General features: G+C 42.2%; 2 protein-coding genes across 3 annotated transcripts; one reads left to right on the forward strand and one right to left on the reverse strand.

Annotated features, from left to right (window-relative positions):
* Positions 1–8,705: 8,705 nt before the first annotated feature.
* Positions 8,706–26,228, reverse strand: POLR1D (RNA polymerase I and III subunit D). 2 transcript variants are annotated; one of them, XM_044442443.1, is made up of 3 exons: positions 25,861–26,228; positions 18,706–18,780; positions 8,706–9,261 (listed from the first exon to the last, which is right to left on the reverse strand). In XM_044442443.1, the coding sequence occupies exons 1-3, from the start codon at positions 25,884–25,886 to the stop codon at positions 9,114–9,116; spliced, it is 249 nt and encodes an 82-aa protein (XP_044298378.1). In that variant the 5' UTR covers positions 25,887–26,228; the 3' UTR covers positions 8,706–9,113. The 2 variants fall into 2 exon arrangements, with proteins under 2 accessions (XP_044298378.1, XP_044298377.1); XM_044442442.1 differs by lacking the exon at positions 8,706–9,261 and adding an exon at positions 15,648–17,061 and having other exon boundaries at positions 25,861–26,129.
* Positions 26,229–29,416: 3,188 nt separating this feature from the next.
* Positions 29,417–119,139, forward strand: LNX2 (ligand of numb-protein X 2). The gene is made up of 10 exons (XM_044442628.1): positions 29,417–29,594; positions 98,694–99,190; positions 103,375–103,622; positions 107,487–107,686; positions 109,125–109,493; positions 113,772–113,915; positions 114,746–114,923; positions 115,808–116,039; positions 116,839–116,997; positions 117,798–119,139. Exons 2-10 carry the CDS (start codon positions 98,796–98,798, stop codon positions 117,931–117,933), a joined length of 2,061 nt encoding a protein of 686 aa, XP_044298563.1. The 5' UTR covers positions 29,417–29,594; positions 98,694–98,795; the 3' UTR covers positions 117,934–119,139.
* Positions 119,140–144,179: the final 25,040 nt, after the last annotated feature.

Raw genomic sequence — 144,179 nt, forward strand, 5'->3', positions numbered from 1 at the left:
CATTATGACATAACCTGCGCAAAGTGGCAACAGCTCCCCCAATCCCTGCATGTAAAATTTGCAACATTTTTTGAGACGGGTCAGTGCCCATTTTGGGGAGGCTTTTCTTTATTTGAGGACCGTGTTAAAACTTTTTGCAGATGTGAGCCATTGAAGAGGAGCCTGTGGCTGCATGCAGAGATGGGGAAGAAGAAAAGGCCTTCCTATTTTGTGATTGCCATAGTAACTCAAACATTGCCAGTGTGCTGGGGGTGGGTTTTTTTGTTTTGTTTTTGTGGGAGGGGGGAGGCTGGTTCTTTTTGGTTTGCTAGCCCTGAGCTTGTGAATTTGATTTCCTGTGCAATCAAGCCCTCTACTGGAGATCATGGTTTGGATGACACAGGGTGACTAAGAGGACGGTGTTCTTGCTAGGTCTGAAATTAACGCATTTTAGTTTAAAAGAATGCCCATTTGTATCCATTTTGTTCACTATCACAGCAGCTGCTGTCCCCAGGATGACAGGTCTGCCTTTTAAAGCAGTCACATATGACATTTATGAATGAAGCTGACCCTATTCATTTTCACTTGGAATTCCCAGTGGTTAGTTTGGGTTGTTTGAAGTTATTTCCTGCCTCTTCTGTTTTCTAAGCACACGCATGACATCCAGACCTGCCTGGATGGTCATATATGAATGCTATGGTGGGAAATAGTTGGTTTTGGGGAACTGAATCTAAGTAATGTGTGTCTGGCTGGAAAAAGATAGACCACGACTGACCGACAGACAGACCAAGAAGCTTGCATTCTCATCCTCAGCATATCTGCCTGCAGCACCATCACAACACCCCCATTAAGTATTTCAGTTATAACTGCTGGACAACCTTGCTGCAAGCACTTAACAACAGTTCCAACAGGCATAACTTTTTTCTGCTGCACTGCTGAATTTTGGCAACCAATTTGGTAGGGTGTTGGTGGCAGGGGCCACAGAGGTGGAATTATGGTGTGTTCCATTAGGCAGAACTGGCCCTCCAGACCTCTAGAAGTTGCCCATTTACATACAGTTATGTTACTAAAGATCCTGTAATAAGATTCATATTCTTAGATTCCATCATTTTAACAAAACTCAAATCAATGCTGGTTTTGGACTTCTGGAGGAAAGACCCCCTTCAAAGGATCGCCCCTCATTGCCTTCTCACCACCACTAGCACCATCTACTATTGCTCCTCACCGCTTAATTCATCCACCCTTCCATTCATTTTGTGTCCTACCTCTCTCTTGCTGTGGAACTCAAGGTGGCTGCATGCAGTTCCCAGGTGGGCTCCCCGCCAAGCTCAGGTCAGTCCCAGATGCTTACTTCCATCATGGTGGGTGCCTCCTCTGGCTTCAGACCATTCCTCTGGCTTGGCGCCTCTAGCACCTGCTTGCTTGGATGTCAGAGGGGCAGTGAGTAAGGAGCATCCTCCTACTCACTCCTTTCTTGCCAACACCATTGGTGGACTAGAGCAAGAAGTAGATGTTGCAATGGTGAGGGAAAGGTGCATGTCTGGGAGGACCTTTTCAGGTGAGCCCTTGGCTGATGCCCAACCATATCTGATTTTGACACCTGCCCTGATTAATAGGCAGACTGTTCCACTAAGCATGGAACACCAGTTCATTTATTTAAGGCACACTCCTATGCATGTTTAGAGAAAAGGCCTACAATGGGGACATGTTGAAAGTTTGGGGCCTTTTTTTGTCCAAACATGCATAGGATTGTATTTTTAAAAAAGCCATAGGACAACTTTCAAAGGAAAACCCCTCAAAGCAACATACAGGATCAAAAGAACACAACACACTCAAGCAATAATAATACATGATTATAATATTTAATATTTATTTTATACAATAATAATTAATATGATGATATTCAAATTCATATTTGTGGCTTAGTGTTATCAAGGGGTAAGAGCTCTTATTTGGCTATCCTGATCATATCACCTCTTGTGGAGGACATGAGCCTAGTAAGGTTGGCTCGCATACTGTCCAAACATCTCATCCACAGTGTCCACACTGCCCATCAATCTGGTAAGCAGGAGTGCATACAATCTACCCTTGTGAAGGTGGCTTTGTGGCCTGGGATCAAGGAACATTCATAACACTTCTCTGTAAGCAAGTGCGAGGGTCTCTGAGCTATTCTGCTGCTTGAGGAGAGCAGAATGGTCCCTGCAGAACCAGCTCGCAGTGCGGAAGCCATGGGCCTGGCAGCTGAATCTTACTTCGCGCTGGTGCCGGCACAGTGCCCTGCACCACATCTGCGTGCGGCACAACAGCTTCAGGGCTCCTGAGCAGACTACATGGCACACAGACAGCGCCATGTTTCAGAAACTTGCCACCCCTCACCTCCCAGCTCGTGCCACCTGGGTCAGCCACCGCATTTTGCTGAAAGGTAGGGCTGGCCCTAACAGTCTCACTGAGTGTGTTCTTAAGACATAAGCCACATTGCATAGCAAAGTACAGTGTGGCTTAGGAGCTACGCTACCCAACTTGCCGCTGGCAGGAAATCAGGCACATTGTGGATAGGGTGCCCCCTCCCTCCTGCTTGTCCCTCCCGTCCTCCCAAGGTAACCCAAGGGAAATCACGGGAGCAATAAGACATTTCCCCCTTTGTCTCCGTTTCAGGCTTGCTGCAGCTTGTCTTTTCATTTAAAACATTTGGGGGGCAAAGATTACCATCCGTGATCCCCATTTGGGCAACCACAAGCTGCCTCTCCAAAGTTCCTGGAACTTTGGAGGTTGTAACCCCTCTGCACCCATAATGTGACTAAAGAACTGGGCTTGTTTTTTAAACTCTCGCTGTCCGATTTGTGCAAATTCAAATGCATGCATTATCAGGAAAAAAGTATTAAAAAGGGAAATGGGCAGCCCCTGAAAATTGCTGGTGGGATGAACAGATCCCACAACTAACTGTGATAATCGGGGTGGCTTATAGTCCTAATTTAAACCCTCACACTTTCATCTACAGTCTAGGGCTTGTTAAACTGAGGTTATTTACAAGTCACTGTATTTTTGTATGGAACAATATGAATTTGGTCTTTTAATCATATCATTCTGCTGTTGTTTAAGTGGGGCTTAATCCAGTAGGAAGTTCATTTATATAAAAATGGAAGCTGCATAATACCATTTAATGCAGAGCCAATGTATGTACAATGAGCTTTCAACCACAAAGTTCTCAGCTCAGATCTTATCTCTTTTCACAAGGATGCTACAGACAGTGGAAACAGTCACCTGTTAGGACGACCGAGACCGATTTGGTCCCACACGAAGCCCAGAATGGAATGGGACTTTATCATCCAAAAATGTCTACAATTATGCCACCATAAACCTATTGGGTACATTTTCCAAAAATGAGATATTGTGACTGGTTGGTAGCTTTCACAAACCAGCAGTTTCTTTACTGTCACTTTAAGGCAGGGAGCACTATGTCTTCCCACTGTTGTGAAGTGATGAATTTACCAAGGTTGGTTACTTCACAGAACCCATAAGGAGGCATTAGCCACATCCTGGATTTGTCCACTAAGCTAGATTTAATAAGCCAAGAAGGACATAGATCAAGAGTGCCTGTAGTCGGTCACATTGCTATGAGTGCCTTGTCCACCTCGTTACCTTACAGTGGCTGCTCTGAAATTCTAATTCTAATCTGGGAATGGGTGACAGAGGAATGGTAAAAGATATGGCTGGTAAAACATACCTCCAGCCCTCATCTCTCATACAGTGGATCACTTACATTATGTCCACATGCTAGCTGAACAATGCTTTTGCTGGTGCTGTGTGTCATCTTGTAAGATGTTCTACATTGCCTTTTATTGTGATTAAGATTGGCTGGTTGGTTTCATATTATTCTTTTAAATTTTTAATTCATTATATGAAGGTCCTTATTGGGCAGAAAGGTGACATATACTTTTAATAGTAGATAGAGAGAGAAAGAGAGAGAGATCTCCTTTGAAGGAGGACACCTATTCATGTTTATCTCTTTGTATTCCAGGTTTTCTCAGGCCCTTGGGCACATCACCCTCAATGGCCTCCCTCTTTCAGTTAGTCCACCTTCTCACCACCACGGCTATTGCTTATCATCCTTTCTCATCATTCCTTTGCTTGCTTGACAGGCAGGGTGCCATGGAACAAGAAGCCAGTGGCATCTGTTGTTCCTTCTCATCATCTCTGTCATCTGGGCCAGAGCAAAAGGCTGGTGAAGGAGAACACAACGGTGGAGAAGCAAACTCAAGGGGATCTTGACAGTGGGTCCTTCAGCCATGCCTGTCCTTGCCTCCACCCCTGAGAGACAGAGAGAGTCAGAGAAAGAGCTGTAGTTCTGCTGATGAAATGTGGCATTCCTGAATACTGGCTCATCTCATCTTCTATGTCTGCCAAAATTCTGCCCTGAAGGACAGGGCGTGTGTGTGTGTGTGGGGGGGGGGGTCTTTTAGAGCAGCATGGGAAGTGAGGGGAGAAGCTGCAGAGAAAAGGAGGCAATTGATGCAAATTTCTTCCTGCCCTTCCATTTGTGGAAACCTTCATTGAGTCTGAGCCCCTTCCGCAAACAGAAAGGTCACTCTTGAATCAAAGTCAAAGACAGATACTGGGACAGGTAGGCTGTTGCAGATATTTGTTTTGGTCAATGTACATTAAGGCCATTGCCAAAAAAGTTTAACAGTTATTTTGCACATTGTAGATACTTGAAAAAAGAGCATCCATATGTCCATCAGAGCTTTAATCATGCTACCAGGTAACCATACCTGTTGCATTCCTTATTGTGCAACACTTTGATCTTATATTGGGTTGGTTAACAGACTTGGTCAAGGTCAGAGAAGAGCCCATGGGACCAAATGGTTGCCTAAACCTGGGGTAGACACACTAAAATCAGTGGGACCTAGGTTACTCATGACTCAATTAAGTCTGTGATTTCAGTGGAACTGCACTCTGAGCAAGCCTACACTGAGACCCAACCCTGGGCTTCAAAGTCTGCACAACTGAAATCAGCCCATATAATGCATTCGGGAGCTGAATGTCACACTGAAAAGTCCAGCAAATAAGGTTTATCGGAGTCCCTTGGAGGTGGGAGGGGCAGGCTGGAGGGGAGAAGAGATTGGCAGCCTTGGGTCTTATTTTGTGCCTCTGGAGATGGGGTGTCGGAAGCTTGCAATAGATCCTAAAGAGTTAAATGCTTTGTAGGGGAATGGAATAATCTTCATTTTTTTCAGCTCAGTTCTGTGTTTAGGCTTGTCTTGACACCTGCACTGTGAGGAGGGTGACGGGATGGTCTCCCTTTGTCCCTTATAATAGTTCATCATTATTGTTCTAACATGCTTTTAAAAAGAAAAGAAAGGGGGGGGAGCCACCAAATCCTAATCTTCCCCTTGGTGCCAGTGACAGTTACAATGGTGAGAGAGTTTGTTTTTCCCCACTTCTTCTCTTACTCTCTCCCTTAACCTCCCATTGTCCCTCCAGCCACAATGCAATGGCGCAGCCCGGCTGGTCTGGGGGCAGTTTCTTGTACTGTACTGCCCTGTGCGTGATTGTTTAAATCTTTCTTATCCAACTGTTCTGAAGATTTACATTTTTAATGGCTCATTTATGTAATCCCATAAATAGAGGGGCAGAAAAAGCATCCCACACACAAATGAGCGAATCGGGGGGCCTGCAGAGAGAGGGGGAAAAAAGCCGCTGGGGCAGGTCAGCCAGGGTCTCAGCTGCGGAGGCCTTGATTGGTATCAACCCGCATAACCACTGTGGCAATGGACTTAAGACCACCCAGTAAGGCCCCAAACGGTGCATTACCAAGGAAGAAGACGGTGGTTCTATAGTTCAGTCTCTCCCATTTAGAGAGTTCCACGGCGAAGCCTCATTTACCTTATTGCTTTGACAGCTGCACGTCTCCTGCAATAAAAGTTGCCATGATTAGCTTGCCTTTCTGCTAGCAAAGCAGCTGATGTTGTCAGGGTTTCGCCGACAGACCCCCCTTTCCTGCCCACTAGTTCCTTAACTAGTGTATTCCTCCTACCAATATATATTTCCTTCAAAAAGAGTTCTGTGAATCCAACCACCTGCTTGAAGTTTCTGTTTGACATCCTAGAAAACAGAAGAAGAGACACTATTCTGTGACTTTACCCTCTCTCTATTCTGCCTAAACTGCCTTCTTGCTCTTTCCCCATATACAAATATATGGAGAAAAAGGAGTAAATTAAATATATTTATAAGGGATGGGCAGGTTGACAAATGGCAACTTGATTAAGATACTTTACTTTTAATAGCTTCATCCATTTCCAGGGAAGCTGGTCTGTCTTTCATACAATACCCACTTGGTTCTGCACATTTCCCTTTGTGATTAATATTGCTAATTATTCTACCTCACCAAGCACAGTGACAGTCCACATGCTTCTGTGACCAAATTAGACCATATTGCAAGCATGCAAAAGTTACAATTTACAGCCGTAATCAACCAACTTCTAACAATGGGTTGTGGAATACAAGTTTAGTGCAGCTATTGTTAATTGTGTTCTGTCTACTCTAGGAGGGTTATCCAGGTTTGATTTCTCTTGGATAAGACAGGACTGAAGATTGAGGGTGATTTGGTAACATTTGCTTGATTTATGAAAAGAAGAGAAAATGCTAGAGGCTGAGGGGCACTCCTTTGCTGCAGTGGGTCTGGTATCCCACATCAGATCTTTAGAGACAACCAACTAAAAAGGGCTGACATCTTCTTTTTAAAACATCAAGCTCCTTCAAACACAGAAAGATCCTGGAGTAGGCAACCTGGGGGCCTCCAGATTTTTCAACTACAATTTCGATAAGCCCCAGCCAATGATCAAGAACCATGAAACTTGTATGCTAAATATGTGCTGGTCACCAGGTTCCCTACTACTTCATTTCCCTTGAGAGTGCTTCAAATCTATGTTATGACCTTTATGGTTTTGTGCCTATCCACCCACTTTGAAGGCACTCTTAATGACTCTGCTGACTTAAATATGTGGCAAACCAAGCACTACTGCTTTGGGCAAACTTCCTGATTATTCTGCCCCAAAGTCCTGCCCTGTTTGAGCAAACCCCAACCAACCCTTCTGGGCTATTAGCTAACAATCGCCAGCTGCAGTAGGAGTTTATGGCTTAGCACAGAGATGGGGAACCTCAGGGCCTCCTGGGGTCTCAGGGTTTATCAGAGGGCCACGTGCCCTTTCCCTCGCAATGCCCCCCTCGCCCAGACCATTCTTCGTGATCTCCTGGCTGATGTGCAATTTACCCACCCTCCTTTTGAAAAAGAGGAGCTGTTTCTCCTCAACCTTTTTATTTAAGCGCTGTTTTAAAAGTTAATAGCTTTAAAGATTCCAGTCACTTCTGCTTTGTTTATTTCGATTTAATTGATGTTTGTTTATTGTTTTATATAGTACTACTGTTTCAATCTGTGAATAATGTTACTAGATGTTTTAAATTGTTTTTAAATTACTGTAAGCCGTCCTGAGATATTCATATAAAGGGCGGCCTATAAAAGTTTTTAATAAATAAATAAATAAAGCTTCGTTGCGGCCGATAAGAGTTTTAAGCTATAATATACTGGTCTTTTTTTTTTCTTTTTGGTATATTGGCCCCACTCCTTTTTCCTTCAGCCAACCCAGCACTGGAATGTGGCTCTTAGGAACTTTCCCAAAAGCAAGTGTGGCCCTGGGGTTCAAAAGGTTTCCCACCCATTACTGAGTATGTCTACTCAGACGTCACTATTCTAGAGCACAGTAGGGCTTACTCCCTAGTAAGTGATTGTAGTATTACAGTCTCGGTGGCTTAGAATCCTCATCAACAAACCTCTAAAATAGGATACCTGATCCATACCATGCAATCACTTTTATGGGCTGCGTAGATGCAGTGGGTTAGTGCGCCTTATTAGATATGCATTACAACAGTACCTCGAGCATCCGAGGAATCTCTTAAATTGGTAACATGATATTCTTATGGCTATGTAAAGTAGAATGTTTAGAATTAGCTAAATAAAAGCCAACTATGTTTTCTCAACGAGCACTAATAGAAGTATTAGATTGTGATTAATTTTGCTTTTATGCCCGTTAGTTCCGAGCTACTTAAGGGACCCTGTCAGTTTGTTAGAAAGGTGAGGTGGGCGCTAACCACAAGATTCAACTTGGACTCTATTTTTGTGATTGGAAAAATGGCTTGATTCCGATCGGACTGGTTCAGAGGCCATCTCTTTTGATTCAGGCATTGAATCTGAGTTGAGATTTGGAAATATGAGGTTTTTTGTCTCCTAGTGAGGAGGGAAATAAAAAACAAAACTAAACCAGTGATGACCTTTTTCCTGCATGTCAGATGTGAATTAAATTTGCAGGCACAGTAAACATTTAAGTAGAGATAAGGCATTTCAAAGGTCAAAACAATCATTGCGCTGGTTTCGGTGTCATGCACTTTTGTATCTGTATTTTTTGTTTGTTTGTTTTAAAAAGGACCGACCAAACATTTTATTTCTTGGAAGAATTGGATGAAACCTGCAGTGAAGCTACTCTTTCTGAAGGGAAAAAGGCAGCCAAGTTTCAGAATATATGCAGGGTATGTTGTGTAAGAGCAACCTTTACATTTTGAGGGTTTCCATAAAAGGCCACACCAATGTTCTTCTAACCATTCTTCTGAAGCTGATAGCCCAGAGATGCCTTAAGTAAAATCACAAAAATAAAAACAAAAACTCTGAAAAAATGTTTCATTAGAATAGGTGTAATGGTTCATCTGGAAGTTTTCATTTTTTTGTTACAAGGCGTATATGTCACTTTTCTCTACCCCCAAGTTTTTGGGGGTGGCAACTTGTGTGAAAATGGCATACACCATAGATGTGTCTCCAGGCAAGAAACCTGCAAAATTTCAGAAGGATTGGTACAAGGTGTAAAGAGTTATGAAGCCCAAAAGATAATCTGTCTTCGAGTCCCATCCTTGCTGTTCCCCAAAGCACAGTGATTGGAGAGCCTTTGGTAAAACGTGCGCTTTGCATCAAATATGGACCGGTCAGTAACTCAGCCCCACTCCCTCTAATGCTTCCTGCTGTCCTATGGAAGCAAAAGACGTTGTTTTTTGGAAGCACGGTGTTGACCTTTTCAAAGCTGAATTACTTATTACTTATTTATACAAAGCCTAGTGTAGGGTCCAACTTCAGTTGTGGTCACTTTGTAGGGAAGTCCACTTTGCTCTGGGAAGCACCGAAGGTGGTCTGCAGAGACACAGTTTGGCTCAGGATTCAAATGGATCAGATGCATAAGTCGACTAGAAAGAAAAAGGATGGTACACAGTTGAAATGCGATTGGCAGCTTGATGGTAGCAATTCGTTGGGGAAATGTTTTGTAGTTAGCTGACAAGAAAGAAAGTTGTGGAGTTAAATGCATAGTTTTTGTCTTGGAGAAACTGCAGCTGCTTTAAGGTGTAGCTCTATACGTCTGCATGCTTGCCCGCTCCATAAACATACCCAGTTCATATATACACCAAACTTCTAAGCAAATGGCTCCTCAGAATTATCTGTGGGCAAAAACAAGAACCAGAGGAACAATTCCACCAAATTTCTCCAAGGGGAAGATAAATTCTCCAACAGGTTCCCACAGATAGATCTCACTGTTGATAGAGATGGCAGCTCAGCTTCTGTTTTTCTGCCCCAGGGTTGTGGGAGCGGAACTGGCACTGCTTCTGGGTTGACAGCCTAGCCCCTACTAGCATCTTGCACAGCGCCCCACGCCTCACATTGCTCTGGGACATTACAGGGAGGAGGAATGTGAAGAAAATCTCTCACGTGTGCAATTTATTTTGGGGAGGGATCAGCAAAAGGAAAAATCCTCAGAGCTTTCTGAGAAAAATGCTTTTGAGATGACATTTTGTAATGCGTTTTGCATTCCTGAGTCTACCTAACAATTATGAGGTGGTCAAGGGTGCTGTGTGTATTTCCTAATCTGAAAAAAGCTCTGTGGAAGGAATCGTGATATCATCCTCTGGGCTTTAACTAAGCTGTGGGCAGTAAAGGAGAGAAATGGTTGTACAATGGAAGGGAGGCCACTGTTTGGAAAAAGAGGATCCTTGGAAGGGAGGAACCTCCTTACCTAGTTTGAGGACTTGGAGCACAACTAAAGAAAGTCTCCATTGTAAAACAAAAGGCAAGGCAAAAATTACATGGGCTGCAAAGCAAGAGGCGCTTGGTGGGAGGGTCTCTTTGAATTGCTCAAAGGCCTTAGTGTTTATACCATGTATGAAGTGATGCCAGTCTAGCACAAACTGTTGATAGTAATGCTACTTGCTGTGTCTTCAATAGCCAGTAAGAAAGCAGTACTCTAGAATATTACTAAATTAGTTAATCAATCTAACAATGCAGGAGAGTTACCTGCGGAGACCTTCTTACATCACTTCCCTGGGGTGGGGCGAATTGGACCAGCAGAAAAGATTTCTCCAACAACACCCACACACATTCATAAACTACCTCCTATGTAAAATACACACGAGGCCACCCAATGACCTTGCCCCCATGAATGCTTGGAGTTCCTTCACTGGCAAAAGTGTCTTCCTGTGTTTCAATGGGGCAGTGAAGTGTGCTTGGGAAAGGATTGCACAACTTCCATTTGCACAAGCAATCAAAGAACACCTAAAACATGTCCTAAAAGGGAAATATTCCAAATCTGTAGGAAGTTCTGTATCAGACAAATTGAGCTCCTTAATATTAGAGTCAGGAACTCTAGAAGGTTGTAGTGGACTGACAAGATAATGAGGAGGAAGTTTGACTATTCTTACACATATACATTTTTTCCTCTGCTGCTAATTTACTTAGCATTATCTACCAGACAAAAATGTAATTACCATCATCTAAAAATCAACAAAATATCAGTATACCTGACTGATATTATATACCTCTATACTACCTAGGGGTGCATTATAACTTGCACTCATGTGGCTATTTGCAGAAAGGCCAGAGGCTGCAGATTCAGTAAAGTTCCTGCTGGAGAAATAAGTTGCCTCCTAGGAGCCCAGATGACTTGACAGTAAATATGAAAAAGAAATGTTTAGCCAAGGTCTTCAGGACTATAGGAGTTACAGGGCTATGGGCAGCAGAGCATCAAGTAGAAATGACTCCCTCAGGACTGAGTCAATGGTCTTATTTTCCTTACAGAAGCATCCTGGAAACTAGATTTGCAATGGGCACATGATCCTTTGGTGACTTGTTTGCCAGGTGCAAATGCAATTGATATCACCAGTTTTTTAGACTATGTGTAGAAAGAACTAGGGGGCTCCCAATGAGAATGGAGCTATTGCTTGGAGTTTTTGAAGCTAATTTTACTTAATATAGGATCTGGCTTCTGTAAGTACCATTGTGTCACATGGTTCTGTGTTCTTTATCTCAGGTTCTGCTTTGCTCCCATCCTATCTTCTTCCAGAGTTTAAGGGTATGGAGTCTAATAACTTGTGTAGAATGCTCCAAGTCAGGGATGTCCAACCTGTGGACTGCGGGCCGCATGCAGCCCAGCATGGGTATGAATGCAGCCCAACACAAAATCATAAACTTACTTAGAACATGAGATTTTTCATGATTTTTTGAATAACTTGGTTGTGAGGGTCTTAACTGTGAACTTTGTAAATGCCAACATCATGTCACAATGGCATGTAAAATAAACATACATGTGGTCCCGCTATTTCTACGCATGCACGGCTTCCATTTTGCAGTGGCGTGCAGCTTCCAGTGCATTACCTTCCAAGCGCAGATGCCATCAGACGTTATATGTGCTCGTGGTGACTTGGTGAGTGAAACACAGCGATTATCAGTATTTCAACCCACCATTACAAACAATAAGTAAGCTTTCTTATTTGATTATTAAGGGTACTTCCACACCTTGGTGACACCTCATGCATCGCCCAATGCGTTTTACAATTGGCCCTGCGCCACACGCTGCATCAACAGCCAAGATGTGGGAGGACTTAAACCTTGCTTTCTATTTTCCTGTCAATTAATTTTCATAATAAAAGTAAATATAGTCCCTAGTTTGTTGTTTTTTTTAACCCCAGCATGGCTTCCACAACATTTCAAAAGACAACCAAAAAAAGAAAAAGAAAGAAAAGAAAAAAGAAAAGAGGAGAGGCGAGGCGAGGCGAGGCGAGGAAAAAGAAAAGAAAAAATTATGGATGAAGGAAGAGTGCTCACTGAAAAGTGGGCAGATGACTACTTTTTTGTTGAGGCAAATACTAAGGCACCCTGCTTAATATGTAGGGAATTTGTACAAGTTTTCAAAGACTATAATTTGAAAAGGCATTATATGCAAAAACATGTTGCCAAATTTAGTGTGTATCAAGGATTGTGTTGTAAGGGCAAAATAGCAGAACTGAGAAAAAGTCTTCTCAACCATTTTTTTTAAAGTTACAACTCAGACAGATTCTATTGTAAATGCTAGTTATGTAGTAGCATATTTAATAGCAAAAAATCAAAACCATTTACTGATGGTGAGTTCATTCAACAATGTATGGAAAATGGGGCAGATGTAATTTGCCCTGAAAAAAGGGGGATATTTCTAAAATCAGTTTGTCTCACCAGACTGTAGCCAAGCGAATTGAAGAAACTGGAAAATCTATTGAAAGAAGTTTGGAGAGTAAAGCTGCTAATTTTAATTTTTATGCTTTGGTGATGGATGACAGCACTGATGCTACAGATACGGCTTTACTTGCCATTTTTATCGGAGATATTGAAGAAATTGCTTCTTCAATGCCATTAAAATATACAACTAAATCAAGAGATTTATACAAAACAGTAAAGAATATGCTAAAGTGATTTTCTTTGTCCATGGTCAACACATCTGGTATAGTTACTGCTGGTGCCCCAGAGATGGTAGGTAAAAGAGAGAGACTTGTAAAATTAATAGAAGACAATGCAATAGCAGCCCAAACCTCATGTTTGATGAAATATCATTGCATCATACATCAAGAAAAATTATGTGCAAAAGCTTTAAAAATGGGTAACGTCATGCAAATCATAATTAAGACAGTGATTTCATAAGGGCCAAGAGATTAAATCATCACCAGTTCCAGGAATTCCTTAAAAGTTTTGATGCTGACTGACGACATCATTTACTTTTTAGAAGTAAGATGGCTAAGTCGAGGCCAAATGTTGGAGATTTTATGATTTGAGACATGTTATCAAGTCATTTATGGTATCAAAAACAAAATTTGTGCCAGAACTTGACAATGAAAACTGGCTTGCAGATTTAGCATTTTTAGTGTATTTGACTGCTCATTTAAATGAGTTAAACATGCATCTTCAAGGTGAAAACCGACTTATCAATACAATGTTTCGAACCATAACAGCATTCCAAATGGAACTGAAATTATGGCAAGCTCAAAGTAAGGAAAACAATTGTATACATTTCAACACTTAGGCTAAACAAAGTCCTGTGAACAGGGAAAAAGCTTTTCAATCTGATACAAGAATTTGAAAAAAGATTTCAAGATTTCCAGGAAAATCATCTCTATTTTGATATATTTGCCACTCCATTTTCAGTCAGTATAAACGTGTTGCCTGCCAATTTTCAAATGGAATGCATAGAGCTGCAATCTGACATTCAACTTAAAATAAAAATGTGGATGATGTCTCTTTACTGGACTCTTATAGGTCGTATCTTCCCAGAGACAAATATCCCTTGCTTCACAATCATGCCTTATTCATGGCCTCGCTTTTTGGCAACACCTACATTTGTGAGCAACTATTTATTTATTTTTATTTATTTAGAACATTTATATGCCGTCCTTTCACAGAGCCTCAGGACGGCTTACAAAAATGAGAATGAGAATTTTCAAGAATGAAGCACATAAAGTTAGAACCAAAATATCTGATGAGCATCTTGAGAACTCACTGAGAATTGCAACTACTTCCATCAAACCAGAAACTGATGCATTCGTTTCTGAAGTGGTGTCAATTATCAAACTAGTTTTATGCTGCCCTCTTTTCTTTTACCATTACAATAAAAATATTTTAAAAATCAAGTTTTATTATGTAGATATGTTCATTTTCTATATTAGTGATCGCAGACTTGGGACCTGATTTTAAAAGACTCTCCAAAGAAAATTATGCACAGACCATTGTTTTTGTTTTGCTCATCAGCTTTCGTTAGTTTTTGTGTGGCCCAAGAAAGTTTTTCTTCTTCCAATGCGGCCCAGAGAAGCCAAAAGGTTAGACACCGCTCCAAGTCTTACATTGTAGAAGATGAAACAAAAGGTGCGCCATAAACAAATCCCACAGGAAGACCGACCAGTACAGCTATCCTATGGCCACTAGACATGATCTGGACCAGGGGTCTCAAACTCAACTCACCTGGGGGCCGATGGAAGTAGAGTCTGGGTGAGGCTGGGCCGCATCAAGTATTCATCGCGGTGGTGGTGGGCCACTCATCCCGCGTCGCTCCCGGAGGCCGGCCCGGGCGCCGCTGGTGCTTTGAAGGCCGCAGGGCCCCTCCCCCGTGCCCCACCCCTCCCGGCACGCAGCTTAGAGGGAACATTGCGCCCAGGGTAACAACTCACGCAGGTGCGTGTGAGAAAAACACGCGGGCCGCACTGTCACAGAACTTTGATATCAAGTGGGGGCCACAAAATATCGTCCCACGGGCCACAATTGGCCCGTGGGCCACGACTTTGAGACCCCTGATCTAGACCATCAAAGGATTGCTGAGATTGCTACATGATCAGAAAATTGCTCCAACTTCACAGTTGGAGATCTGCATCCTCCAACAGGTGCAAACAAAACGGTGCCGATTGTGCAGTCAAGATCATAACAGCAAACAGATATGTGTTTTTGGGGGTGTTTCCATGGGTGCAGAGAAGATGCGATCAATGCCACCAAGCTACAAGGAATTCTGGTGGCACCACTCCAGCTCCCAGCCACCCTTAGAAGGCCATTGGGAGGAGTGAGGAGGCAATCACCCTCTTCCCGCTCCACAGAGGACACTCATAATCTTCCATGTTCCTCTCCAGTGAACTGCACCCTTAAATAACCATACTGAGGTTTTAAGGGGTTCCATTATTCTGTCAAACTGAAAATATGTGCACATTGTTAATTAGCTCGAAATAGGAATTTTATGGATTTTATATTAAAATCTTTAACTTCTGAAAATTATGTTTCATTTTTGTATAATGCATGGATTTCATGAAGATCTATGTACAATGGAGGAAAAAAACTAATTTTTCAAGGAACTTTGCATGAAAAATCCCCTAAGTCATTTTTGCACTGAGCCTGGAGTTGAGACAATGTATTTTATCTTAACAGAAGATATAGGATGGCTTTTGCAACACCTGCCCTGTTCCAAGTGCACATTGTCCCTCCGTCTCTGCATCTAAAACTATTTCATTTCTCCAATGTAAATCTGTCAGCAACTGATTTAATCTTCTATTGTACACTGATTAATTGTTCCTAGGTAGAATTACTATCTCTGCTTAGACGATTTTTCCTCAGAAGAAAAGCTCAGCCTTGTTCTTTGTCATTTGAGCAGTGCTCATCTGTACCCTCACTATGACTTCTATCTGGTACAACCTTGTTTTCCATTCAGCACAATGCATGTTGAATCCAGAACAGTAGTTGTGTTTGACACATAATAAACTGAACATAATGTCACTTTACTTGACCAATGAAGAATATATGTCACTTCTTCAAAAGAGTTTAATTTTATTCATATTTAAAGGAAAAAATATTTAACACGCTTTAGTTACACAGTTCAAATTTAATGTTAACTCAGGAAACCACCCAAGATTGAAAACAGCTAACCACACACTCATTCAAATAACTTTGTCTAAGAACATAGAAGCTGATGTTTTCAAAGCACAAAGAAATAACAAAGATAATTTACTAGCAGATAAATAATGGAGAACTTGACTGATATAATCGTAACAAGAAGCAAGCAGAATTTAAGTGGCAATTTCCTGTTTTGCAATTTAAATACGTGGCAATTTGAGATACAATTTATTCCTCAGACACTTTGGATACCATGTTCTTCATTACCTCTCAGCAGGGAAAAGTCCATACACAGTTGCATTTATTAGTGATGATTCACACATCATCAATTATAGACTGATGCAAAACAATGAAAACCACTTTTAGATCAGGGCAACAGCTGTGCACAAAAACTCTGGACCAAAAAGGGATTCCCATCATTCACTTCACTGCTGGGAAATATTCTCAAAGTCTGAAGTGAGTGGGCCGCTATTGCTCTCAGAGGGCAAACATCTCAATAACATCTATCAATATACATTGAACAAATCTTACTTGAACTTAAATCATCTGTAATATTCAAGTACATCAGCACTTTTCAAGTTCTAAGCTTGATCGACTTGGAAAGATTTGCCTACATGTAGACCAAAAACCATACAAGATTTTCTGTACATATAGAACAGAAACATTTAAAAAGCAAAGCTGATCTAAGAAGGGTCTTTGAAGATATTCAGAAATAAAGTAAATAGTGTACAGAAATGTATCTTAATCCAGAAAGTAAAATATTCCAAAGGACTTATGCTAACCACAAACTACAACAGACAGTTACAACTATCTGAAGAAAGGAAACAGGTTTAATTAGAAGGGGGCAGAATGGGGGGGGGACAGAAAAGAGATACACAAGAACTTCTCAGAGAAAATTCACAAGAACTGGTTTGCTTGCCACAAAAAAACTGTTATCAACACAGACATCTGTACTGAACAATACTCTCTATCTGAGGACAAACAAGCATTTTCCACAGTCTAGTATGTAATTATATTCCTTGCTTGGAATTGCATGTATTTTTGATCATTTGTTTGCTCGCTTCTCATACTTGTCCTTTGCATTTTGATTCCTGTTCCGGTGTCTAGGAGGAGAACAGCTGACTCTTCTCCTAGACCGAAAGCTGGGTTTGTAAGGATGTGATCTGTGTCTCTTTGGTTTGGTTTCTTCTCTGCTCTGAGTTGGCTCAGATTCCTTATTGTCTTCCTTATGTTTTGGTCCCTGGTCTTGTTCTTTTGGGGACTGCAGTGTATTCTTAATAGTATTAATAAGAAACCTTTTATTTGTACTGGCCAGAGGGCACTTCATCCTGCATGGATATTAGAGAGTAACAGCATAAATATCTAAAACAGACAAAAGTAAGTACTGTGAATATCCAAATCAAATAGCTCAAACTTTGCATGTTTTTGGCTTTCCTTGCATGCCACCTAGTGTACAGAAAGAAACACTCAAGACATATGCCTTTTATCATAAGCTTGAAAGAGAAGATCAAGTCGTTAGTTTTATGTATGTAACTATATATGTGTGTGCATGTGTGTGTAGTGACTTTGATACCAACACAAAAGCCATTATAGCCACACATCTAACTGTAAACTCTAGCAAGCAAAAGTTTATCCTACAATAAAATAGTTAGCTTTTAAGGGGTTCAACAAGACCCCTGTTTTTGCCACAACAGACTAACACAGCTGTGCTTCCCATATAAGCACAGCCGGAATTCAGAGCTGATACTTTTCAACTGTTTGATTCCTAAAATAAGAAACAGTCCAAAATGCATCTGTAAGCCATTACAGTTCTCTGTTTTCAGCCATTTTTATTTATTTTTCTTTCATTTATTTACTGTCCCTTTACTTTTTTTCCAGGGCTCAGCTGCTCCCATGGGGCAGGGACAGAACATAGGCGGCCCAGAGGCCGCAACAGAGTGTGCTTTCACATTGGGGATGGGGGTACCAGTCCTATAATTCCTGGGAGGGAACCAAGCTTTGCTGGGGCCTTTACAGCATCACTGTGAACTTCCCTGGTTTCAAAAGATAAGTGCTTGGGGTAAGAGAATGTTAAAGTGGAAATGGTAGAATCAGGCACCTTTGGAGGCACACAGCAGAATTCTTACACATTCTTAGTTGTTTCTATTCTTCTGGACCAGCATAACATCCTGTAGGAATTTCTTGCCAGGAATATCCCAAATTTTTTAAAGCCAATCTGATGATAAATGCTGAACATAATGGATTATGAGCAATATTGCTTTCAGACAAGTTATTGAATGCTCTGCCACAGTAAACAAATAAAATTAACTCTCAGTGCTTTCAACAGAATTTCTATACTTGCATGCTTAACATGGCAGCCAAATTACAAATAATTATCATGCAATTCAGGGGTGCCAAAGCATAGTCCTGGAGGTCAAATCCAACTCTCTTTGGGTCTCAATCTGGACCTCAAGGTTTCCTGATTCCTTTGTTCTCAAATGGCTTAGTTACTGAGAATAGTGCTGAGAGAGGTCCATGTGGCTATGGGTGGCATATAAATGCAACTAATAAATTCTTTAAAATGCTGTAAATTTAGTACGTGGGCATTTTTGGCCCTGTCTTCAGATCCACACACCAAAGCTCTAAAAAGCTTCTTTGAAATTTGGCCTTCAAGCTGAAAGAGGTTATGTGTCCCTGATTTAAATCAATTTAATTTAAAGTAATTTAATACAAGGCATATAGTACAATCCTATTCATGCTGACTTTTGAAGTAATTCTCACAGTGTCCAATGGAGCTTACTCACTAATAAGTGTGTTCAGGATGGCTGCCTTAGTATCTGCTTCTTTAAGCTATTTGTATTTTAGAAACGACCACCTTTGGTTAGCTCAAGACACAATCCTGGGCATGCTTAGACAGGAAAAATCCTACAACTCCCAGCATTCCCCATTTAGCCAGTCTAAACATGCATAGTTTGCACCTTGGAAGAACTTACCAGCCCATGGGCCCCATGGTCTCTGCTCTGGTTTTTCCACGCTTGGCTTCTGTCAGTAGTTCTTCCACTGCCTTCCTAAATATTAAAGTAGAGAAAAACTTTTAATTTGGCCAATTGTCCAGCTTTTTGAAACACTGTTATTTCTATCAGTTTTTCATGAACATGAAAGCTGGGGTAAACTACAGATCCATTCCAAACTCATAAAAGTGACTGTCCCAGAATCAAAACAACACTGTGAACACTGTAGGTAAAAATATCCTCAGTCACTTTATCAACTGCCTAAATCCCATGAATCACTAGACAGATACAGAGGATACAACTTACCCCCCCCTTTTTGATAGTCAAATTATCAAAAGAGGATTTATGAGAAAATGGGGAGAGGGGACACCCTGGGGTAGAAGGATTTCTGGCATCAATAACAAAGTGATGAACTTCCACTTAGATTTTCAGAAAAAAGTTATGCCCAAATGGACAGATCCCAGCATGAAAATTAAAATCCTATTCAACTTTGTTCTGTTACATTTAAGTTAGGACATCCAACCAAGTTTTTTGTAAAACTGATATAATTAATTTAAACAAAAAATAATACGAGTGCTCAGGCTTCTACTTTTTCTTGATATCTGTCATACCCAAACCTTATTCTGCCCTCATCAGTTTGTACATTTGCTACATGATGGGAAAATTATGCTTTAATTCCAGTAATTAAAACATTAATTAATGAGCTGGCTGAGGAACCCTGAGAGTTGCTGGCCTTTTTTCTTCTCCATCATATATAGATTCGCACCCTAATAAGGATAACCTATAATTTGTGAAGAACTCAGGTAATCCTGGCAAATGGTCCAGATAAGGGTTTTTACCACAGATCAGTGATGCTTGCTATCTACAGCATAATTACCTAGGAATTCATACAAATGTTAATGCACTGAAATTACCAATGTGGAAAGAAAATTTCCTCACTTCAAGCTTCAGTGATTCAACGATTTTATAAAGAAATATAATATTATGAACTCCATCTGCATGTGCACCTGTCATGCCCTTTTATCTCCTTTAAGAGCCTGCACATTCAGTGTATGAGCCAGAGTCTCCATGATAAAAAATACTACAGGACCAGAGAACTGCAGCTAAATGCATTAACCAATTTATTAAAATCCATGCAAACTACAGGACCTCATTCTCTAAACCTCTTTTCCTTCCTCAGACAACAAACATCCCCCCTACCCCCAGCCCCTAAGTAGATCACAGTGGAGAGAGAGACTCCTTTCTGTCAACAGTGCACATCTCCCTTCTGATCCTTCTCCTTTTAGGCACATTTTCTACCGTGCTTGTCCTCTCTCAAATCCATAGTTCCTCCATTGCGCATTTTGTTGCAAAACTTTTAGTCACTCTGTCTCTTAGAGTCGCTTCTTTGTGACACTTCCAGGCTGCTTCGCACAACTTCCCCACTCAATGGTTTCATACAAATCTCTTCTGCTTCTAGGCACTGAGATTTTTCCTCAGCCTCCACACTGGCCTTTCTTATCTTCAACTCACTATCTTCTTAAGCTATCTTTGTCCTTCTCATTTACCTATCCTTCAAGGTGGATAAAGCAAGCTCTTGGATTAAAAAATAAATTCTCTTAAAGAATATCTTGGTTAATTTTACAAAGTCTTTTGTAGACAGATGAGCACTGCTCATAGATGGTGCCTCCACCCAATTGCTGAGAATCAATTCAACCTATTCTGCCACACATGCACAGAATGATCTTAAGTAATTCTGCGGGGTTCCCCACTGTGTAACACTTTAATGCAGAAGTGGAATGAAAATGCAGAAGGGTCTGGGAATGCCACTTCTACCAGCCCATTTGCAAGCACCTAAATCTGGATCTAATCCTCTGAAAACAAACATGCAACTCTACAGTTAATCTCCAAAATGCACCAGTGCTATCTACTAAATCTGTTAAGGAGAATTTCCATGTAAAGGAAGAAAACGATCATTTATCAAATTTGAATATTTACATTCTACCTGACAAACATAAGCATTTCATTTTCACCTCATGAGAATACATTGCTGTACTCTGTCAATATCAGACCTTACTCTGATCTATCAATCACAGATGTCTAATTTTGTTTTCTAGTTTGCTTTTGTGAGGTGAGGCTGGATAAATGTAGAGTAAAAAAGGTGTAACGTTGCAAATGAAAAGACAAGGCAAAAGTGTCTGCTGTGCAAGTTCTTACATTAATCTCACAAAATATTTAAGTGATGGCTGCTGGTGATAAGACCTTACATGGGAATATTTTAAAGACAAACCCCTGCACAGTCAAAAAATCAAAGTCTGCAAAACAATGTGACAAATACATGCACGGTCTCACTGTAAGAATGAAACAACAGCAAAAAATATGTATCCAGATGTAATTTTACATGATTGAGAGTTATTCTCACTTTTGTTTAAGAAATATATGAAGTAGTATCAAAGAGAAACTTAATTTAAATCTGCCTTTTCTCCTTGATGATTTAACTCAATATACCCTCTCTAATATACCCTCTCTTTCCTTGGACACTTGTTTTCTCTGATCTACTGTTCCGAGGTCCTGTATGTAGCTTTTCAACACCAAACAAACTTATCCACCAAGATTCTAATCTCCTGGAGAGTTAAAATGTTTATAAGCATTCCATAACCTCAGTGCTAATTCAACCCCAGCTAAAGAACAACAAGGCAAGTTTTATCCAACCAGTACTTATTTATATAAATTTTGAGCTGCCAATTTGTTAACAGTTGTTCCAATTACCAAGTTATACTTACTGATACACAGTCCCCTTCAGATTTAAAGCATCTTAAATAATCTGGTTATCTGTGCAAGTTTTTTTTTTGTCCAAGGATTCTCATATGGTAAGGTGAGAGGGATATTATGGTACTACACTTGCCTGAGGTGATGCAGTTGATGGATCTGCACACAGAAAAGTGCAGGAAGAAATCAAGCTTGGAACTGTTTTTCTCCACAGAAGAATTCTGGATCAAAAGTTAATATTTGAGGTTTTGAGCTGAGTAACTCCATACTGATAGTCTGGTAACTCCACTGGATTGTTTTTTTTAAGCCTGAGCAAATTGTTTGGCTTTGGTCAGACAGCAATTATTACTGGGAGGAAAACCTATATCAATCAATCCTAACAAGTACAGAATCAGCTGATCAAAATACTTTCCCTGAGAAGAACCTCTGCTGAACTGTTGGCTTGCCTGCCTACGAGTCCTGAAACAAATGGTCCGTTTTGGCTGCTGCATGATCTCCTCAAACCTACCAGTCAGGCCAGAAACAAATGCCAAGTCTTTCAGAAAATCTGAATGGTATAGTTCTGATGCTCTGCAGGATGTATCCATTGCTTCAAAATGGCTCATGCCATCTTACTTCCTCTACAGCACGGTCCCAGCCAACATCAAATGCAAACTCCCAGCAAAACTGGGCTACCCAATGACCCACCAAATGATTGTCTGGAAATCAGTTATTACTATAAAGATTACATAGTTGAACTCTGTTTCTGAATTCCAGTAACCAAGGAAACTTCTTGGTTTTCCCAGAATCAAGATTTTTTTTTAGTTAACAGCTGAATTTTAAATTTTCATAAATGGAGGATCTACAACTGCCTGCTTTTTCCTTTCTGGTAGTTCTAGGGACCAAAACCACCATATCACCAGGTAGAGCCCAATCTGAATGCCTACATGCCTCCCCATATCACCATATGTGTCTGACTATGCAAGCAGCCTGTCTACAAAATCCAGTCAGTGTTCTTATTCTACAATGGCTCCTGCCAAACTGCTTTTTGCCTCATGAAGTAAAGTGAAAATCCTGAAAGCTTGCACATGTTCATCCTTGCTGTTGAAGAAGGTAATATTATATAGCTATATTATATATCCAAGCCTTATTATATAACTTATTTATATTAGTATATACACTGTATCTGCTGAATGCCTGAACTGGTCTCTGGAGACAGTTTTGGGAAGAAAGAGGACTGAGACTCAGTCCAAACAAGACAAAGGTACTGGGTTAGAGAAATTAACCAACCTAGGCAGAGGAATTCAGGGAGATGCATTCTCCTTGAAAGATCAAAGTGCACAGCTTGGGTGTGCTCCTGGACTCAACGCTCACTGGGAAGCTGAACTGGTGGTGCTGAGTGTTTCTACCCACTTCAGCTAGTATACAGTCTGCAACTCTGCAATTCCCCAGAGAGGTCCGCCTGGCGCCGTCATTATTTGTTTTTCGGTGCCAGGCCAAGACCTTTTATTTAAAAGTTATTTTAATTGTTAATTGTAGATTGTATTTATTTATTGATTTTTATATTTATGCCGAGATGTCTCTGGATTTTTAAGGGTATTTGTATGATTGTTTATATATTTGTTTTGTAAGCCGCCCCGAGGCTTTGTGCGAATGGGGCGGCATAGAAATGTTCTAAATCAATCAATCAATCAATCAATCAAACAAACTCTGTCTGGAGAGAGAAGACCTTGCCTAGGGTATTCATGCTGTGGTGACATCCAGGCTTGACTACTATAATACTCCCTATGCAGAACTGGCATAGACAGTGGTACCTCGGCTCACGAACATCTCAGTTCATGTCCAAATAGGGTCACAAACAAAAAATTCATACAAATTTTGACTCAGGTCACGAACTCCACATTGGGTGGCGACCGCAATTGCGGCCATCTCCTCATCCCGCCCCCAAGTGGGGAGATGGCTGGGATTGTGGTGATGCTCATGTAGGGAAGACAGATGCAATTGCGGTTGTTCTCGGGGGAGTGGGGTGGCTGCGATTGTGCTGGGAGGGGTGGTCAGATGGCCATGACTGCGCCTGTCTTTCCTGCATGAGTGCAATCGCACCCGTCTCCCCCCAGCATGCCCGTGATCGAGCCCGTCTTCCCTGTGATTAAAAAAAATATTCACAGAATGGATTAACCTTATTTACATTTAACCTTATGGGGAAATTTGACTTGGCTCATGACCAATTTGGGTCACGACCAGAGTCGTGGAACAGATTGAGTTCATGACCTGAGGTACCACTGTAATTGGAAACTTCAGAATCCGGCTGCACAGGAACTGGTGGGGCCTGGGCAGTATATTCCCATAATACCTATATTGCATCATTCCACTGGTTGCCTGTGCAATTTCTAAAAGCAATTTAAAGTACTGGGTTTAACTTCTGAAGCCATGATTAGTTTGAGTATAAGTTAATTAAAATACCACCTTCTCTAATCCCAGCTTGCCTGTGCTCTGACTCACCACCAGTGGCCTTTCCCAGGTGCTAGCTGATGAAGACAGTTAGGGTGGTGAATAGAAGGCAGAGGGTCTTTTTCAGTGGTGGTTTTGCACCTCTGGAATCAGTTTCCATCAGGGGTTCCCTCATATCCCTTCTTTGCAGGTCTTCAAGAAACCTCTTTAGAGTCACTTTTTCCCACTGCCTTTTTTCTAATCTGCAGGCTGCAAATTTTATTGCTGCATGCTCTTATAAGTACTTTTACAGTATTTTATTATATATTCATTTATTGCCTATTTGTATAAGTGTACTGTCACATTGTTTTATCTGGTGTACTATCATGACAGGATTCCACCCTTAAAGGGACCAAAAATAACTTAAATTAAAGCAAAATTATAATGGATTTGGGGATTTTTCTTATGTCCAACATTGCAGTTTTGTTGTTGTGGTTGTCCTCTGCATGTATTCTAGCAATATCCTTTTTGAGGTGCAGTAACAAGAACTATCCACAGTATTCCAAGTGAAGCTGCAATGTAACAACAGAGCTTGCTCCCATAATTTTAGGGAGACATGTGGGAATAAAATCCACTGAGCTCAAAGGACTTACTCTGGCATCAAAATGAGTTAGCATTTTGCTTAAAAGACATAAACACTGCCACACTAATGTTACAATTGTACGTCTCTTTACTGGGACAAATTGCACTGAATTCAATCTGATTAAAAGCAGAGCAGAGTAGAGATGCATACATTTTAACTGAGGCTCAACTGAAGATCTGCCACCACAAAAATAAATGTTGCACTCTTGTGGTACTTTGCCAGGAAAAAAGAGTAAAACACAGAAGGCCTCGGCCTCTTCCAAGCTTTGAACATCACTAATGAAAAACAGACATAGGGCACAATTCTATGGACTGGGTCCTTGATATTTATATGCTGCTGATCTCAGAGCATCCAATGTAGAATGTAAGGTGGAGCAGAAGAAATATCTGCTCCCTCAGTTCCTGCTTCAAATTTTAGCTAAGCTCCAGCCATCTAACTAAGGTGTCTTGGAATGTCCATTTTATGCCTTTTTAAAATGTTCCAATGTGTTTTTTTCTGTTTCGGTTGAAAAGGCAGAGGAAGCAGACTGGACTATGGTGAGAAGTGGGAGCTCACATTTGGGAATCTAAAGTGTCCTAGCCCCCCCCCCCCCGTTGATGCCTAGCATCCACAGAATCCCTCTCTTAAGCAACAATAGCAATAAAAGAATGGATTGTCAGTTCAGAAAAAAAGATGTAGTGGTGGCCATCAATCTGAATGGCTTGAGAACAGGGTTAAAAAAATTCATGGAGAATCAATGGCTTTTAGGCCGTATGTCACCTCCAGAATCACAGATAAGAAGCCTGTGCACACCACTTGCTGCCAAACGGGAAGGGAAGGGCCTACTGTGGATGCCCCATAGGCAGCTGGTTGGTCACCCAGTGTGGCTCATTTATGGCTTCTGCTCCCACTCTGAGCCTTATGCCACTCGAAGCAGGAGGGTTTAAAACTCAAGATCTTGACGTGCAGCGAACGCCAGGCTCCCGCCCGCAAGCCTGCTTCTCCGGGCATCCGCTGCGTCACAAGGCCTACGAACTCACTTCGGGCTTCAACCCCACACACACACGAACCCCTAAGGCCGACTTCCGAGCGGGCAGCCCATGGGGACCTTTCATGTGCAATGAAACGTGCCCTTGGGGGCTGGGTCATATACGTGCACTTCCCCTCGCCCCTTGGCCTACTCCGGCGCTCGGGGCCGCTGAAGCGGCTCTGGTGGGCCCAGGGCGGTGAACGACGGCAGCGGCTGCAAGGGAGCGTTGCTGGGGCCCCTTCCGGCGCTTCGCTGACCGACCCCCTCGCTCTACGCGGCGAGCCACCTTCCCCCTCCCCTGCGCCGGCCCGCGGCCCGGAAGCCTCACCTCTCCAGCTCCGAGTCCTCCGCCATGGCGGGCGACGATCGGCCGGTGTCGGGCTGGCCGCGCGCGTCGATCAAGCGCCGGCCTCCTCCATGTCTGTCTTCCGCGGGAGCGAAACCAACGCAGAGCTCGCGACAAGAGCTCCAGCCGCTCGCGAGGACCCCGAGAAGGGGCGGGTGCTGCCCGCCTTCCCTCCGCCCTTTCCCTGGGGCTCCCGGGGTCAAAGCTCCACCCCTTCCCGGGGCATCCTTTCACACGTTACGCTCAGCACTTGCCACAGAAAGCGCGCAGAACTTGCTTCGTTTCTGACACCGACACACAGGCTCGTCTAACTTGAGCCCCAGTCCTTTCACTGGGCTTACGCTAAGTAGGATGAACACTGGATACAACACTTTGCCCTTTATGTCTGTAAGGCCCCCTTCTGATGTTACTCAGGCTGCAATCCTACACATGATGGCAGTGGTGCTGTGCCTGTAAAATGCAAAACTGCACATGCTCAGAGTGTTGCTATTATTTATCAGAGTTGGTCAACAGTCATGTTTTTCCTCTACCATGGGTGAACACTTGTGGCCCTCTGGATGTTGATGGGCTGTAACTCCCATCACCTTTCGGCCTTGGCTATATTTGCTAGGTCTGATGGTAGTTGCAACTGAATAACATTGGGGTGGGGGCACAAATAGGCCAATCCTAATAACATATCAGGAATGCAGACACAGCTGTAAAGTATAGAAAGGTGGTTAGGCAGGGAGAAACGTTGGCTCCTAATTCACAGCTTAGTTTTCTTAATGTTGAGTTTCAAGCCAACTTTTGCGCTGGTCTCTTCTTTCACCCGCATCAAGAGGCTCTTTAGTTCCTCTGTCACTTTCTGCCATTAGAGTGGTATCATCTGCATATCTGAGGTTGTTGAGAGCAAAATCAGGTTATACAATCCTGTCATTCAATACCAAAGGTATTTCAACCACAAGTCTCTCTCAGTGGTCAAGATATACAGGAAGTTTAATTTTACTTTCTTTTATTGCTTAATGGCTATATGTTTGTATCCTGTTTGGATAGAGCACGATTATCAGACTTTTTATATTATGCATTTTTACCAGCTTACTTGTAGCAATGCTTTGTTGCTTATAAAATTGCAAAACTACTCTGGCTGAAATCTTATGTATGCATGCAAGTCCTATTGAACACAGTGGGGCTCATTTTTGAGTCAGCATAGGATTTAACATTTTCAAGGATTAAGGCAGGGGCAGGCAGGAAGTAGCTTTCTTGAAGGATCTGCAGCAGATTTCCAAGGGTTTTGCAGTCCTGTTGGTTTTTTAAAAATGCAAATAAAACTGCAACTGGGTGAATTTGGGCCAGTCATAGACTCTCAGCCCAACCTACCTCACAGGGTTGTTGTTGTGGGGATAAGATTTAGAGGAGGAGGAGAATTATTTAAGCCACCTTGCATTTTTTCATCAAGAAAAAGGTGGGATAGAAATCAAATAAATAAATAAAAACACAGGCTCCTGGGGAAGGGCAGTAGGTTATTTGCTCTGCTCCCTCAATCACAATTTTGTATCTGGCTTCACCTTCTCAACAACTATTTTCTGTTTTGCTTCTTGCTAGTGCATGTCTGGATTCTAGCAAAAGACAAAACAAGACAAAATGCAGAAATCCCACAAACCTGCAGTCTGCCCACTCCTAGATTAGAGGCCAGCAGTTGGAAAAGACAATTGAAACACCTTTAGAGGTTAGGTGTTAGTCCACAAAAAGTTATGCTACAAGTAAATCAGTTTAGTTTAACAAGATATGAGACAAAACATGACTACTAGTTCTGTTACAGGTGGCAGTTTTATGCTCATGGAGGTTTGCAAATCACACTCACATTGACCAGATGGAGCAGGGAAGCCATAAGCATATTCTGCATAAATGCATCTTCTATAAAGGCTGCAGAAAATATACTCATATGACAAGCATGTCATCCAATGTGGCTGCCACTAGTAATATAGACTTCCAAGCAAGCATAGGAGGAGCATGAGGGCAAGGATTCTCTCCATACATCTCCTGCCCCAAAAAGATAGAGCCATTTTTGTGTGTCTTTATGTTTTGCTCTGGTTCGCAAGGAGGAGAGGCTGAAACATGGCTGGGATTCCTTGTATCCCAGCAGAGCCTCGCTCTTTTCCTCTCTGCATCCCAGACTGCTCTCCTCCGCAATGCTGTCTCCAAAGTTACACTTGCAGCTTTGGAGCTGCAGTTGGAATGAAAAGAACCATGTTACATGTGAGGGCAGGGGAGGACACTCTTTGGTTAGTCCCAAGCACAACTTCAGACTTGGAGCTGGGACCTCAATCCTCCGAGGCAACAACAGTCGGTACATATCATTGACTAAGCAGACCCAGTGAGGGAAGGCCATTGACTTCCATGTCATCTTTGTCATCTTCCCAAGGAAACTGACCAGCCACTACAATGGAAAACAGGATGCTGGCCTTGGATCAGAGCTATAGAACCTCAGGCCTGCTTGTGCTAGGTTCCCAGATGGCAATCCCTTTCTTCCCCTGGCTCTACCTCCTTTCCAGGGCTTCCCAATTTTTTTCAGTTCCACTCACCCCCAATACCAAAAGGTTGAAATGCCTCTCTTAAGGCTAAGTAACTTACAGTAAGAGATTTATGATGTGACATTCAGGGGTTTCAGGGTATTTTGGTCCCACACTTTTGACTCCGGGCCACCCACCACTGAATCTGCCCCACATGAGCTCTTCAGAAATAGACTTTGCTCCTTCAGACTGCAATGGGTTCAACATTCCAGCCTTCTATCAAAATGTTTGGTCTGGTCCATCAATAGAGCTGTATTTTGCTTTTACATGGCCTTCTTCTATCAATTATAATAGTTTGTGTAATTTTACTTATTTTAGCTAGAGGGCCTAGTTGATTCCACGTGATCAGGGTTTATGTAATCTTGATGTAAATATTACCTTTTGTATTGATATCTATTATCTTTTTTCAATGTTTATTTTGCGACAGTCTGACGACTACATATACGCAAATACACCGATCTGATCGATCTGCTTTCCAGGGGCTTATGTTATGATGCAAACCTGACCAGTTCCCCAGAGTTTTCTTTGGAGGCCCACCTACCAACATTGCATTGCAATGACCCGATGATCCAAATACTACTCTAACATACCCTAAAAGAAACAACACCCCTCATTACTCCTCCTTGCTTCATTAGCCCCGGCTCTTCTTCAGACAATGCCTACACCATCCCGTTTGCCCCCGCCTCCGTCATCCTGCCCGCCCCGACGCTTGCTTCTCCGCGCTCCTTGCCCTGCTGTTCTGGATCCAGGAGCTGCCTTCTTCCATTGCAATCAGGCGAGTGACAGGGACAACCCCGGAGAAAGCGCGGCCGAAGCCCGCCCCGGCGCGGCTCCCATAGGTTGCAGGAGCCTGCTCCGGCGGCGCTGGGGCGGTCCTGAGTGGCTGAGACGCGCCTTCGCCGGAGCCCCGGGGAGGAGGAGGAGAGGAGGAGGAGGGGCAGGGCAGCTTCTAAGTCCTGCCTGGAGTTTGTCTCCTTCCAGGAGACCCACGGCGGCGGAGGAAGCGGCGGCACTAGCCGCCGAGCGAGAAGGAGGAGCCACGGCCGCTACAGCTGCGGCACGGCAGGCAGAAGTGAGGAGCTGCCGTTGCTGCTCTGCGCTGCCCTTCGGAGAACGATGCATGGGACGGTGCAATGAGACGGGAGCGCCGAGCTCCTGCCCGCCAGGGTGAGTAACTTCGGTGGGAAGCTTGCTCCGGCTTGCGTGGACCTGGCCCTCGGCATCCTCGCGGCTGCTCTTTTCCCTGCTCCGTAGAGATGTCTCCTCCTGTATCCTCCCGCGCTAGGGACCTGGGGCGTGCTTGTTTCACAAGAAAGCCCCGCGCCCGCTCCCCACGGTCCCCAGCTCCCCCGGGCACTGCGGTTCCAGACTGTTCCTTCCTTGGGAATGTTTGGCTCCGGCTTCCCCGTCGCTCTCTGCAGTGACTGCTGCCCTGTGCCTCTACCCCATGATCAGCTGCGCTGCCCGGGGCTCCTCGGTGTTCATACCTTTTCCCAGGGTTGCGCTTTGATCCGCCTGCACCTCCATTCTCAGCTCTCGCCTGCAGACAGCCTTGTGTCATACAGTCGCTCATCAGCTCTTCCTTCGGGCGTTTCTGTCCCAATTTTGTCTGCTTCCTAGCCGCAACACAAAACAGTTTAGTAGAGGTCCTCCGGGTCAGCGAAGAAGCTACTAGTGATGACTGCTTGCTACTGGACCAAATGAATGACTTTCTCCACCCCCGCTCTCCAAAATCCAAGTAGAACTGGGTGGAATGGAAATCCATGTAATTCTTCCAAGAATGGAGGTTAGGAGTGGGATGCGCGTTGGTTTGTTCTAGATTTTTTTTAGGTTGGGAGTGATGCTAACATGGCTTTTTCTTCCTACTGAAAAATAATCATTGTGTCATACAGGCTGTTTACAGTGCCCCCCCACCTTCAATTTGATTCAAAATTTATGATATTTATGACAGCGATCTCCATAGCACCAGGTCTGATAAAGCCAACAGGCTTGTAAAGTGATGGTTCTCAAAAGTTTGTGAAGCAGGCCTCTTCAAGAAGGCACTACTGGCTGCCAGGATATAAATGGACCAGTCCCATTTTTTAAAGACCAATTTGGGTGTCTGTGTTAAGAGACAGAAGCCACAGTGGACACTTCTACCTGGTTCTGTCCTGTTGGGCTAATGGCACCCCCATGATTGTTGTGCTATGCATGGCCTTTTTACATCCATTTGGTCCCGTAACTAAAACAAAGCTTCTCCCCAGTTGCAGGTGCTGGTAGTCTTGGTCTCTTATTTCTGTTCTAATCTGCTGGTTCACCAGACTTGAGTTGAAAAGGACAATTTCAGTTGAACTTCTTTCTTTATTTTGTCTTTGCTGATTGAGTACCTGCAAGAATGTTGCCCTTAAGGAAGCTTAAGGATCAAAACAGTAGATAAACCTCATATTTACAGATCCCATGAATGGGTTATCCATCTAGTGACAGTGACTACTGGAGGAGAGTATGGCACAGGGAGCAAAGTTCAAACAGGTGAAATAAGCAGATGAATTCCAAACGTAGTACTCCTAAACTTTTTACAGGTAAGAGGTTTAGAAACAGCTTGTTGTTTGGGGTGTCCAGCCAAACAGCTGTGACCACTCTCAATTCTCAAATGATGGGCAATGTTAGGCCATAGCCTGGAGGATCTCTGAGCTTTAGATGTGTGCAGGGGTCCTGTCCATGTGGGGCATTGGGAAAGGCTGTATAGTGGGGCATGTAAGTGCATGGCTGATAATGTTTGAGCACTGAAAGTTCCTTCTGCAATAAGAGAGGAAACTGGTTCTGAGCCATAAGTATGAGGGAAGACTTTTTTGGGTCTCCAGAATCCTAAAATCCAGAGACATGGGGTGCTGCTTTTCCTCTTCAGCAGGTAAAATAGAGCAAACACATTCAGGTTTGGGAGATACCTAACCTGCCCGTTTGAGGTGCCAGTCAGAGAAAGCAGAAAGAGGACAGGGTCCTTTTTCTTTCCTGATTTGAACAGGACACTAAATACTGGAAGGATCTGGACTCAGGCTCACAGGACAACAACAAAAAGCAGAAATTTGCATATGTTAATCATTTGTAAGCCACCCAGAGAACTTTCCGGTAATGGAGTGGCATAGAAGTGGAAACAAATAAATAATCTGTACACACCCTATCTTTGGGTATGTACTTAAACCCCTCTTTGCAATAGAGAGGGGGCAGTAGGAGGTGAAACCCATGTGGGCAAACAGCCAGCTAATCCAGGGGTTCAGATCATTAAGGCCTGAGTACCTTAATTTCAGCAAGTGTTCCTGCAAATCTAGGTGGCGGAACAGAAGACCTCCCAGAGATTTGGGACTCTAGCCCTATTGATGGTCTCTGAGTATGACCCCCATTGAAGGAAGTGGAAAAAAGCTGGATCTTTTGCATTCAAAGCTCTGGTCTTCACAGGTTTAGGTGAGAGAGAAGTAGGAGGATGTTGGTTATACTTTAAGACGGGTCCTCAAACTATTTCAACAATGGGGCAGTTGAAAGGTGGCGACGGCAGGCATGGGCCAGTGATGTGTGGGATGCCTGTGGCCGCAGGCAGGTGAGGAGGCGGTGGGCGGGCATGTGTGCAGCGAGGTGGCAGCGAGTGTGCATGCAGAGAGGTGGCGGCTCGCTTGCTCAGAGATCTCCGAGCAAGTCCAAAATGATCTCCGAGTGAGCGAGTGTGTGCGCGGCGAGGCAGGCGGTGGCGGCGCGGCCAGATCCAGCCCACGGGCCATAGTTGGAGGACCCATGCTTTAAGACAAGGGGTATCACTGAGGTGACGAGGTAGGCTTGGAAACTTTCTCTTTGTACCTCTTTTGAGGTAAAGGTTGCCTTTACATTCCAATTTAGTTATGATACCGTACTAGAGAATCTGGGTTCAAAGCTTTAAAAGGTGTGGGCGAAAAGAAAAAAGAATGTTTAAACATAATACTGGCTAATAATTTTTCCTATACAGGAAGGCTAAGATCACTTGATAGCACTGTGCTCACTGTTCTAGTTGGTTCAGCAACATTTGCATGTTGTATGAAACCGTAAATCTAGAGTCCCTCCCCTCTGGCCAGTTCCAACTATTTTAGGGCACAGTCGTTTAGGGCACTGAGAAGTTTGATCTCCTTGTGATGACTGGAACATGCATTCATCCGGTCAATGTGGGGTAATTGGTCATCCATTATTACAACACTTTCTCATTTGGAGGCCTCCCTGATTTTGTTTTCCATCTCAAGATTACCTTAAGCATTCTGGTCTGCAGGGCGACAGTGTTTTTCTACTACTGAATTAACTGTGGAGCCCAGTATTGTTACCCAGAGCATTTCTGTGGAAGAGGCTGTTGCTTATGTTTTGCATTCTCACTTTACCTTCTTTGACATAAAGAGTAAAGCTTCCTTCCTGGTCCTTCTGTGGAGTTGATATGCATATTCCATTGGTTCTCTCAATACCAGCAAGTTTCTGTAGTATGCATATTATGTCTAGGTTCACCTTTAAAACCAGGTTTTCCATCTTGACCTGGAGGCTTCTAGCACTTGCATAGGAGCACCTATTCACGATGTTCCTCCCCACGTATCTCTGGCATGTGCACCTTTTGCTATGGCATTTAGGCCTCTTTGATGGGCTGTCATTTTTCACTGTATGCTTGTACCTATTTCTAACCCTTCTGTGTTTGTGCTATCAAAAGCAGTTTCATCTTCATGACTTAAGAGATATTTCAAGTCAAACCAAAGGTTTTCCAGACCTGTCAGCTTTTTCTCTGAGTACAGTATAAAGCAGTGGTGCCATCTTTTTATGCATAGTGCCAGTAATCTGGTTCCATTTTGTTTCAAGTGGAGCATGTCTTTCTTGTATTTGGTGCCAAACACATTTCAACCCCTGTTCCCTGCACACCATCTCATCTTGTCTAGTAAGCCCTGTATGTCGAACAGATAACATTTCAGAGAAAGCTATATTGATTGGCCTGGATTGCAGCATATTCCGTGCAAAAGGAAGACATTTGAAATTTAGCTACTAGAACCTCTTCAGTACATTTCCCAGATTATTTGTACCAATATTGTCCACATCAATTGACTCCACCCCAAAATTATCTATGAAGCTATCTAGATGGTGCACGACATCCGCAACCTTTGCAGTAAACAGGCAGATTACTATGGAGGGTACATTCCCATCAGAAACCCAGCTGCCTATGGGTCTATTGATAGAATCTTGCACTAATACAAGTCCCCTGGCAGCTCATTCAGGGGCTGTTTGCTCATCTTCTGAGGAATGAGTCTCTTCTAAGAAATCATTTCGCTGTTCCTCAGAATGACATCCTCCTTTATTGAGACACCTGTTTACTGTGACAGCAGAGGAGCTGTCACCTGAGGATGGGGACATCATCATCATCATCATCATCATCATCATCTTTAATTTGTTGAGTTTCTTCCTTTTGCATGGAACCCAAAGTAGCTCACAAATTTTTCTTCCTTTTCCTTTTATCCTCACAGCAACGACCATGTGGAGTAGGCTAGCTTGAGAGTAAGTGCCTGACCCAAAGTCATTGAGCAAGCTTCGTGACCAGGGGGGAGTGGGGTAGAACCCAATCCTCCCAGTCCCAGTCCAACACTCTAAGCACCACAGCACCCTGGCTCTCTTATAGGTATGAATGTACAGTTACTGTGGGAAGTAAAGGAAAAGTTGACTGCACTGGCCTTCTCTTACTGTTGCTAAACTCATGAGAGTGCTTAACTCGCTTGTGTAGTGGTGCTTTGTCATTGGAACTCCTTGTGCTCAAAGAGCTGGCTCCATGCAGGCCTGCTTCCTTCGATATAGCTCTGGTAAGGTTGCTCCAACAGCTGCTGCAGCCAGTCTGATTAGAGGGCCACATTAGAAGAAGGATGTAGCTGGACTTATGGTCTGTAGTAGGTTGAAATGAGTGGAAAGTAGGTTAGTTAATCCCACTGGTGGTGGAGATTTTCTGTTCAGGAGAGATGACAAAGTTAGTGAGTTCTTTGAGGATGGAACAGTCAACAGGTAGGTCATTTGAGAAGTGATGTGGTTTGCAAGGGCTGAGTCTGTCTGTGCATGTCTGTGAAACAAATTGATAAGTTGCACTCTTAAAGTTGGGATGCATCTCTTTTTGAGCTCAAGTTTATGAGCTGTTGTAGAAGATCTGTAAACCTGACCCTACTCTGAACCAAAACTGAAGGTAAGTTGTTCTTGGTTTATAAGCAGACTCTTCCATTTATAACACCTGCACAGTGACTCTGGTCAATATACAGCTAGGTATAGCTTTTATTCACCCTTTCTAAACTTGAATTTATTTTAAGTATATAGTGGAGATTCTCTTCAACTGCTCAGGAATCTCTGTTACAGCAAGGCTGGAAGAACTATAAGATTCTGCTGCATTCCTGTCGGGCCCAGGAATTTAGTTCCCAGTTCTAAGTTTGTAAGAGGCAATCATTCTGAGATTTAGCTTCCTTTGCTATGTCCTGATATTGGCTTCAGCTGATAATTTATCAGTTTAGTTTGGTTAAGTAATATAACTGAGAACAAGTACATAAGTAAATAGCTGCTACCTTTTCCTCACACAAGTGATTTTCTTGCTTTTGTGCCAAAACCTTGCCACTGGTGCTGACACACCTCATTTCTGGGGCTTCTCACAATTGGAAGCTAACGTTTAGAAATCCCACCACTACTCAATTTTACTTTGAGACAGGATTCTTGGTAAAGAATGCAGATTACTGGGTGCCAATGGCAGAGGCAAGAAATGGATGCAGTCAACACCACAAAACTGTCAGGAACTGTCACCTTTCTCTTTTCTTTCCAACTACCCCACCTCGCTGCTCCAGTCTTACTGTAGGGTTAATCCCCAGCCATGGTCTAAAGTAAATGATGGGGCATCTTTTCCGAAAGTAAGCAGGTTTTGATCTGGTTGGAAGGCAACAAGGGATGTTGAACCCCTTTTACCTCGAAGACGGCCTTCCATGCCAAAGAAGCTCTCAGTGTGGGGGACACAGTCTGATGGTGTGGGTGGGGCTGAAGGCAAAAGAGGCAGCACTGGGGTATATGGAATATGGCCAACCAAACCTGCATATTGTACTGTAAAGCTCATAGTGCCAGTAAGGAGAGACATTTCAACCATTCAGAACAGGGGACTTCACACTGCAAAATCCAGGAAACCAGGCAAATCGAGGAACTGGTGGTCAGGGGGACTGGGTGCAACGAAGGGAGAAGGTTTAGCCATCTGGGGAACTCATGAGGAATTGGACTGGGGGCTTCATGAAGAACAGATTTGAATGCTGCGATTCCCCAGCCCTTCTGTCAGGGCTGGCCTAACATTTGGCTAAGTGAATGGGTTGCCTCAGGCAGCAAATACTGGTGGCAGCAAGATACTGAAGGAGAGAACTGTGTGCCACGTGGCTTTCCTTGGGCTCCTTAAGCTAATAATGCAGAAGATAGATTCAGCTGCTTGTTAAGTTGGTTTTTCTACATGGGATAGGAGGGAGTACCATCTTTGTTCTTCACCTCAGGTAGCAGAATGACTTGGGCTGGCTTTGCCTTCTTTATGCACCATTAAGGAAAAGGTTGTCATGTAATAGTACAGCATATTCCGTTCCCTTAGTTCAACTCCTGGTATTTCTAGGAATGGGAAAGATTTAGTACCAAAAAGGCTTGGAATAATGGAACAAAATGAAAGGTGGTAAAAAAAACCCCAATCCAATAATAAATAGGGTTTTTGTTTTTTGTTTAAGTTGGCTGAGTGTTGTTTGAGAAACTGAGACTGGTTTCTAGGCATGCATAAGTTTGTGCCCTATGAAGCCTTCTCAGTGTAGATGTACCATAGCTGAGAACCAACAGTGCAAAATATAGCACATGCTTCCTCGTGGCATCTAATGTTGCTTCGACACTCTTCTTTGGAAGATCAGCCTCCAGTTACATACGTGTATATCCACTACATTCTGAAGTGAACCATTGATTGATGTAGTTTGGTAATGTCTGCGCTGATTGGTAATGATGTTTCATGGTGTCAGGCAGAGGACTCTGTAGCTTTCACTACTGAGGTTCTTTTCATCAGGGACTGAACCTTGGATGTTCTTTATTCAAGGAATATATTGGCCACTTCGCTATGCCTCCTCCCTTGAATGTGTCAGGTGTACGCTTGCCACATCCCTTCTCTGCTTCATTGTTTAAAATCTTTGCTTGTATGCCAGTGTTCTCTACTTCTGATAATTCTGGTTACATGTATTGCTATTTGAGTTCTTCCTTCATAAACATGGGTGATTTGAGAACTGGGCAGGGTGTCCCAAATGAAGGGTAAGGATTCTAGCTCAGTGGCAGAGCTCAAGCTGGTACTCTGCAGATGTTTAGACTACAATTCCCAGAATACACAGCTGGGAGGTGTACTCCAACATACCTAGAGGGCTCCAGATTGTGGAAGGCTAACATATTTGCACATAGAAGCTCCCAGGTTCAATTCCTCATCCCCTTTATGTGGAGCTTGGAAAGACTTTTTTCTGAAAGACTGGACATTCCCTTTCATTCAGTATAGTAGACAACACTGAAAGAAATGGTCCAATGGTTTGATTTAGTCTAAATCTGCTTCCTTCTCAGCAGTGACTTGTACAATATGTTTAAAATCCTAGTTTCTGTTAGAAATTTTATGCCTGACCCATCCAGGAATTGTGATTTACCTGCCTTGCCCTGTTGTGATTGATGAAGCTTCCCAGAGCATTTTTCTTTCTATGTTCCTTCTATGAAGAAGTCCTCAACAAAAAGGAAAAACTGATTTTTGTTTCTCTCCAGTCCCATAGGTATGACCTCTGTATTTTTGCATTTGATTCCACTTATTTTTGCTGCAGTTCCTAAGGTCATTTTTTTTTTTTTGCATCCTGCATAACTTTGCAACTCTTCTGTGCTACCAGTGCCTTTCAGCATAGTGTCATCAAATTTCACCAACACTCTCCTCCTTCCCTTCCCAAGGGCATTAATGAAAATACTGATTAAAATAGGATCCCCTAAGGAACTCTACCAGTTATTTTGTCTCTACTCTAGCTTACATGATTGCCTTTGTGAAGGTAAGGACTGTCATGCCCATCAAAGGGATGCTCATTTTGTTCTGTACCTTGTCATACGAGGGATAGCTGCCCCACGGAGAGAGAGGAAAGTGAAAGGGGAGAGAGGGAGGCCTCCAAAGCATGCTTTCCTGCTCTTTCCTTCTGGAGAGGGAAATCTTTCCAGCATTTCCTGCAAAAAGAAGGTGCTGGAACGCCTGGGCAACGGCAGTGGGTAGCAGCTAGAGATAGTTTTTCCACTTTCAGAGGGGCCCTGTGTCCCTGACCCCTGCAAATGTGGAGGGCTGATTATATGTGATCCAACTTACATACAAGTTTGACTTAAAGGCACATTTCTGTTTCCTCAGGAAAAGAACTTGTTCGTAACCCAGGGACTGCCTGTACTGGAGCTCAGCCAAAGGAAATTCAAGAAACAAATGGGCAGGATCTAGAGACTGTAGTGGGGACTTGATGGCTGAGGGCAGTACAGCCAACCCCCCTCCAAACATTCTTTCTTACCTGCAAATATGCCTTCACCTTTCCCTGCATTGGCATTAGGGAACCCTGCTTTGTACCATGATGGGTGTCTACTTAAGAGACCTAAGATAGATTGTAATCCTCTCATCAGATTTAATGGAGCAGAATTTCTGTCTCTCCTTGTCTTCAAAAGAGCGTTCTGCTCTTGTTTAAACAAACCTGCCACTATTTGATGCTGAAGATGGTTATTAAGCTTAAACTGCATGCTCTCAGTCAGCAATGTGTCTGTGGATTGTGTTTGTATTTGGAAAAGTGGGCACAGATGTGAGTTTTTTTCTGGGAGAGTGAAGCATCGCTATGTTTCCCGGATGTCATTCTATAAAAGGGTGCTAACATCGGAAAAAGAATGGAGTCACTGTGTGTGGGTGGAAGAAAGAGCAGCTGCCATCAGCCCCTGTTGCAGGAGCTGGATTCAGGTTATGTGTTTTTACAACCCTGCTAAAGAAAACCATAATGGTGTGCAAAGTTTTCCTAGGGCACATCAAACTGACAGCTGGGAACTTACCTTCAGAAATGTCTGCTTTAAATCATGAAATTGCAGCCACTTTCTCTGGCACTCGATACAGCTTTGAAGCTATAAAAGAACTGGATGGTTTCTACTTGAAAAAAAACACAATAATTCTTCATGTAAGATACTAGGAAAACTGGTCTACAATCAGTTAACAGAATAATGTCAGTTATATATAAAATATATAATAGAGAACCAATTAGGATATAAAATGATAAAGATGGTAGTATTTTGGATGTAAGTATTATTGGATCTAATATTATGCCTACTTAGAGTAAATCTATTGAATAAATTGGACTCCAATCAAGACTAGCATTAGATACAGCCCAAGGAAACCCAGATTCAAATCCTCACTCAGACATGTGGATTCTCAACTGGGCTAATCACAGTCTCTTAACCTATCCTACCTAGATGGTTTGTTGTGCATGTGAGAGACCCTTGAGACTGAGAGTACAGGCAGACTGGCAGCATACAGATTGCTTAAATAAATACAAATGCCGATTACATCATTGATTATTTTATATGTAGCCTAGGCAGATATGACTTGCCTCCCCTGCCCCCTCCTGGGTTCATTGGCATTGGATTGTTTCCTTTTGTAGAAATCCACTATTAAGTACTTCTGAGCTTTATCTAATTCCTTTTTTAATTACATTATATTGTGGGTTTACAGTTTTTTCTCCTTTTGTACACAGTAAAAAAATGCTGCTTTGGATTAGCTGAAAGGTACATTGGAGAATCTGTTTCTGAAAATGATTTCTAAATTATAAGCACAGTTGACCTTTTGCTTGGAAGAGGAACTGTTTCTGGCTCGCTAGACTTTTCATCTTATTCAGTAAGCTATGTGGCCGATCTGAATTCTTCTTCCCAATTGTTTTTTACTTTCTGTTTTATGCTTCCTAAGCATACAATCAGACAGAAGATCAAGGAGGCTTAGGAATCAGATGGGTTGAGCTGCTGTCCCTATAAAGATGCTTGTGCCATATGCTGTTCTGACTTTGTGGAAAACAATTTCCTTCCAGTGGAAGTTATGTGCATCAAATATTTGATATCTGAAAACTAGTATAAAATCTTTGCAATATGAGAGATAACCCTTTGTAGGCATCTGTCTGTCAGTTGGTCTATTTCTGTATGAGAGGAGAGGCAACTTGTGGCCCGCCAGGTGTTTTGGCTTATCAGCTCTCATGGTCCCTCACCATGCAGGTAAGGCTGATGGGGGTTGTAAGCCAAAACATCTAGAGAACTTCAAGTTGTCCCTCCTTGCCCAAGTTGATGTTATTGTAATTGACAGAAAGCTGAAATGTTGTTGTCTGGTGGGCACAAATAAGGAGGAAAATGGAAATTTCATCACATCTATCATTATTTGAAAAAGTCACTGCTCCATTGTAGTGTGTATATTTTGCATGCAAAAGCTGTGAGAGTTAATACGTGGCATCCCCAGACAGGACTTGGAGAGGTCCCTGTCTGAAATCCTGGAGAACTGTTGCCAGTCAGCAGATGGTCTTTATAAGAATGGAAGAGCCTTGCTGGATCAGATCAAAAGCACATCGAATTCAGCATCCTGTTCACACAGTGGCCCAGTTCACATAGACACTGAGGGGAAATAAGCTGCAATGTAGGGTTCCGGGTGGCTTGCTACATACGGCAACAAAACAACCTGGTTGGGTTTGCGCAACTTGCCTGCTGGTGAAGGTATAATGCAAATCCCACCCTGCACATGCCTTGGCTGGGAGGGAATAAGCCACTGTGGTATATTTCCCCCCTCCTATGATCATGCAAACCCAATACTTTAAGCCATGGTTCATAAGCCACAGTGGTTTACCATGTTGTCTGAAGCCAGCTCTCTTCCCACTGGGTAATTTATAATCCACCCCAAATAGCTATGACTTGTAACAGGGTTCAATAAACCTATCAAGGCTTATGGTGCTGTCTGAATCCAGGCAGCAAATTAAACCATGATCAAATAAAAAACCAGGGAGCCCCTTGTAAAAGCTGTAGAAAGGCCTGCTGCTCCAGACAAAGGGCTAGCAGCTGGCCACCTTTCCCAGGTACCCCAGTGTTCTAAAGCAGCACTTGGGGACAGCCAGGAAGGTCTTCCCCAACCTCTGCTAGCAGCAGGAGGGATATTTCAAAACCTGGGGAAACCTCCATGCAGGAAGGCAGGTTTGTCGCTTAAATTAGAAGGCTTGTGCCGTCCTCTCCCCACCAGTGGGGTTGCCCCCAGATTTTGCTGCTTCCCAAGGTGCTGTCCACTCAGGGCAAATTGCACAGCTCAAGGGACGGCTGGGGCTTCTTCTGCATTTACGTATATCCCACCTTTTCTCCTCTTCTGAGGACCCCAAGGCTGTAGTGCTCCTCCACTCCATGTTATGCTCTCAGCAGCAATCCTGTGAGGTGGGTTAGGCTGAGAGTGAGTGATGAGCCCAAAGTCATGGCTGAGTGGGGAACAGAACCTGGATCACCCAAGCCCCAGCCCAGCATTCTGACCACCACACCGGCTCTGCCATGCAGTTTGTTGAAAGTAAGGAATCCCAGATCGGTGCAGAAACAAGTCCTAAATCAGCATAGTCACCATTTGCTAGGCTATTTAAAAATCTCTGAATTCAATTTGCAGCAGTTTAGTAAGATATAATTGATGTTCATGCCTCTTTATTCCCTTGTTAAATGACTGGTATTTGTTGTGTATAAATTATAGCTCCTTGTAAATTTGAAAATTGAGTAATTTCAAATGCCATTAATTACATGTTGTAAATGTTAGGTCACAAAGTGAAAATGCTTAGTTGTTAATGTGAGCTGGATTTGGACCCAATCTGTCAAGCGCTCCTTTAATCAATTTCAAATGTGAATTTTACATAACAGCCAGTATAGTTAAGATTTTCTCCAATATTAGATTTATATAAATGTTTCAAAATTAGAACATATATGTCTGTGTCTGGTTGCTTTCTTACTTATCATTTTTAATAAAAAAACAAAACCTTTTTGTCTGGTTTATATATTTTCTTTCTTTATTAGATTTATATATCAGTCCAGCTGACAGATGCCCTTAGAGTGGTTTACAATCAGCCTCTCCAAAAGTGCAGTAAAACAACAACTACCATGATACTGTAGCTGATGAAAATATTGGAAAATTAAAGTATTAAAATGTGAAAAAACTATGAGAGCCAACAGTGAAATTGATTACAATAAATAATACTTAAGTTAAAATACTTCAGTAATTAAAAAAGCACTGGTCTTACTCAGACCTTCCAATGAAGTCATACATTTTGTCTTTTTATTAATAGATCCTGTAGACTAGTTTGGTCCTGTTTGTTTCTGTGAATGTTAATTCCACATAGAACCTTGCTTGGAAGTAACTTGCATAAGGAAGTTTTTGCATTTGTACAGTAAAGGTGTGTTAGTGACAGGGATAACTTCCCAAGAATCATCTCTTCTCAAAGCTAAATAGGCCTAATTGTTTCAGACTCTCTTTATAGGGCTTTGCTCCCAGTCCCCTGATTATCTTTGTTGCCCTCCTCGGAACCTTTTCCAATTGTCTACATCTATGATGCCCAGAACTGGACACTACTCAGAATGAGGACTACCCAGTGCTGAGTCAAGGGGAACCAGTACTTCTCGAGATACAGGATTCTACTGAGTTTGAAAGGACCTTGAAAGGACCCTGAAATTGAAGTTCAGAGATTTTTCAACTTCAGCATCCATGCCAGAAGTATGTCCAATACTTAAATACTGCTTAAGTATTTCAAGTGAAGGAAAACTCACCATCTCCTGAGGCAATCTCTGCCACTGTCAGACAGCTTGCTGCTGTTCAGAAGCTTCTTTTTCATGTTTAGTTTAGTTGAAATCGTGTGCTTCCATGCAGTTCTCACCAATAGCTCTAGGTGTGCCTTTTGGCTCCACAGCAAGCGAGCACACACCATTTTCTACATGACCACCCTTCAGACATTCAAATGCAACTATTATGTCTCTCTGTAATCTTCTCTGCTTCAGGCAAAATGTTTTCAGTCATTCCTCATAGATTTATTTTCCAGACCTCTTAACATCCTAGTTGCCCTCTTCTGAATGTGTTTTACTTCCTTAAAATGTGCCATCCAGAACTGGGTTCATCACAGTCATTTTGTACAGTGAAGCATCTGATATTGTCTTTAAGATCTGGGTAAAATGGGGAGGAGGCAGAAGCCAATTTACTTGTTGATAGGGACATTGCCCATTCCTTGTTCAGATGTGGGTCTTTTTCAGGGATGCCTGCATGGGAGGGCCTAAAACTACAGCTCAGAGAGGTAGTAGCAATTCTCTTGCCTTCCCACACACATCTGGTTTATATAGGAGGTGAGGAACTTCTGAAGTTCTCCGTATGGCTATGCTCCCTTCTCCTGTTCCTGCCCCTTTCCACCACTGATTGTCTGGTGATCTCCTGGCTTTTTGCCATCCCCCCCATTCTGAAAAATAGAACAAAGCATTGGGCTTAGTGACCTGACAATAAGAGCTTCAAGCTACAATATGGTGGTATTTGGCCTCATCCCGCTTGCCCCTGCTTCTCTTGCCTTCAGTCTTGGCCAGCACTGGAATGCATTCCACACATGCGCTTCCTCAAAACTCCAGGCAGATAGAGACCTGCCGCTCCTAGTTTCTGTTTATACATTTAACAGATTTATATAGGGCAGTCCATACTTTAAACATCTCTCAGTTGGGATAAATTGTGTAAAGCAACCAGACAGGCTGCTAGAGGAGGGAAGCCCCTTTCTTTGAGCACAGCAGGGATGGGTGAGGAATATGTTTTGGGGTGGGAATCCTCCAGTTCCTTGCAGCCCTGAGTCCGGCTTCCTGAAGGGGCATACTCGGCATTCGTGAAGCGCCAACGAGGAATTGAGCCTGCTGAGCTGGGCGAACAGCTTCCCTCCTCTGCACCACATGCAGCAGCCTTTCTTTGTGCTGCTGCACATGATGTGGAAGAAGGTTGCCAGTGGCGCAACTCCGTGAGCATTCACGGACTTCCTCTCGGCTCAGTTTGCTTTGTAAGACTGGGCCAAGCATGAGAGGAAGCCAGCAAATGCTGGAGGGCAGGTTCCGCTGAGTTTTGTCCCAGCTCTAGGCTTGGCATAGAAATGGGGGATGCTTTCAGGGGACAGAGCTCTGAGCCCTTCTACTGCCAGCCCTTTACAAACTAGTAAGATTGTGTGTGTGTTAGTAGGCTAGTGACATTTAGGGGCTCATTTACAAGTCTGACTTAAACGGATAAGGTCACACCCCACCTCCAGTTGGATTCCCCTTTGTACAGTATGAGGGGAAAATGCCCCATGAGAACTGTGTTTCCACCAGCTTGCTTCTTTGCTAGTTGTGGAAAGGCAGCTTTGCAGATTCTGTTAAGTTATGCTGGGTCTCTTTGGATCCTTATCTGATGGTGGGAAAAAATGAAACATGAGTAAAAACCAGCCCTCAGGTAAGTGCTCAGTGGACGTATTCTAGCAATAACATCAGCTCCATATTAGAGCACTGCTTGTTATCAGAGATATCTTTAAGAAGTCTGTGGTTTAAGTGCAAGATTGCATAAGTTTGGATGGTTCCCCCCTAAATAGGAATTGTGGGTTGGATTGTCTTGTTTGGTCTTATTATGTAAGCTGCCTTGAGCAAAGGACGAGGCATGAATGATATGCCTACATGACTAGGATAAACAAACAGATAAATAATAAAAAGTCATTAAAGGGGGCATATTAAATTGTGCCCCATCCAAAAGGATCTTCGTGCTCCTTGCTCGCCATGTGCTACAGAAGTGAGCATGGCTGTGATTTGCAGCTGAGCCCTGCTTATCTCGCTGATGTGTTGGAGCAGCAGTGGCACTGTGCCTCATTCTGAAGCAGTGACACAGCTGCAGTTTTCCCTTTGGGACATCCCTCCCCCCAGTGCGCTGTCTCCGTTTGCCAGTTGAATAGTGGGAATTGGTTCCGACTCAGGGCTTTAAAATAAGGATCAAGTGATGGAAGCTACCAGACCCCACATTGAAATGAATGCTGGGTGTGCAGCAGTCGGTCTTGGTGGAATGCACGCTAAGAAGGCAATCCATCCTAGTTAGACAGTAATCCTCTGCAGGATGGAGGGAGTTTAAGAAACAGGCTGACGTAAATGCGAAGACATCTGGCATCCCAGGCCAAACAGTTGTGCTGCATGCCGGCCTGCAATGCCAGTGACTCCCGGCACGCTTTCTGGTAGGATATTTGCACAGCAGTTGCTCCTTTCCTATCCTAACTGGACGCTTCCTTTTGGAGTCCGGCCTGTGTTCAATTGTTCTTTTTCCATAGGGCAAAGTAATTTTCCATTCGGTAGCAAACACCTTTGGGGCAGCCTGATTTATTTGCCTGTTTATTTAAAAACATTCCTTTTAACGTGCTCTCAGCTGCTAGAGTTTGTGTTTGCTTAGTTAAGGATTAAATTGAATTTGATGCATGAAGTGGTGGCTCTTTGGCAGATACTTTAAAGCCAAGAGTACGTTTTCTTTGATAGTTGAAGATACTGACATTAGTTTTTGTATCACTATTCAGGTGGCTTAAAATTGAAGTGCTGACAGTGCCCTAAGAGAGGTTGAAGGTGTTTGCATGTGTGAGAGTACATTTAATACTGAGATTTATGATATTTGTAATAATAAACATATTGGAGGGAAAAGTTACTTTGGGGGAAGCTGGCAGAAATTTAGCAGCTGTGTTTGCCCTCTTCATGCTTTCAGGATCTGCGCAAACAAGGTGTGAGGAGATGGCACACTCTAACCCTACCCTGCTTCTGGCATTTTTCCATCACCTTGTACTAATGTAAGGCACTGGTCTGAAAAGGTTACACGTGGACAGCTTCTGTGGGTATGGGAATCTCACTAAAAATAATAAAGAAAATTGAACTTCAACATGTTGTTCGTTCACAGCTAACACGAAAAAAATAATCTATCAATATAATGTTTAAGGTCAGCATCTTGAAGGGCCATATAAACCATTTGTTCTAGTCCACTGGGGATTGGGCTTCTGCTTCTTGAAAAAGGGGGAAGGGGGGTTACCTACCTTGCCATGTGACAAATCATTTTCAGAAGTCCAAGAGTTTCAAAACTATTTGTAATATTGGTGATGGTGGTGGATCACTTTTATTTTGCCTTTTTAAAGTCAGAAGTCTTTGTGGGCATGTCCGATGCCTTAGGCTAACCAAAATGTAGCTCTTTGAATCTTGGAATCAGTCTTTGGCTTGACTCTGAGTAAGCCTAACAAGGTAAAATACTATTATTTTCCATTAAAAATCAGCAAATTATCAAAGCCTTATTGCAACTTTAGGGTGCTAAGCTGTGTAAGGCTGTATTGAGAGCACTGTGAACATCTCCTCATTTTGTTCTGCACCTTGTCTTACAAACACTAGCTGTCCCAATGTAGAGAGAGAGAAGTGAAAGGAGAGAGATGGAGGCCTCCAAAGCATGCCTTCCTGCCCTACCCATCTAGAGAGGGGATCTCTCCAGCTTTTCCTGGCTGCAAAGAAGAAGGTACTGGTACGTTTGGGTGACAGATGGGCGGCAGCAAGAGATAGTTTTTCCACTTCCCCTCCTGTGCAAACTCAACATCTGTGCAAAGTCAAGAGAGATGAAGGGGGAGTTAAATGGCACTCCGCCCTCTCAGTGAAGCTTGCGCACAGGACCTCCCAGCCAACATGCTGCTTCAAGGATTCCTTCCACTCCCACCTCTTTTGATCCTACTGTCCCTTGCCAGGCAGCCATGAGGATGCACGCTCATCACAAATACTGGCAGTTCCTCCGTCTCTGAGAATGCTCGCGGCTTGTGACTTGGCTGGCCGGGAAATGGTTAGACCCACCCTCTCTCCACTGGCCTGCAGAATACACACACACAAAGGGGGTGGGCAGTGAGAGGCTGCAGTCAGCACCACGGACTGTAGGCTGGTCACCTCTGCAAAGCAAGCTCACCCAAAATAATTTGCAAGAATATGATCTGAAGCTGGAACATTTTACACCACATAAGGAAATGACAGCTCTGACAGTATGAATTTGCAGACCCTTTCCGGCTCTGGGCAAGGGATCCCCGACTGTTTTTAGTGGGTGAGCAGATTTGGAATGTTGAGCTTGTGTCACAGGGATGCTCACAAACAGCTGCCTTGGCGGCTTGTTCATTCATAAAATGGCTGCTGTTGTATCCTAGCTGATCACAAAACAACCTTTCCCCAGAAGGCAAACTGAGGAAGCTGGAAGAAAAGTAACTTTTCTAAGCACCTAAGTACAATGCACCAAGACACTCTTTTGAGCCCAAGGACAGGTGGCACTGGGGAGCAGGAAATTTGAAGGGAGAAGAAGGAAGGAAGACCAAGTGCAGAATGGAGTATTCCATGAAGGAAGCCACAGCCTTCAATTTACAAGAGGTGAACAGGCTGTGAAGGACAGGATATTTTAGTGGGCAGCCATTCCTAGGGTTGCCATAAGATAGAGATGACAGCACGTAAGAACAATTACAAAGAAAAGAGGAAAGTCCTTTGGTACTTGCTTCTCATCTTCCCACCATAAGCGTGCGTTTCTTAGGGCAAAAATTGAAGAAAAAAATATTTGTGGCTCAGGGGAGAGAACAAGCCCTATTCCAAGCCAGGAATATTCAACTGAGTCTGAATTTGACTTAGTCCAGAAATTGTGAAGGTCTTTTTTTGAAAGTGGCATTTCATTCTCTTGCCATGAGATGGTAAATCTCTTTCATCCTGAGGGCTGATGAATTTCACTTTTGGAAAGATCTTTGGGGCCCCATTCCAGTAGTAGGTGAGGCTGTAGGCAAAGAGTGAAGACCAATACTGTTGTAGTTCTTTTTGCCAGAAGCTTAACATTATTTTGCAATTGAGCCTTAAGAGACACTGATTGACCTGTGGGAAGATGGCACAAAAATTGAGAAATGATCAGTGGTCAAGGATGGGGTCAAGAAAAGAAGGCATGACTCTTTTGGGAAGCCCAACAGAGCCAGATTTGGACCTTGGGAAAGCTGGCTTTGTCAGTGAAGCATGAGGTTCTACACGCCTGTGTTACGACCTCCCAGTTTAGAGTCTAACCTCAGGGAATCTAGTTCTCTTTTCTTCTCTCTTACTAGAACCAACATGGAGGTGGTTATGGTCAAATTTCATGGACAGATTTAATGGAACAAGATGGTTTGTATTGGTGTTAGAAATTCAGAGAATTCTTGAGCAGGTACACTTGCCAATTTCATTATCTTTTGCCCTGATCTTGAATATGTTTACCCAGATGTCAGCTTTATTGATTGTTGGTAGACTTACTTCCAGATAATTGTTCTTAGGACTGCTGCCCAAAGTACCCTTCTTTTTTAATGGCAGTAATTGCTAGTGCATTAAACTGTAGCATCGCCTCCCAGGAGCTGTGCAAATCTACTTAAATCAATGTCAGGATGTCTGATGCACTTCAGTATATCTCTGAGGAGAGAATAATGCTGATCTTAGTAATATTACACTCAATAACATTGTTTAAAGAAAGATATTTCAGTGTTCCATCTTCAGACTATTGACATTGTTGTTTTAATATATGTAAATTATACTGGTACTACCTCAGTGTGGAATCGACTACTTCCAAAAGTTGTTACAGGACACTGTCTTCCTTAGAGCTTTTGCCTAGGAGTCAGCTACAATGAACAGTTGTCTTATTTCTTTGTTTTTATCAGTTAGAAACATAGATTTCTTAAATGTTATACATGGTTTGTGCAATTTAGTGTCCAGTCAGAAGTACAAGAAATGCACTGGGGCTTGTTCCAGATCTATACCATGCTGCAGTTTAACACCATTCTTCCCAGATCTGGCCCACAAGAGGCAGAAAGTAGAAGAAAATCAAACGGTACCTTAAAGTTTAACGACCAGTAAGCTAAAAACCAAATTAAAGGTTTGGTTCAAGGGATCCAGGTGTGACCTGCAAACAAGTTAAATTTGGCACCTTTGAGCCTCCCTGGCTAATTTTATTTTGCTGGCAGTAGGGTGTGGCCACTAAGTTTCCACAGTATGAGGGGATATGCAACCTGCGGGCCATGAGTTGGCCACCCTGTTGAGCCAATTAGTTGGCCAGCACCTATCTTAAGCAGCAGAGCTGCATGTTAAGAGCATCCTTGTTCACTGTTTGAGACTACTTTAGCTTGTTACTATAATAAGACATGCAAAATAAAAAAAATTGAGGATTGCTTTTTCTTCTATCAATAGATGGTAGCTTTTTGTCTATTAAACAAAAACTTATACTAATTAAAAGGATATTGATCTCAAAAAGGCACTGATTGAGATTTTGACATCACAACATTTACTTCAGTCAATTTCATAATCTGCCCTTTTATCCAATTAACCGGGCAGGCTCGTTAATAGCAAGTTTGTATGGGTTTGTATTTCTGTGTGCAATATTTGGTTGAGTTTTCTTGCTTGCTTAAAATGTGCTTAACTGGCACAGCATAAATCTCTTAAAAATCATTACGGTGGCAGTGGCCGTATATTCCTTCTCAGTGTGTGTCCCTGTTCTCCGCTCCTTCTGTCCACCTTGGCAGTCTAATCATGTCTTCTGGATTACATTTTTCTTTTTAATAGCTGAACAATGCAGGGTGAAGAGAAGTAAAAAAACCCACTCCACTCTTAGTATTTTAAAGAAAACATTTTCTAAGTGTTCCTTGTCTGATCCCCCCAAGCCAAATAATCTATCCTACTTCAACATTTACTGTATAAATATTGAAGAACAGGTTTGCTTGTTTGTTTGTTTTTAATTACAGTGGCTGTGGGAGAGGGATTCTTTCCTTACCCTGTATTATTCAGATGTTAAGGGCTGATGTTAAGGGATGAAATCTAAATTCTGTGAAAATCAATAGGATATTGATTTTAACTGGATCTACAATTCATTTATAGCCTAGTGGTTGTTTAATTTCTCTTACTGGTAATGCATTTGAAAATCTATACAGTAGGTGTCCTGCTTTAAAAACCATGAAGGCACATCAGTGTAAGCAGTCTATGATTTGCCTTTTAGGTGCATTTCCAAAGGCTAGGGAAACTGTTTGAGAAAAATAATGTGTTTTCTGCACTTTTTACACATTGACTAAAGGGTCCTGTGTGCTTTGCCCAGGATGGAAATGTTTCTGAGTAGCATTTGGATTGTATATTTACAAGCCTGGGGTGATGGTGGGGAATCTGACATTTTCCCTTTTCTAATTGCCAACAACCATAGAAGCTGTGCAGGTCTAACTCTGTAACCAAAGACCTAATTTGAATGTCTTTAAGTCCCTCATCTCCAACTAAATATTAAGAATTTGAGCATGAATGCATTGCAACTTTTCCATTAAGCCAGTTTTTCCCCTGTTTCCTGCTCCCCCATTTGTTGCCTAGTGAAGAGAACTGGAGACTTTGAACATTTGCATGTTTGGGGTGGTTTTCAATACTATAGTTTTTGGATCTTTTCCAGAATAAAAGTCTAAAAATAACTGTCTGTTGCCTAATGTAATCCTTTTTGGATGACACTCTTAAAGTCTTAAACCATGACTTTGTCACATACGTATGTTCCAAAATATTTCTCAGATGGATTGTAGCAGAAGTGTGGCTTACTGTTTAGAAACCCTTTTAAAATTTGACAGTGATCATTTAACGTGGGGCATGAAGCTCTGGTTGTAACCTGTATGTGGATCCAGTGTGTCTTTGCAAAACTGTGTGCATGAACATAAGAACATATGAAAGTTATCTTCAGGATCAAAATATGTTCACAGTCCAAAGTTCCATGTAATCTACCTGTTTCAACAGCTGCCAACCTGATGCAGGGCATTTATGGACCCTTTACGTACACTTTATGTGAATTAGATCCTTGATCCATTAAGTCTACTGACATTGACTGGAAGTAGCACTCTGAAATTTCCTGTCCTACCTGGAGGAGGGATTGAATATGGAACCTTCTGTATGCAAAGTATGTGTTCTTCATGTGGCACCCCTTCCCCTTCTTCACTATGTGGCCTTCAACAAATGGAATTCGGGGGTGTCTTTCTATGGTCCAAGTCGATACCCTCTGGCTACTGTAACTGATAGGAATTAACTTGCTCTCTATAAATGTGTTAAACTCTCTCTTGAAGCCACCTAAACCAGCATTCCCAAGTCTGGTGGGCTGGACCACAACTTTCCAATTGGGAGTTACAGTCCTCCAGTAAGTCTTGCCTTCTCATGATGTGTCCAAAGTATGACAGCCTCCATTTTGTCCTTTTTGTGTCTAGGGAAAGCCCCAGCTTGATTTGATCTAAGATCCACTTATTTGCCTTGCTTTCAGTCCAGAGTATTCCCAAATCTCTCCTCCAGCTCCATGTTTCAAATACATCAGTTTTCTTCCTGAAAGCTTTTTTCACAGTCCAGCTTTCACACCCATTCATTGTGATTGGGAATACAATAGTGTGGATGATCTTGCCCTTGGTCTCCAGTAAAATGCCTTTATACTTGATGATCATTTCTAGTTCCTTCATTGCTGCCCTTCCAAGACTAAGTTTTCTTTGAATTTCTTGGCTGCAGTCTCTCTTTGAATTGATGACTGAGCCGAGGTATGTGAACTCTTTCACAATTTTGATTTCTTCATTATTAACAGTAAAGTTCTGTTAAATTCTGTAATTAGAAGCTTTCTGAAATATTTGGCAGTTGTTTAACAAGACAGCTTTTCTGAATCTTTCTCCCCTCGCTTCCTCCTGCTCTTGATGGCACACTGCCAGGTGCCTTTGTGTGCAATGCATAATATCCTAAAATGTGCACACTGGCACATCACCATGGTAATTATCACTTTAAAAAGTAGTGTGCAATATTGGCGTGCTAAGAACATGTTCTGTAATATAATGCATGTCCCCTCTTTCTTTCAAAGACTGACTCAGTATGCCTGAAAGTAATTTATGAAATAATGGCTGTTATAACAACTCATTGCTGCATTTTCCAGAATAAACCTGAATTAAAAAATTACATGCTTTAGAGATAAAATGGGAAAATGTGCTTGCTTTGCGGAGAATGCAGCTAGGAATTCAAGACTCCCTCTCATCTTCTGTGGAACCCAAGAGCTATATAGGCAATTTGTTATATGCAGAATACTGTTAATCAAGATGTTATGAGATCTTTTGAATTCCCCCTCTAAAAATAAAATAAAATTGAATTGAATTGAATTAAATTAAATTAAATTAAATTAAAACTAAGGAAGTTGTGTGTGTTTATATGAACTTTTAAATATGCATGTGGATTGATATTAAGATGCTGCTGATATCTTCAGACAGTGGTGGATTCTTGAATTTAGTAGCAATAATAAGTGTGCTGAGTGATATTCCCTGTCTATATTTAAAACGTTGAAATAGTAATATCTGGAAGAACTGTTTTTGGTCATCAGCTAATTTTAATTATTTTTCCACTGTTTTGGTAAAAGCATGCACCATTATATGGTCTCCTGTTAACTCAGGCTGTGAGTTCTAATTAAATTAGAATTGAGTTCCACTGAATTTAATTCTGCTTATTCATAGATAAGTAGGTATAGGATTGCAGCCAAAACAACTTAAAGTAAGCCTCATTTAATGCAGAAAAGATTATTTCTGATTACGCATGCGCAGGATTGGGCTGCACATGTTCCTTCACTTCAGTTAGATATATGTAGAACCAGAACTTGGTTGGGAAAGAAATAACAAAAAGTCCAGAAAAAACTGTTTTCCAAGGCCTGAAATGGAAAACGTGGATGTTTGGTGGGGGTGATAAATTGGAAGTGATATTACTGATGAAAGCATTGCTACTGTGTTCGACTGGATTGCCCGAGAAACAACATGCTCGGGACTCAAGTCTGGAAGCGTTACTTCTGGAAATGTTGCAGAATGCAGTAGTGCTATTTGGGAAAGGACTGCGGTTTAGGCTCTGCACTAGTATTGTTCCCATGGGACATGGATTTCCAGCTAGCTTTGCGGCCAGTTGCAGCATAGGTGCACCCACAGCAAAATATTGCGACAGCAATATATTGCGCCTCCTTTCTAATACCTGAGTGGTTAAGGGTACAATCTGTGCCAATTTTGGCAGAAAAAGTCCTGCACAGGGTTGTGTTTTAACCCTTACTTTTTAGCCATAAGTGGTTGCTTTCTCATTGAACTGTTTATTTGTTGGAAGCTGTCTGGCTAAATTAGTTTTAATTGTTACTTGCAATTATAAATTTTATATTTGTTATTCTAATATCTAGTCTTTTGCCGCTGCTTTCACTGTGTGTTTTTCAATCATGGTTAAAATTGTTTTAATTTATTGTTCTTGACTGCCTTCAGGGAAGGCAAAACATAAACGTTTTAAATGAATGAATAAATTTGATTAAATAAACTACTGATAGGGAGCTGCTCATTCTGGCAATAGTGTGCATGAAGGTATATCACTCTGGCCTCATCTTATGCATGTTTAGAACACAAAGAGGAGAATGATAGGAACAGAGTATTTTTCAGGAGTCCTTTGTACTGGCAGCCTGACCATGGAATATGTATAACAATCCTCCTCAGCCTGGCAACTTCCAGATGTTTTGGACTGCAGCTCCCATCTTCCCCAGCCAGTTCCCCAACCCATCTTCCCCAGCCAGTTCCCTTCATGGCCAATAGTCTGCCAAAAACTGCAGTCCAAAAACATCAAGAGGGCACAAGTGGCAAGGATGGTCCCTACACTCCCCCTTGGGCAGCCAAAAGATGACTGGTGGCTGCGGGCCCTCCCAGCCCACTGGGCTCTCCTGCATCTTTGCAAGCTTCTTGGAAGACAGTTTCATAGCAGTGAAACCATATCCCGCGTGGAGGTGGGGCCCTGGGACCGGCATATCTGCTGCTCTGCTCTCTTTCCTGCAAGAAAGGCCCAGGAACACTGGAAATAAGAGGGGTGGCTACCTGCGCCTCTTCCCTGTGTTTAGAACTCACACTACCTTTCGTTTGGTGCTGTTTGATGACAACTTTTACTTGGTTCCCTTCATGCTGTGCAGTCAAAAGTGGGATAATTAACAGTCCAGATGGGAGTTGTATAAGGGGACTGGAAACCAGCAGAACAGGGATTCCAGAGGCATTCAGCTGCTGGGCCTTTACTGCCTGCAACTCAGTGCTGATGGGGTGCATGGCGATACTTTGGAGGGGTCTCGCTGTTGCCATGTGTGGTTTGTGTCAGAAGGATCTGTGGAGTAACCAGGAATCATAGTTGGCATGAGGCTCCATGACTAGTGTTGGAATGCATGCTGGGGCAGTGCTCATGGCCATTGCTACATCCCTTCAGACCCTAAACCCACTGGGTCATAAGTAAAGCTACATGGCCAGTATAGAAGCTGTAGATGTACAGCTAGGACCTTAGGATCGCTCTGGGTCCTATTAATAACGAATCTGTGTTCCTAGGGAAAAAATAGGAGGGATGGTGGTTTGGCCTGGACCACCGCCATGGAATGGTAGTTGCGGGAGGGCTAGCTACTGTGTTTCCCCGAAAATAAGACCGGGTTTTATATTAATTTTTGCTCCAAAAGATGCACTAGGGCTTATTTTCAGGTGATGTCATATTTTTCATGTACAATCCATATTCATTCATTTATTCATGTGCAACAAAATACATTTATTCATGTGCAAAATTTACATTTATTCATGTGCAAAAATCTACATTTATTCAAATACAGTCATGTCATTTTCTTCTGGAACATCATCATAATTCTCCAAACCCCAAATTGTGCTGCAACGGACATACTAAATGCGTCCGTCTAGCTGATGATCTTAACTGGGGCTTATGTTGGGGGTAGGACTTATATTACGAGCATCCTGAAAAATCATGCTAGGGTTTATTTTCTGGTTAGGTCTTATTTCCAGGGAAACAGGGTAGTCACAAAGTAACCTGTCCATACAAAGCAGATGTGGAGGCTTCAGCACACTAAACACATTTGAACCCAGTGTTTTCCATGCCTCTTTCCTGGGAGACAAACCCACCCACACAACAAACACCCACCCACCTCTTCCACCCAATTCATTTTTCCATCTTTTTCCCCATTTCACTCTGGATTACAACCTATAAATACTCTCTCCCACACGCTTACAATCTATCGCTCATTCTATTTCTGACGCTCTCTCCTTATCTTCATTTCCCGAGAATCACATAGCACAGAGCCATTCATGGGAAATGAAGTGTTAGTATCTGGTGGATAGATTGGTACTTGGGGAGACCGCCCTTCTTAGCCCTGCATGACTGCAACCCAGGCTCCAGATTCTTCCTTTGGATTAGGACAAATGCTGCTATAGGCCTGTGTTTAGCATCCTTCTGGAGTCTTTTATGTGATTGCCTAACTAGAAGTGACAAGAGTAGACCCAGTCAAGAATCTTACGTCATGGGTCTAATTTTATCCAGCAGAATGTTCAGGAACCAGGAATAACAAATAGCTTGGCACTAACCTTCTCTAATAAATCTAGTATATTACCAATATCTCTGCAGAGCCTGAATTGATCATGAGATTCAGTGGACTTCGTTAACAAGCAGTGTGATCCTCTGTAAATTCTGCTTATTTCAATGGGATTTACACCCAGGTTAGTGTGCATAGGCTGGAGCAGTAGAGTTGAAGGTTGCGAAACATGTGATTTTAAAGTGACTTTGTAAAACTGTATGCAGACATAGAATTTTGATGTACTATTTATAGGAAATGCCTTATAAAACGAATTATGTAGATGTACAGCAGCTAAAATAGAAAAAGAAAAATATATTAGAAATCAGGCTAAATTCTTGAACAAATGCATCATAAAATCCTAATAACCACATAAGATTACCAAGCGGAAACAAACTGTAGGGAGCTAAAACTAATCCCAAGGGCTAAAGTAACAGAGGACTTGTCCGGGTGCCAGAAAGATAACTATGTGTATACCAGGTAAGGTTTCCTGGAGAGAATATTCCAGAGCCTGGGGATACTACCAAAAAGTCCCTTCTCTAGTTAATATGTTTCAGACCTTGCAACAAGAAGGTGATTGAAGAAGGGCCTCATTGGATGACTTTATGGTATCAATAGTTGCTTTCAATGCTATCAAGTTCACAAGTAGAAACTGCTGTGATCACCGATGTGGATGTTTGAAGGAAAACATTTCCGAAGCTTAGGAGGCCAACAAGGAGGGATGCGGGAAGGAAGAATCCACTTCCCTGTGTTTTTTTCAGAGGACCCCCAGTTCAAAAGATCCCTCACCACTCTCCTAATGCACCAAAGAGGTTGTTGGGTTTGCATGAGCAGAGGTGTCTTACTGAACCCAAGGATTTAACTCTATGCTGTTTTGTATGGCTTTAAAAATACTATTTGTATGTGAATGCTAATAGGAATCGGGCCTCTTCACAAAGTAAAATGGGCAGCGATAGCCTGAATTTTCCAGGCCATTGATATTCTGTCTGCCTCTGTCCCCAGGCATTGCTGTCACTTTGTTTCCCCTCTAATGGCATGAGTCAGGATGTCATAATATCCAAAATCAAATGTACTAGAAAATGTAATGAATTAGAGTCAAGCTAGCAGAGTAATTGACAAATAAAACAGTTTTAAACAACGGTGGACTATGTTGCGGAGTAGTTACGGATTGGCTGCTGTGCAAACAACATGTGCTGGAGGTGAGTAGTATCGTGCGGTTTCATGAGGAGCAACGTGGCCTTCGAGCAGGATCACATGCCACACTGGTTGCATTTCAGGCTTCGTAACAGCATTTTCTGCACTGAATATCAAGTGTTCGAAGTGTTTTGCTTGTGTTATCTCTGGGGGGGAGAGACACAGTGACTTTGGAGAGACTTGCAAGTAGTTTGAAAGAGAGGAGTTGCTTCCAGTGTTGTGCATGTGGGCGTGTTTTCTTCAAGTTACCTCTTCCAGCAGATTTTGCAGGTCTCCGAATCCCTTTAAAAACCTGCAGAATCTGTTGACCTGAGACCACAGACCAATGACGGTGAATACCATGGATAGCAAACCTGCCACCAGTCTGTAGAGTCCTTACCACCGTCCTGCAAAGAGGTCAGCAGCAGAAGTCAGCAATCCAGGCATTCTAAGACAGAATTGGGTAAAGGTTCCAGGCAAGGGTGCCCTGCAGTGCTGGCCCTCTCCATTGCCGCAGTTCATCACCCTCTTCTTGAGGAGGGTGGCTGGCAGGAGTGCAGCGCTTCCTCTGTTTGTGGGGACTCTCTATGTAATCCGTAGCAAGCAAACCTATCCAGCTGTCAGAGTTGGACTCATTATGTCTAACCTGGAAGGTGAGCTTGCTGGCAATGAAGAGTGGAGTTCTTATCCACTCCAGCCATTAGTGCTGAACCCTTCCCCCAGACTAGATTCAGCACCACCAATATTTCTTTGAATGTTCAGAGAAAAATCCAGAGCGGATAGGGAGCTCAGCTGACACCGGGATCACCTGCAGCTGCTGCCTAGGGACACCACTGTAGAGTCTGGAGAAAAAGGACTTCCCATTTCATTTCCGTAAGAGAGCTACTAGGCCAGTAATGGTGTCCCCGAGCCTAGGTAGCCTTTAGTTTCACAAGCAAAAGAACTTTGCAGCAATTCGAGATGTGGACATATTGCACCTGCCACATCTGAATGAAGCCGTGGCCACTGGGTCATCTAGGCACAACTTCTTCCAGGTACACCCCTGAAGCATCTCGGGAGAGTCTACTCTCCTGAGGAGGAGGGCTGCCCCACAAAATTGAGGAGAGGCCAGGCATATAGCTGACCCTTGTCCTACCAGTGCTCCCTGGCCTTAAACTGGATAATAGAAACGTAGAAACAGAACGTGTCAGAAGGGGTCTTCCGGGGCATCTAGTCTGACCCCCAGCTCCAGCCGGCTTCACTCATGACATACCCACCATGTGCATGTCTAGCCTGTCCTTGAACAATGATGATGACAATGATTACATTACATTCCTATGATGATGAGAATGATCACATCGTATTCCTATCCCACAATTTTTCCTCCTGTAAGGAAGCCAAGGCAGCTTTCACAATCCTCCTTCGCCCCTTCATTTTATCCTCACAACAGTCTTGTGAGTTAGGTTAGACTAAGAGTCACTAAATGGCCCAAATCATTCGGTGTGCTTCATATCTCAGTGGGGAATAGAATCAGGATCTCTTGAGGACCAGTCCAACATTTCACTGCATGGGCTCTTCAGTAGACTGCAAAGTTATGTCCTGGTTAGGGAAGTCTGCCCCTATTGACTAAAGATGGTACTGCAGGTTCAATCATACAGACATGTTTAAACTTAGAACATCGAAACAGAGTAAGTCAGAAGGGGTCTGCTGGGCCATCTAGTCTGACCTCCAGCTCCAGCCAGCTCTGCTCATGACATGCCTGCCATGTGCATGTCTAGCCTATCCTTGAACACCCTCACAGATGGGGCTTCAGCCACCTCCCCTGGAAGCCCATTCCATACCCTCGGGGTCCTAACTGCCAGGAAGTACTTCCTGGCATCCATATTAAACCTTGGTTCCCTGAGCATGGCTCCCTTGGAGCATGTCCTGCCTTCCTCTTAATACTTAATAAGTGTTGAAACAAAAATAACACCATACGCCATTATGACCCCTTAGTTTGCATACCTGGTTTCAGGTGCCTTGGTCTTGGTGCTGACTGACAGACAGGCAGACACACGTCCTCTTCTATTATTCTAGGTAAGTCTGTTGAGGGCATTGTTGAGGTGAGATTGAAGCCAGGAAATTCTGGTTCATGGTATTTACACTTACCATGCTGTGCTTTGCCATATCATTTAAGTGGTAACCGATGCACTTGAAAATTCATGAAGAGTCCTAGTGATTTCAAAGAAAGGACGGACTTATCCCTTGTGGTCGGTGCCATTCAGGAGTCTATAGTGGGATTTCCATTTGTCTATTTCTAATTTTGTTCAATGTCCTTTTTTTCTCATAAGCTTCCTACTTCCCTAGGAACCCACAGCACTTTTCCTTTCGGCTGAGGGCAGGCGTAAGCATTTGCCAGGCAGCCCATCTGGTGCCTTGTCTTATTGCCCTATACTAAACTGATCTACTTGGAATTAAGTTCTGCTGACTTCAATAGAAATTCCTACTAAGTAGGTGTGCTTAAAATTGCATCCTTAATTGCATTTGTGGAAGCTCAAGCTACTGGTTTATGGCACTTTGATCCCAAAAACATCCCTGTGGAAATCTGTCTCATTAAATCTAAAGGGACTTTTTTCTGAGAGGGGTCACCACTGAACATGTATTTACCATCAAATCAGTGGTCTGGTTTGTGGTTGGTTTTCTCTGCCTCTGGGTTGTTTGTTTCCTTCCTCCTCTGCCCTCTCCCTTTCTGCATCCCAGATGCCTTTGTTGTGCTGCAGTACAGACACACAGAGCAGTTGGGTTTTTGTCCACTTTTGTCCACTGCCTCCGTAGCGTGGCAAAGCAACCCACAACAGCAGGTTCACATGTAACAATAACCCGAGGTTTAAACAATCCAGAGTTCACAACCTAACAACAAAACTGTGCAAAACCTGTGAAACCACCAAATGATTGATAGTCAGGACAAAGAGACTGGGAAAAAGGATGTGGCCATTGGGGGAAATCCAGAGAACCAGATTAGAACTTCAGAAAGGCTAGATTTGGCTCAGTGGCCAGAGATTCTGCGCTCCGATTCATCAGTTCAAAATGGGGAACATGCTCTGCTGAACGTTGAAACCTGCACATGTGATAGAGCATGACAAGGAGACCCACACACTCCATTCCGCCTGGTGCAGAACATTTAACGTGGAGTTTTGGTTTGCGATGCATCCACTGCAGAAAAGGGGTGGATAGATCACTTGAATGAAGCCTGCTCAGCTGTGCTTGTGAGCTCTGGTGATTATTGATTATGTAATATGGCAACCCCCTCCCCCAAATCTCCATGTATGTTTAATGCTGTGGTTTTAGGGAGAGTTAACAACTGGCAAAACATAGAAGATCTGTGTTCTGAAGGAGCTGTGTGCAGCTTGCTGGTGCGCTTTTAAATATTTGTTTACATCATTGCTCTCCGGATAATCAAAGCAACAAACTTCTGTTAAGCTCTGCTTAGCTATGTTCCTTTTAGCTAAGTATGGTCAATGAATTTGGGTTGTATCTATTGATGTGTTTTTCATTGTTTTAAATTAATCTGATGCTGCATCCAGGTTTTATTAAATCCAATACACAATTTAAAAAAACAAATAGCCCATTGTTTCTCCTTGTTAAGGTTGCTGACTAGAGACATTACAATAATTCCACACAATTATGATTTACAGAGAGCTTTCCTGCCTGCACAAAAGAGAGCTTCATTTGTTCCTAGATGGCTTCTAATAGGCAAAAGCTTCAGGCCAAACAATGAACCTTTAATCAGTTTTCCATTGTTAATATGACTGAAGCAATTTTGGTTCATCCATGAAAAAGACTTTATGCCACTTTGCATTTATATAAATAGAGAGCATGTTTGTAAGGGATCCAGTTTTCTGTGTATACAGTTCTTACATGCTTCTACCTTCTGTAGTTTCAAGATGTAAAACTATGATATTTTTAAACTTAACTATTTCCTATTCCTTCAGCTTACTGGGGATGGAGGGAAATATTCATATTTGTGACAGGATCAGCAAAACTGTGTTCCATTAGAGATCTAAGAATGCAGTTCAATAAGCCCATATGGCATGAGAGCCAGTGTGACTTAGTGGTGAGTGTTGTACCGGGGCTCAGGGAATCTGGATTTTAGTTCCTGCTCACTCTCCTGCACTAGACACATTCAAAAAGAAACTGGACAGCCATCTGAATTGGTGTCCTGCAACAGCAGGGGGTTGGACCTGATGGCCTTCATGCCCCCTTCCAACTCTACTGTTCTATGATTTGATGAAGCTCATTGGGTGACTTTGGGCCAGCCACTGACTCTTGGCCTAAACTACCTCAAAGAACTGTCACAAGGATAAAACTGAGAAAAGGATTAAGTAAACCCTGCAGGAAAATAGGCAGGAAATAATATAACTAAATTTTTTAAAAGTTGGAATCAGCAGAGGCTTTCCCCTCTTTTTACCATCTTGCTGTGTTAAGGAGGAATTTTGAGGCAAAAATTCCACCTTCTAGAGTGCCATGGTCCAAATATGGGTTGGGGCTTATGTGTTTACTTCAGAGTAAGTAAGTAAAACGGTTGCTCACAGGTACACTGGGATTGGGTTCATATGTTGGTAAACATTCTTGTACTTTCTGTGATGTGTGGATTTTTGTACAAAATTACTGGTCAGAAGGTTCCCTGGGCAGTGCAGATTTCAGGCTCTCCACTTTGTCTTCCCACTTTCACCATACATCCTAACAGCTGCAGTGAACAAAATTCTCCTTTATTTTACTCTATTGCTTCCTATGGACCTCATTGACCTCATCCTGTTTGTTCCACTGAGGTTTTAAGGCAGGCTCTCCTCTTACCCCTCCTGACTGTACCTGCATCTCTGCATGCTTTTTAGCCACTCCAGCCCTCAAAGGAATTATTTTTAAATCACACTAACATTTTCGGTGTGATTCCATTCTGTTCTTATTTATTCATTTCAAACTTTCTGGGTGGTTTATAGCAATTCATTAAAGTGCAATCTAAAATACACTGCATTATAAAACATTATTAAAAGCAAAGGTTGCCATACAAAATTTAAAACCAAATTTAAAACACATGTAACATTCTAATAACTTAATGTAAATATTGGAAGCAATTAAAAAAGCCCCAGTGCGGTAGAGGACAGGCTTAACCTGGTGCCAAAAAGATAGTAAGGTTGCTGCCGGGGGGACCTCAGTGGGGAGCTTATTCCATAACTGTGGGGCCATCACTGAAAAGGCCCTTCTTCTTGCTGCCATCAATCTAGTCCCCCTTGAAGGTGGTAGTCAGAGGCAGGCCCCAGAGCTTGAATGTAGCATCCTGGTAGATGATTACAGGAGACCTGCACATCGCTCAACCAACAGGAATAGAATGAGTGATGACATAGGTGTTGCTCTTGAGCTGGGGATAGTAGAGAATAGGTGGCTGAGCAGCCGCTCCTGTAGCCACCTTTCCACGGGGCTCTATAGTGTTTTCATATCAACAAGGTCAAAATGCCGATCCTGGCTCTGAATGACCAGAGAAGCCATGATGAAGTTGGAAACCTCAGAACAGACTTGATTCTCTCCAACAGCAGGGTCTGGACCCAATGGCCTTCATGGGCCCTTCCAACTCTATTATTCTATGATTCTGTGATTGTTTTGGGGAACCAAAGGCACAATGCAGAAATGCCGTAAATGGGTACAGATCACATGACCAACCAACAAGGTAAGGTGTCACCATGGCTTTTGTGACATGCAAACCTGGCCTATGTGTAATTAGAGGTACATTTAGTTTGGCCTTTACCTGAAAGTAAGCCCCATCAAATGGAATGGAACTTACTCCTGAGGCGAAGTGTATAAGAGTGTGCTGACTGTTTTGAGGCAAACCCGTTCCTGTGGCAGTACAGCCAAATGCCTGTCATATATGAAGTGGGCTGTATCAGCCGGCATTTTTGATAGAGAAGAACAGGTGCAGGGACAGATTCATAGATGCTGATCTGCATGGCAGCAGCAGATGTCCTTGCTTAGAATTTTATTGCAATGACAAGCCACTGGGGCCCACTTGATATTGATATCTTAAAGCACTGTAAGAGCAGCTTTTGGCCTTCTTGTGAATTTTGAGCAAAACCCTGAACCTTCTTCCTCTTTAAATAATATGCACAATCCTAAACCCAAGGTATAAAGGATGTTTTTTACATCCTTCCTGGGTCAGGCATCTTCCAGTTGGGTTGTAATTGCACCTCCCATAATTCTCAACCAGTATGACTTGCCAAACTGCCTGGAAATTTTGAGAGTTGTAGTTTGCCCTAAAGTTACTGAAGGTGCTGGACAATTTTCAAATCATGCTGCTTGTTACATTGACTTTGAGAACTCAGTGTAGGCTGGAAGGAGTGCCAGTGGACAATATACATTTTTGTTTTATCAACACTAAGAAGTTTGAAGAAGAAAATGTAAAAAAAAAGTATTTTGCATGTTTTTATGCTTTTTTTGCAGAAAGACTGTGATGATAGTTAAAAGAAAACCTTGAAATATTTTGAATTGTTCTGTCTGCATAGAGAGAAAACAGGATGGCTCCAGCTGCAGGGAAAAGGAGGAGGACTCCTTCAAGGGAATAAGAAAAGCATTTAAACCAAAATGTTTGTTCTCCAAGTGTACTTTTGAGCATCACCTGCAGTAATGGGCAGACACCAGCTTGGAATTTTGTCTTCAGGAGTGCCCGTGATAAAGAAAAACTGTTTGAAATGTGTTGAGCCTAATTAGATAGCTATTTTCTTGTGCTCCTAGAAGTTTCATCCTTTGTTCCAGTCCTCTTCAAAGTTGACTGCTGTGGGAGTTGTAAGGTCTGGTTGGTTAGACACTGGCAAGCCTCCTGTTTCCAGTTTTGTGATATTTGTTGCCATCCAAAGAGAAAAGGAGATAGGAAAAACAAGTAGTTGTACATATGTGACTGAGTATCTGAATGTTTCTATGGGAACTAAGATCTGTGTACACACTGAAAGAGCAAACAAGCCCAAATTTATTGGTAAATTCATGGTTATTCAGTGAAATTCCCTGGATTATCACAAGAATTCTTGAGGGCTCACGAGTTTGCTGGGAAGTGGGTTAGCAGTAAGAAACACCACGCTGCCAGTGGGTGTGAGCTACATCCACCGTTCCAAATCAAATCAAGACTTATTGAAATGTACGTCTTTAATTTTAAAAAAAGCAAAAGGCAAAGAAGTTATTTAACTATGTAGGGCAAACACGACCATGCTGACATAGTGGTACCTTAGTGGGTCCACTGCTGATTGCTGTTCTTTAGTGTGGTGACTGGCTGCAAGAAAGCTTCGATACCTGTTGAGATTAAAAATCTATATATTGGAAAACATTAAAAATGTGGGTTAAATGGAAAGCCAGGAAGGGGTGATACACAGTCTTAACATAGATGATATAAAATGTCCGAGTTAATAGAGCTGCCCTTCACACTCATAAAGCCCAAATACTTTACCAACCAGTTGTGCCATTAGTTAAGATCAGGAGATGTTATGATTAATCAGAATTCTTGTAAGGGAGATTTATTTTTAAGGCCTCCCCAAGGCTTCTGAATAGGGAATACTTGGAGAAGTAATGTTTGCATTCTCCCTGCTCATCTATGTATTGCTTTGACCCTGAATGGTCAGAGTCTTCAAAAACAAAGTCCAGTTCTGAGATGAAAAGCTGGTTGGAGTCAGCTGGAAGAGAGGACCAAAACCTGGATCCAAGCTCTGGCCTAGATTTTAGTGCTTCCTTTCCCAGTTCCCCAGTTCACTAACATGCCACCATGGAAACCATTGCTATGAATTGCTGTGTTTTGCTCAAATATTTTTGAGCAAAGATTGCAGCATTGAATAGTGTTCGCCTTTACCTTCCCACAACGACTGCACCCCAAAATGCTCCTGCACTTAGAGTTCTCAAAAAGTCACCAATAGGGCAGCAAGGGATGAGGATAGGGAAATCTCACGTTTTCCATCTGTCATTGAAGATAACAGATTTTTTCCAGCTTGTGGGAGAGGCTGATAGGCTCTGTAGGCTGTATTTTACTAGATGGCCAGAGGTTTCCTAACCCAGGTCTAGAAGAAGGAAGGCTCAGAGAAGCCCTTTAAAAGATATTCTTGTTTTCCAGCATTAGGAGAACCGTTTGTTTGCTTCAAACTCCATTTTTTGTTTGTTTGTTTGTGGGCAGTTCATGGTAAACTCCTGGGACCATTTTCAGCTTAACATAGTTTTCTCCCTGACCTCTTCACCCCTATTCTTTTCCCAAACACAGATGCATAAATAACTACTCACCTGGTACAAAAATTACTAGCAAGGATCCATGAAAAGGAAGTATTTCCAGACTGGAACATATTTGACTGATTTCTGTTTCCACCCCACTTCCTCTGTTTTCATACTTTAAGTATGACTTAAATGGCTTATATAGGAATGGAAAGAAGTAAATATTTTTGTGAGTTACTACCTTTTCTGAATTTGGCAAGATTAGGTTTGCTAAGCAACATGTATCAGGAAGAAACTCAAAGAAGGGAATATTGTTTCCTTTGTTGTGCTCTCTGTTCCTGCTTTCTTCATAACCTCATGTTCTATAATATAACTAATCTATTTTGGATTAGTGCTGTGTGTTTAACATGCCGAAACCAGTGGCACAGAGATTGTGCAGTTATACCTACCACATGCAGTATACATTTATTCAGAAGACGTACTTACAATTCTGAGTTGTAGGACAGAGATGCCTTGACACACCTGGAGAAACATTTCTGCATGTAATCTGAGCCTGGAGCCTGTGTTGTTAAAAGCCTGACTTCTCTAATGTGCCCTTCAGGGGAAAGCAGTTTGAATACTAACACATATGGATCCTTTTAACTATGACAGGTGCCACGACAGCACGCACTAAACTGTGGTTGTCAAGGTTGAGCTTGCATTGATGTGCTATTATGCATGAGAGCCAATTTAGTGCGGCTAAAGCAAAGCCTGCAGTAGGTTTTGCTGTGGTTAGCAAAAGAGCTGGCACTCGCTCTTTTAATTATTCTAGTAGTGTATTTTGCTTATATTGGCATGCTGGCCATCTTTTTTCTCTCAAAGTTCAGTGTTATCATGTGATCTCTACTGGGAAGAAGAATGCCTATTGTCTGTGCCTTTATATGTTGTGCAGGTATGTTATGCTTCTGTTTAAATTGCAGGACAAAGTGTGTGAAAGTATGGAGATCAGGGGGAACAGTGCTTAATATGGCTGTTATATTTGCAGGCTCTGTGAGTGCTCTTCTGTGCCTCTCATCCTACCTTTCTGCAGAGAATTTGAAAGGAATCCTACTTGGGTATTCCTTCCCAGTCATCTGTTTTGCATTCTGAAGCAGAAATAATGCTTTAGAGCTTGTATTTATATTGAAAAATTGTTTGAAAACCAGGGGGAGGAAAATCTGTCTGGAAGCAAGAATCCATGGAGTCCTTCCCCCAAAAAAGTTATGTTCTAAAATGAAGAGACAATTCTGTTTACACTGCAAGTCTGCTTGAATCTGTTGGTCCAAAATGCACTATGTTATGTTCCCTTTTTATATTTTGAAAAGTGCATAGGTTTTGGAAATAGCCTTGCTTTCATTTGGCTTTAGGTACCATGTTTGGCTGCCTGTTCTAGCCATTGCCTTAAATACCACAGTTGGGACGCAGAACTCTTTGTTTTCTTAAAAGCAGAGATTCCCAGCAATCAAGACACTAATGTTACGGCAAACTCTCACTTTTCTTTGCTTTAAATTAAGTTAAAATAGGGCCCTCTAACTCATTAATTAGGATTCATGGAGGCTGAGGAAGAAAGAGGTATAGTATACAGGGAGAATGGGAATTTATATAATTAACAGCACAAAACAAAAAGAAATGTGTATTTTAATGTGTCCCAAAGTAAGACCTCAACTTCATTTGTCCAATCTACTTCTATTATTTATAGAGATGATACTTTCTATTAGAAATGAGGGAAAGTATTATGCCTTTTAGATAAGAAAATTCTACCTAATCTCCTAGGGTACATACTCAATAATCATTCTACAGTGATCTATTCAGTCTTCAGTGTAGAAATATCACTAAATAGTCTTCTTGTTAAATCATCCTCTGTGGAAAGCTTATGATTGCAAATATATGTTAGCAACTACTGTATTTGGAAAGTGTTTACTCAAAATAATGTACCATCCAGTTTTTGAAAGCAAACATTTTAAAGAACAGTAACACACAATTTATTTTTGATTGTTTTTATCACCTTTCATTTTGTTCTATTTTTCCAAGCTTTTTTGGTATAAAAACTACATTTGAAAATGCATCCTGCCATATGTTGCTTTGCTTGCTATGCCTACAAAGCATAATCATTTTTACATCACTGTATGTCTTCTTACATCCTCCTTTTAGCAACTCCATTCTGTTCCCTCTCACTTGTCAGTCAATATTTTTTTGTTTTTTGTTTTGTTATGCTCAGGGAACTGGTTTTTAAGGGTTTCCTCACACCTTTTTGGGTTTCCCCCCCATAAAGTTCTTTGTATTCTGTAAATTGCAACGTTAGGGAAATAACCTTGCCAATAACTCGCTTTCATGTATGAGTGAGTGATTGATTAGGCTACAGTAGCATCGGCACTTGAGGAGCTGAATCGGTATTAGAATATGGACACGTGTGTGTGTTGTGTACATACACTTATTGAAAACAGTGCGTTACATGGTTCAAATATACTGTCACTTTGCTTTAGGGATGGTGACTGCCCACAACTAAGAGGCTGCTGCCTTTACAGAGCTGCAACAGGTCAGCGAGCAGAGATTTAAGTTCACTGTATATGAAAGTGGTGCGACTTGTAAATCACTGCCATACACAATTAATTTGTAGAAGGGAAGTTTTTCTTTAGACAGTAGTGACTTGGTGTGTACATGGATGAGGATGACGATGAGTACGATGCTTTGGGATCCATGCTTTATTAGGGTTTCTGATCATGCAGAGACGTCTAAGCACTTTCAGAGTGTATTTAGAGCTTCATGCTGAACTTGCAGACAGCTGAAGCAAAACCTGTGTGGTGCAGCATGTTCAGAGTGTGGTTTGCATGTGCACCTCTGTCGTCTATGTACTTTTTATGCTCAGTTGTGTGCATGTGATCACCTGAGTAAGGCTAAAGAATAATGTGACAGATTAAAGACCCCTGTCGTGGAGCACAAGTTTTTGTGGATTAGAGCTAAAATTTATTTCTGTTGAAGATGCTCTGCGGACTATTTTCCTTCACTGCAACAGACTTAATGCAGCTTCCTCTCTGAGCACTCACCTAACTATTTGCTTCTTGACTAGTATCACTCTCTTACCAGGTAATGGTAACTATTCACTCAGTCTTTAGAAGGGGGTCTTTGAACTCCTATCACAAGACACACAAAACATTTTGTAGAGGTGCCTTTAATATTTTCTACTATAAAAAAGAATAGGTACTATAAAATTGTATAATTTTCAAAATGAATGAGATTATAATCAAATATAAGAACAAAAGAAAAATATGTGCACACACTCCTTTTCCATGTACAATTAATTTCTAAAATTATACAGAAATAGGAGGGTACATTATTAAGCAGTTAATCATGAAGTAATAAAACATAAATATCTGTTAATTTCCACACCATAATTTATCTCTCAGTAACCAATGAAAGGGTTCCTCACTGTACTGCCAGACCTTGGTTATCTTCTCTCTGCATGTAATTATCTCTGTTTCTCCATCTCTTTGCAGATACCAACATGGCTGCTGTTTAATAAAGCAGAGATCTTTTTGATGTCTTTTTGAGTCAGAAGAATGAACATGTTCCAAGAACACTGTTTTAGGATCAAAGTTTAAATGCTACTCCACTGCTCTTTATATAAAATGCCCCAGTGACCTAGGGTGCTTCCAGACAGAGGGCTCCTAACACTATTAGGCAGAAGACTCTGTGCAGCTATTCTGACTTTTCTTTCTTCACAATATCTGCAGTAAGAGAAAAGATGGACAAAGCAGTGGGAAAACCTAGGGTTATAAGTGGAAGGTGACGTCTGTACCCCGCTCTATAAAATTCCATGGATGAGGTAGGGTGGTGGCACCTTCACAGCTTTTTGTCTGGAAACACATCTAGCTAACGGACATCAAAGTTTTCTGAAAGGAAACATGGAAGGTTCCAGCTGAAATATTTTTAAAGGGAAGACTCCATGCTTGCTTCTGTAGGAGAGCTCCACCAACTCACCTTGTTGTGGTTCACAGCAAGCTGCCTGTCTTGGTGAAGCACCTCCTCCTTTCCCCCAGTTGTCTTCTCTTTCCATAGGAAGTTTCTGTGCCTTTCCCCTGCAGTCATTTTCTCCTAAATTCTGAACTCATGATGGCTAACGCTTTTTTTTCTCTGCCCTGCTTTCATGTTAGTGCTTCCATTTTAGGACCAAATGAAGGTGTCACCTTTTGGCATGATGCAGCCTTACGCCAAAGGATGGATCATGAAAAATTAATGCAGATTCTAGCAGAGACATTTTTTCTCTTAATATAGCTTCTACTGGTAATGAATCATATTGCACTCATAAAAAGTACCCAACAACTAATAATTGAACTTGTGATATATGGCATTCTTCCAAGAACTTAATACACCTCTCTTTTTCGGTATGCATTTTTAGCTTTTTGCTCTAGGCCAAGAAGTATTCTGAACGGATGGGATGAACTCTGTTTGAATAAATGAATGAATAAGGAGCTTTCCTTTCATTCATTATCTTTCACATCTCTGAATCCTTCTGGAATTTCTGTGGCTCTCTCACTATACAGTGGGATATTTTTATATATCAGACTTGCTTTATGATAAGTGAAACATGAATGCTAATGAAGTAATGGAATGGGCATCGGATTGCAGCTCGGGAAGAACGATAATATTGTATGCTGTAGTACAAATCATTAAAGAATTCTTGCAAATTAAAATCTAGCATGTCAGGGAAAGATATCCTCTGCTTGATTGCTCCCTTTCTACTAGTTTTCCGCTTCCCTTTAAGTGTGGAGGGCATTATGTAAGGATGGTTCATTGAAGCATCGTATTCCAGCTGGGCCCCCACCTGAACAGAGAGAGCTTGGCTTCAGTGATCCACTGCCCAATAATCACCTTTTTGGATTACTGTGTTACAGGAGTACAGAACCTCTTTCACCCCGAGGAACATTTTCCATTTTGGAGACGCTCTTGGGGACACTTTGCAGTGATAGGTGGAGTCAAAGGGGAAAGGGGCAAGGTCAACTCCTCTAAATAACAGCACATTTTAATTCAAACCTTTTACTATTGTCAGAAAATCCCGGAATTTCAGTTTGTGAGGAGGAAATAAAACTTGGGTTTGTGGGAAAGATCAAGCATCCAGACCATCTGTGGCTTTATTGTTTGGCCCAGGTTCCCCGCGGGTCCGTACTCACGATAATGCATTACCAGGCAGGCAGAGGTAAACTCGCTGCAAAGCTTCAAGACAACTACAGGGTATTTTATACCCCGTACACCAGTACAGGGCAATTGATGACAGAATGCAGACATTACAATAAGATTCTGAGGTCATCACATACAGAACAGATAAAGGAAGATCAGCCAATCATCCAGTGACAGTGGATTACAATATTTCTAATTGCAGTGTATTGACACTTTAGTTGAGTAACTTGAACCCATCTCCAAGTCTGCTTAGACATGTAAATTCAAGCTACTGAGAAACTATTCATGAACTCATAAGCTTATCTAGACTCAGACCCTAAGTAATGCACCATTCTGAATGACCAGGGCACATGAAGCCCTCTGGGCTATCAAAAGATACTTCCTGGTAAACTGTGAATTCCAATGCCATTTTAAACAGTGACTTAGCTTGGTTTGAGGAGTAGTACAGGATTGATTCCACAGTGCAAAAGCACACAGAAGCAATGTTTTTCTGGCAGGATTTATCCACATTTTCCCAACACTATCTGCAACTGTGCCTTAGGAGAAGCATTTCAGCCTTTTAAACTGTGTGTGTGAGAGAGACTGTGCAGTCTGGGAAACCACCAGATGATTGAGTATTATGAGACAGGGAGTTGGGAAGGGGGGTTGGCTTTCTGTGGACCCCTGTAAAGCTGCGTTTGGCTCTAGGACCTGATGCTCCACACCCCTCCGGTAACATGTTATATGTGAGGCTCCTTGAAAATGGTTCAGAAGTGTCAGTTGTTAAGAAAATATTGTTGCAAGAGTTCCAGGTGGAAATTCATGTTATGAATATACTCTAGTACTTTCTTGGCTTGTTTCTGAGCACAATCCAGAATGCTGGATTTGACTTTTAAAGCCCTCACTGCTTTGATCCTTGATAGTGAAGGCCTGCATCTCTCTGCACGTATTCACTGCTTCCTTGAGGTCCTTTTCTGGTGCCTTTGTCCAGGTTCCCCTGCTGAACAATGTATGGTCAGGGGCTATGCATACCTTTTCAGCAGTCTCCATGGGTGGTGGATCATCCTCCCCAGAGAAGTCCACCTGCAGCTCAGTGGGGGAATGGAGTGTACAGACCCTCCCTCACAGAGCTACAGGGTATGGCAAGGCAGGGGCCCTGCTAAGGTCCTGGAGGGCTTGACTTGAATTAAACTGGACATGCGATGTTCTTGCAGGCTTCACTGCATCAGACTAAAGGGCTATGCAAAACTAGCCTGTTTTTACAGCCTCTGCAAAACTAGGTCCATTTGCTAAATATAATTATTATTTTAAAGGTGTTTTTGGAATAGCTACAATTTGTTCTCCAGCATCATCCTGCTACTCATGTAGGCCGAGAGGTGAATACATGTTAATTTCAAGTTTGCTCTCAGTATGAGTGTTTTGTTGTGGTTCTAAAAGAGAGGGTAAATTACCAAGGATGGTAGTACTCAAGTTTCTCTTAAAGCAGTTTTTGAAAGAAAGCATCTTCTGGTTTCACATGAGCAATCAAAAACAAGTGGCATTTTACATCCGGTATCATGATGTCATCTGAGATTAAAATGTAACCTAAAATCTGAATTAGCTCCTGTTACCATCAATGGTTATGTTGCTGTTTTGCTCTTGATTCTAGTTGGCCTTTCAAGTTTTACCTGATTTCTCATCTTCTAGATTTCAGCATAGATGTACAAAGATATTACTGTAATGTACAAGTCATGTTGCTCTTAGGTTGATTAAACACCAAGGAAGACAGGCCTTAAACGGTGACAGAAGAGTGGTCCATCCAGCTTAGTATTATTTATGCAAGGTATTGGCAACCATGGACTACAACTTCCAGAATCCCTCCACATTTACAATGCTGATAGAAGATCTTAGTAACTCATCTACAGATGTTTTGATTTACAAGGTTGCCTACCCCTGGTTTATGCTGTTGCTGAGCAGGAGCGATCCAAGGTTCAGACGGGGGTCTTATATAGGAGTGTTCCTAGTACTTTTTGCATGGAAAATATATGCTTTACCACTGAGCTACAGCGTTTTCCACACATGCAGCTTGAAAAGAAATACCCATTGAAATAGGGGCTTTTTCTTCTTACATCATGGAACAAATGTCTTGTGATAAGGGAGGCTTGGTTTGCTATGGCGTACTTCAATTCTGTTGGTTATTTTTAACATACTGCTTAATTGCAAAGAGCCAATGAATAAATGGGAAATAATCTGGAGTTGTGAATGGCTTATTAAGACCAGGAGGGTACATAATGTAATAGATAGATTTGAGAGGTGGGGGGGGGGATCCACAGCCTGATCTGACAAATGCTTTCTTAGAAACCTTTAATGCATTTCATGAATACAGAGTTATGAACACTGAAATAAGGGAATGTATTATGCCCGGCTATTGACTTGTACAAATGTAGCATTATCTTAATTTGTATGTTCTTTTTCTCCCATGTGTATAGACATGAATTTACATAATCATTTAATGGCCATTTGCCTTTGAGACACATATCTGCAGGCTGTGTTTAAAATCCTGTCTCTAATATTGATAGTGTAATTGCCTGAAAGCTTGCTAATCTTTCCAAACATGGTTTCTATTTAAAAGAAGCAGTTTAAAAGAAACCATTTAAGAGTGTCACGTGGTCTTTGTTCATGTACTCCTTTTGCACCAGTGGATCCAGTTCAGTTTAAGATACACATTTGTTTTCAGTCAATACAATTCCAGTAGGTTAACTCTCAACTGTTCCATTTCTTTTTCTCTAGCATGACTATATTGCTCAGTTTTGTAATTACTTGGGCCATTTTTCCCCTCTCGTGAGCTTTTAATTCTATAAGAGCTAGCTTGGAAAAGCTGAGAGCTATGGAGCCATCAGAATGTTGTTTTTTTAAATCTAAGCATACATAGGATTGCATCCTAAGAAGTTGAAAACAGCTTCCAAACCTCTGCACTTTACCTCTTTCTTGTTTATGGCTCTTCATTTGCATCCATAGTTTTGTTTCTTCTTGCAGACTGTGGACCACACAAACTGCTTTCTATTTACTTTATTTGAATTGTTGATTTCCAGGAGACTTACAAAATATATGTAACAGTTTTAAATTGTCAACCCAAATACACTTTTCAACAATCACCCACAAAACATTTTCTCAGAGGGTAATATACCCATTTTAAAAAAACTACTGGGAGTATGAGATGGAAGGTAGCCTTCTTTCTTCAACTCTATTATCTTTTCCTCCTTTCCACATTCCTCCTGATAACCACTCCATGACTCAATCAATGGCTACTCTGTTTCTCAGCCACTGTGTCTTTCTTCATAATTAAATAATAAAAATCAAAATGGGAAAGAAGGTTATCGAGGCACATGATTTTTAAAACAAAATTGCATTTGGGGTGCAAATCAATGGGTTGTGCTCTCAATGCTTGTCAGCCTCCAAATTTACCTGCTAGAGCTCTACGCACAATGGTGTGGGGATCCAGTTGGTTGTGGCATCCCACAAACTTTGGACCCTAACAAGCCCTAACAAAACAAAAGCCCATTTCTGTTCTCACCACTGTGTCTGTCTGTTATCTTACCATAAACATTCTGATTAAGAAGAGATAATAGGAATAGCTGTTGTCAGAATCCTGGAATCTCAATTTGAGAAGAGGGAATAAAACTCGGGTTTGTGGGAAAGATCAAGCATCCAGACCATCTGAGGCTTTACTGTATTACCCAGGTTCCCGCGGTACACTCACGATAATGCATTACCGGTCAGGCAGAGGTGAACTCTGCTGCAAAGCTTCAATACCATTACAGGGCATTTATAGGTACACAGGTACAGGGCAATTGATGACAGAATGCAGAGATTACAATAAGATTCTGAGGTCATCACATACAGAACAGATAAAGAAATGTCAGTCAATCACACAGTAACAATGAGATTACAATATTTGTAATTGCCTGTATTGACACTTTAGTTCAGTAGCTTGAACCCATCTCCAGGTTTGCTTAGACATGTAAATTCAAGCTATGCATGAGCTCAAGACTCTTATCTAGACTCTAGACATTCTCAATTGGCCAGGGCACATGGAGCCTCTGGGCTATCAAAAGATACTTCCTTGTAAACTGAATTCCAACAATGACTATTTACAATGTATATTTGGACTGAATGGCCTGTCTACTGTAGCCCACAGCTAAAGGTGAGAGAAAGGAGTGGGGGATGAATGCCATTTTAAACAGTGACAGCTTGGTTTTGAGAAGGAAGACAGGATTTGATCCCACAATGCAAAGGCACACAGAAGTAATGCTTTTCAGACAGGATTTATCCAAATTTTCCCAACACTGTTCAGTGACTCTTGTGGGGTAGCACCCTTGGTAAACAATTTCTATTAGTAGAGGCTTGTGATTTGTGATTCTTCTCTTCCTGAGATCTGAAGTATCCCCGTCTTTTCACATTTAGTGCTGCTGCTCATTTGTTCTTGCTTTATGTAAACAGATACTACTTGCTTGGTTTCATGTTTGCTTTCATGAGTGTACAAAAACACTCATTTCTGCAGGGAGGCAAGTCAGCAGAATTCACATAAGGAAGCTCTGTCAACCTGTCTCCTTTTAGAAACAAATGCCTTCACTTGTTTTAGAGTTTCCTCCGTGTAATGCTAAAATCTCCCATAAGCAGTGGGTTATATTTGTGCAACACATTTGGTAAGGCAAAAACAAATTGCTGTGGTTGTAAATGTCCCATTGGATTCTGGCCATTGTAAACAGGTGACCCATTTGACTCTCTAAATCAGGGGTGGGCAATTAATTTTCCTATGGGGCCACATGAGAAACTTTGACAGTTGTTAAGGGCTGGACCAATAAACTTACAGCTCTGCTTAATATATATCTCTATAAAAACAGTAAATGAAACATTACAATGATACAATGAAAATGTGAAGCACAGAACAACACTATTTAATGAATATTCACAAAAACATTAATATTAACATTACATGAAAAGCAATAAATTCAATTCAATTTAGCAGATCCTTCAAAATAAAAGCAGTGCAGTTGTATTGCTTGCATCTGTATTACGACGATATATATTTGCATTGACTTTTAATTTGCCAGTGACCTCATGCGGGCCAGTCAGGGTCAGCCATTGGGCTGGATGTGGCCCGCGGGTACAATGCCCAGGTCTGCTCTAAATGATGACTATACAATGTTACAATGTTTTGTGTCATCACAGAAACATATATGCAAAATCAAGAGCTAGTCAGGTGAAATGACAGTAAAAATAGATGAGTCTGTGAAAGCAAAGAAATAGAAAGGGAACTGTGACAAACTGCAGTGACAACCAGGTTAATTAAGGGACATCAAACACACATTGAAAATGTGAATGTTTAGCAAGGTTATGTCATTTTTCCCCATGTGGCCAATGACTCAGCTTCCTTTGCTTTCGTCACTTTTACTCTAGTCTGCTCAGAACAAAATGTTCTGTGAGTTGGATCTAGCTCATTAGCTGCGTGGCGGACCATGTAAAGTGGATTTGCAGATTTCGCATAATGTATCTGGCACCCTTAACTCAGAGGGTTCTCCACGTTCTGTGCAGGAGCTGTTTGTGGAGTCTGCCAGCAGTGCTTTCTATGCTGAAGGATCCTTGCTCTGTGCTGAAAAAGCAAGAGGCAAAGTAAATTCTACCTGCCTGATTTAGATCACATGTAAGCAAATATTCTTACTTCCCTCCTCTTCATCTCACTCATTTTCCTCTATGGTAAGAACATTATATATATATATATATTATATATGTGTGTGTGTGTGTGTGTGTGTGTGTGTGTGTTCGTTCATATATGTTGATATATATATATATACACACACACACACACACACACACACACACCATGAAGGCATATGTTTCTAATCTAAACCTAACTTTTAGAAGACTTCCCATACCTCCCAGTCCAGAACCTGAGTCTCTTCTGAGATAAGCTGGTGGCTGGGGTTTGTTTGTTTGTTTGTTTGTTTGTTTATTTATTTATTTATTTATTTATTTATTTATTAAAACATTTTTATGCCGCCCCATTCGCCGAAGCCTCGGGGTGGCTTACAAGCAATAAATAAAAGCAATTATAAAATAAATCACACACATATAAACATTAAAAATCCAAAAAATACAATATAAAATAAGCTGCCGTGGCCAGATAAGATCAAATAATATTAACAGTTAAAATACCGCTTGAATAAAAAGGTCTTCGCCTGGCGCCGAAAAGCAAATAACAACCGCGCCAGGCGGACCTCTCTAGGGAGCGCATTCCATAACTTAGGCGCCACTGCTGAGAAAGCCCTCCTCCGAGTAGCCACCCTCCTAATTTCTCTCACGGGGGGCTCCCGGAGAAGGGCCTCTCCCGCTGATCTCAAGGGGCGGCTGGGCATATATGGATGTAAGCGCTCCTTCAGGTAACCAGGACCCAAGCCATTTAGGGCTTTATAGGTCATCACCAACACCTTGAATTGGGCCCAGACTTCAATGGGAAGCCAGTGAAGCTGACGGAGAACTGGAGTCATGTGACCATAACGCCCAGTCCCCGTCAGCAGCCTGGCAGCTCTATTTTGAACCAACTGAAGTATCCGGACCATCTTCAAGGGTAGCCCCACGTAGAGCGCGTTACAGAAGTCAGTTATTTATTTATCTGACCTATATCCCACCATTTTCTCTTTGTTTTAAGAACTCTGAAGTAGCTTCCCTAATTCTCCTCCTCCTGCTCTCGGTCTTATCCCCGCAATACCAAGCCTGCGAGGAAGGTTGGGCTGAGAGTCTGTGACTGACCCAGAGTCACCCATGGCTGAATGGCTCCATGGCTGAGAGGGGACTAGAACTCAGATCACTTGGGTCCTAGTCCTACACTTTTTGCCACTAAACTACTGTGGCTCTGAGTTTGCCAAGAAGTTCCTTCTTCCGTGGAATAATTTGGTCCCTTCACTGCTGTGGGAAGTTCTCATCTGGATCATTATGCCCCCGCCTCCCGCATGTATCTTTGTAGGAGCCAGATGAGACCATATTCTGATAACCTCTGACGGCCTTGTGATTCTCTGATGAGGCATAGTCTCATTCTTCAGGTGAGGTGAAAAAAAAAGATCGAACTGGAAGTCAGTTTGAGTTTTGGGAAGGCATTAAAAGTGCCTTGCATAAAAAATGCAATTGTGCAAGTATCCAAGCACATTAAACTGCAACCCTTTGTAAAGTACTTCGGTTTTGGTTATAAGAGTTTAGTATTAACAGTATGTAAAGATCAGCGCTATCATTTCAATAATGATTAATGAGGTTTCACTTTTCTGTGTCCTTTCTGATCATTTCATACTTGCAGAAAAGCAATGGGCTGGACTGACCACACTAGACTTTGTAATCTGAACATGCTTGGTGTAGTCGGAATGATTGTCTTAATTTCCTGTGTAAGCAAATTTTTTCAACTTCCTTCTTCCCCAGACTCCCTTGGTCAGTGAGAAGCAATCGGTCTAGCTCATCATACTTTTCCTCTTAATTACACATCTGCAAGCATAAAATTCTGCTACTCCAAGTAATCTGGGCTTTTATTTCTTAACCTTTAATAGAACTTATATAGCACGGTTGAAGTTTGCGTGCATAAAATAAAATAATATGTTCAGGTTTTTTAATTTCAATCAATTTCGATCGGTGAACATGTTTGAAAATAAGGTAGGTACTTTTATTTTCATTTCTGTTATAAAGCAATTGCATGCTACTCGGTGTGATACATAATTGAATGTAACATTTCTGTGTTTTTATGTACAATAAACATAGCTTAATATTTTTCCTAGTAATCCATGAAATCTATATTTTACTTCACTGTTCCATACATTCTGTTGTGTTGACATGTATGGTACAACAACGGATGCAGATTAATTTTTCTTTCTTAACTCGAAAGTTGATAGCTCAGCTTTCTCCATGATAGTATTTGTGGATCTACACAAGGACCTCAGAGGCAGTCTCTCATCCAGGCACTGACCAAACCTATCAGCTTTGCTGCAGCAACATTACTGAATCATTTGCCCAGACTAAGTGCTGCAAGAGACTTGCAAATAAATCAACATATATTACTGGCTCCCTTTTGCTTTTATTTATTTCCATTTTATTTATTATTACCTTTCTATCTGGTAATCTCATTGCCTTGCAAGAAACCCAAGAAGTCTTACATAGTCTTCCTGTTCTTAATTTTATCCTCATAGCATTTCTACAGGGTAGGCTAGGCTGAGACTCATTGTTGCGAAGTCCTTCAGCAGCCTTCATGGCCAGGTGGGGACTAAAACCTGGATCTCCTGCATCCTAGTTCACCACTCTGACCACAGTATCGCAGTAGCTTTCATAGGTAGCCTGTCTGCCCATTTATGCTTTTGTTAGCCTTAAACTGGGGTGGGGAATCAATGGCCCTTTGTGGCCAGTGGTTGGAGAACCTGAGAGTTGTAAGCCAACAGCATCTTGTGGAGCAGCAAGGACTGGGAGCTTGGCTGGAGAGGGCAGATTCCAGCCATGTTGGTGGGTCCAGGCAGGGCTGGGGTCAGCATCAGCACACCCCATGTCAGTGGGGGGGTCTTGATCTGGAGTGTGAAACCTCTGGATGGTGGCCTTGGGCTGCCTCCCATGGACCTTGATCCTCCAGTTCCCTGTTACCCACCTCTCTCCCCATAATAACCGCTGTTGTCTCCAGTCTGTGACCAGGGTAACAGTGGGGATTCCCTGGGGTACTCTGCCCTGGAAGGGTGTGGGGCTAGCTCAAGGTTCACCCTCTCACTATGATTTTGGCATTTTTGTGTTGATTCTACAAATGCTACTAGCCTTCCCTTACTTGAACAGGAACAGAGTTTTATCAGTGTTTGTCTTTTCTCATGCATCTGCATTCTCCATGCTGTCAGCCTTTTAAATGTAAAATCAAATGTTGCATTTCCTGTATTATGGTCCCATGTATGATGCCTTTGCTTTGAATTCCAGTAAATGTCACACATCTTATCTACCTGTTTGCTTTATCTAAACTGTTGCTAGTTCTGACAAGTTGAACATTAGAAAGCAAGCATGAATTTAGAAAACTTTAATCCATTTGCTTGACATTTTTTAATATAACATTTAAATCACTAAGCGTTCATTGTTCTTTTTTCAGTCAAATGTTTCCATTAAATTACTGTAGCTGATTCCTACTGGTGGTTGCAATAATGGCGAACTTTTAAGATATTTATACAGCAGGTGAAATGAATGTGACATATTTCTTTTTAGTTTATCTATGTACTTTTTAAACATTTATATCCCATTGTTCCTCCCACGACCTAAAGCAGCATATAGAAAATATTTCTTCTCTCATATTATCCCCACAACAGCCTTGTGAAGTAGCTTAGTCTGAGAGTCAGTAGCTGGTCCATGGCTGGGTGGAGAACATGACCTGCATCTTCTGAGTCCCAGTCCAACATTCCTAACCACTAAAGCCAACTGGATGTCCTGCTTAAATATAAGATAAATACATGTGTTAAATCACATCTCAATTGATTTAGAGCATTGGAAACTTTTTCAGAAAATCTAGTCATGACTGAAGTCATGTTGGCAATTTTCTTGTAGCAAGTCTTGTCTGTATTCAAATAAAACAACATTATGTATTGGTAGCATCTTCATCCTGTCTTTCAAACATAAATGTTCCTAGAATGGCTCACTATGATAAGACTTAACACAAAATGAAGGGAGGTTGCAGGGGAGAAGGAAAAATGCAGTCCAGCAACCACATCACTGACGTGTGCTTTGGAAGTGCACAGTGTGGTCTGTGCAAAGAAACCATTTCTGTGAACTTTCTATAGAAGTTAAGCTGGCACTTACAGAGGTCACAGAACCCTCCTCTTGCTCCCTATACACTGAACCTTTGAGCTTTATTAGTTTGTAACTGAGTGAACATACATCCAATTTATCAGTACAAAAGGTAGCAGCCACCTAAAACAAGGGACAAGACTTTGACTTGCTGATAAATCTGCCAATTGCATTGCATGGGCTGGTAGACAGCAAGGGAAGAGTTTAATACAATACCTACTTTTAAAGTTGGTCCGATGTCCAGCTTGCAAATCCATGGGAGGCTCATATAAGCTGTTTTGAGCCTTGAGGATGAGTAATGGGCTATTAATTTAATTCAATAAATAAATAAATAAATATTTATTTATTTAAAACATTTCTATGCCGCCCCCATCGCAACAAAACCTCAGGGCAGCTCACAACAAAAACAAAAACAAACAAAATCATACAAAAATTATACACTAAAAATTTTAAAACCCGGTTATCTCGACTTAATTTTTTTTAAAAATCCTACATAATAAATTAACACTTAAAATAAGTTTTAAATAAAAAGGTCTTAGCCTGGCGCCGAAAAACAAATAACGACAGCGCTAGGCGGACCTCTCTGGGGAGCGCATTCCATAGGTGGGGCGCCACCGCAGAGAAAGCCCTCCTCTGGGTATTCGCCCTCCTAATATCATTCACAGAGGGTTCCCGGAGAAGGGCATCTGTTGCTGATCTCAAGGGGCGGGAGGGCATATATGGACGCAAGCGTTCCTTTAGATACCCAGGGCCCAAGCCGTTGAGGGCTTTATAGGTCATAACCAACACCTTGAATTGGGCCTGGACTTCAATCGGGAGCCAGTGGAGCTGGCGGAGAACTGGGGTTATATGAGAACAACGCCCAGTCCCCGTCAGTAGCCTGGCAGCTCTATTCTGCACCAATTGAAGTATCCAGACCGTCTTCAAGGGTAGCCCTACGTAGATCACATTGCAGAAATCTAATCGGGAAGTTACCAACGCGTGTGTCACTGTCGCCAGGCAATCGTACTCCAGGAACGAAAGATAATGACTGGAAATTCCAGTGCTAGGCTGGACCAGAACATTATCAAGGTGGGGCCCCACTACTGCCAGCCATTTCCCACTGTGCCCTTTTCTTCTCCTAAGCCTACTCGATGGTGGGGCAGTTACATACAATGACACAGAAGCCTTGGAGAACCACATTTCCAAGGGCTCTTTGAACATGGAACCCTTCCTCAGAAAGCTCTGGGGCTAGGAGAAAGGAAAGGAACCCCATGGTTGCCAGGTATGAATGGGAAAGGAGATCATTTGGCATGATGCCTAGGGATTCATAGAGGATGTGAGAGAGGTAGGGAATAGTTTCTTTTTCTGATGTTTATTTTATTAATGCTCAAGCATACAGGAGATACAGGAATGGGGCAGTGTCTGCTTGCAAGGAAGGATCCTAATCAGAGGTCTTAAATCAAGGCAGGGTAAGAGGAGTGCTCCCTGAGAAATTTAAAGGGTTTCCTTTTCTTTAAAATGAAGTGTGTGTAGCAGGGGAGCAGACTGACAAGGTCCTGATCTATACTTATAGCCATATATATTTGAAAGATCTGGGCTCTGCTTGCAGTTATATTGCAGAACCTCAAAGAGGTTGAATAGGATTACCAGTGCTCAGGCAGGAGGGGGAAGTGCTTCAGTGTCCCATAAATATACTTGCCCTCACTCATGACAAGCACATGCAAAAAAATGCAAAACACCCCTTTCCTGGAGCTCTGTAACTTAAATGGCTTGCAGAATTTAGCAGGAAGGAGGGGCGTCTTCATCCTACTTTCCTACTTTGTGCGCATTCTTATTCTAGAACCTAATATTAGCTTTTTTTATAAGACAATGTACAAGAAGTGTCCTTGAGAGAGAAGAGTTGTGTCTCTTTTTTTAAAGTCTCTGGTGTAATTAAAGCCTGAAGCTTCTTGTTACTATGGAAACCCAAAGCAGCACAAATATGAAACACAAGTTTCCAAGCTGTGCTTAGCTCTATACTTAATATTCTCTGTTGATGAGATTGAAGTGATGCTGTGTGCGTGCGTGTGCTTCTAGTGGATGACAATCTTCTGTGGATGAGAGAGCAAATGGTTCTTGCGGGGTGGGGCATTGGAGAAAAGGGAAAATGTGCCTACCATGGGTACTGTAAAATTTAAAATCCCACATCCACTTTTAACCCAACATCAGAAAACATTCTTGCTCAGAGATTTGATTTTGGAAACTATTGTCCAATGACCCCTTTGTTCACCTACCTTCCACACCTGCCTCAGCATAAAAAATTCCAGGAGAAGGCAAATGAAGGAAGTGCTGCAAGGATCAGGCAGCGCATTTGCCACAGTCCTGGAAGTTTTAAAACAGGAGTATGGAAGGTGGTTTGCAATGTACGGCTGTGAAAGCTGGACCATAAGGAAGGCTGAGCGCCAAAGGATTGAGGCCTTTGAATTGTGGTGCTGGAGGAGACTCCTGAGAGTCCCTTGGACCGAATGGCGATCAAACCGGTCAGTCCTAGAGGAGATCAACCCTGATTGCTCTTTAGAAGCCCAGATAGTGAAGATGAAACTCAAATACTTTGGCCACCTAATGAGAAGGAAGGACTCCCTGGAGAAGAGCCTAATGCTGGGAAGAATAGATGGCAAAAGAAGAAGGGGACGGCAGAGAATGAGGTGGCTAGATGGAGTCACTGAAGCAGTCGGCGTGAGCCTAAGTGGACTCGGGGAAGGTGGAGGACAGGAAGGCCTGGAGGAGTGTTGTCCATGGGGTTGCGATGGGTCGGACATGACTTCGCAACTAACAACAACAATGGAAGGTGGTGGTGATGGTGGGGTTGAGGGCTGCATTTTCTTGGAGGTCATGGCATCCCTTAGGGTCCACATGCTCTGGTGGGTGGGGCTACAGCTGAAGTGGTGGGGGGGAGGCTTTTTCCCTGTTGCCTCCTTCAGTCTTCCTTCTCACCTTGCAGGCCAGGCATGTAGAACCTCAAACCAGAGGCTGATCTAGCCTGCTATGTGTTCCCAGAGAACATGGCTTCTTTCCCCGACCATGCTTTGTTTAGCGGTTTCCCAGTTTTCGACTTATGCCACTAAAAGCTTATGCTGGGTATTGTTGCCCAGACACCCTCCTCAAGAATGCAGCCTCTGAGAATTTACCAAAATGGAATTTGGCCCTCACTCAGGCGGAAAGAAGTTCAGCACTGCTGAGTTAAGATTACCAATAGGAGAGAGAAATTAGCCTCTGAGTTTGCACAAGGCATTTGCAGGTGACCCAACCCTCTTGGAAAGGCAAAGAGGAAACCTGTTCTTACCAGTATGAATGAGATATGAAGGTATGATTTTAATAAAGCACCAAAATATTAAGGAGGGAAATATAAAATATCAATCTTATATTTGTTTTCTGTTTTGATGCTTCAAGGGAGATAAGAAAGCTCCAAGAAATGTCAAGCAGATTTCCCGGAAAATTCTGAGGCCTTTCTATACCCAGTTGCCAGGGTATAAAGGGGGCTTTGGGGAAGGACTTTCGCCTTTGCGTCCTTCATTGTTGCTTCCCAGCTGTGCAGGCAAGGACCCTGTAAGCTACCTTGGAAATATCTGTGGAAGAGCAATGTAAAAATGTCTCCATCTTGCATAGTGGGTAGCGGATTGCTTAACTGGGTGGAGTTTTAATCTGATCCAGAAGGACTCTTCACATCTTATGAGTCAATTGATCTTAAAACTATTTACAGAGAATGGAATGTGATGGGGGGCGGGGAGGTGGGGGATAGGAAAAAACAATGTCTTTAGATGGAAGCACCCAAAAATACACGTAGGAATTTACTGTTTTGCTTAAGAAGTTGCTTATTTTTCAAGAAGCTTCCTGTTTCAGGTGGGGCCAATGCAGGGAAGCAAGTCTCCAGGAAGCCTGGATTCCAAGAGATCAGAAGGCAATCCAGCTCGGAGCAGGCAGGGTCCAAGGAGAGAATAGCAGTGGATTGAATCCAAATGCAAAGCCTGAAGATGGTCCAAGCACAGGGAGTCCAGTAGAGCCAGGCAGTCAGGGAAGACATAAATAGTGTTTCAACAATTCTCTGCCTGAGGTCTTTAAAGCTGAGCTCCATCTGGGCTCAGTGGTAGGCAAGAGGGCCTGCTCTTGAGGGAGCCTTGCCCCTGAGTGTCTGTTAATCACAAGGACCTTTTTTTTTTTAATGAGCATTTCTTTACCTGGCCACCAGTTTTGCATGAATCTTTAGATAGTGGCATTTCCAGGGCCTAGATGGTCACTCAACATCCACAACCAAATCAGAAATAGGACTCTTCACCTCTTAAGGGGGAAAGTCCCATGCCATTTCCTCAGGGGCCCAGGATCTGCTTGGTCAGTCCTGGTGTCCCTTGAAATGGCCTCTTATCTGTCCCAGACAGATTCTTGTTCTTCCTCCAAGGGGGCATAACAGCAAGAGGATCTCCCTCCAATGGCTAGTTCTCCCATCCCCTCCAAGTCCTTTATCACAGGACAGATGGTGCTGCATTGGGAATTGTGGTGTACTGTATGCGTAAATGGAGGTAAACATGGTCGGCTTTAAATAAGCGCCCATTTCCTTTACTGGTACACTAAGCACCGGGTAGCCTGACACCATAGAGCAGAACGAATGGGGCTTGGGGCTGTGGGGTAGTTTTAATCAAGTTTACTGCTTTTAGAATGGTGGGGGAGAGAAAAGCCACCATCCGTGGAAACATAGCTTTCAAAGATTTAAATAATTAAGGGAGGAATAGAATGCAAAATACCTCTGCACATGGCTCCTGTCCAAGGAGTTGCTTTGCTACTTGGTTTGAAAGGCAATAGGAGAAGAACACTCCCTAAAATGTTTTTACCTGTTTTAATGCAATGGCAGAAGTATTGGAAGAAGAAGAGCTAAAGCTCAGTGGAGCAACGCTTGTGTTCCATGCAGAAAGTGTTGGGTACAATCCTTGGCATCTCCAAGTAAGCCTGGGAAAGGATCCTTGTCTGAAATGCTAAGAGACTCTGCTAGTCTTTGTATCTTAGTTAACTGGATTGATGGTCTGACTCAGTAGAAAGCGGCTTCCCAGATTGCTTGTCACTGCTGACAGCAGCACTTTGTAAAATGTCTAATACCTGAGCTCTTTCCTCTCCTCCCAGAATTAAAGAAATGTATTCCATCTGTCTTCTCACAATTTGTTTTAGATCAATTATGTCACTTTTATGTCAGACACTGCCACACACAATGCAAGTTAACTCTGCTGTCCTGCCAGTGCATTTCTCCTCCACTTCCAGTGACCAATTATCCCGGGTTTTCAATACATCTGTAATACATTGATTAACTTTTTCTACACTAGTAGCTAAAAGATGTCTCCTTGTATGTGCTCATCGCAAATATTTAGTGGAATTCTTACAATAACTTTTCTTAATCCTTGTCTGTGCGTAATGTGAATGTTTTTGTGTAGTGGTTTCCTGGAGGGCCAAATTTTACTTCTAAGCCTGTGGTTCTTTACCCTCAAGGAAGCAGAAGTCTTCTTTAAAGTCTTGGGTTAAAGAGGAGGAAACAGTGGCAAAGCAAAACACCTAAATATATGCCAACTAGGAATTTTGACTGCTCATTATTTTCACCATAGAATTAGCACAGTTGTTTAAAAAATGTAAAGGGAGAAAATCAGAACAAGTTGTTTACAGTTTCACATCATGTCTCTGTCATTCCCCCTCCATCAGAGCATTCTCCATCATGAAGCAAGGCACCCACTGAGGCGAGATGTCTGATGGAAGCTGGAATCCTCAGGAACTGGCATGGAGCATTGCTTTGCTTTACAGCACCAGATGTTTGTGATGACAAATATGACAAGACCAAATATGGAGCAGTTTATGCTGTCTCTAATTATCTAGCTATATCACTGCCTCATTAAGACAGCTGACTAAATCCCCCACATTAGATGCTGTAATTCTGCCAAGCACTAAGTTAGGCAGGCTGAATATCTGCTTAGGAGCCAGGACGTCATTAGGCTTAAATGTGAATTCTGCTGCTGGTTTGATTTTGATTGTGGTCAGGTGACGTATTTAGCGCTGTCAGCCCCCCCCCACCACCACCCACCAGCTTCTGTGGAATTGAGACTGATGCACAGCGGGGACCATCCAAGGCATCAGTAGCCATTACACCTTCCCTGATTGTTTCAAGACAGCAAGTCCACCCAATCTGGAATAAAGATAAGCAAAATTTTGTAGCAATGCTTGAGAGTACCTGTATGCCTCATCAATGCCACACCACTTTGACACACTCCAGGCTTCCTGCCTCTTCTGCTATGTTATGTTATTTCTTAAGGGATTTTAAAATTTATTTTTTAATGTGGAAGGTTGGCAGGCAGCAAAGCTACATGCTGCTTTCTAGCAGCATTATTATCTGTGTTCAAAACAATGATTTGTGCTTTGGAATTGATATCCCACCTCTACTTTGTACTTGGAAAGTTTACTTTTCATTAGACTCACCAGCCTGCCTCTTGAGAAGTGAGCACTTTGTGACCTACTGTGCTTGCTGAGGTAACCACTTTCAGAATGAGCAACCCCCCATTACAGCCATTTTGTGAGAGAACCCATTTGAAAATTCTAAATATGCCTGCTGACCTAGAATGGCTGTAGATCCCCTGCTTTTCATTTTGAGAGCCAGTGTGGTGTAGTGGTTAAGAGCATGGGACTGGGACTCAGGCGATCTGGGTTCTAGTCCCCGCTCGGCCATGGAGCCAACTGGGTGACTCTCAGCCCAACCTACCTCACAGGGTTGTTGTTGTGGGGATAAGATGGAGGAGGAGAATGATGTAAGCTGCCTTGAGCCCTTTGTAGGAAAAAGGCAGGATATAAATCGAAAAATAAAAATAAATAAATATTTGTTTATTGGTAAATGTTTTGCTCATTTTGTTAATGTTGCATTTGATTTAGTTTCCTGATTAATCTCAAACTGTTTCATTCATTTTCTTTATTCCCATTCTCTTTTGTTTTCCACTGATTTCAGTGGGATACCCAGCATGTTTTCTAGCATGAAATTTTCAGGCATTCAGTCACTTCTTCAAGGCACAATACCTGCCAGATTTCAAATAAATAAGAAAACTTAACATTTCATAGATCCTCTATGTCAACTAATTGTACTGCTTCCCCTCCCTACTACTGTTTCTATAACTTGTTGCAGAATGTTCTGCTTTTTTTCTCCCAACAGGAAGAAATGAAATGAACAAGAAAAAAAACAATTTTTATTTAAAACACACTCTTTTTAAGTTCATGTAATGACTAGGGCCTTTCAATTTCATCCTGCATTAAAATGAAGCCTAGTACTGGTCACATCTGGGGAGATTTTGCTACCCCAGACAACATTTCTACAGACAAGGCAAACATTGCATATGAAGGGCCTCTGTTCTGGCTGAATGTTTCCCCCAGGGCTTTCAGTCAGCCTAAGAATGGCTTCCAACTTTTAGCAAATAAGATTTAATCTTTCCTGAGGATGTGCATAACACTAATATCTGCAAAACAATGCCTAACCTATTCACCTTTGCTCAGCATAACAATAGTTTGGCCTACAATCCAGCATAAAAAAACCTTTCCTTCAATGGTTTTTAATTTTGTTCACTGGAAGTTTTAGCTGAAACACTTGGCTTTCAAGTGAGCCCAAGAACATTTATATTAAACCTTTTTTATTCCTTTATTTGGGGTATAACACTACTCACGGAACTATTCTTATGCAAATGTGGGGGCCTTTTTTAACCCAACTATTTTGTTGAATTATTTATTATATTTCTATGGTGTGATTTTTCCTTCCAAGGAACTCAAGGCAGCTTACATAATCCTCCTCTTCTCAGTCTTATCCCCACAACAACACCCCTAAGAGGTAGGCTGGGCTGAGAGCCTTTGACTCCAGTGAGCTCCATGGCTGAGTGGGGAACAGAACCCAGATCCCCTGAGTCGAAGTCCCACACACCTAACCACTGTACCACACTGTTGAAGTGCAGTGTGCTTCTAGAAAGAAAACTAAACTGTAGGCAGACATTTGGGCAGGCAGATTTTGAGAATGTCCTAGGACTAGAGAATAGGGGTAGGGTGCCTCTGTGTAAACTACACCACAGGACGTGAGTCAAGGGGATGCCAAGGCCCCCCAAGCAGCAGGAGAAAGTTAACGGGACTTCCAGAGAATCTGGGGGCCGCTGGAAGTAGAGGCTGGGTGAGGCTGGGCCGCATCAAGCGGTGGTGGTGGGCCGTGTGGCTCCCGGAGGCCGGCCCGGGCGCCGCTGGCGCTTTGAAGGCCGCAGGGCCCCTCCCACGTGCCCCATCCGTCCCTGCAATTGGCCCGCAGGGTGCGAGTTCGAGATCCCTGATCTATGGAATGCGCTCCCCAGAGAGGTCCGCCTGGCGCCGTCATTACATGTTTTTCGGCACCAGGCCAAGACCTTTTTATTTAAACGGCATTTTAATTGTTAGCTTATTTATTGATTTTATATCTTTGGCCAGGGCGTTTCCAATTATATTGTTTTTATATGATTATATGTATTTATTTATTGTTGTAAGCCGCCCCGAGGCTTCGGCGAATGGGGCGGCATAGAAGATTACTAAATAAATAAATAAGCAGGAGTTCTGAGAAAGACAAGGTTATCTGGTCTGCCCAGTTCTTGTAATCATGAGAGGAAGCCCTGCTGATGGTGCTTTGTGCTGCTGGGATTCTCCCCAGGAATACTTGCAGCAAAATGTTAACCTGCCTTTTATTGTTACATGTTGATGGTAATTGCACTATGTGTTCACCACTCATGACGCTTTCCGCATTTGAACAGGTGGCATAGATTACACACCACTTTTGGTCTGTCTTTACTGAAGTTTATGCATATGCAATATATTCAGATCTCTGTAGGCATAGATAATATATAAGAGATAGATGTTCCCTTTTCCTTTAGTTTCATGGCTTTGTTTTGTTAAAACTTCTAATAAAATACATTTAAAAGTAGGGGAAAAAGTATGTTCAGCATATTGATAACTCTGGGCAAAGTGGTGTAAAAATTTGAGTCATAATTGAATAATAAAATTGAGTTACTGCGGTGAAAATGCATTCACTCTGATTGCAGTTTAGAGATAGCTTGCTATTCTTTAGTGCTTTTACCTGTTGTTGATGAGCCTAAGTGCCAATTTACACATGAACATGCGAAGAGCCCTGCTGGATCGGACCCAAAAGACCACCTTAGTCCAGTATGCAGTATCTGAAAGTGACAAACAAGATGCCTCTTGGAAAGCTGGTACCGTGAGACAAGCCATCACAGAAGTGAGATGCCAGATAAAATCATGTATTCCTACCTTCTCACAAAAATCACCTTTAGCTGGAGTCAGTTCACACATTCAGCTACTACATTTGAGGTGATGGGAAGAGAAAAGAAGTGCCAAGAAAGCAAATGGTGTTAAATGCGTGTGTGAACCAGGCTTAGGGTGACATAAAAAATGTGTGGAAGTTTTTATTAGTGGGTGGCAGTTGTTTTCCCCCCAGAAGCTATTGGCACACCCCTCCCACTGTGGTGCCCAGTTTCTCTGGAATTTGCCTGGCAGGAGTCGCTTAATCAATTGCAAGTTTAAGGCTACATCTTTGTTTACAATATCTTGGCTATCTTAAAAAGGGAAAATGCTACGTTTAATTTGTAGTTGCCACCTTTTAAGACTGTGCAGTGATGCAATTATTCACTGAGGAATTATAGTTGTAAGCAAAATTAAGAGTGCGAGCACGTCATGAAAGAAAATGAAAAACAAGTTTCAGAGAAAACTAATCTGCTGAATACTTCTTGTGCAGCTGGCTAGTCGACTGTGGTCTGTTGCTGAAAGGACTATAATTTCAAAGGATAGACAGGGGCATCACCTACACCATTTGGTTGTCATTTTGAAATTCCAAGGGGTTCATTTGTGAGTGAATTATATGTTGTGAAAGATACACTTGTATCCCTTTTTCTGGTTTCCCTTAACACTTGTTTTCATTCTCTTGCATTCCTGCTTGCATTTCTTTGCTATGATAATGAAAAATCTGTTGCAGCCTTGTGTAGTCACATCAGATGTTAATGACTGTAAGTAAGAATGGCTTATTCTCAAAGCCTGGTTTCCACAAAGCATAGATAAGATGGTAAACGGTGCATGGCCCACACTGTTATATATTGGATCTGGGAACTCACTTTCACAATTTCCTTGCAAGCAGAAAACTAGCTGTCATGAGGAAGGCTTGCAAATTGCAAATCATAGTAGGTTTCTGTATGCAGGGAATCTGTTTATATGGACAAGCATCCCACCTTGATATGCGGCACTCTCAGTCTGATACAGCCTAATCTAGAAGCAGATTTATCACTTCTGCTTTTGGATTTCTTCTGGATGAGGTTTTTATGGTGCTGTTGCCCTGTCCAAGTCACAGAATTTTTGAGTGGAAAGGTTGCTGACAGCAACATCTCATGAACTGCTCTAGTTTTTCCATTGCTTCTTCCATCTTTTTCCTTACTGTGGAAATTCACTAAGGAGCAAAGGTGGAACTGTTGTATAGTGATTTCTCGTTGTTAGTGTTAAGAGCCCTCTGTCTGGAAGCCTCTGTGTTTTGCTTGTTCTTCTAGATAAATACATTTTATCCTCACCTTCCTTGAATGTGCTTAAGGCAACATGTAGCAGAGTTTAGCAAGCCAGTGATAGAGACCAGCTCCTGCCAGTCTCCGCCAGCACTTTCAGGAATTCTGCAGGTTGTACTCTATAACATCCGAAAGGCACCAGGTTAGGGAAAGCTGGGATTATGTGGTTGTTGCCCCTTTGTTAATTCACAATGGCTCCACAGCAGGAAGATTGTTCCAAAGATAGGGGGTCATCTCTGAAAAGGCCCTCCCCTTAGTTGCTATCCTTTGAGCCTCTTGAGGGATTGTCTCCCAGAGGGAAGGCCCCAGAGGCTGAGTGTGGTGTCTGGGTTAATCAGGTTTGAGAGAGGCACTTGGACAGGTATTGTGGACCCAGGCCATGTAGGGCTTTATAGATTAAGGCCTGCACCTTGAACTGGCACCAGCAGCATATAGGCAGCCAATGAAGGTGGGGCAGAACCTTATATGCTTGGATTTCCGGGTCCCAGTTATTAATCTGGCTGCCACATTCTTCACCAGCTGTAACTTCTGAACCGTCTTCAAGGACAGCCCCATGTAGAGCATGTTGCAGTAATCTAACCTAGATATTACCGCAGGGTCACCAGCCAAAGTTGGTAGAAAGCACTCTGAGCCACTGGTACCACCTGAGCCTCAAGTGACAAAAATTGATCAAGGAGCACCCCCAAGCTACAAACCTGTTCCTTCAAGGGGAGCACAACCCTGTCTAGAACATCTTTAGGTTACATCAAAAAAATATTGATTGGAACTAGGGCACACAGTTAGCGTCACACAATAGGCCCAAGATTAGAAGCACAGGAATCTGCCTTATACAGAGCCAGAACATTGGTCTGTCTAGCTCAACATTGTCTGCATTGACTGGCAAAGGTTCTCCAGGTTTGGGGCAATATTCTTTCCTAGCCCTACTTGAGGAAGTTAAGGATTGAACAAGGGACTTTCTGCATCCCATGCCAGTTTTCTACCACTGAGTTTTGGGCCCTCTGATAAGGAAGACAAATGATCACTGGTAGATGATCTTGAAGCTGTATATGCCACAAATAGCTATTTTATTGTCGCCAACACCAGGAAATAATTTCTGCTGTAGGTAACAGTATCATGCCTTGGTTTGCAGGTAGGGATGCTTGTGCAATGTGTTGTTTGTGAGTTCAGAACTCAGTTATCCTTTGGATTTTCAACTTCTCTGCATTTTGCAATGTAATTCTTATGTGTATTTCAAGTTTAAAAAATATTTAGGGTACGATCCTACAGATCTTCAGACAGAAAAAAAAAGTGTGACTCCCAGCATTTTCCACTAGTCATAACTGGCTGGGGAATGCAGAAAGTGGTGGTGAGGGGAGGGCTTTTTCTGTGTGAACATACTTAGGGTTGTACCCTGAGAGATGTATACTTTGAGAAAAGATATGTTTAGAAATAACTATTTAGTCAGGAAATATCTCTATGCATTTAAATAAGAATTCTCTTGCAAATTGAAAAAGTAGATAATGAATGTGGAAATAGGACAGAATGGAATTATGACTAAGGACATGACAAAAGGCTGGAAACAGGCTTATCAAACATCACTACTTATGGATGAGTGAGAATTTTTTTGGTTCATGTTTTTGGTTCAAGTTATTTTGCTTTTTTCTTTTAATTGTGAATTTCATTAAATCAAAACAAAAGTAGAAGATAACAATAAAAATATCATTTCTTACATGAAATTTGAATAGATCAATTACAATTGATTCATAAGAAATGCATGTGCCTACATATTTTATATAAAGCATGGCATACTACCATCCATAAGTATAGTTAACCATAGACTTCAGCAAAACTAGATTGGACTTGCCAAACTTCGCATTTTCAAAGCAAAAATGTACTAAAACAATAGTTACTCAAAATTTGCCTGCTCCAATCTCTGTAGTAGAGTTCTCAAACATCCCTCCATATTTATTAAGGTAAAAATAGCAGAATTGCATATATTAGTAAACATAAAGTTTAAAATCCAAAGTATTAGGAAAACTACTTGCAAAAGTGTGTGTACTGTTTATTTCATTTTTTTTTTTTATTTTTTACCCTTGCCTTCTGCCAACTATTCCAATAGGGATTTCCGGGCAGCTTACAAATGTAATCAAAACAAACTCTTAAAAACAATAAAAACAATCATAATAAAATGGCAAAAATATAGCAGCCATTTAACAAATATAGCAAGTTAAAAGGGCAACCATATAGATCATTAGTGTTAAATAAGTTAAAGTCAATTGTTAAAATACCTGGTAAAGAGAAATGTTTAGATACAATTGCATACAAAAATACTTGCATTAGGAGACATGCACACACAAGACAGCATACACACTTTCATGCAAACTTTAAAAGGCAATCTTGAAATTTGAGAGACGCTGAGAGAAACTGAAAATGACAGATTTGTCCATCCCTATATGAAGGGGCCACTGAAAGAAAGACTTTAAGATCGTATCGTAGCACTGATGATGCAGAGGCAAAATTCTTTCAGCTGGAACAAAAATGAAGTTTTCTCTTTTTCAAGTCAGTTTGCCTTTTGTCCTTTTTCCTTTCTCTCCCCCCACCCCTTTTTTTAAGATAGTGACAATCAACACTGTTCTTATTGCTTGCAACTTTCCTTGGCCTCCTGATGAAAGCAACATATCCGTTACTCTCAAGAAATCTGGAACTCTGGGAATAAACCAGAATATGCCTGGGAATAAACCCATTGTACTCGGTGGAACTTACTTCATAATAGACATGCTTAGGACTGCACTACTGGAATGACAGTAACTGATGCATAAAATAACAATAGTTGTTTTATTTTGGGTACAGAGTTTGGCTCTTTATTTTCCTGTTCCCTTGTGTATGCATTTTTCTCATACATTGCGGAAATGGCTACCACTGTCCTTCTCCAGTATACATGCAAAGTAGTTGGTTTATTTCTGGGTATTGTGTGTAAAAGCCAAATTTGTAAAATGGGTATATTATTTACACGATTACAGCCTGTCATATGCTTACTGGAAGGAATCTTTTGTACGTTTTTCCCCTACAATATAACAGATAGGGCTTAAATTGGATCAGCCAGGCGGAGAGGAAAATAAACAACCCATTTAGAAAATTAAAACAAAACTGGAAAAGCGGTTAGACTCTTGCTCACCCCTGTCTTTTCCACCAATTGTTCAGGTGCTGAACAAATATCCTCAATTGCAGAGATCCCCAGATGGTCAACCACATCAGTTTCCTCCAAATTCTTTTTTAAGTATTTAAAATGTATATGATTTCCTGCTTGAACCCCCGGCTGGGAGGTGTAAAGGAAATCGTATGTCAAGACTCTGCTTTGCTAAAGGAGAATAATAAACATCATGTAATTAACTGATTTTTATGGACGAAGTTGCCTTTCTCACTCTTGCTTCAAAATCCACAGCACTGTAACTCATGGGAGAACTTTCCATCATCCTCTCTGCCATAAATAAAAAAATGGGACTGTTTAGTTTAGACTGGGATTGTTTAGCTTAGAAAAAATCTAAGTAAGGGAAGCCATCATAGAGATGTTTACAATAATGCATGCTGTGGAGAAAGCAGAGAGGGCAACATTTTTCTCCCTCTCCCACAACACTCAAACCCAGGATCATCCCATGAGCTGACTGGGGGGAGGTTTAGGACAGATAAGAGGAAATATGTCTTCACATAGAATAATAGTTAATTGCTGCCACAGGAAGTGGTGATGGGTGGCTTTGAAAGGGGATTGGACAGATTCACGAAGGAGGAGGCTATCAGTGACTACAAGCCTTGTTGTCTGAGTGCTGCCTCCTTTGCCTGATGTGGCTTGCCTGAATCACCAGTTGCTGAGGAGCTCAGGCAGGCGGAGGTCTTGCGCCCATGCTGCTTGAGACATTTTGTGCTGGACATATACAGAGCGCTGGACTGGATGGTCTGATCCAGCATGACTTTCTTATGTTCTTAATCGAAGTTCTGTTGTCACTGCCCAAGCTGCCTGTGAAAGTCTTTACGCTCCTCAGATCTATGTACTGTAATTTAGATTTTGGCACTGATCAACCCCCCACCCCCTGTTTGTGATTTCCCTCAGCTTCTACCACTAGGTGAGCACCAGTCCAACATGATTTTACTTTGATGCTAAAGGAAAATGCAGCTTATCTGAGAGGGGAGGCCAAGATGCAAATTCACCATTACCTCTGTTAGCCTGGGTCCAAGCAAGGTCCAAGCAAACCCAACTAAACCTGCTGTATCTAGAAGCATGTGGCATACTTACTGTTTGAGACAACCCTCTGGGAATACTTTCCGTGGGTACCAGAATAATACATTTGCATAACTTGCACAAAAAAATGTATGATGAATGTTCATGGGTAGTATAATTATTCAGGTCTCAGAATCCAGCTTCCAGGGATCCACAACCTTTTTGGCTAGGTAGATATTATGAGTGTATATTCTAAGTACACTCACAAAATTGTTGCCTTGTAGGGACTTACTTATTCATAAAATCATACAATAACACAACATCTATCTCCTAGGAAGAAAACTGTTGAGATGAAAAGTAACTTGCCCAAAAACTAGACACAAGGTAGAAGAGGGGGTTAGGTCTAAGACAAAGCCTTTTAAACCCAAATAAAGTCAGTGTGGGAAGTCAGTGCTTCACTATGCACCATTGCATTTTCCCAGTTTTTTTAAAATTAACCTAATTTAAAATAAAAAGGGGGCAGGGAGTCAGGGAAAGAGGTGGCTGAAAATGGGAGGACCACATTGGAGACCAGCAATATTTTTAGCACAGGATACCCACTGTTCTGATAACCATGATCTCTCTTACTAGGATTATCAAAAAGAAGACCGAGATGGAAGAAAATGTTGCCACAGGCATTCAAATGGAAATTTAGCACATGGCTGATGCCAAAATGCAGAGCAGTGTATCTACTTTGCTCTACTTTTTTACATCTTCGTATACATTTTCATATATATGATATTATGATATTCCTCTTGAAGAAGAGGAATTGGTGCTTGTAGTCAGTATATAACTATGACATCAGGAGAAAGGCATCACTCCCATGAAATTCTTCCTGGAAACCACATATAATCTAGGAATATGGTAATGAAGACCCTCAGTTCCCAAAGTAATATGGTACCCTAGATTGCCAGTTGCCATTCAGTCCTTTTTTTTGGCATGAAAAGGTGTTGTAATTCAGGGATGGGCAGATATTCTGGACTTCAACTCCCAGAGGCCCCTTTCATTATGGCCAGTGGGACCACGAATGCTGGGAGATAAAGTCCTAAACATATAAAGGTCTACTTTCTGCCCAGCCCTGCTGTAATCAATGTTGTATCAACCCAAAGTCTTATCTCCTACAGAGTGAATTTAGAATTCACTTGCAGCCTAGCAGAGAAAATGACAGACCTTTTCCTTGAAACAAATTATAGCCTGAGAGACAGGGAAGTATGCCAAATACATTGCATATCTTTAAAATCACTATGTCTGAGCATCTTAACTAGATGGAGCAAGAATCAGAGTGGAAGCAGTGATGAACTGATTATCGTGATTTGTTTCAGGACTACTGTAGCTTCCAGGAATGGAAATTCTGTAACAGTTTGTAAGAAAATCGTCCTACCTTACTCTGAAACAGACTGGTGGGGTGTCTGCCTGATGAAAGCAGCACCCCAGGGACTCAGGCAAAGAGTCTAAGCATTGTTTTAACTGGAGGTACCGGAGATGGAGCCTTGAACCTTTACGTGAGCAAGCCCTGATAGGCCCCTGGCATCCAAGCCTTGTTGTTTGTTGTTTTGCAGTATTTGTCTTGTTAATGAAGGCTCTCCTTAACACAGGCAGGAGAGGCAACCTTAGGAGCATGCAAACATTAACCACTTGACATTTTAATCACCCCCCCCCATCTCATGGTTTTGCATGTTTTACTTTGTTAGAGAGAAGAGCTGGGGTATTGGTTGTCAGCTATTAATTATGAAATCTATTTTTAACAGTAGTCTGCCTACGTGGCTTGCCCTTTCTCCCACATATCAAATGTGAATATTAGTGTTGCATTGGAGCAGACTAATGCTGGCTTTTTGCTAACTACAATTAGTACATGGGAAGCTCTAGAACAGGAGCTGGAAGCCTAGTGCCTACCATTGTTCTGTGCTGCAATTTTCATCAGTTCCGTCCAGCTTGTTTGCGGAACTTGGTAGTTCCACACTGAGTTGCCTGCCTGTGTCACAGAAGATTCTCGTCCCTGAAACAAGTTCCCTTCTTCCAAATGGTTAAGTACTTCCTCAGTGCATTTGTAAACTGTGGTTAAAGCTAACCAGGGTTTCTTCTAATTCAGGACTGAAAATACACTTGGAAGTATATTACAGATTCCGGTCTAAAGAAATGTTCTAAAATTTTAATCAATTTAAAGTTGATGCCATTGGAGTGAATAGCTAGTGGGGCTTTGGGTAGAGAAATTTGTTTCACGTAGGGGAACACCTGTGGAGAACACACCTTTCAGAGGCTGGCTTCTGACTTTTGCTAATTTTCATAGAATCATAGAATAGTAGAGTTGGAAGGGGCCATGAAGGCCATCAGGTCCAACCCCCTGCTGTTGCAGGACACCAGTTTACACCATCCCACTCAAGTTCCTGTTCAGTTTCACCTTGAATGTTCTGATTGGCAATGAGCCAGTGGACTTCTTTCGAAGATGGTTGCAGGCTTCCTAAACCATGGTTACAGACATGGAAACAAGCAGCAGGGCCAAGCACCACCTTTGACCTCTTCCGTCCTCCCCCCTCTTACATGCTGGCTTCGCAGGGAATACCTTGGCTGGTGCTATTTCAGAATGCCCGGCTGCATTTGAACTGCCCTTCTGTTTCTTAAATGCCCCCAGTGGCTAACAGCAAAATGGGCAAGAGCAACTGCTTTATATTCAGAAGGTCCCACAGTCGGTCTCCAGGTGTGGCTGAAAAAGCTTGTGTTTGACAAAGCACTGCTGCCAGTCAGTGTCAGCAATGCTGGGCTAGATGGGCCAGTGGTCTGACTCGGCATAAGGCAGCTTCCTATGTTCCTAACAAAGCAATTTGAGACAATCAATACACTTTGCAAACCAATTAAAGCAAGGGTGAGGTTTTTGTGGGCCTCTACATATTGTTGGACTGCAGCTCCTGTTACCCCTCACTATTGGTTTTCTTGGCTAGAGCTGATGGGAATTGTAATCCACCAACATTTGGTGGGGCACATCATGCTCATGCCTGAATTGAACAATAAAATGCAGATCGAAAGATAAGCCATCCTCACTGAAACAATAGGATGGTGCACATGGTGCTAATGTCCTATTACATACATGGAAAAAATGACTAATCTCAGTGTTTGGGTTTTGATACACAGAGTTGCCACACTGCATAGCCAGTCTGGACTGCATAGTCTTACACAGGTCTGTGTTTCCTCCTACTTTAAAGGACAAGTTTAATTAATGGGGTGTCCTGATCTTAGCTGCACAAGGAAAGCATTTATTTTGTGTTAGTCAGTGGAACAGATTGTGCTAAATCTGTGCATAAGTGCTCCTGCTTCTGATGTATTCTTGCTTGTATGCAGAAGGGGTATAATAGCTGGTACATAGCACTGGAAAATATTGTGAGTGCTATGTGTTTATAGGTGTGGGATGTTTTGGCAGTGATGGGGCCATGAGCATGCTTTGATTTGGGCAAGGATGGAGTGGTGCAAAGGTATAGAATACCAACACTGGGAGACTCCGGAGAGAACCCCAGCATTGGCTTTTAAAAGCAAATTTCTAACTCTTATGGCTGCCCGGGAATGTTTCACTGTACTGCATAGCTTAGGTCTGGTCTACAGCGTAATAAGACCTGGCAGCCCCTTCTAGGAAAAAAAAAGTTTTGGGGGGACCAGCATTAATGGTTACGTCTCCACCCCCACATGCACGCACTCTTTGCACACTTACACGTTGCTGTTTCTCAGCTCCGAATTACCACTTCCTTATGCCGCTTTTCCTTGGGGAGGGGAAGGGGAAGGGGGAAGGCTTTATTGCACATATTTGTGTGTGATTTCTCTCCTGGTCCATGTTGCCTTCTCCCCATGTCTAGCAAAACCCAAATGACTATGCAAAATAATAAAAACTGAATAAGGTTCTGCAAATAAAAGAACTTCAGTTTGTATAATATATATTGGTTGCTTTTCTTGGCATGGGATCTCAACTGCATGGGATAGTTGTTGATTGTTGTTGATTATTGTTTTGTGATTATTGTGTTATTGATATAATATGCTTTGTTGTAAATGTTTGGACTGATTTTATACTGTTCTGAGAGTTTTTACAGTAGAACAGTATATAAAAGTTTTATGACCTCAAGAGAAACCAAAGTTTTAAATAAATAAATGGGACCTAGATGCTATTTTTCTTTCTAGATGCATAGTACACACGAGTGCTGTGTGGAAACCCATTCCCTTCCATTTTGTACCTCCCTTCACAATTGCAAAATTGAGTCCAGTGGCAAGAGGACACAAACATTTACTGGTGATTTTTCTCTAGGCTTCTTCTAACCATTACAACACAATGTACCCTAATTCTGTGGGGCATTTTGGGTAAGAGGACACCAGCCACCAGAGGAGGAACTTGATCACTAGGGTATCTTTATGCTCCTAATTTGTGCTCTGACTTTGAAATGCCAATAGGGGTGCAGTGTTGCCCGCTTCCTCCATTTTTCAGCTGAATTTTTAGCCAAGCCTTGATGCATACAACCCTAGGCATGGATTCCCCGTCCCCCCCCGCCCGTCCCCCGGGATCAGATTAGGCTGCATTTTCAGTATTCTTCAAGCACCGTACTTCTTATTTGTATCAATAATGTAGATTTGGTTTTTATTTAATGTTTCAGAAATATGACTCCTTGCTAAACAACAAAAATCATACAGAACAAGTAAAACCTCTACAAGCAAGTTCTCCCACTGGGGAGAGAGCCAAACCTCATTGCTTTATCATGGGCACCACTAATGAAGAGACAGTCTCAATGGAGCAGAACTTGAACCCTCTGTGCTTTGAATGTGGCCAGCAGCATTGGACAAGGGAGAATCACTTGTACAATTACCAGAATGACGTGGACGATGATTTGGTCTGCCATATTTGCCTTCAGCCCTTGCTACAGCCATTAGACACCCCTTGTGGTCACACATTCTGCTATAAGTGCCTACGAAACTTTCTGCAGGAGAAGGATTTCTGCCCTTTGGATCGCAAAAGGCTCCATTTTAAGTTGTGCAAAAAATCCAGCATCCTTGTTCACAAACTGCTCGACAAGCTCTTGGTATCTTGTCCCTTTTCCTCAGTATGTGAGGAGGTGATGCAGCGATGTGACCTGGAAGCCCACCTTAAAAACAGGTAAGCAGGGAGGCGGCAGGACACACACAGCTGGTGCGAATAAGCCTTCCCTCCCATTCTTCTTTCTTCTCTTGAAAATAACAGGCTGTTCCAACTTTCCTTTCTCCAGCTTTCTTTCAACCACCCTGCTCTGTAAGCTTCCACCTCTCCCTTCTTTTATGTGTCTGCACTCTGCCTCATCGTTGAGTGTGTGACTCAGAAAACAAGGTAGGGGTCCATCTCTGAAGCTCTTGATCTTTTTACAACATTCTGGCCGAGAAGTATGCAGTCTGTTGCCCAGAAGATGCATGCAACCTCCAAGACCTTTGACGCAGCCCTCTGGGTGACCAGATTCCCCTTGCTGCCCATAAATATATATCTTTGTTGCATTTATGATGCACCTTTTCCACAGGGAGCCCAAGCTGGCATATGCAATCACTATCCTCTTCATTTTATCCTCACAACACCTCCGTGAGGTGGGTTAGACTGGGAGTCAGTGATGGCCCTACGTAACCCATACAGCATACAGTGATGGCCAAGTCCAACACTCCAGCCATTACACCATGCTGACTCTCACATGTATGCATGCACACACGCACTGTGTGTGTGTGTTCATAGGCTTAAGGCAGCATTATATGACAGTCCTCAGGGGTGCAATGATTGTGCATGATTGCTCTAGCTTTAATCAGAAGGTCTGCTGTAGTATCAAACCAAGACTCCAGTGGGGAAGGTGAGAATGAATGTACTCACTTCCCTTCCATCCACAACTGTATAATAATTGTGGTCAGGGGCCAAGGCCAGGGGCTTTCTAAAACCTACTTGCTATGGTGAGGGAGGAAGAAAACTTGTGCCAGTACTAGCCACATCAAACATACTTCCCAGATCAGAAAGGCACAGATAGCCTTCTGCCAAGAAAGGAAAAGAAATGCAAATTTCCTTACTGTGCTAAAGCACTGGAGAAACATAGAAACAGAGCGAGTCAGAAGGGGTCTCCCGGGCCATCTAGTCTGACCTCTGACACCAGCCGGCTCCACTCATGACATGCCCACCATGTGCATGAGAAGAATCATCCTATGGCTGTTAGTCAACTAAAGAAGTGCAAGCTGCATGTCCGACTAAACGAAAACCATAATTCCAAAGAGGAAGGAAATGTGATTACTTTGTATTTTGATAATACATGCTCATTAAGGATGTCTGAAGAATCCAGTGTATTTGTATTGAATATTTTGATACAAATAGACTGATCCACACCCCTGTACAAATTGGAATCCAGTTGTCTGTCAGATTTTGCACTTGCCTGAGTGCTAGGTATCAGCTTTTTTTAAAAAAAAGTACCAACATTATTTTAAAATGTAAATTTGGATATGAACTAATGCTGTTTTTTGAGGAAATATCTGCAAAATGGTTTAAATACATATTTACATGCTAATTTGCATGCAGGTTTTTAAAATGTGTAGGAATGGGTTCGAATGGATTTATGAGCAAATGCATGCTAAAATGACATGAACAGGAAAAACTAGCCCATCCCTAAGGTTCGTATCATCTTTTAGAAGAACCATTTCCACATCTGAGGAAGAAGTGAGATGCCTCTACTAATATGGCATCAAGCTTTTGGTAATACTTAGATCATAAGTAATTAAGAAAAAAAACCTGCTGCTCATTTAATTGGAGCTCTCTGCCAATTTTGTGTGCATGTCATGATGTGCACTTTCCACAGATTTTTTTTAAAAGAGCACCCATAAAATGCGGATAACATTACGTTCTTGGAATTCGTAACAAACTCATTTTCACAACAAGCCAGGGAGGAATGCCATTTACAAGTCTAGTTTTGCAGATGGGAAGCCAATGTCAAGAAATATTGATTGTTCAGATTCACCCAGAGTATCTGTGTCTTGGGTTCAGGGTTGGGGTCCACCTCCCAGATTCAAGGCCTGCAGCCTCTATTATTCTGGACCAAATGGGACTGGAATGAGACTCTGTCTTTCCTGAGCATCACGGACCTTCTGACTCAGACCTGATAGTTTCCATTGACAAAATAATCTGCTTCATTTAAGCATAAAAGCTGAATTAAATGTCAGTCTAACCCGGAGGCAAAGCAGGAGTGTGTGGCCAATCTGTGAGTTGGCTCAACAAGGAGATTAGAAGAATGAGGCACAAATGTAATTATTTCCTGGTCACTAACTCCACCCCCAATATTACCCTATTGCCTCATTAGCATCCCCTTGATTTATCAGATTTTCAGGTTCAGTAGATACCCAAAAGAGATCCAGACCCCTGGAAGTGTTTCCAGCTCATCTGTAATAAACAGCCACTAGTCTCCTATGAGCTTCATGCATTATTAGGGAACCTTTTTCCTGCTAAATAGCTATTTGGAATATATTTTATATCTTACCAAAAGTCACACAATAATCTTCCCAATTATTCTTCTCAATCAACTTTTATTTGATTCTGCTTCACAAAAACAGTAAGTGTAACAGTTCATTGTATTATGAAAGATTGGAACTAACTTGTAGGAAAGGGCACAATCACATCAAGCCATACCCACTGTGAGCTGAGCCCATGCTGCTTGTTTCTCCATCTTCCTAGCTGACAGCTGTTACAGAATTCTGTCTGCCGAATTCAAATTTCAATGGTTTGGATTCAGACTAAATTAGTTGAACTTGGCTGAAAGCAGAAGCAGCAGTTGACCAGCTATGAGATGGATCCATTCCCTAAAGGAAGCCACAGCTTTGAGCTTACAAATGCTGAAAAGGACTGTCAAGGATAGGACTTTTTGGAGGGTATGCATTCATGGGGCCACCAAAAGTTGGAGACGACTTGATGACATGTAAAAAACAACAACAAATTGTTCCAGCTCCTTATTTCTAATACTGTGCTAAACACGTGTGATTTCCCTCCACCACTCCCTATATATTTTTTAATACTAATATGTCTTCAGACTTTCGTTCATGCATGCCTCTAAGTTCTTAATCCTATAGATGCCAGCCAATGAAGGCACATCACATTCTGCCATTTATTGAATTCGTTTTTAGCTATGTTGTAGTTTCTAGATCGTGGTGTATCTGTTCTAAGGCTTCTCAACCCTCCCTTAGTGTTTAGCAGCCCTGTGACCTTAGCTAGTGGAAACTGAAGATGCATGATGGGCCCAGGTAGAGGAGGAAGTTGCAAGAGTAAATGCATAGGAGCACGAGGAGTGCAGGATAACTGGGAAGGTTCCAAAGCACTTAAAATGTGAGACTTAAATGATTTGTCCCTGTGAGAGAGCGTCTATGTCGCCCATGACCCATGCATACAAAATAAATGTGGCTCATGTTGGGAATATATTAGTCATATGTATTCATATGTTTCAGACTTGACCCCATTCTCCCATTCAGCTTTGAGCTGCTTCTTATCAAATGATATTTAAAGAGAAAGTAGCTCCTGCACAGAACTGCGCTTTGGGCCCAGATCTGTCAAGGGAACAGAGTTGTCATACTGAACTCCTTCCCAAAGCCCTCTTCCCCAAATATTCCTGCCCTGTCTCCTTTGTATAAAACATGGAGGGTTCAGCCTCCAGCCCATGGGCCTCATGTGGTCTGCAGAAGGTGGTCATCCCATCTGCAGAGGATTGGGCACCCTCCCTAGGTTTCTTCCCAAGTCCTGCCCCTTGCACTGGAGACTTTGGCAGTTGGGTGGAGGACTTGTTATCTCTGATCTGTGCACAGCACAGCTGATTCCCAGTCAATGTGCCAGATGGATTGTGGCTGCACCTCCCAATGTCATTCAGCCCACACTCCTGCCGTGCATATTGAGGCTGCAAGGGATGTATGGGAACAGGATACATCTATAAGAAAGGTTGAACAAAGGCTTCCATAAATACAGATTTCAAGAGGTACAAGTGATGGCCCCACCAAGAGTCTAGTTAATATTTACCTTCCCTCTAAAATAATAGTCTGAGTTTAGAGTAAAGATCTCAGTTTGAGAGATGCATATGGAATTGACTAGTTCTCGATTAAATTTCAGCATTGTAGCCAAATGCAATCCGCTTTCCTCAATATGGTGCCCTCCAGGTGTTTTGGCATCGGCCCCAGGCAAGCATCATCAATGGACATGTTCTGTAGAAGTTGGCATCCAGAATATCTGATGGGGAAGGCGGCACTGGATTATGCAACTGTGGGAATCCAGGCATTTTATGTTGTTTCTTGATGGTAGCATTTTGTCTGTAGGTGTCCTGGGGCTTCCCACCGAAGAGCTGCCTTGGAGAGAAGAAAAAACAACAAATTGCAGACAGACACTGAGAGCGAGAATGAGAACAGCATGCTAGATCACCCAGGGTCCCAGTCTCCCAGTGCAGAGCATGCTGGGACAGGAACAGCACCAGTGGAGCTGAACATTACATCAACAACTGTTCCAGTGTGGGCAGATGAATCTGGCCTTGACAACCCCGCCTTTGAGGAGAACACAGGAGCTGACAGTATGTTTTGTTTTGCTTTTGACATCCTATTTGATCTGACTAAATTAAACCTTCAAACTGGTGAAATCTCAAAGTCAGATGAATCCGCCAGATTAATTGGGACACTGTTTTTAAGGAATCAAGACAGCCATTTTAGTTGATAGCTCTAATTAATGAGCTCAGTAAATACAGCACTGTAGGCTTGGACTTTGATTACTGCTCAGGAAAGAAGACTGAGAGGTATAACTTGTTGAGGGTCACCCAGGAAGATTCAGGGCTAGGGTGGAATTTGAACCTGCATTTCTTGGGACTAGGTGGATCTTCATCAATGACATAGCGTTTAAATTTTAGCTTGCCATGCTGGTTATGTGCACATGTGAATACTATGATGTATTTTGGGTGTGCATGGTTTACATTTTTAAATTGAGGGCCATACAGGAAAATGGATTTCCACTTTCCTGTCCTATACTTTCCATTTTCCTGAAACATCTACTTGAGACACCTGCTTGATCCTCGGTCCATCATGGTTACCACAGAAGCAAGCTGGCACAATGCCCTCTGCAACACTGCCTGGCCTATCGCCATCTGATTATCCCAGGCTTGCTTTTACATAATCCAAGGCTATTGCAGCTCATGCTTTGCACTGCTTTCCCTTATGAGGAACGTCATGGTGGGTTCTCATATTTCAGATTATCTCAATACATAGTCTCATTCCTCCTCCATAAGTTACTCTTGATCCTTGCTCTAACCCAGCTGGGATGGATGTCACTAATGCCCATCTTGTCCAATATTCTGTTCTGTTCCCAGCCAACTGCTTCTGGGCGTTTTAAAAACAGGACTCAGAAGTATTAGCCTTCTCCAGCTGTTGGGTCTAGCAGTGCACATGAGCTTCATGTTTAGGTTACGACAGCTAGTAACCCATGGTCAGAATGTCTTCCATTGCATTTGTCTTTTCCAGCCTTGAGTCTCCACATGGATTACAACTTGCGAGTGTCATCCTTGCATACTCGCTTGTTGGCTATGATGGCGGCAGTTGCAGTCCAAGAGCACCTGAGGATCCAGGGCTGGGAAAGGCTGGACTCCAATTCTTGTCTAAAGTCAGCATAGTTAATGGCACATGATGATTTAGGGTTAAAGCAGAGGCCTTCATCATAGATAGCCTTGCTCCCACGGAGAATCCAAAACTGCAGGTAGCTAGGTTGAGCCATATCCATAAACAATTCTATTCACCACCTCCAGTTTTCATCTCCACCAAGATCTGGCCTTTGGTAAATCTAATGGGACCTAGTGGCTCATTCCAGACCAGGCTACCCCCAAAATACTTTGCACTGGACTAGGGTATATTACAACAATATATTGTAACTGGGGAAAATGTTTCTTTTCCTTCTAGTACTATGAAGGTTGTAGCTCAGCTGGGCAGAGCCGGTGGTATAGTGCCTGGAGTGGGACCCAGGAGAGAGAAGTGCCAGTCCTGAAGCTCACTGGGTGCTTTGGGCCATTCACTGACTCGCAGCCTAATCTGCATCATGGGTTTGTTGTGTGGATAAAATGGGGAGGAGGTTATGTAAGCCACTTTGGACTTCTTGCAGTAAAAAAGTGGGATATGATTATAATCAACAAAAATACCCAAAAGGAACAGGAAAGCCCAGGAGAGTAGCCGATTGTCCTGGTTAATCACAAAGTTCTGGGGGCGTTGACCCTGTGAATTCCCTTGCGCAATTCTGAAAGAGGGAAGGTGGTTCATGGGCAACAACTAGCCCCTGTGAATTAATTTCCTTGCAGGGATTATCGTTGCACATTGGCAAATGAATGAAATCCTGGTACAAAAATTAGCAGATAACAGAATGAAAGGCGTCTGACAAGCTGCAAAACACAGAATAGATGTCATGAAATCTGTTCATCCTGAGCAATCCTGTGAACCTGAGAATAAGTGCCACTGAATGCAGTGGATCTTACTTCTGAGTAGACACATGGGGTTGCACTGCCTGATTCTTCACTTACTATCTGTTTCCTACAAGAAGGCAACTGAACAATGGCAATGTGCATCTGCAATAACCTAACAATAACATTTCCAGCATCTGGGAATTTTGTAGTGGAAGCAAAGTCTTATCAGAGAGGAAAGGAGCCCTTCCATTTCCATTTTCTAGCATGGGCTGTGTCTCATTTTGTTAGGTCCACTTTGTAAAAAATGTTCTGAATTAACCTTTCACACTTTGTGATAACTGAGGTTGCTATAACTCTTCAGCTGACTTCCAGAGCAATTTCACAAATCTTGCTTAAATGCTGCCTGGCTTCCTTTGAAAGTTTGACAGATGTTTTGCCTGAGCAGGTCTCTTCCAAATTTAGTTCAGATTTCTCTTTAAGGGGTAACATTCTTACGCTGCATTCCCACCCCCACAGAGCACCTGCAAGACTATGATACTAAACATATTTACTTGGAAGAAAGTTAACTGTGCACTGCGAGCCTTGTCTTCGAAGTAAACATGTCTGTGGTTATGCTGCAAAGTATAGATTTTGTCTACTCTGGGCAATATCTGGCCTGCCTGAGGAACCAGTCTGGCTGTCTGGGATCCCCCTGGGATCTCCTTCTTCCTGGACTGCCAATCACTTGGTGGATTCCTAGCCATGGTACATTTTTTCCATTCCAAAATATTGAAATGCCTCTCCTACAGCTTCATTACAGGCAGCAAGAGTTTGAACTACAATATGCTGCTATCTTGGCTTCGACCTTCTTGTCTTTGCTCTTTTTGACTTTTGTTTTGCCCTGGAATGTGGCCCCCAGGAGTTTGTCTGAAATTGAACGCATCCCTCAGGCTGAAAGGGGCTTGATGCTCATGCTGAACAAAACACAAGAGGACAGGTTCCTGCCCCAAGGAGTTTACAATCTACAATTCAAGAGGAAAGGAAGGTGAAACCACGATAAACAAAGAAGCAATGTTTAGTTCTTTTGGACAATTTAGTCTTTCCAAGTGTTTTGGCCTGCAACTCCATCTGCTCTACCCAGGATATACAGTGGTGGGAGGAAATGGGAGCTGTTAGGCAAAAACATCTGGAGGACCAAGCTGCCCATCTCTGCAAGAGGACAAGGAAAGAAAGGGGTTGTGCTGAAGATTTTTCAGAAATGGCAGGCTTTGCAAATTAATGATTATATAATAGATATACATTCCAAGAAGTCAGTGGGCTGTGCCAAAGTCATTTTCCCCCATGAAGGCTTGAACTCTATGAGTGGTAAAATGCTTAAAAACAAGAAGCAGTCTTGATAACAGTCCAGCAACTGCAGGGCAAATCCAGCTTGTGCTCCATGTGACCTCTCAGGCTGAGCGCAGTTTACCAGCCCATCAGAGCTCCATGACTCTCCTGTTGCCGGAGCCTGCAAAAGCGCAGCAGGTGTCCACAAGTCTTGCAGATCCCAGCCTGTGTCCTAATGCAACTAGGTCTCACAGAGCTGAAGCACTGGGGCTTTTTGTTTAGCAGCAAGGCTGATGCGGCCTGCCACCACTTCCGTCAGATTTCCCCCACGATATATTGTAATGAGCTGCTCCTTTTCTAATGCAATATATTTTGGATGACCTGGTCTTGAATGGACTATTTAGACCTATTACATTTAGGAAAGACCTGCAGAAGGCACATAATACCAAGAGAGCTCCAGCTGCCTGCATGGTTGGACTCTCTTGTGGCTCATTTGTGAGGATTATCAGGATAAGTGCCTGCACTTGAAAATGCACCACTGCATGGTCACAATACATGGATCTGCATTTGGCCAGTTGTGCAGGCTTGGCTATTTGCATGACAGCCAGCCGGTCTGTTTTGTTTATAGTCCATCAGTTCTCTCTGTATGAAAAACACATGTAAGTTGTAAATTTTGTTTTCTTTTCCAATCGGCAGCAACTCATCAGCTATCAAGTCTGCCAGAAGGCGAGATCACAGCCATTGAAATCCATCGGTCCAATCCTTATATTGAGCTTGGAATTAGCATAGTGGGTGGCAATGAAACACCTTTGATCAACATTGTCATTCAAGAGGTTTATCGAGATGGGATTATTGCCAGAGACGGAAGGCTCCTTGCTGGAGATCAAATATTGCAAGTATGCTTCTGACTGTATATTCTTCTCAGCTTGCATATGTCCGGGCAGAGCTTTACTCTATTTAGTGTTGGCCAGCTGGGAGGGAGTCATCATTTCCTGGCAGACAGTTGGAATTCTCTGTTCCAAGCTGATGTTAGGATAGCAGTTCCTTATTGTGAAATATTATTATTACTCTGGCAATAAGATTTACTTTTTCAGGACTAATACCAGTGATTTACTGTTTGGGTTTTGCATCCTGTAACTGTTTCTGTTCTGTTACATCATGAACATCTTGAACATCTTCTGTTCTGTTACATCTGTTCTGTTACACCTCATTACAAGTGGCGAGGTGAGACTGAATGTTCCGCCTTCATGACATGACATGTTTCTGTCACATGCAGCTCTCAGTGTCCTGTGAGAATATTTTTGGATAAGAGGTTAATATAATGTCTGGAGTACAGCAGCATATACTATTTATTACTGATAATTCCTGTAGCTTTCTGTTCCCTACCCCTCATTCCAACCCATTTGATGGATTCACAGTCCTCATCTCCTTTCTCCTGGCTGAAACCAGGATACATGCTTCTTGAAAATGTTCAAGCCATTTCAAGTCCAAACAGGTTGTTTTTCTGTGTGCAGGATGAGTGGGAGATAATTGCGGGACAGAAGATATTGGCAAACCTCTGCTAATGTAGGAACATTATGGAAATCAGTCTAGAGAGCTGATAAGCATGAATTGGAGGAGGATTAGTGGTACTTCTAGACCAAGAGATCTGTGCTACTACCACTTTAAAGACATTGGACAGTCTTCCATCTTTTCTCCCTTAATGAATTTTCAATAGTAAAAGACAGAGTAGGAGTGGGAAAACACAAGAGGGTTTGTGGAAAATGCCCATTTCCATAAGAAGTGAAAGACATCGTTGTGTGCCACACCCATAAACTCTTATTAATGAAGCAAGACAACTGCCCTATGGGAGATTTACCAACATGGAGGGTGGGGAGTTGCATTGCTGAAACTGTTTGCAAAAAAATGGTCAATAATTTTGGTTCAGGCAACCCTAGTTAGCAACACAGTGAGGAACAATGTGTGAATCCTATCTACTAACAGAGAATTGATTCTCGAAGTGCTTATCCATCTATTGCCAAAACAGCAGCACCCATGGGAAGCTGCCTCAGGGAAATTCTCAAGTTTGCAGACATCCCAACAATCATTGGAGAAAATGCCAGGAGAACAACCCTACCCCAAAACAGCCCAATGAGAATTGAGCATGCACAGAGACCATGGAATGTTAACTGACTATTCCAGGAATTGGGAGGGGGGTGGAAAACTAGGGATTGGGAAAGGCACTAGAATGGAATATTCAAGGAAAGGGCATGGCTGACTGGAACCCTGAAAAGGAGCACATGTATTGCAAGTCCCAGTATTCTATTTTGTCCTTTCCTTACCTTCTTTTGCCAGGTCAATAACGTCGACATCAGCAATGTATCCCACAACTATGCCCGGGCCATCCTTTCCCAGCCTTGCACAGTGTTACATCTCACTGTACTCCGAGAGAGACGGTTTGGAAGCCGAACCCACAACCATAGTGGTAGCCCTCCACCTCGAGAAGATAGTTTCCATGTGACTCTGCACAAACGTGACTCCAATGAACAGCTTGGCATTAAGCTGGTGCGCAGAACAGATGAGCCAGGGGTATTTATCCTTGACCTTTTGGAAGGGGGTTTGGCTGCTCAAGATGGTCGACTATGTAGCAATGACAAGGTGTTGGCAATTAATGGACATGACTTGAAGCATGGAACACCTGAATTGGCTGCTCAGATTATCCAGGTAAATATAAATTAAATCCCATAGGCTGGGAATGCAGTTCTAATCATATACTAGATATCAAGGTCATAGATGTTTTAAAACAGGGGTAAGTAAATTTGTGGCCCTCTGGATATTTTAGCTACAACTGCCATCATCCGTCCCCACCCTCAACTAGGCTAGCTAGGGCCGCTGGGAGTTTTAAGCCAACACATTTGCAGGGTCACAAGTGTGCCCAAATTGTAAATATTTATTAAGTGAAACCTCATCAGAGAGAGAAAAATTAGTATAGTATAGTGGGATGCCATATTGAACTACCTCATAGAAATGGGGAGACAAAGCAATGTTCAAGTTTGTTGAGGCTCTCTGTTTTCTACCTCCATGCTCATCTTACCTCATTCTCATCCACAGTACATGTGCTTTTTTTCAAATATTTAAAATGCTCCCTTTTCCAAGCATGTACCCCAACTGTTAATTTTCTCTCATAGGCTGAAGCTTAAAAATATAACTTTCAGGGGATGTAGAAATAAGTCTTTGTGGGAATGCATACTTTATGAAGTTGTGTCCTTTTCAACCGCAAATGCAAGCTCAGGAAATTGTGAACATTACCCAAAAGTATATTCCTGCTTGCGTTCTTGTTAAGTTTTGTGAATGGGACAGGCATGCATGAGTTAGAGACAGTTATAAAATCTGCATCCCCACTATAAAGATCAATAAGTTAACACTCTGTCCGCTGAGAATCTTATTAGTACAGTGAAGGCTAAGTTCCACAGCAAGCGTGTATGTTGAAAACATTAAGGAACGGGGTTTTTTGATCCACTGTGGAGGAGAATCCTATCCTTGCCAACACATGCTTGGGTAGTGCTTGGGCATTTGAGATTAGGACTGGGTGATCCAATGGTTTGACTTGGTATAAAGCAGACTTCCCCTTTGTAGCACCCTCCACATGTGCTTGATTTCAACTTCCAGCATCCCCTGGCCAGTTTTTGATACCACCTTTTGTATCTACTTGAAAGACAGGCTTTCCAGTTCTTTTGACCAGTAATGGCCATTGTCTACAACTTGGGGAATCACCATCTTTGCATCCCCTTTTCGACAACTCAAGGGCTGGAAATTCTTTCTGATTAAGATAATGGTATTGAGAACTTATAGAACTTGACCAAGAATGATCTAGTTTCACAAGCTGAAGAACTTTGATGGTGACTTTTAAAAATGCAAAATGAAAGGGCATTCTAAGCATCCCATGTACCATTACATTAGCATCTGAGGACACATCTTGCTTTTATCTAGAAAGATACAAACGCAGCATATGAGACATTGCACCGTTTCCTTCTTGGCCCAGAGAGAGTGACAGCAGCAAGAAATCAGGACAAAGGACAACCACACCCTACTGGCTCCCCATCGATGGCCAACTGGTGTCCCTTCATATGATTCAGCCTACAGTTCCCAATATTTCTTACCATTGGCTATACTGGTTGATGGGAGTTGTAAACCAAATCATTTGGGCTCACCCCTGCTGTAGTCTTCCAGATGTTGATGAGAGAAATAGCACACTGCCCATGTTCCTCAGCAGTTGGTGTATGTAGGTACACTGCTTTTGATAACTCCATCTTTGATCAAGCTTGCTGGGGCTGATGAAATGTGGAACTCCATAATACCTAGAGGACTGCTGGTTGCCTCAGTCTGATCCAGGAGATTGGGAGGAAAGAAAGGAAGAAGGGAATAAGTTGCAAAACAGTATGTTAAAATACCAGACCCAAAGAAATAAACCCTAAACTTGTGTTTATGCAGCACCTGCCACACAAAAACTGTATAAATGTTACTAGCTACATGTTTGTTTGTTTATTTTGCATTTTGCATTGCATTTTATACCATCCAATAGCCGACACTCTCTTCACACACTCTGCTAGGCAGTTCACATTCCTCAGTATCACCTCATCTCATTATCTCAGTTGCCATGGGAAAGCAATCTTGAACAGGACATCTTGTAGCATGCAAGGTAAAACACTTATTTTCCCACTTCAGGGAGAGCTGCTGTAACATCCAAGAGTCTAAACATGCACTTTTGCAACCATGATAAATCACATGCAGAAATACGAGAAATATACCCCGTCCAATATTAGATTGACTTCCATTCTTTGTCAATCTCAGTTTCTCATCCCTTGTTTCCATCATATATGAAAGATGGTGTAGCAGAAATCCTTCATTTCTTACCACATTACATTTGCTTGTCAATTCTCAGGGGTCACATTCACACGCACATGTACATGCATATGTGTATATATATATATATGAGAGAGAACATAGAAATAGTCATCGTTATCTATAAAACCTGCTCTGAGAATTGGCAGTGGAAGGTTAATAAATTCTCAGCATAGATCACTCCAGTTGCGGCCAATATTGCAGTAGTTTAGGTGGATACACACTCATCTGCCACCATGCCTGTGTTGGGTTCAGCAAAGATATGCAAAAGAAGCTGCCTTATATCAGGTCATCTGTCCATCTAGCCAAGTATTGTCTCTTGACACTGGATCTCTGGTGGAAAAGGTGGGGTAAGACCTTCTGCAGCAAAGAAGGTGTTCTGTCTGTTGAATGACAATCCTCTCTCCCTTGTACTTATACCAACAGCTACCATCTGATAGGAAAGGGACCTCAAAGCACATGGCAGTGAATGTTTTGGGCAATGGAAAGAATGTTCCACATAACAGATTAAAGGGACAGGGAGTTGGCTTTATCCTGTGGTGAGACAGTTTGGTGCCCTAGAAATGTTTTGGCCTACGGCATCTCTGATCCTTGGCCATATTGGCTGGAGTTGATGACAGTTGTAGTCCAAAACATCTGGAGGGGCCCAGATTGGGCGGAACTGCTCTACATACTTCTGGGGGAGGGGGGGAGTACATTTTTTAAAACTCCTTGCCTCCTCACCTACTTCATGCAGACAGTGGACAGTTCCCATGCACCTTTCTTTGCGCTCCTTGGGCAAAAAAGTAGAATATGATTTTTAAAAGGTTTCCTCCCTACTAAGACACCATGAAAGGGTGTGTGAGAGTTTGCATAGTTTGTCCTAGCTTCGTCCTTCACAGGGCTGGTTTTCACTGGCTTTCCCCAGTTCCATTCACTCCAGATGTGTTCACTCAACAAGGGTGCTACTGAAAGATGATGGGCAATGTAGCCTTAACACATCTGGAGGAAGCACAGCTGGGGAAGGCTAATCTACAAGTTACCCAATAGGCTTCTGTTATGCCTTATAATATACCTTACACCTTCCTTATACCTTTGTTCATGGTGACTCTTTGCATCCATTAGTAATGTGTAACGTGCTGCTGCTTGTGTCAAGAATTCCAACTGTATGAAGCATCTCTTTCTGGTACTGATTCAGAAACTCTCCATGTGCTTGCAAGCTTCATAGTAGAAGTACCACTGCATATTACAAGGTGTGCAGAGCTGCTTTCCATACAGCTGGCAAGGAGAGCCGAGAAGACCTTCCCAGGTCATATTGGCATCAGTAAAATGGAACTACCCAGAGAAGAATCTGAGCGGGCTCAGTCCTGTTCCCTCTGAACACAGCAGAAGGATACCAGAAGGTTAAAAGCTGCTCACATGTTTATATTTTAGTTTTAAAATGTCTCTGCAGCATTTCCAGACATCTACCAGCCAAGTAAACAGTCTGTGTGGTAAACATGCATGGTAATGTAAGCAGGTATTTAAATCCCAGCGATACGGGCTTAAAGCTGGGGACTCCAAGGTAGCAGGGTCCTTGCCTCACTTAATTTTTATTTTAATTTATTTAGATTTTTTCAATTTTTCCTAGACTGCGGGGCTGCCCTGCACTGCCACCTATCCTTGGGCTCAAAAGAGTGGCTTGGTGCTGTGAAGCTCAGACCCCACCTCTGCTTTGTACTTAGGTGCTTAGAAAAGCCACTTTCCTTCCAGCCTCCTCAGTTTGCCTTCTGGGGAAAGGTTGTTTTGTGCTCAGCCAGGGTATAGCGGCAGCCATTTTATGAACGAACAAGCTGCCAAGGCAGCTGTTTGTGAGCATCCCTGTGACACAAGCTCAACATTCCAAATCTGCTCACCCACTAAAAACAGTCGGGGATCCCTTGCCCAGAGCCGGAAAGGGTCTGCAAATTCATACTGTCAGAGCTGTCATTTCCTTATGTGGTGTAAAATGTTCCAGCTTCAGAACATATTCTTGCAAAATATTTTAGGTGAGTTTGGTTTGCAGAGGTGACCAGCCTACAGTCTGTAGTGCTGACTGCAGCTGCTCACTGCCCACCATCTTTGTGTGTGTGTATTCTGCAGGCCAGTGGAGAAAGGGTGAGTCTAACCATTTCCCGGCCAGCCAAGTCACAGGTTGTGAGCATTCTCAGAGACGGAGGAACTCATCCCCTCGGCCAGCACCAATCTCATCAACTGTATCACAGCAACCGGCCCAGCCCACATAAGGTAAGCTGAAGGATGGTGGCCTTTGCGGGAGGGAGGGAGGGAGGGAGGGAGGGAGAGATTGGTTCCCATCATATGTTACGGAGAACGACCCTCTGTGTCTTTTTCCTGAATCCCTGTGCAAAGTGAACTGCTGTGAGCTTAGAGGATTCACACCTCCAAATGTTGCCATGCACGGTTCCCCAATCAAGAACAGCCTATAAAAATATGTATATTAGGGAAAAGCACACAAGAACATGTGTACATTAGTGAAAATGATGACAAAATGCATTATATAATAGATTGCAAAAAGTGCACCCATTGAGACAGCTGCATACATCAATATGTGCATTGGAGGAAAATGCATGAAATGAAATTGACAGAGTCACCAATCCTTCCTTCGCAGACCTCTGCTGAGAAGAAATATTGTCCGAGCATCACTAGCAGGTTGCACCCACTCGCTGCACAGGCTTGCTCAGAAAGGCTGGGAGGCGTCTCCTTCGGGGGATGGCATGGCTGTTCTTGTGAACAGTGGGCTGGCACCCATCAGTCACAGAGATGTGTATTTCCTTCTGTTCTGGGCAAGCTGTGAAAAGACAGTTATGTGCAGTGCGGCAAGCAACGTGGAACTTTCCACAGCAGGCACCATGTGCTTGGCATTTCTGACCCACACTCCCCCCTGAAGAAAAGCCTGCTGGGTGATAGTGTGCTATTGTGCAAACCCACAGGGTGCCCCGGCCCTTTGCACTTCCCAAGAAGTCCATGCAGCTGCTTGATATCTTGATACTTTCTGGGGGCTGTGGGGGAAGAAACAAAGGGCCTCTAACCCTCCAGTGCTTTCTGTCTTCTTGCAGGACCTTTCCCAGTGTGTCACGTGCCAGGAGAAGCACATCACTGTGAAGAAAGAGCCCCATGAATCCCTGGGCATGACTGTAGCAGGAGGCCGAGGCAGCAAGAGCGGAGAACTGCCAATATTTGTGACGAGTGTGCAACCTCATGGCTGCCTGGCAAGGGACGGCAGGATCAAAAGAGGTGGGAGCGGAAGGAACCCCTGAGGCAGCATGTTGAGCAAGAGCTCCTGGGTACCGGGGGGGGGGGGGGGCTTTGTCTCAGTAGGACTTGCATAGGAGATACAACTTCCCCCAACTTGCCACCTTAGAGATATGTTGGACTACAAATCCCATCAACCTCAGCCAGCATGGCTGATGGTCAGGGATGGTGCATTAAAAAGTATTGTTTTAAAAACAACAACAGAAAAGACAGCATTTAAAGACAGTAAATAAGCAGCTAAAAACAGAGAAGATTATTTTTTAAATGCAAGATTGAATTTATTGAAAATATAGTCTGCCACAGATATTTTTTTTTACTATGTGGGTCCTTGCCTGATGCTGAATGAGTAGCTACCAGGCAGACCTCTCTTCGAAGGGCATGTTGCAGTTCAGAAGGGAGCCACATGGGATTAACAATTGCAAACTCCTCCCAGATGAAACTGGAACAACTTGGAAATGAACAAAGTCATTCCCAACTACAAAAACAAAAAACCTGAAAGATACTGCTGCGTGTCCGTCCTCACCCGCTGCCCCTCCCGTCTCCAACTGCTCCCTCCCCTTTTGCTCTGCAGCTGCTCTTGCTGTCCAGCAGTGGCTTCAAGCAAGAGGAAAGAAAAGGCTTGGCGGTTGCTGGTGCGTGCCGGGCCACAAGCTGCCCTGGGAAAGGTAATCTTCCCAAAGGCTGCTGAAGTTGTAGCCCCGAGAAACAGGACGTAGCCTTATCAACAGCAGTCGCAGCTCTCTGTGCCTGTAAGATCCATGTGGCTATAAGGAGCAGAAAATGGCAACACAGCCGCTGTATGGGAAAATCGCAGACGACTGCATCAGCTAATCAGAAGGTTTTTTGTCCACTTCCTTTTTACCCAGGCGATGTGCTGATGAATATTAACGGCATTGATCTGACGAACCTGAGTCACAGTGAGGCAGTGGCCATGCTCAAAGCCAGCGCAGCCTCCTCGGTCGTTGCCCTGAAAGCTTTGGAGGTCCAGATAGCAGAGGAGCAGCCCCAAGCGAACGATGAGCAGCCAAACACCATCAGTGAGAATGAGTATGATGCAAGCTGGTCTCCATCTTGGGTTATGTGGCTGGGACTGCCCAGGTACTGCCTGAAATCAGGAGCAGAGTGCTTTTGCTTGTGGTCTCCTGTAACACTTTTCTTTCGGCTTGAGTAGGCCTCTGAAGAACCTCTGGGCAATGTGCTTAAATCTTGGCAACCAAGCTTTTGAAAATGTCCCTTGAGTCCTAAGTATGATCTAGTGCCAGTCTACTGTGTACGCAAGTGGATAATCAACCTCTGTCTATACCTTTATGTGGACTTTGCAGCTGGTATTCCAGGCCTGGGAACACGTGGCTATGCACAGTCCCAGCTGCAGCCCCTGCAGTACAAAAATGGGTGTGTTATTTTTTAGAAACCTACGAAAATTATATGTTGGTACTCTGCACCATCTCCAGAGTACAAGTACAGCTTAGATATTTGTCTAATCGAGAAGGATCCGGTCAGCAAATAATTGTAAATTACGTTGAAACCATTAGCATTATTAGAACAGCAAAAGAGAAGCAATTAAAAAAACCTTTTCAAATATAATTTTTAATGATTATTAGTAAAATTTGGCATAAATATAAACTATTCCCTGAACAGGTTTTTTCCCATTAGTCTGTGTCCTAGAACAACAAGTTCAGTCCACTGCTACATTTGTTTAAAAGGAAAAAAATCCTTCAAATAAAGCAAAGTGTTGGTTACAGCAGTTCTTAAACAAGAGGCACTTTTGAAAGATAGCTGTAAAGCAAATATATGGATGTGGGTGAGCAAAGAGGCAGTTCTGTAAGTCTTTTAGGAATACCAATTACAAGGAATATGGGTTGTCCATTTTATGCATCTTTCCACTTTTTATCCACAGCTTCCTGCGCAGTTGCCATGATGTAGTGCTACGGAGGAGTAATTTAGCAAGCTGGGGCTTTAGCATTGTTGGTGGCTATGAGGAAAATCACACAAACCAGCCTTTCTTCATAAAAACGATTGTTCTGGGAACACCAGCCTATTTCGATGGAAGACTCAAGTAAGCTCTCTGGCTTCTCCTTTTTACCTTTCTTTGAAACAGAGAGGTGCTATACACAGGGCTTGTCTGTGATCTTGTAAATTCAGTGTTAAGGCAGTGTAAATTTGTGTTCTGTAAAGATGATATTATGCATATTGATGATGTAAACTAAGTTAATTTGCATGTCTAACCCACACAATCCCTCTTTTTCAGTGTTATAGATGCACTGTAAATTTTAGCTTAATATCTATATACACAAATAGAAACAGTTACAAATTAGATACTGATACCAATATTGATATTGATAGAGATGAAGCAATTCACCCATCAAAGGGGGATGTGTATATTTAGAGTCTGATGGCCAGCAAATGAGCCTTTTGAAAGAGATGGTGTGCACATACGTGTCTGTTGGGAGGTGATTAATGATTTGAGCACACTTGTGAAAACTGTCTTCTCCCTTAGCCAGGGACTCTGGAGCATGAAATAAGAACTGTAAGGCCTAAGGCTGGGACATAACATAGTAAATTGCTTGGACCTGTGCTTGTTCAGTATCCGCAACCCTCTTCTTGCACAAAAAGGAATGCCCATCCCCTGTACCACATGTGTGTTATCTGATAGGAAGTCATGGTTAGGGTTTTCGCTCTTTTCCACCTTTGCACATACACAGGTTCCAGACTTTGCTTTCCATCATCCTTAAGTGGAGTAATTCAAGGGCAGGCGTTTATGCTTGGAAATGGCATCCTCTGAAGTATGTCTACGTTGCGACAGTTTCGTATTACCAGCTCTCACTGGCGCTCTCGCTCTCCACTTCCCTCCTTTAGATGCGGTGACATGATTGTTGCCGTCAACGGACTTTCAACCGTGGGCATGAGCCATTCAGCGCTGGTTCCAATGTTGAAGGAACAAAGAAACAAAGTGACATTGACAGTTATCTGCTGGCCAGGAAGCCTTGTATAGAGGGAAGAACAAAAACAAAAAACACCACTTTGGTTAAAGCAGCTTATTTTTTCTAAATGGCTAGTTCAATGTCTTCAAGCAAGCTGTGTTTTCTTTTTCCTTTCCCTTGCCCCTCTTTTCTACTACTGATGTAGCTGGTAACAAGCTGGGCCAAAAATGCTACCTTCAAACCTGGGGAGTTGGGGGGATAGAGGGTTCTCAACCTCGCTGTTCATACCTTTCCATCTAGAATAGCCATTTCTGTCACACCCGCTCTGTTTCTACTCTCCATTGACACGTGAACATCCGTTCGGACGCACTTTAGGCGCTTGGGGTCTTACAGATGCCGACTTTCCCCAGTCAATCATAGTGCCGACTTGCACATAGCCAGCGTGCAACTTGTGCTGTTCTTGGGTGGCAACTGTCTTCCAAGGACTGCTCGAAGGATCCGTGAGGCATAGGATCCTTTGAGGCATAGGATCCTTTGAGCGTTGCTTGCAAGTTTTCAGACCGCATCGCAGCATCTGGAAGCCCCACTCCTTGTTGTTAAAGTGTGCTTCTGATTGTTACCATTTAACCAGAGTGCTCCTACCAGTTGCTCCAGTGCCCCGCAGTCTCTGGCAGAGGGGTGGGCAATTTCTTAGGTTATTGCTGCCACACAGAAGCTGCAGGAAACAGTTGCATGTGGCACCTGCTCCACATCTTAGCTATCACAGACATGGGGAGCACATGATGGGGATAATTCCTTTGTCCAGAAAATCTCTATGCTAGTGTCAGCTGTCTCTGCCCAGAAATGCAGTGTGGAGTCAGAAATCTTTCACACAAGCTGGTGGCAAACATTTGGGTGAACCTTGTCATGCATTATGGCCACTGTGCCGCAAAAGCAAGCAGATTCCACATTATGTTTGTAGTGTGTCCGTTTGCTCCTAGTTACATGTAATCAGCAGCCCCACATTTTGCCAAACACGGCAGTAGCTTGCAAGAGCGCCTCCCATGCTGTGCAGCTGCCGCATAAATGGCAGGCTGCAGGCTTTGGCCACATAGCATTGCAACATCAGGCACAGAGCAGTGTGTAGCCATCCTGTGTCATGGGTGGTTTCTCCATCAGATACATAACAATGCACATTCTACATGCATAAACTGCACTGTGCTATGGACAAGGTTGTGTATTATCTGTGATAGCAAAATGGAAATCCTGTAACCTGAATAAATTATGAAAACTTGCAATATCGTCTGTATTTTGCATAATTTATTCTGCTTGGGCACTTGTAGGAAAAGAGATGGGGTCATGCAGCACAAATGAAGCCCTAGCACCAAACTACTGAAAGTTTTGCTCCACACCCCTCTGACTGCCAAGATTTCACTAGACATTGGTGAACACCCATTCAATTTATGTCTTTGGCCATAAGGGCTAGAAACTTTATTTTTCTTTAAATGAAAGCTGAGATCCTGATGATGATAAACTCTGTGCCAAACACCAAAGTCTACTCAATATGGTTCCCTCATAACATAAGGAGCTGTTTTGGCTTGAGACGAGTATCTGCACCAGTTTATTCCACACTTCATGATTCCTTATTTAAGAAATACAGGTAATGCTGCCTCCTGTATTGGACATGTAGGGTTGGATCCAAAGCGATACTAGATCAACTGTGGGTGGAGATGGACTTTTTCTCTCCCTACTTTTCCCTGCTTCCCCCTCCAACCCCCTGAAAATGCTACACAGAGAAACGGGGAAACCTGTTGAATGTGGTAAGCAGGGAGGGTGGAGTGTCACCAAAAATAGGAAAACTACATGGGAGAAATGCTTTTCCTTATGGAAAGTCCCTTCCTTTTCTGGAATCAGATTCCAGGCATAGACTGGATTTTTCAAGGCAACTGGTATCCTAGAAAAATCAACCAGTTCTCTGTATTTATAATATCCCTTTTATTTTTTATTTTATTTTGTAAACAGGGACAAAAATGATCATCCAGGAAAAGTCAATTTCCTTTTCCCCAAAAGGAGATTTTATGACAGACACCCAGTTTTATGACAGATATCCAGCTAGTTGAATCTTTCTGCGGCCCTTAATACAACATTTTAAAAAGGGCACCCATTTTAACATCGTCATATTCACTTGCCATGTTCTTTCATAACCTTCCAAGAGTTTGTCTTTTTGTAAAAAAAATTGTCATCTCATAATTTTATTTGCAGTTATTTGTCTACATTGAGTAGGACAAAAGCCTGATCTTTTTAATGAAGTGCAATAATTGGACTATTTCTTAGAAAACTGTTTATCATATAAAGAGGTTTGTACCCTAGAAAAAACATGATTATTCACAATGCTGGCAACAATAAAAATATATAAATTGGGAGGTTACCTTTGATCGATCTGCATTGTTAGTTCCATATACTCGTAGCCTGAAGTGCCTGATCCTGCCTAATCTTGGAAGCTAAGCAGGGTCGGGCCTGGTTGAAATCTGGATGGATGATTTAAATGTTGTGAACCACCCAGAGAGCGTCGGCTTTGGGCGGTATAGAAATGTAATGTAATGTAATAATACTAATAATAATTGTTAGCATGTACTAATATAACTGTTCCAAAGTGAATGTTTTACTATGTAAGAATTTTGATGGACCTTTTTTTCTAAAAGCAAAACAAAAAGAAACATTTTTACAGTTTATACTGCAGCTGTCTGTAGCTCTCTTGAGTGTATCATATGCAAAATCCAAGACGTAATTGAGAAAAGGAAGATGCTGTTGCTAGAAGCGCTACACTACACTTTCAGGAAGCCCAAAGAAGGGAGGCTAATTTGTCTCTCTTTCCCCCACCCTCAAACTGAAAGAACTGCATTTTTTCTCTTGTTCTGTCATCTGCTGACAAAAGCCCAGATGCCTTCACATAAAATGCTGAAACAATCTGTCATGTTTGCAGAATAATTTTCTTGGTTAATCACCTGTCATTGCGCTGATGAGTTAGTTTTATACATAGACTGGTGTTTACATTTCTAAGCTAAACTGATAACATCACTCATTGTTATGATCAGTTGGTCTGTGACTTGGGACAGAATGGGCATTCTTTTGCAAGGCGCTTGGAACGGCAACAGGATCCAAACTTCTACATGCATCAAAAGTTTTGTCTACTTGAAAACGCAGCCAAGTCCTAAATGGTCAACAAGTGTTATGAATAACCTCTGTATTATAATGCTAGTATTGATAATCAGAGAATGTATTTCAGTACCTGCTATTACACCTATTAACTGTTGGCATGAGCTTTTTTTTTTTCCATCCCCGCACCTCTGCCTCCTATGTTAGAAGTGATGTGATACAGGCTAGTATTGCATGTCATAATACTTTTGTTCAAAATGTAACAGGCCTTTGTTTTTGTTTTTCATGGTTCTCAGCAAATATAAAGGGTGGGGGTTTTTGGTCTGTTTATAATACGGAGCTTTTTGCTTACGTACTGTAGATCCATGTTGTATATTACCATGTTAAGATTATCCATTTGTGCAGTGGGTGCACAGAACTCAGTCAGAACTGTGGATTCTCTGATATGTACACAGGACAGGACCCAATAAGCAACTTAGGTCTGCACCAAGGATTGGTTCTAGCCCTGTGAAATGCTGTTCCTGTGCTTTATGTCAAAATGCTTTCAACATCCCCTTTGGTTTCAAAGGTCACTTCCCATAGTGAATGAGACAAGATGCTATTGTTGCAAAGCTTCTCATGGATTTGTCCAGTTGGTTTAGAGGTGGTAGATGTAGACCCTTCCGCCATGGACTTCACTGAAAGGCTGAGGTCTGAAGATGACCTCCATAAATGTGATTGTGAAACTCCATGAAGGCAGAAATCTGCACCCACATTAAAATAAGACTGCTGGTACGAGAAAGGTGTGTGTGTATTCGATGGCCATGGATGAGCTAATGCCAGTCTGGCAGGGTTTGCTAGGCCTGGGTTTATGGGCTGTTTATGGGGCTATTCCTTAGAGTCCAGAGTGTCTGTTAGTTCTATTGCAAGGTTTTTTTCCTCAATTGCCATCCAGGTGATGATTTCTAAAAGCAAACGCGGCTGAAGAAGGAAGGGTTAACTCTTCTCATGTGGTGCAATACTCCTTAGCACCACCACCAAAATAATAAGATCTCTTCCTACATCACAGTTAAGCTTAGAGGAAACTTTTCATTGGCTTGGAAACATCTAGAACAGTTTGCAGATTAACTGAAGAATATTTTATTTGTATGAGAAATTAACTGTCTGGCTTTGCTGCCTGTGAAATTTGATTAAATCCTTGCAATTATTTGTACCTTTGCATATATGGAGAAAAATGAATATATGCAAATTTTATGCAGGTTTTTGTCATGCAGATCTGGGCCCTGAATCATTGTGCCTAGGAAGGTCCCTGCAGTGTGATATAAAAATTGGCATGCTGACATTACTATTACACCACCAGTGTAAATAAGTATAGAGGGACAAATGTTTGAAATATGGGTAAGAACTTGTTTGTGCACTGTAGTATGAAATGCAGAAAAAATCAGTTTCTTTCTATCCCCCACCCTGAAAAGGGAGGATAACTTTTTGGTAGCAATGCAGCACTTTGTAGATAAACAAAGTGGGTTGCATATTATTACAGGTCGCAGTAAATGTTACTGGAGTTTAGCACATTGCATTTGAAATGGCATCACATCAAATTTCCAAGCAGAATCAAGCCACATTTCTTTTTGATCTGAATACAGTCTCCAAAAGTCATGAAAAGTGCTACAGACCTCTTGGGCTAGGACACTAATGGTGACCATCACAATCTCTGCCAATAGAAACTTGTTCTCAGTGGATTCTTCTCATTTTTCTATTCCCCTGCCTCCCACATCTTCTTTTCCTTTCTATAATATTGTAGTTTATATATTCTTCTGTGCCTTTGTCTTAAATTATTTTAAACAATGAAATCCAATGGTGTGGTATTAACTGAAGGATAAGAGAGAAATAAAAATCAGTTCTCCCCTTTGTAGTGTTGCATGGTTTTGGCTTTTGCATGTCTCCATGTAGGAACAGGTAGTTCTCCCCATGGTGAAACAAGCGAACAGGAACATGTTAGTGATTCAGTAACCATGCTCCGTGTAATCCTACTTCATTTCCTGAACGTAAGAAAAGCCATGCTGGACCAGACCAACGATCCATCTGGTCCAGCGTTCTGTTCACACAGTGGCAAGCCAGCAGGGCATGATGCAGCGGGGGGGGGGGGGGGGTGTTCCCTAGCAACTGCTGTAAAAGGTATGCTGCCTCTGATACGGGAGGTACATGCAGCCATAAGGACTAGTAGGCATGGGTAGACTAGTCCAGGAATTTGCCCAGTTCTCGTTTAAAGCTCTCCAAATTTGTGGAAATCCCTAATTCCTGAAGCAGTGAATTCCATGGTTTAAATGTGTGCTGCATGAAGAAACACTTTTAGCTGTTCTGAATATCCCGACCATCAGCTTCATGGCTTGACCCATGGCACCAGTGTTAAGAAGAGGGAGACATTTTTCTATCCAGTTTCTGCACACCACACATAATTTTGAGAATGTTTATCATGTCTCCCTTTCTTTCTTTCCCCCCCAACTCAAGTTATCATTTGCATATCTATGAATAGCACTACGCTTGGCCTTTCCCGGACCCTACAATAGGCCTGAAATATACCTGTTGTAATACGGATTTCCAAAATGGTCGCCTCATGGAGATTTTTCTGCAGAGCTTGTCCTTTCTTCCCCTCCTAAATGCTATCCAGGAATTTTAAACATACTGGGAAGGATTGTTTTTCCAACCCCAACCCTAAGCAGTGCCTTTCCCTAACCCGAAAATATTGCTTAAATATACCTGTCCCAATATGGATTTTCCAATGTGCACCTCAAGATTTTTCTGCACAGCTCGTCCTTTCTCCACCTCTGGAACACCCTGCAGGCATACTCACCATGTTGGGAAGCATCGTTTTTCAAATCCTAACCCTAAGCTGGCACATTGCCTAACCGTAAAATAGGGCTGAAATATACATGTCACAATATGGATTCTAAAAACGTCCACCTGATGGAGATTTTTCTGCAGAACTCGTCCTTTCTCCCGCTCCTGAACACTGTCCAGGGATTTCAAACATGCTGGCAAGGGTGGTTTTTTCCAACCGCAACTCTAAACTGTGCCTTTCCCTAACACTAAAATAGGTCTGAAATATACCTGTCCCAATAGGGATTTGAAAAATATCAACATCCTCGAGATTCTTCTGCAACAACCAGTCAGTTCTCCCCTCCTGAACATCCTGGATGCATTTACACCATGCTGGGAAGCGTCGTTTTTTCTAACCTAACCCTAAACTGGCCTTTCCCTAACCATAAAACCGGGCTAATATATAGCTGCCCCAATACGGATGCTCAAAATGTCCTCATCCAGGAGATTTTTTTGCACAGCTTATCCTTTCTCCCCCTCCAGAACACCCTGCAGGCATTTTCAGTATGCTGGGAAGCATCGTCTTTCCAACCATAACCCTAAGCTGGGACTTTCCATAAATCAAAAATAGGGCTGATATGTACCAGTCCCAACATTTTCAGAATGTTCACCTGCTGGAGATTTTTCTGCACAGCTCGTCCTTTCGCCCTCTCCTGAACACCCTGCAGTCATTTTAACCATTCTGGGAACTATGTGTCCCTCCCTAACGCAGGAAATGGATATTTTGAAAATGCCTATTGGGGCAGGCATGTTTGAGCCCTATTTTAGGGTTAGGGAAAGGCCCAGCTTAGCGTTAGGGTTGGGAAAATGATGCTTTGCAGCATTTTTACAATTACTGTTAAGAAATAGTCTACAAGTCCACGGAATCCAAGCAGCATCAGAAAGTCAGTCCACTGCAGAATCCACGAACTGGATTCCTATGGAGATATCAAACTCATTTGAATCTGTTGCAGATTTCTCTGACATCCCTAGTTAAGGATAATTATTGGCAGATTTCAAGCAGTTATTGACCCTGGGGGTAAGACCATATCAGGCTGTGAAGAGCTTGTCTTTGACACAATTGTCATGATCAGATCACATCTTGGTGAGAGAAGATCACGTTCCTGTGGCAAAACCTCCTCTTTGCCCTATTGCTCTAGCTGAGGGTGGGACTGCAGGGTCCAAGAACATGCAAGATTTCTTCAGCCAAAACTTCTGACAGCCCCTCCCCCTCAAAAACACTTCCTTTGCTTAGTCCCACAAAATATGCCATTACCGTAACGAGCAAGCTTGTTGTTTTCCTACATCAAATGTAGGAATGTATAGATCTGCTAAGGTTTAATTACTCTCTCTATTTCATTAAATAAAAGCACAACAAATCTGCTGCACCAGCACATGAATCTTTTAGAGTGCTTCCGGAGCCCATTTCCTTTGCTACCACTTGACATTCTACAGGGGAGACTTTTCTACATGAACAGCCTGGCTACTAAGTTGCCCCCCGAGTGAGAATTACACTCCCCAACAGAAGAAGCAGCGGGGCGTTGGCTTTCCTTTTATAGATAAGGCTGTACAACAGAAGCTGTGACAAAATAGTATGCAACGCTCCTGTTCTGGTTTCAAACCAACCAGGTGTGTTTTCTTCCAGGATACTCATTCTAAACCCTATTCCTTGGTTGGTTTTCTGATGTACCCGAACACACAGTCCACAGCTGTTCCATGGCTACTTGGCATGGGCTTTTTTGGGCATATCTCCTTGGAGGCTCTCCCCTGCTCAGGCATTTTGTACTTCTGCAAATATTGGGATTCTCTCAAACCTGCTAATACTTCCCTGTTAGGCATTTCTAGAAGTTTTGGCTATACAAGAATTTCTATGCCAAGAATGAATAGCTGATTAGTAGATGGCAGGGCATCAGACATCAGGCTCGGAGGCCAAATCTGACTCAGCCAGGTTCCCAGTCTGGCCCTCCAGGGTTCATGATGGACTCTTGTAGTAGCCACCTACCTCACTTCCTTGGCAGAGTCTCCCAAAGAAGCACTGCTGAGGATAATTTTAAGGTGCAAACAGGCATGTATGTACAGCGGAGACAGGTCCTTCAGAGAACCTGACCTCAAGTCCATTTAGGGCTTTTAATATAATCAGGCCCAGATGCAGTGAGAACAGATGGAAAAGTACTGGCATAATATGATCGAAGTGGCCAATCCCCATGAACAATCTGGCTGCCCTATTTTAGGCAGGGATTACCCAATCGAGAAAATCACAAAGCAGTATAAAGTTGGCAAACATTCCTGTGCATCGCACTACACCAGGGGCGGGCCCACGGCTCCGGAGCCGCACGTGGCTCTTGAACACCTCTGCTGCGGCTCCATTGCTCAAAACACGCGCCGCCACAGCCCCCGATCTGCGACCGGCGCCGGCATAGCACTGCCCCCGATCTGCAACCCGCACCAGCACAGCACAGCCCCCAGTCTGTTTCATAAATGCAACACACTATCATTTTTGTATACATAGCATAAAGGCAAAAAACGATATATGCAGTGTTATTGTCATTTTAGAGGTCAAAAGAGTTTTGCGGCTCCCCGTGTTTTCTTTTCTGTGGGAAACGCGTCCAAATGGCACTTTGCGTGTTAAAGGTTGCCGACCCTTGTACTACCCTATCACTTGTGGACTGCATTTCCATAGAAGGGCACACATGGGAATTTTCTGGATGGATTGCATGCTTTCAGGATTTTTTTAAATATACCCAATCAATCAGTCAATCAATCAATCAGATTCCTTCCCCCTTGCTGCAAAAGCATCAAACCTGTGGATATGCAGGGCTTCTCAGGCGAAGGCTTTTAACCTACCATTTTACCGAGGCGTTTGCTTCCATGTTCTTTGTGGGATTAAGATGGGCTCCTTTTCGGCATTTTTCCCCATCCTGGGTTTTTCTTTTTCTATCCTTCTGTGTGCTTCATTACACAACCTCATGGCGGTGCTGTCTGCCATACAGCAGTACCGTGAAAATACAGGCACTTGTCATTCATTCTCCCATTTCCACTTTTCCCAGTCTAAAAGCCAAAACAAAGCAGCAGAAATGTTTGGGAAGCACAGGAGAGGTCCTGGAAGATGACAATACAGTGGTACCTTAGCTCACTAATGCCTCAGTTCACAACCAAATCGGGTCACCAACAGAAATTTCAGAGAAAAATTGCCTCAGTTTGCGAACTCCGCATTGGGTGACGACCACGATCGTGCCCGTCTTCCCCAGTTAGCTTCAATCCCCACAGTACGAGCAACAATATATTGTTTCCTTTTGCCATGCAAAGTTATCTTGAGTGCAGCTTGGACGTGAATGGGCATTAAGATGGAATAGTTTTGCAAAAGACTTGGTCCTGATGGAAATGGAAATGGACAGAACTGGTTTGTTTAGAAGGGTCAACACAGCAGCCTGCCATTTGGGGGCTTCCTTGAGGGTGTGGCTATAAGGACTGCCATAATGAGCAAAAAAATGTAAAAATTTACCACTACACCACTGAGTGAGAGTAGTTAGCAGGTGCCCACTCTGAGAGGGTGCTCAGAGAGTACCTGGAGCCAACACTGCTAATGTGATATAGTACATGGTTTTGAGCTTCTACGGGAGAAATCTGGGTTCAGTGGATGCCCTTGAACAAATCAGGATCTTACAGTTTACTCCATCTTACAACATTCTTGTGACATTAAATCTGCATATGTTGACCTGATCTGCTCAGATGGAAGCTAAAATATAAAGATGCGATTAATTTATTATTTGATTCTTGTTTCCAAATAAATATCTTTCAGGTTGAGATGCTCATATTTGCATGTTTTAAACTGTATATAAGCATGCATAAAGATACTTGGCTCAGTTTGCAAGGTTGGAGATTTAGATCATACCAAGTGAAGCTAGTTTCATTTGTATTTTACGGAGGCTTCCATAATTACACACCTTATGATGATGCTAAATGTAATTCTGATCATGCCCTTCTAAAAATGCATCAGATTAAAAGCTTTTACGGACTCTTTAGGCCATGGGCCTGCAATTACAGAAAATGAACTGCATTTTAGCTTTCCATTGAAATTAATAACAGCACTTCTCCAATTGACTCAGTCAGTAGTTAATGGAATAAACTGCATATTTCACTACAATATGGTTTTAAAGCTATTTGAGGTAGATTCCTTATTTCAAATGGGATAATAATTCACATAGAACAAACTCTTCCCTGGGGTAAACTTTCCAGAATCCTAAATGTGTCCTGATTTTAAGATATAATGGTTCTATAATCATTGACTGTTTGAATTTGATTTTCTGTGCTCTGTGCAGTTTGCAATGGTAATCTTCATATGGGTAGATAAGCAAAAGGAAAAACTAAATCAAAGGGTTGGATTGAGATTTAGTCATATCCAGAGAAGACCCACTGAAATAAATGGGACTTAAATGATGTCCTATATCCCACTGGTTTCAATGGGTCTTCTAAATATGACTGTGAGTCCAAAGACCTGATAACACTGTAGATAGCTTTATCTAACACTTCTATACTTCTGTCTGTTTCTTAACAGAGCATCATATATACCAACTCCAGTTTATCAGTATGTCTTCAGTACACTAGGCATTTTCTATAGTGTCTCCTTTTCCTTGTAGCAGATGCACAGATATTGCAAGGCGAGCCTACACAACTTGACCGAATGTGATGAACTTGCCCTCTGTCAGCCATGATGTCTAAAGTCTGGCCTCCTTAACATTGCCATCTTCCATTTAAATGGTCAAAACTTCATCTGGGGAGTCAGAAAAGCTAATCAGCCTTACCTATTATGGGCTAGATTCAGAATTAGTCATCAAGCAGACCCACTGAAATCAGACTTAAATCTGTCATGACCAACAGAAGCTGTATTGATTATGTGGCTTGTTTTTCAGGTATACCCTAAAAGAAAGTCGTCAGACTACCTGGAGGACATAAAAAATCAATTTTAATTTCCTTTGGAGGAAAGATCGGCATTTATAGTGTAATCCAAGGGCTTCTAACATGGCACCCATGGGCGCATCCCACGCATGCAGGCCTCTAATAGCTTCACTCCTTCTTTTCCCTTGTCAGGACAAAATGAGCAAAAGTTCAGCCAAAATGGTGAGAACAGCTTTAGGCTTAAGACGGGGTTCCTGATCTGATCAGGAAAGCATGTTGCACATCTTGCTCCCACTATGTTAGGGATGCCAAGATGTGTCTGTCCTAAAGTTTCTTCCTTTGGGAGCACTCCTTAGACATGCCTATCATGAATGTTTTTTCTTTTGTGTTGCCTTAATCCATTCAGCCTTACTGTTTTACTCGCATGTGCCTATAGCAAACTGTCTACATGATTTCCCCACTGCAAACTGTGCATATAACTGATTACAACTGGTTAGAAAAGGGTCTTGTACAGCTTCGTAGACCCTTCAGAGCTTGCCTACACGCTGCATGCATTTCCTGTGTGTCTGACTAAACTGTCGATGTTTTTGATTGCACACCTCCAGAGCACCTACTCTCTCTGGTTTTTCTTGCCAACCTCTGTCCATTTACCTTGTTGTTCTCAGCCTCTCACCTCACTATTTCTGCCATACAACACTCACCACACAATTTTTTTGACAATCCAGGCCCCCATAGAAATTATTCTGGAAGTAGCTGCAACTTCCAAGGGAACTGCAGCATCCACAGTATAGCACAATAAAATCATAGAATAGCAGAGTTGCAAGGGGCCAGAGGACCACTGGGTCCAACCCCTACTCAGTGCAGGACTCCCAGTTAAACCAGCCCTTTCCTTGTTGCCCTCCCTGGACCCTTTCCAGCTTGTCTGCATCTTTCTTAAACTGAGATGCCCAGAACCAGGCACAGTACTCCTGATGAGGCTTAACCAGTGCTGAGTAAAGGGGAACTAGTACTTCACAGGATTTGGAAGTGATACTTCTATTAATGCAGCCTAAAATAGAATTTGCCCCTTTTGCAGCAACATCACATTGTTGACTCGTATTTAGTTTGTGATCTGCTACAGTTCCAAGCTCTTTCTCACTTGCAGTATTGTTGAGTCAAGTATCCCCCATCCTGTAACAATGTATTTGGTTTCTTTCTCCTAGGTGTAGAACTTAGTATTTGTCCCTATTTAATTTCATTCTTCAACCTATTGTCCACTACTTCAGCCCTCCAAGATCACCTTGAACCTTCTGTCTGTCCTACTATCCCACCTAAGTTTGTGTCATCAGCAAATTTTATAATCATTCCCTGCACTTCCTCATCCAGATCATTAATAAAAATGTTGAAAAGCGCTGGACCCAGAACTTAACCCTTTGGTACCCCACTTGTTACCTCTCCCCAGTTTGAGAAGGTACAATTGATGAGCACTCTTCCAGTCCAGTTCTGTAGCCAACTGTGAATTCACTTGATCATTGTTCCAATCTAGCCCACTTTTTGTTAGCTTGCTAATCAGGATATCATGGGACACTTTGTCCAAAGCTTTGCTGAAGTCAAGATAGATTATGTCCACAGCATTCCCACAGTTCATCAGGGAAGTTATCCAATTAAAAAATGAAATCAAGTTAGTCTGGCTGGATTTGTTCTTGAGAAACCCATGTTGGCTTCTAGTAATCCCTGCATTGCTTTAAGGTGTTTGCAGATGGATTGCTTTCTGCTCCATAATTTTCCCAGGGATTGTTGTCAGACTGACTGGTGTATATTTCCCAGGTTCTGCTTTTTTGCCTTTCTTTAAGACAGGGTCAACATTAACCTTTCTCCAGTCATCTGGAACTTCCCCTGTCCTCCATGATTTCTCAGAGATAATAGAAGTGGTTCTGAGAGTTCTTCTGCTAGGTCCTTTGTGACTCTAGGGTGCAGTTCATTAGGTCCTGGAGATTTGAACTCATTGAATCCAATTAGATGATCCTTCACCATTTGCCTATCAATCTTGAGCTGCCATTCTGCTCCTTCAGCTTGTACTTCCTTTTCATCAGGGAAGTCATAGTTATTCTTTTGGGAAAAGACTCATCCAAAGTAGGAATTGAACACTTCTGCCTTTTGAGTTGTCAAACCCCCATTTCTTTCCTCTGTCTTTTATTTCAGACACATCTGAAGAAAGCCTTTTTTGTTGCATTTAGCATCCCTCACTAGCCTCTGTTCATTCCTAGCTTTAGCTTTCCTGATGCCTTCCCAGCAATTCCATACTACCTGCCGGTATTCTTCCTTCAGAGTCTGCCCTTCATTCCAATTCTTATGTTGTTGTTGTTAGTCGCAAAGTCGTGTCCGACCCATCGCGATCCCATGGACAACATTCCTCCAGGCCTTCCTGTCCTCCACCATCCCCCGGAGTCCACTTAGGCTCACACCAACTGCTTCAGTGACTCCATCTATCCACCTCATCCTCTGCCTTCCCCTTCTTCTTTTGCCATCTATTGTTACCAGCATTAGGCTCTTCTCCAGGGAGTCCTTCCTTCTCATTAGGTGGCCAAAGTATTTGAGCTTCATCTTCAGTATCTGGCCTTCTAAAGAGCAGTCAGGGTTGATCTCCTCTAGCACTGACCGGTTTGATTGCCTTACGGTCCAAGGGACTCGCAGGAGTCTCCTCCAGCACCACAATTCAAAGGCCTCAATTCTTTAGCACTCAGCCTTTCTTATGGTCCAACTTTCACAGCCATACATTGCAACTGGGAAAACCATAGCCTTGACTATACGCACTTTTGTTGGCAGGGTGATGTCTCTGCTTTTTAGTATGCTGTCTAGATTTGCCATAGCTTTCCTCCCCAGGAGCAAGCATCTTTTAATTTCTTGGCTGCAGTCCCCTTCTGCAGTGATCTTGGAGCCCAGGAAAATAAAAACTGTCATTACCTCCATTTCTTCTCCATCTATTTGCCAGGATGCCATGATCTTAGTTTTCTTAATGTTGAGTTTCAAACCAACTTTTGCGCTCTTCTCCTTCACCCACATCAAGAGGCTCTTTAGTTCCTCTTCACTTTCTGCCATGAGAGTGGTATCGTATCTGAGGTTGTTGTTATTTCTCCCAGCGATCTTAATTCCAACTGGTGATTTATCTAGCCCTGCCTTTCTCACAATGTGCTTTGCATATAAGTTAAATGGGCAGGGTGACAGTATACAGTCTTGCCGAACTCCTTTCTCAATTTTGAACCAATCAGTGGTTCCATGTCCAACTGTTGCTTCTTGACCTGCATATAGGTTTCCCAAGAGACAAATAAGATGGTCTGGTACTCCCATCTCTTTAAGAACTTGCCACAATTTTTTGTGATCCACACAATCAAAGGCTTTAGCATAGTCAATGAAGTAGAAGTAGATGTTTTTCTGGAACTCCTCAGCTTTCTCCATGATCCAGCGCAGTGCTTTTTTTATAAAAAAAAAAAGTGCCAGAACTCACATCTTGTTAATCTTCTATTTAAAAAAATATATATTCAGTTATTAATATTCTGGCCTTTTTATTAGCAGGACCGGTGGTTGAGAATTAGTAATGTTTTCATTTTTAAATTTGGGGTCACACTTTTACACTAAAAATTAAAAAAAGATTTTCAATTCACCAAAGTTTTTTTTTAAATAAAGAAATTATTTTGCAGGTAGCCAGTCACTCTACACACACCAACACTGTGTAATGAAACATAATGGTCGCTGCCCGCAGTAAGCACTCAGCGCATGACCACACGACCAATCATAAGCCGAGCAGCCAAGCAGCGCCATCACAACCAGCGCGGACACACAAGCAGCCCACATGCACCATTTTAATGATTTTGCTGCCAACCTGCTATGCCCGACAGGGCGATTCAAATTCATGTAGAAAAATCTGTCAATAAAAGGTGCCAGAACGCCCTTCTGGTGCATTCTATGGCAAAAAAAAGCCCTGATCCAGCGTATGTTGGCAATTTGATCTCTAGTTCCTCTCCCTCTTCGAAATCCTGCCTGTACTTCTGGTAGTTCTCGGTCCACATACTGCTGGAGCCTAGCTTGTAGGATTTGGAGCATAACTTTGCTGGCATGTGAAATGAGTGCAATGGTGCAGTAGTTTGAACATTCTTTGACATTGCCTTTCTTTGGGATCAGAATGTAAACTGTCCTTTTCCAATCCTGTGTCCACTGTTGAGTTTTCCAAGTTTGCTGGCATATTGAGTGTAGCACTTTTACTGCATCGTCTTTTAGGATTTTGAATAGCTCAGCTGGAATACTGTCGCCTCCACTAGCTTTGTTGTTGCTCAGACTTCCTAAGGCCCATTTGACTTCACATTCCAGGATGTCTGGCTAGGTCCCTGCCATTTTGGTCCCTTATCATGCCTAGCTTTGCATGAAACTTTCCCTTCATATCTCCAATTTTCTTGAAGAGATCTCTGTTCCTCCCTATTCTATTGTTTTCTTCTATTTCTTTGCACTGTTCATTTAAGAAGGCATTCTTATCTCTTCTAGCTATTCTCTGGAATTCTGCATTCAATTGTTTGTATCTTTCTCTTTCTCCCTTGCCTTTTGCTTCCCTTCTTTCCTCAGCTATTTGTAAAGCTTCCTCAGACATTTTGCTTTCTTGCATTTCTTTTTCTTTGGGATGGTTTTAGTTGCTACCTCTTGTACAATGTTGCGAACCTCCATCTATAGTTCTTCAGGCAGTCTATCAGATCTAATTCCTTAAATCTATTTGTCACCTGTACTGTATATTCCACTTCCTATGCATGCCCTTTTTTGCAGTTTCTGTAATTCCCAGTTGTGCCTGTTGGCCCAAGGGGTTGAGAACTGCTAGTGTAATCCTGCTGAAAAGTAGGACCCACTGAATTCAAGGGGGCTTATTCCCACCCAGGTAATTGTAGCATTAGAGGGCTTGATCTGAATCCATCTTCATTGGCAGAGCGAATGGAAACTTCAACTTATAATGAATGTCTGTGATTGGCTAGCCTTGCCTCTTGCAATCACTTTAGCTGGTATTGAGCAAAACCACTAAATGAGAAAGGAGCCCTGATTTTTTAAAAACTACTACAGATATCTATCTATAACAGGAAATCTGCGATCTTTGGGACAGCCTGTTTCACTCTTAAATCAGGGCAAGCCCAAGTTTCAGACTGCAGGCGGTATCTCTCTCTAACAGTAGAGCTACTCAGGAGGAAGCCTCTACCTTTCCAGTTTTATCCAGAAGAGCTCATCTATAGGTAGGTCCCTTACTCTGGGATAGGGGTTCCTCATGCGTAGATCTCAAGGCTGAGTGTGTGAGATTTTCCAGCTGGGTGCTTCAAACGGAAGCCTTGATCCCTTCCCAAGTGATAGAAGCATTACAAATATAAATTTATATTCTGACAATTGTAGTGGTGCTGTGATAGTTTTAAAGGTTGTTTTAGTACAATTCTCTACAGGATATCCTGCTGTGTTGAAGAGCGAGAGGCAACCCCTTTTAACCAGCACCTACGGCATATCTGTAGTGCAGATACAGGGTGCAATTTATCTATTATTCCTCACCTGGGACTAGCTGTCACTGAACGCAGTGGCTTACTTCTGACTAGACCTACATGGAATGCACTGTTAGCCTGAAATTCTATGCACATTTCCCTGGGTGTTCTCCCCGCTGAGCTAAGGGGCTCCCTTCTGAGTGGAAATGCCTCCAATTGCTATGTTAAACTGGTTTCTGCAGTATTTTCTTTCTTTCTAGAGAAGTGCAGTCCTATGTGAGTGGATTAGGGAGATACCTGCAGAAAGTCATAACAGTGAAAGTGATATCAAACTGATATCAGTTTATTACATAAATTCTCAATTCTGTGGGGGTCTTAGTTCAGTACAGCTCCAGTTCATAGTTAGCTCTTAACTTGAAGTTGGATGCCCTTGATATTATCTAGTACACAAATGTATTACTGGCAATCCTTTACCTTAGACATTAGCAGTTGCACACATCTCTTAAGCATAATCTCTATTCAGAGTTCTTGCTATGTAGGTAATAATTTGTTCGTTGGTTTAGCGTATTTCTAACAAACAGAATCCTAGACATGTTTTATCCAGAGGCAAGTTCCTCTGAAAATTTTTTCAAAATCAAATTCAAATTCTTTATTACATTCACAAATCAGCATATTTCTGGTACACTTTCTGGTATATGTGTTTAGGACTGGGATTTTGCAAAGGAAGTCTGTTCGTGTTTACTCAGAAGTTCCACTATGGAACTTACTTCCAGGTAAGTGGAGCTAAGAGTGCAGCTTTGCTGTGTTCATTGCAATGCGAACATAAAAAGAACCACGTTGGGTTAAAGCTATGGTCTAGCATTCCGTTCCTGAAGTGGCCAATTAGATGTGTATTGGATGCCAACAGCCATAATATAATGCAGGGGTGTGGGAGGGTATTTTTTATATGTTTGTCAACAAGTTTGGAAAGAATGTGAGGATGAGTTCCTGTTGCCTGGGCTCCATACCTGACCAAACTTTTAGAGATGCATGCTGAACCTGAGAGAACTGGTTTTCCTAATGGAAATGCTGACAGACCTTTACTTATAGCGCTATAGAGAGTGGCCCTGTAATTATTCAATTGCCTAATTCCATTTATCTTGCATGAACCATTATGGGCAGCTGACATCCTGCAGCTTCCATAGCACAATACATAACTGAGTCTAATGGACTGTAGGTAAAGTCAGTTAAATGGAATAAGGTTTGTGCCTTATTCTCAAAAGCTATTATTTTATAAATGAAGCCAGGTGGATGCATTTACATTATTAGGATAAATATTTATGAACTGTATCTCTGATACCCTGCATTATGAAAGCATTATCTTCCATATTTTTTAAAAATAGATATACAAAGAACAATCCACTCCTGAGTAAATTTTGATTACTGTATTGATTGTGGTGCTCCTTGTACAAAGCCGCAGGATAGCGTGATCCTAGGAATAAATGCTTGCTTTTCTGTCCATTTATTGTTCTGCATCTTATGCAAACATAAAAAGTGCTATTCAGAAACTAAGACTGAAAACAAGCAAGTTGCAATTGTTTTTTTAAAAAGCCATTCTCAAAGCAATAACTTGCTATGTCTGTTTTCAATCATGTATTAAAAAAATCAAATATTGACGTATCGTCACTTTGCATGTTCCAAACATGGGGAATATGGGTGAGGGAGAAAAGAGGTACACTTTACTGAAGCCCATCAATCCATGATCCCTGGCTGGAGCTATGACCCCATTACCATGGGGGAGGGAGAAATGAAGCTCAGTAATCCATTTAGAAGCAGATTTCTCTGTACATGTACCTCCTGCACAACTTTTGTGAGACATGCTGAAACCAAGCCGAAGCAGATTTGGGGCTTCCCTACATGAAGGCTTTAACCTGCCACTTCACTGAGATTTCTTCCTCCATTTTTGTAGCAGGGTCAACAATCCATCCTTTCAGGGTGTTTTTTTCCCTGGGCTTTGCATTGTTCTGCTGTTCTATATATTCTGTGGAACAAGCACAAAGTGGCACCTTGATATAGCTGCAGTATAGCAGCTTTGCAGCAATACACAAGGCTTTCGTTCCCATTTGCTGTAATTAAAAAAAATTAATAACAGACCTTCCTCTCTCTATTGGAGGAGGAGGAGGAGGAAGAAGAGGAAGAAAAAGACAAAAAATAACCTGCAAAACAAAATAATAATAAAGGGCTAGAAAACATGGAGTGTCTCTTGAGGACAGCAACATCTTGAAAAAGCCCCATAGTCTTCTTTGACTGAAAGATCAGGAACAATAAATGCCTAATGTAGAGAAGTCCTTAGGACAAGTCCATTTTGAACCATGACTTGCTGGCACTCATCTTATTCTAGAACAAGAGTGTGTATGCTTGTAATGTTAAAGTAGGACTTGTAATATGGGGAACAGGGAGTCTACATGGCAGAACCCCTCAGGAACCAGCAGTCTTGGAGTTCCTTGTGAGCAGACACAAAGAAGGAAGCCCCACCATAATCAAGGACTTTGTTCCCAGGGACAGTGGAAGCTAATGTGGCTGGGAGGACTGACAAGCCTACACATATACACAAGTGAAGGTGCAGTCCTCTATATGTTGAGGCAGGGAAAAAGTCCTGCAACTTCCAGCATTCCCCAATAACCATGCGGGGAGACTAGGACTTTTTTCCTGCCTCAGCATGCACAGGATGGTGCCCTGAGTAGCCCTGTTCAGGCATCCAATACAGCATGACATTTACATCTGAAAGGAAGAGGAGCATGCGCTTTGAAGTACCTATAGAGGCTTTTCACAGGATTCAGAATGCTGAATGTCCATGTTCCAGATCCTGCCTAGAGATATTCTGAGCAGAGGAGGCTCTCAGCTTCTGACAGTCACTCTCCACATGTTCAGTGTGATGCAAGCAGGGAGCAGAGGGGTGGGGCTGGAGGGCACCCCCTTCTTACATGTTACAACAAGATCCTTCACCCAACGTCCAAACAGGGCTAATGTCTAATTCAGAAGTGAGTGAAAAACTGCATCTGAAAAAGGTCTTCAAGCCTACCTTTGAAAAAGGATGTGGACTAGATCGATAGTAATTGTGGCACAAAGTGAAAGAAATGTCAGCAAACTAGACCTAGTTGTACTACAGGACAAGAAATGTTAAGCCGCCTCATTACTCAAATGTGAACTTACAAGAGAAATTGACTTTGGGGAGATAATTCATGATTTTGCAATGAGAAAAAGGCCAAAATTTTGCAATGAGAAAAAGGTCAGATTGTCGTGAACCAATGAAATAATAGTATTAATAATAACAATAGATTTAAAGATGAATGTATAAAAGGTTAATACATTATACATTATAGAACCTTATAAAAGGTTTGCAGCAGCACTTGTCCGATAGAATAAACAACAACAAAAATCACTGATAGGATAAAATATTTTTAGGATCAACCAAAATGTTAAAAAGGGGCAGGGGAAGGGAAGGGAAATCAGCAGTCTTTGTAGGGCATTTTTAAGGCTAGAAGCTATGTTAAACATAAATTGCAAAAAGTGAAGCCAACTATCAGTTATCAGTTTATCACAAGCACATACTTGAAGCAACAGACCAGACAACTGTATACGAGAACTTCACCAGATGGTCAATACAGAAATCACACAGAGTGTATTCTTGCTGCCAGAACAAGACCAGGAGCAGACTGTGATAGTGACAATGAATTTGTAATATCAAAAATCAGAGTCAAGCTAAAAAGGATCACTAACAGAAACGTTGTGCCAAAATACACTATGGCACTATGTGGAATTTAAACTTCACATAAGGAACAGATTTTCATTACTCAACTTAATTTATCATGAGCCAGAAGAACTGTGGGCTGAAAATCCATGACTAGAGACATGACTAGGGAAGAATGCCAAAAGACTATTCCTGTAGAAGAAAGAAAGAAAAAGTCTAGATGGATGACAGAACTATTCACTGTTGCTAAGAACAGGCAAGAAACAAAAGGAAAAGAACCAGAAATAGGATCATAATCCCAAATGCAACTTTTTAGTTACTGTCACATTGAGCCAAAAAGAACTTTTACAACACTCAATGCAAAGAAATAGAAGAGAACATTTTTCTTTCTTTCTTCACAGTCACACTTTCCATCTTCTATCTTCCATTTTTTCTTTCCTTTTCTTTTTAGTTTATGAGGTTCAATTTTATATGGTTTTAATAATGTATTATTGTACTGTTTCAAATTTTATGCTATGTAAGCCATCCTGAGCGCTTGTCAGAAGAACGGGATACAAATGTTTGTAATAAATAAATAAACAGATAAACAACCAAAAAAAGGGAAAAACTTCTTCCAGAAGATCCAAGAAATCAAGGGTAATTCAAACCTTGATTAGGAATGCTGAAAAACAGACAAGGGGACACAATATCTGACGTGGAGAAAAATAAAGAGAAGGTGGAAAGTATATACAAAAGAGATGAAAGGATGACAGACTCCTTCAAAGAGGAATACAGTGAGGAAGAACCTGATATATTAGAAAGCAAGTGAAAGCTGCCTTGAAAGCATTTTGGAGAAATAAAGCACCTGGAGTAGACAGGATACCAATAGAACTATTTCAAGCTGCAGAAACTGAATCTGTCCGAATCCTAACAAGGATGTGCCAACGAATATGGAAAACAAAACAATGGCCCACCAACTAGGAACATTCATTATGCATTCCAAGCCCCAAGAAAGGAGATTCAAAAGAGTGCAAGAACTATAGGTCCACTGCATTAATTTCCCATACAAGCAAAGTAATACACACTGTATTGCAACAAAGAATATGACCCTATATAGAGAGAAATGCCTGGCATTCAAGCTAGATTCTGAAAAGGAAGAGGCAATGAAGTTCATATTGCGAACTACTAGAATGCACCAAAGAATTCAGAAGAGGAGTCTATGCCTTAGAGGCTACAGCAAAGCCTTTGTGTGGCTCACAAGGAGCTATAGCTGACCCTGAAAGAAGTGAGGGGAGTCACTTGATTGTCTGGATGCATAACCTATATAATGGCCAAGAAGCTACTACTGGAAAACCATAGGCATGGTTTTCCATAGGCAAAGGCATCAGACAAAGATGTATTTTATCTTCCTATCTCTTCAAATTATGTGCAGAACATATCATAAAGAAATCTAGATTAGAATCAGAGGGAGTAAAAATTGGTGGAAGACACACCGATAATATAAGATAGGCAGATGATACCGTATTACACACAGAGAGCAGCAGAGAATTGAAATGACTCCTGATGAGAGAGAAGAGAAAGAAGCAAGGGTGGAAGCAGGACTGCAGCTGAATATTAAGAAAACAAAAATCATGGGTACAGAGGAATTGCAGAACTATACGGTTAACAATGAAGAAATTGAAATTGTGAAACATTTTACATACCTTGGCTCAGTCATCGATTCAAATGAAGACTGTGGCCAAGAAATTCAAAGACTGAGCCTGGGAAGGGCATCAATAAAGCAGCTAGAAAAGGTCATCAAATGTAGGAACATTGCACTGGCGGCCAAGAGAAAGATGATCCATATTATTGTATTCCCAATTACTATGTATGGATGTGAAAGCCAGGCAGTGAAGAAAGCTGACACAAAGAAAATTTATGCATTTGAATCATGGTGCTAGAGGAAAGTTTTGTAAATACCCAGAACATGAGAAGGTAAAACTCGTTGGAGAAGACAATCATGCTAGGGAAAGTCAAAGGCAAAAGAAAAGGAAGGCCATTAGGGCTTTTCTGACTCTGTTAGAGATGCCACAGACTTGAGTTTGGAACAGCTGGGCAGGGCTGTCATGGATAGGACATTTTGGAGGGGTCACCCTAAGTTGGAGATGACTTGGTAGCACATGACAACAACCACAATCACAGCCTGCTTATATGCTGCACCTGATTTCCAGAATTAGAAGAAAGCTGCCATTACTATTCATTGAAGAAAATGAGAAAGTTCAGAAACTTGTTCAGAAAGTCTAGGGCCAGCACCTGCATTTTGAAAATTTTTTGAGAAGTTGAGACATTGCAAGCACTGGTTCACAACACACCTTGCTCATGGCACACTGGGTACAGCCAGTAGCAACCACATAGCCGAGTTTTCCTGTCTCATTAAAATATTGCTCCTCATCTCTATAGAACTGCAAAACAGTTCAGGGTAAAAGAGGGATTCTAGGCAGATAGAATAAAAAAAGAAAGACAATATACTGATATAAATGCTCTCTTATTCTTCTTGATAATTAACCATATCAACAAACCTCATTCAAAAGAAGGATTTACAAGATTTAAAAGATTTAAAAAAGGATAAAATGTGGTAGTAGTTCTTGTATATATGACTATATCTATAGACAAAAACATCTGATGGAGCTTAAATACAGGTAGTACTAAAGGAAAGGGCTGCAGCAATGTTTAATTTTTTTTCATCCTTGCAACTGTTATGTATTAAAGAATTTATATCTTTCTTGATGTGCCCTCAAGCACTGTTTTGTGCTTTAATCTTTGCAAGAAACATGAAAACATTTAAATTTCTTTACAATTAGATTTGACTTAATTACGGCCATTGCTTAATACCATCCTGTTGTACCAGCTCTTGGTCATAAATAGTCACCCAAGCTCATCATTTCATAAAGAGTTGTTTTCCTACCTGATGTTCACTATGTTCAGAATGTTAATAGGTACTATAGCAGAATATGAATAGGCTTGGTGGAGCCACTTGAAATATAGAAAAATGGCCCAGACATTAAAAAAGATAAAAGGGAAAAGGGCAGTAATGAATTTAGAGGAAAATGAACATTAATGGCACTAACATTACTCATGTTCCACATAACAAATTATTGGAAGTCTGTCAAGCACACCAAATTACCTACTCATCTGCTGTTGTGGGGCCCTTTGGAGCCATTCAAAACCAGCAAAAGCAAGACAATTTGAGCTAATTTTACTATTTATAACAATAGAACAGACCATTAAGATAAATTAATGTCATTATCAAGTTTCTATGAAAATGACAAATACCGCTATTTCGAGCAGCTTTAGAAGCTGTTGACTATAATGAAATCTGCTCTACAGGTACTAAAAAGAAACACTCCATGTAATTATTTTCTAGTAGCTTGTTTGTTTCCTTCCCATTCATTTGCTTTCACCACAATTAGTTCTGTACACAATACGTGGTAACTAAACAGTCAACACTACGCCAGCATTAGGACTAATTGGGCAATTAGGAGGCAGTTCCCATCCTTTTAAGGCCTAACGAGAGTGAGGAGTAAACATTCTCCAAGCAACAATAACTGCACTACACAGGCCGAGATTGTCCAAGCTTAAGGGAATACAAAGTGGGACAAGAAATATAGCATAAATCAAATGGCCCTGCTGCGTAAAGCAACACACAAATGAGATGGTTTATTAAATGATCTAATCGTCATCCCTGGAGCACTGCAGTGGGTATCTTTTCCAAACAGCAAGTTGGACTTAACATATGAGGTTATACAGCACCTTAAGTTGAGGACTGTAGAGGCACATGGGAACTGCGAGAGAGGATGATCCCTGTAGTCAGGGGAGCTGAGGACCCTGTAAGAGTCTAGGCAGCCTTCCCCAACCTAGCAAGCTCCAGCTATGATGGATCATGGTACCCATCGTTGTTGTTCAGGATCTCTGAAAGGTACCAGGTTGGAAAAGGCAGGCCTAAGGACTTGAGCAGAAAGGAAGCTAAGAACATATGTTCAAGGGGAAAGAGAATTGCTTCTAGAGGAAAATAACTCCCCAGGAGTAGGATTGTTGACCAGCCTGGTTTCTATAAATCTGACAAATAATAGTGTGATACATCCAGCCATTGGTGCTCTGAAAAGTCAGTCAACTCCAGATGCTGTTACAAGAGCATCTTCTTCCAGACTAGCTCTCTTTTCACCTTTAAATTCAGGGCAATTGTCCATTTGGACTGTGAACATTGGTCCTGCTCCTTGATCTCTGGATTGTATTGATTTTCAGTGGCAAATTGTTACTATTACCCTGTTGCTCTAGCAAGTGCTTGTTACATTTGCAAAAGTTGGTTTATGCTGCCACGAAATCATTAGTGCTAGTGGTGGGACCCAGCTGGATACATGCCTAGGTGGTCCTCAGCCTCCTTAAGAGTGGCAGACCACCTTTCTTTGGAATTTACAGACGGTAAGATCTCCTTCATGGAATCCTGCTAGGCAGCAAACTATTCTTGCACCCTTCCATTTAATACTGGCAAATCCAAAATCTAAGAATGTGATGTCTGCACAATAAAGTTTGGTTCACAGTTTGTCTTTCAGGCTTGCTGCAAAATATTCTGTCACTTTAGTCACCTTGGATGCATTACCTGCAAACTTCTAATGTTAACAGTAGGGTACTAAGCATCGATTCCTTTGTTTCCCAAGGAGTGTCGCTGTTCCAACAAAGAGTGAACTGGAGACAAGATAGAAGTGTACAAATTATGCATCCGGTGGGGAAAATGGATAGGGAGACATTTTTCTCTCTTGTTCATAATATTGAAGCCCAGCATCCTTCAACAGAACAGATCGGTGAGAGATTCCAGACAGATAAATGAAGGACTTCTTCCTTCAGCACATAGTCAAACAATGGTTTTCACTTCCTCAAAATGTAGCGACAACCACTAATCCAGATGTCCTTAAAAGGGGACTGGACAAATTCATGGAGGAGACAGCAACCAGTACCTCTTAGTTCTGATGGCTCTGGGCTATGCCCAGAATCCGAGGCAGTAATGTATATACACCAGTTGCTGGGAACTTAGCTGAGAGGGGCTGCTGCTTGTGGGTTTCTCTGGACATCTGGTTGACTTTTTGTGAACAGAATGCTGGACTAGATGGACTTTCTAGTCTGTATAAAATCAGGAACCACAAAACGATCAAAATAATAACATTTAAAATTGACAATTTAAATTAGATCACTTTATGCATTTATTACATTTGTTTAGCATGCCATTGCCAAAGTCCTCTAGGTGGGTCTCAAAAAATTAAGGCTAAAACATAAAACGTTTAAATCAGAATAAAAGAAAAGTCAAAACCAGCAGCAGGAAAAAAAATTCTAAAAGCACAAAGGTACACTGTTAAAAACTATACTGAAGGATGGAAACACCTGGGAAATTGGGCATTGAATATTTAATTGGGCATTGGATAGACTACAAGGTGGGCACCAAGAAAGCATCTCTAGGAAGCGCACTCCACAACTGGGGGATCATCATTAAAAAGGTCTTCTCCTTGGTAGACCCCAGACTCACTTCATTTGGGTGGCCTGTGAGGATGAACAGAGGGTCCAGACAGCAGTATATGGGAGGAGATAACACTATGTACTCAATGTTTTTGGCAGAATGATGGGTTACAGAACACTTGAGGCTAGGAAGGTAAAGATCCAGCCAGAATCCCACTCTCTTGTGTCTGCTGACTTATTTCCCATGCTCAGTCCTGGCCTAGGAAGTGACCTGATCTGAAAAGAAGACTGTGAATGCTTGTGAACAGCAGCAGACCCCTTCCTTGTGCCAAATTATTCTTGTGCTAAGTATGCAAAGCTCACAAGTCACATATGCAACAGCAGAACTCCACTTGATTCACTAGTTATACCTGTGCAACAATTGGACTCACTTCGCCTCAGATGCCCATATAGATGCTCTGTCTGAGTCAGGCTTCAGGCAAAGAGAAAGTGGGCCAGAGGCTGGGGAACGGAGTCAAGAAAATGCAACAGATTTCCCTCCCCAAATTAAAATTTGCAATCAGGTGTCACCATCAGTTGGGCATGCTCCAGGCTGTGAACACATCTACCCCAACATGCACTGATACTTTTTGCTAAAGCTGATTTGACAGGCCTTGGGTGTTTTTCCAGTTGATCACTGGCATGCAGCTTTACTTCATTCCGACTGGTAGTCTTGTACTTAAGCTTGGGTCAGTGGTTCAACGCCACAAATATTAATAGTCCAAGCAAATGTTGTTACATG

This window comes from Varanus komodoensis, unplaced genomic scaffold (assembly GCF_004798865.1).
Source record: "Varanus komodoensis strain SLA01 unplaced genomic scaffold, ASM479886v1 scaffold4, whole genome shotgun sequence".
Classification (NCBI taxonomy): Eukaryota; Metazoa; Chordata; class Lepidosauria; order Squamata; family Varanidae; genus Varanus; species Varanus komodoensis.

Coding starts and splice junctions, on each gene's coding strand:
- POLR1D (XM_044442442.1), bottom strand. CDS start 25,886: ATGGCGGAGGACTCGGAGCTGGAGAG. Junction 18,781..25,860: donor GAGGACTCGGAGCTGGAGAG/GTGAGGCTTCCG, acceptor TTTAATATTTAG/GAAGGCAGTGGAAGAACTAC. Junction 17,062..18,705: donor ACCATGGGGCCCATGGGCTG/GTAAGTTCTTCC, acceptor ATATCCATGCAG/GATGAAGTGCCCTCTGGCCA.
- LNX2 (XM_044442628.1), top strand. CDS start 98,796: ATGGGCACCACTAATGAAGAGACAGTCTCAATGGAGCAGAACTTGAAC. Junction 109,494..113,771: donor TGGCTGCTCAGATTATCCAG/GTAAATATAAAT, acceptor TGTATTCTGCAG/GCCAGTGGAGAAAGGGTGAG. Junction 114,924..115,807: donor GGACGGCAGGATCAAAAGAG/GTGGGAGCGGAA, acceptor CTTTTTACCCAG/GCGATGTGCTGATGAATATT.